This window comes from Equus przewalskii, chromosome 9 (assembly GCF_037783145.1).
Source record: "Equus przewalskii isolate Varuska chromosome 9, EquPr2, whole genome shotgun sequence".
Taxonomy (NCBI): domain Eukaryota; kingdom Metazoa; phylum Chordata; class Mammalia; order Perissodactyla; family Equidae; genus Equus; species Equus przewalskii.
This window is the reverse complement of record NC_091839.1, coordinates 23,805,623-23,921,814: the sequence shown is the minus strand read 5'-3', so window position 1 is coordinate 23,921,814 and position 116,192 is coordinate 23,805,623. Positions and strand designations below refer to the sequence as shown.

The window sequence follows — 116,192 nt, the reverse complement described above, 5'->3', positions numbered from 1 at the left end:
TGGATGGAAAATTATATGATCGTTCTACTGATAGGTCATTGTAAAGGCTACAGCTTTTATAGGGCACCTGGGAGTTTTCATCTAGGCCACCCTCATATGATACATATATTTATATATACAATGTTATGTATAATTACATGTTATATGTACTTATATGGTATTATGTAAACACCATATATGTAAATTATAGATAAATAGACTTGGACATAGGTGTACATAAGTGTGGTAGCCTGAATAACGGGTCAGAGAAGGAGCTGGGATGACGATGGAAGCAGAAGCCCAAGTGATGCAGCCACAATCCAAAGAATGCGGGTGGCCTCTAGAGCCTGGAAAAGGCAAGGAAATAGATTCTCCCCAGAGCTTCCCAAAGGAGTGCAGATGCCTTGATTTTAACCCACTGAGACCCATTTTGGATGTCTGACCTCCAGAACAGCAAGATAATAAATCTGTTTTGTTTTCAGCCACCAAGATTTTGGTAATTTGTTAACAGTAGTCACAGGAAACATACAGTAGGGTACCCAGGGGCCCAGACCCCTGTCTAATAGCGATGCTTGTCAGTGCTACAAACACCACACACTCACACCCATGGCTTATACCTTCGGTCTTCCCACCTCTGGCTGAAATATCACTCCACACACCCCAGGCCTAGCAGTGTGCTCAATATATTTGTGACTGTGAGCCTCACCTGAAGGTGAGTATGACCTTTTCTTGGAGGGGAGGGCACCTTATGGAAGACCAGAAATAGGGTTTCTTTAAGTCCAGCCCAAAGGAAACACCTCCACAGACCAGACATGTTCCCAGACCTGAGCCCCAACCTGATGCACAGAGGCTGCGAGCCTCCCAGAGCAGCTCCCCGAGCATTTTGCTTCTGAGCTTTGGGCTTCAAGAATCCCCTCCTCCGCACTTGGCAGGACCCAGGGAAGATTCCAGGAGGAACAGGCTGGGTGATAAGAGGGGTCCGCACAGGAGCTGCAGCGCGCAGGGTGGGCAACCCCCTTTGACGAATGCGGACCCTGAGGCCAAGAAGGGCGTGGGGTGGGCTAAAGGCTGCCTAGGTCAGATATTACGGGTGGGAGCCCAGGGCTCCAGGAACAGATGGAGTGCAGGCCCAGGTGGAGCGGAAAAGCCCTGAGGGTGAGGTACCCCCTCCAACCTGCATCATCGAGGTGGGGCGGGGCCGGCGGTCCAGGCACGGGGGCGGGGCTTAGGGAAGGGGCGGAGCTTAGCGGGAGAGGCCGAAAGGCCTAGACGGGGGCGGAGCCTGAGGCGGCGGGGAGGGGCAGCGTTTAGAACGGGGCGGGGCACATGGGTGTGGGTGGGGTCCAGCGGAGGCGGAACCAGACCTGGGGGCGGGGCCTACGCCCAGGGCAGGGGTGGAGCTTGCAATGACGATGAGGAGGCGAGGCTTACCGAGGGGCGGGGACCCGGGCCGGGGGCGGGACTTCGACTGAGCGTGAGGCGGGGGGAGTGGCCTCCGTGAGGGGCGGGGCCAAGCGCAGCACAGGGCCAGGTGGGAAGGACTTAAGGGCCGGGCAAGCTGCCTCGGCCCAAAGTTGGGTGGGTGCACCGAGAACTTCCGGGCGAGAGTTGCGTACTTCCGGTCAAGATGGCGGCGCCCACCAGAGTCAGGTGCGGGCGACTCTGTCTTTAGTAGCGGCCGCGACTCGAGGCCCGGGAGGTGAGTTCCGCCCTGCTCTGGTTCCCCTCTTCGGACAGGAGGGAGGAGATTTGTTGCTAAGACGGCCAAAGGGAGGGCTTGTTCCTATAGAGGCAGGGCAGTACGGTTGCTAAGAGACGGGAACGCATGCAGTGGAGATGGGGCAGGGAGTTGCCAGGTTGCTAGGGAGAGTGGGTGGGGCCTGTTGCTAGGGAGGAAGGAAGGGTTTGTGATTTTGGGGAAGGGTCCACTTGGTATGCAGGAAGGAAAGGGGGCTGTAGTTCAGGGGGGTGTGGGCAGAGTGATTCAGGGTCATGGGGGGGCACCGAGCTCCCCTAAAATGCCACCTTCTCAGCAGACCCCCAGGAGTCAACCCATCACGACGCCAGAGCTGCCTCAGCGGTGACCACCCCTACCCCCAACACATTCTTCTCTCCTTCACAAACAGCCCATGGCGAACCAAGGCTCGGGGGGTAGCCGCCTCCCCCTGGCGCTGCCCCCAGCCTCCCAGGGTTGCTCGTCAGGGGGCGGCGGCTCCTCGGCGGGGAGCTCGGGCAACCCGCCGCCTCCGCGCAACCTCCAAGGCCTGCTGCAGATGGCCATCACGGCGGGCTCTGAGGAGCCAGACCCTCCTCCAGAACCCATGAGTGAGGAGGTAAAGGATGGGGAAGCTGGGGTGAGGGGTGTGGGGACAGATGTGTCTTGGGAAGCCTGGCTTGGAGAGCTAGAAGCTGGGGTTTTCCTGGGTGGGGGGCAGGAGTCCAGGTGTGAAAGCATAGTAGGCTATATTTGTGCCATATGAGGTTATTGTAGACTGAAGGTCAGATCTCAAAAGTGTCTGTGGGGCCCAGCCCTGGTGGCCTAGTGGTTAAGCTCGGTGAACTCCGCTTCAGCAGCTGGGTTTGGTTCCACAGTGCGGACCTACATTGCTCTGTTAGCAGCCATGCTGTGCTGGTGGCCCAAATACCAGAAAATAGACGAAGATTGGCATGATGTTAGCTCAGGGCGAATCTTCCTCAGGAAAAAAAAAAAAAGTGTGGAGGCAGATCCCTGGGTCCCAGCACTGTGCTGGGAGGCAGAGTGGCCTCATGGTAAAAAGAAAAAGCCAGGGCTCCCAGAGCCAGACTGACCTAGATTTAACATTATTCAGCTGTGTGACCTTGGGCATATCACTTAATCTCTCTGAGCCTCAAATTCTTCATTTGTAAGTTGATGATGATCATAAGAACAACAGTAGTACTTAGTGTAGTTCTGAGGTTCCGGTTTAAGTAAGGCTCCACACAGTGCCCAGCAGGTGGGCCGTGCTCCTGAAGGCAGCAGGGTGTTCTCATGAAGAACACAGGCTCTGTGGACAGACTGCTTAGGTTTGACTTCAGGCTTTGTGGATTGCTGACTGTGTGATCTTGGGCAAGTCACAACCTTTCTGTGCCTCAATTTTCTCATCTGTGAAGTGACAGAACAATAATACCCCATAGGGTTGTTTTGGAGATTAATATCAGTATTTGTTATGCAGTCACACATTGCTTAATGATAGGGATACGTTCTGAGAGATGCACGGTTAGGTGATTTCATTGGTGTGCGAACATCGTGGAGTGCACTTACACAAACCTAGATGGTACAGCCTACTACACGCCCAGGCTCTGCGGTACCAGTCTTACGGTACCACCGTTATACATGCGGTCTGTCGTTGACCGAAGTGTCGTTATGTGGCGCGTGACTGTTTATGATGGTTAGGTGGCCATGGCGATTACAGTAGACAAAACATTGTGCTAATCCAGTTACATCCATGATGTCACTGAACCTTTAGGACAAGGAGATAGGAGCCAGGCACAGAAAGGTTACGCATCCTGCCCCAATTTATCCAGGAGTGTGACTACATAGCCCTCATGTGAGCACTTAACACAGGGCCTGGCCAAAAAAAATTCCAGTGGCCGGTTCTCAGCGTTCATCTTATTTGACCTACTAGCGGCATTTGGTTGCTCCCCCCTCCTTGATCTCTTTCTTCATTTGGCTTCTAGAACAACACTGCCTCCTGGTTTTCATCCCACTCGCTCGCCCTTCCTCCCCTTGTCCTCTGTTGGTTCTTCCTGGTTCCCTGGCCTCTCAGCGATGGAGCACACCAGGACTCTGCCCTTGTCTGTGCTCACTGCCTGGGTGACCTCATGTCGTGTTGAGGCTTTACTGTGATGCCTCTCAGATTTATACCTCTAGGTGACTTGTTCTCTCCTGGGGGCGGTTTCGTCTCCCAGGGGACATTTGAATGTGTGGAGACATTCTTGGTTGTCACAAATGGGGGGGCTGCTATTGGTATCTAGTGGGTGAGGCCAGGGATGCTGCTCAACATCCCGCAGTGCACAGGGTGAGCCCCCCACTGAACTATCCAGCTCACAGTTTCAATAGAGCCGCGACTGAGAAATCCAGGTCTAGGCTGGACCACCTCCGAGTTTCGGGCAGCCTACTCAATATTTTTTCTTGGGTGTATAATGGACTTAACACGTTCAAAAATGAGCTCTACTCTCTGCTCCTCCCCCTCCACAGCTGCTGCTCCTGCCTTCTTCCCCATCTCCTCCTAGTTGCTCAGGACAAGAACCTAGGAGTCCCTGATGCCTCTTTCTCTCACACCCCGTAGCCAGTCTCTCTGTAGATCTAGTGTTTAGAAAAGAGTCTATCAGTAGAAAAGATGCTGAATAGATATGTTGATTGAAGGAACAGTCAGCTCTCAAATGTGGGCTGTTACTGTGAACAGCTATTATTCATGAATTAATTATTGATAGAGGTTTGCTTATTCCCCCTGCCTCCCGCCCCACCTCATCCCCCAGAGGCGCCAGTGGCTGCAGGAGGCCATGTCAGCCGCCTTCCGGGGCCAGCGGGAGGAGGTGGAGCAGATGAAGAACTGCCTCCGAGTGCTGTCCCAGCCCACCCCCACCTCGGCCAGCGAGGCTGAACTGGCCGCCGACCAGCAGGAGCGCGAGGGGGCCCTGGAGCTGCTGGCTGACCTGTGTGAAAACATGGACAACGCAGCAGGTATCCCAGGCCCGCCCCAGCCTGCCCCACAGCTGCCAGGGCCCTGCCGCTTCTGCTGCCTGTCTCCCTTCTGTCTCCTGCCTCCTCCTCTGCCCAGTGTCCTACTGCAGCTCAGCCCTTATCCTTTGTCTCGGGGACCACACCGCTGGCCTCCTCCCCAGGCTTCAGCCCCTACCTCTCCAGTCTGGCTCTGACTCGGGCCCCAAATGGGACTGCCCTCTCCCTCCCTGCTTGGTGCCCTTGCCATCAGGAGCAATGATGGCACCTGCTCTCACCCCACACAGCCAGCCTGGCAGCAGCTCCAGTCCACTACCTCCTTGATAACTGGCCACTTCACCCTCGTCCCCTGGGAGTCCACTGTCACTCTGTAGAATATGAGAGAGGAGGTGGTTCTGGGCGGGGTCGTCAGAGAAGGCAACATTTCATCAGAGATCTGAGGCATTCCAGGCAGAGGGAACGGCCAGTGCAAAGGCCCTGAGGCCGGAATGTGCCTGGCATGTGCAGGAACAGGAGTGAGGCCAGCACAGCAGAGCGGAGTGAGGGGTAAGGGGTAGGAAGTGATGCTAGGTGTGCAGGGCTTGCCGGCCGAGGTAGGCACTGTGAGTTTTATTCCAAATGCTGTGGAGCCGATAGAGGGATGAGAGGCCACTTCCATTTGGAGGGGCATGGTGTAGTCGTTGAGGGCTGGATTTGTCTATTCTGGACATTTCACATAAATGGAATCAAAATATGTGACTTTTTGTGACTGGCTTCCTTCGCTGAATGTGACCTTTGCAAGGTTCTCCCATATTGTAGCCTGTATGGGAACTTCATTCCTCTCTGTGGCTGACTAATACTCCACTGTGTGGCTAGACCATGTGCTGTGTGTCCATTCATTAGTTGCTGGGCATTTGGGTCCTTTCCCCCTGTGGTTATTGTGCATAATGCTGCTGTGAACCTTGGTGGACAAATATCTGTTCGAGTTCCTGCTTCCCACGCTTTGGGACATCTCTGTGGAGTGGTCGTGGGGTGACTCTGTGTTCAACTTTCCGAGGAACCACCGAGCTCTTCAGTGCTGCTTTGTTTACAAAACAGGCGATGGGCCGTAGTTTGATGAGCTCTGGACTTGTGTGTGGTTCTCCCCCAAGGGATGTTCTGATTGTCCCAAAGAATGGGAGTCATACTGGCATTTAGTGGGCTGGAGTCTGGGACACTAACCCCCCAAATGCTGACATTGTTGAGATGCACTGGCCTTGGAGGGACCCCCAGTTGGGTGCTTGGATAGAGCCAGCACTTGGAGGCAGGCCCCTTGGGAGCCGGTCTGCCCCCCGACCTCACCTGGTGTATTAGTCCATTTGGGCTGCCATGTCATTACCCCACAGACTGGGAGGCTGAAACAACAGAAGTCTATTCTCCCACAGTCCTAGAGGCTGGAAGTCTGAGGGCAAGGTGTCGGTAGAGGTGGTTTCTTCTGAGGCCTCCCTCCTTGGCTTGTAGGTAGGAGTCTTCTCCCTGTGTCTTCACGTGGTCGTCCCTCTGCGTGTCTGTGTCCTAATTTACACTTCTTGTGAGGACACCAGTCATACTGGATTAGGGCCCATCCCATGACATCATTTCACCCAATCACCTCTTTAAAGGCCCTCTTTCCAAGGCACTGGGGGTCAGGGCTTCAACATATGAATTTTGGCAGGGGACACAACTCAGCCAAAACATTCCACCTCTCTCCTCCCCTCTTTCTGGCACAGACTTCTGCCAGCTCTCAGGCATGCACCTGCTGGTGGGCCGATACCTGGAGGCGGGGCCCGCGGGGCTGCGGTGGCGGGCAGCGCAGCTCATTGGCACGTGCAGCCAGAACGTGGCGGCCATCCAGGAGCAGGTGCTGGGCCTCGGCGCCCTGCGCAAGCTGCTGCGGCTGCTCGACCGGGACTCCTGCGACTCAGTGCGCGTCAAAGCCCTCTTCGCCATCTCCTGTGAGTATCCCACAGGCTGCTGGGGAGGAACACAGGTCCCCAAGGGCCAGAGGCCAGCTGACGGAGGGAGGCTCTGCTGGGATCTGCTTGGGGGCAGAAGGAGAGGGGCTTCATTGGTTCATTTATTCCCAATACCTGTCGGGACTCTGTGCTGAGTGCTGAGAACAGAGCAGTGAGCTTGCCAACCCCCTGCTAGTCAGAGAGCCAGATCCTACCTAGGCAGGAATGCAGCTCAGCTTAAGTGCTTTATGCCCAGCAGGGTTCTCAGACTTGGCATGTTGACATTTTGGGCCAGATCGTTCCTTGTCATGGGGGGGCCTCTCTGTGGGGCTGCTTGAGTGTCCTCACAACATGGCGGCTGGCTTCCCCCAGAGCGAGCGATCCAGGATGCCAGGTTGGAGCTCCAGGAACTGCAATGCCTTTTTTTTTTTTTCAATGGAGGTAAAATTCACATGACCATTTGAAAGTGTACATTTCAGTGGCATCTGTCCATTTTGTCTGGGGGTGACTGCAGGGCATGCCATTGTGTGGAAGCTACCATTTGGCAAGGTCTTAGAACAGCCAGCCCTGGTGCTCTGAGCCATTTGCAGGGCACGGTGTCCTGATCCTGCTGCTGCCCGGCACAGTGACATGACTGCACTCCCTGCTCCACCCCTGAGGGCACAGAGACCTGCAGAGGTTCACCCTTCAGCCACCACTCCTGTGTGGCTCTGTCTCCACAGAGCAAGGATTTTGGAAAGATGCAGACCTAGAGAGGGTCAGACGGAGGAGTGTGTGTGAGAGCTGCAGAGGGGGACGGGGTCGAAGGAGGGAGTCCTGGGGAGATCCACGCCCCGCACCCCCATTTGCTTAGCCTTCTTCAGGGAGACGCCTGGGCCGTGGTGACGAGGCGTTTCCCCGCGATGGCAGGACCCGACGTACATTTAAAGGGAACAAAGCGATGGAAGGCGGGAGGCTGGTTAGGACATTATGGTGATAACCTTGTAAGAGATAAAGGTTGAGGGGGAGAAAAGCAGCGGTTCTGAAATGGGGACGATTGTCCCTGTAGGAGACATCGGGCAACGTCTGAAGACATGTTTGGTTGTCACAACTGGGGATGGGGGGACTACTGGCATCCAGGGGGTGCAGGCCAGGGCTGCTGCTCAACATCCTGTGTGCACAGGGCGGCCCCCACAGCACAGAATGATCCAGCGCCAAATGTCAGCTGTGCCTGGTGGAGAGAACTTAGGGTAAATGGAAGCGGTTGCTCCTGGATACATTGTGAAGGTGGAGTGAACGGATGTGGAGACTCATTGTGTCTTCTCTCTGTTGGCCTGTTCTTTTTTTTTTGAATTAAATCACATTTTAGGGCTGGCCAGGTGGTGTAGTGGTTAAGTTCACTTCTTGTGCTTTAGTGGCCAAGGGTTTGCAGGTTCAGATCCCAGGCACAGACCTACACACCACTTATCAGGCCATGCCGCGGTGGTGTCCCATATATAAAACAGAGGAAGACTGGCACAGATGTTAGCTCAGGGCTAATCTTCCTCAAGAGGAAAAAAGAGGAAGATTACTACCAGATGTAGTTCACGGTGAATCTTCCTCACACACACACAAATTTTTTTAAAAAATTAAATAACATTTTATTTAACCCCATATATCCAAATATTATCATTTCAACCTATCATTAATATGGAATATTAATGAGATATTTTTCACCTTTTTTTCATGCTACGTCTTCAAAACCTGGTGTGCATCCTATATTTAAAGCACATCTCAACTCAGCTGCTGCATTTGTAGCGGTCAGTGTAAAGGGTAGTTCTGATGAGGGGACAAAGTTACGTTTAGTGGGAAAATATTTTAACACTGCTTCAGTTTTTTACGTTAAGTTTAAATGAATTAAACTCCAGTGAGATTAATGACTCAGGTCCTCAGTTGCACTTGCCACGTATCAGGCACTTAGCAGATGCAGGTTTCTGGTGCCTCCCATCTGCCCTGGCCTAGAGCCTGCACAAGAGCTGGCACCTCCTTGAAGCTGTGCCCTGCAGGCCGGTTCTTACTCTGCTCGGAGGCTTTCCAGGATTCCTGTTGCCCTCAAGATGTAGCCTGGCTCTTTGGGCCTCAGTTTCCTCATCTGTAAAATGGGATTTCTAGAGCACCCACCTCATAGGGTGGTTGCGAGGACTAAACAGAGATAATGCTTCCATCAATGGATGAATGGATAAACAAAATGTGGCATATCCATACAATAGGAGAGTATTCAGCTATAAAAAGGAATGAGATACTGATTCATGCTGTAACACGGATGAACCTTGAAGACATTATGCTGAGTGAAAGAAACCAGTCACAAAAGACCACACAGTGTATGATTCCATGTATATGAGATGTCCAGAATAGGCAAATCCATGGATATAGAAAGCAGATTAGTGGTTGCCAGAGGGGAGGGACTGCTAATGGGTATGGAGCTTCTTTTGGGAGTGATGAAAATCTTATAGTTAGGTAGTGGTGATGGCCAGACAACCTTGTGAATATACTAAAAACCACTGAGTTGTATACTTTAAAGGGGTGAATTGTAGGGGCAGTGAATTATAACTCAATGAAAAATACTTAAAAAAAGACAATGCTTGTGAAGTGTGGGCCCATGGAAATCAATGGTGATGATGATGATGATGGTAATGTTGGCAATGGTGGTGTTGATGGTGATGGTGGTAATGATAATGGTGGTGGTGATAGTGATCATGGTGGTCGTGATGGTGCTGGTGGTAGTGTGACTGTTACCGTGAGGCCCACCCTCTCCCTCTTCCCAGGCCTGGTTCGGGAGCAGGAGGCTGGGCTGTTGCAGTTCCTCCGCCTGGACGGCTTCTCTGTGTTGATGCGGGCCATGCAGCAGCAGGTGCAAAAGCTCAAGGTCAAATCGGCGTTCCTGCTGCAGAACCTGCTGGTGGGCCACCCTGAGCACAAAGGTGGGGCAGCCAGGGCAGAGGGCGCAGGTTGCGGGGAGGTTCCAAGGGAAGGCAGGAGGGAGAGGGGAGGGAGGGTGCACCGAGGAGGGGTGGGACTGCCCCTCTGACCCCCGAGGCCCTTCCCCCAGGAACCCTGTGCTCCATGGGGATGGTCCAGCAGCTGGTGGCCCTCGTCCGGACAGAACACAGCCCCTTCCACGAGCATGTGCTTGGAGCCCTGTGCAGGTGCGCTGGGGCCTGAGAGAATAGGCCTTCCCCGTGGGGAATGAAGGGTTTAGGGTCAGAGAGGAGGAGAAACCACGGTGCTGGCCCTCCCTGAGCCTCAGTTTCCTCACCTGTAGGGGGCTGACACAGCAGCCTGGGGTGGAGGGGGAGAGTCTTTCTTACACGTCGCCCCCCCACCAACACATACACAGTACAAGCAGATTAGCGTCTAAAAAAATGACAGAATGGAGCAGTGGAGCGAGTAGGTAGCAGCTCTCGTGTGGAGTTGGCTGCAGGCCAGGCACTGTGCTTAAGTGCCCTGTTTTGTACAAGTCTCATTTGAGTCCCTGGGGTGGAGTGAGGACAGTAGTGAGGTCTATGTTGCAGATGGGGAAACTGAGGCCCAGTGTGGGGGAGCAACTTGCCCAGACTCCCGCGGGAGCAGTGAGGGGTGGGCCTGTGCAGAGGGAGGTCCCAAGGACGGCTCTCCTGTCCCCGCAGCCTGGTGACAGACTTCCCCCAGGGCGTGCGGGAGTGCCGGGAGCCCGAGCTGGGCCTGGAGGAGCTCCTCCGCCACCGCTGCCAGCTGCTGCAGCAGCACGAGGAGTACCAGGTACAGGCGGGCAGGGGGCCTGGCTGAGGGGACCCGACCCTGGGGTCAGTGGGAGGGACTGGCACCATCCCTGCCATCGGGGCCTCTGTGGTCTATTCGTCCATGCTTTCGTTTACGTTATCTTTTCATTCTTGCATTTCTCTAGTCATCCTTTCAGCAAACAGTTACTGCCCCAACCTTGTGCCTCGTGCTGTGTTGGGCACAGCAGGGAGAAGGAGGAGCTCGGAGTTCTTAAAATGCTAACAAATTAATTACTGTCCACATTATTTAATATTATCATTTACATCATATCATTAAAATACTTAAATATTTATCAGATTGATAGATAATAAGTAAAATAGCAACCAATTAAATATTTAAATAGCTAAGTAACAAATACATGATAAATAACTTGTTAGATATTTAATTAGATAATAAGTAACAAGTGATAAATAACTCACTAGATAGTTAGATAAGTAACAAATAAATGATAACGACTCATTAGGTATTAGATAGATATTAATAAATAAGTGATAAATAACTCAGATATTTAATTAGATAAGTAACAAGTGATAAAGAACTAATTAAATATTCAAATAATTATTTAATTATTAAATGATCACGATTTACTTAACTGATAAGTAAGTGATTTACTCACTCGTTGAAGTACCGCCCAGTTGGAGCTTCAGCAAAACTGAGCACAAGGAACATGCTGTGCTCCCTGGATGTCCATCCTACGGCGTCCATCCCTCTGTGCACACTGTCAAGCATTTACAGAGGGCTGCTGGGCACTGGGAGTGAGGAGCAGGGGTGACCGGGAGAGGCATGGTGGCCACCCCCAGGTGCTCACCCCCTGACCTTGTCACAGGACCCCATGGAGATATGTGCCTGCAGGCTGTGGGGCAGGGGAGCCCTGGACCTGGCCTGGGGTTTCAGCTGGGGAGCATGTCAGTGGTTGCTTGATGCATTTGTGCATTCGTCCCCTGAGCCTCTGGTGTGCCAGACCCTCGCACCAGACCCGTGAGGACTGACCTGGTAAGGGAGGCCTCATGTGAACTGACCAACACGCCTGTTTTTTTTTTTTCAAATAAATTTTAACAGCTTTATTGAGGTATAGTTGACATATAATAAACTGCACATATTGGAAGTGTGCAGTATGAAAGTTTTGATATAGGTATACCCCTGTGGAAACCTTCATTCTTCCATCCCTCCATTTCTTAGGGGTGGGCGCCCGACCTGGACACTGGGGATTTGGTGAGAAGCAAAGGGATACAGCCTTGGTTCTCATGGGGCTCACATGGTGACAGATAGACACGTAGACAAACACACACAAATATATATTTACAAATACATACATATCTAGTGTGCATATATATGCATGCATAATATATGTAATATGTGTGCATATATATATAAAGTTTAACATACACTGTCATATATGTAATATGACATCAGGGAGTCAGAACTCCTATGAAGAAAAAGTAAACCGGTGAGGGGATAGCGAATGCTGGGCAGTGATGTTTTAGGTAGGGTGCTGTATCGGTTTCCTGGGGCTGCTGTGACAGATTACTACAGACTGGGTGGCTTTACACAGAAATTTCTTCGCTCTGTTCCGGGGACTAGAAGTCTAAAGTTAAGGTGTCCGCGGGGCCATGCTCCCTCTGACGGCTCTAGGGGAGAATGCCGCCTTGCCTCTGCCAGTTTCTACTACTTGCTGGCAGTCCTTGGTGCTCCTTGGCTTGTAGATGCATCACTCCAGTCTCTGCCTCCATTGTCACATGGTTTTCTCTCCCGTGTGTGTGTGTGTGTCTTAGAAATCTTTCCAGATACGTAAATAGAGGTCTTTAATTCCAGTGTAATTCAGTAATACCATTGCATAGTATTCTGTAAGGTGACTATATCATGATGTAGCCAGTCCTCTTTTTAGGGATTTTTGTGGGCACTGGGTAAATTAAATTCCACCGATGCTTTTTGAATAGGTCCCATAGTCACGTGCTTCAAAATTCAAGATGCACATGAGGGTAAACAGTGAAGTCTCCTTCCTACCCGTCCCTAGCCACCCAATACCTCTCTCTGTTCCTCCTGTGGCCTTCCTGAGATAGTCTGTGCACATAGAAGCAAATGTGCATATAAATTCTTTTCCTCATCTTCTCTCCATTTTGTGCCAAATCAGCCTATCATGATCTCTGTTCTGCTCCTTGCCTCATTCACCACAGCTCTGGGAGGAGTGCGCTGCGTGTCGGAGCCCCTGGCTCTTTCCTCTTTCCTTTTGTAGCTGCACGGTAGGGATCGTCTCTTTCATGTAACTGCCCTTCTTGATCAGCATGTAGGTTGCTTCTACTCTCTCCCTACGACCAACTTTACTAAAAGAGTAAACTTTTACGTATGTTACTTATAGTGTACATCTATAGAACAATTTCTAGAAAGGGAAACGCTGGGTTACGGGAAGGTAAAGCAGAGGTTACAGGGTTAAGGGCCCTATCCTTAGCTATGGCCAAGTTGCTCTCCACAGAGGTTGAACCAGTTGACACTCCAGTCACGAGGGTGCCCACCTTCCCATATCCTGGCCAGGACAGGGTGCCTCAAGCCATTTGACCTGTTTTCAAGCTGACTGGTGAAAAGAATCCAGTCCAGTTTACATTTGCATTTCTTCCGTGAGCGAAGTTGGGGATCTCTTTCCTTTCTTGTGAACTACTCCTTCATGTCCTTTGCCTGCTTATCTATTGGGTGGTGGTTTTTGCTGTTGATTTATTAAAGCTCTGGAAGTATTAAATGTATCAGCCCTTTGTCATGAGTCGCAGATATTTTTCACCTCAAATTGTTGTTTTCCTCTCACTTTTGTTTCTGGCATCTTTTTGCCATACAGATAGCTTTTACGTTTGTGTGGTCCACCGATCAGTGCTTCTTTCTTGGCTTCTGGGCTTTGTATCTGTGGAAGGGCTTTTAAGTAGAGATTAGTAGGGGTCGGTCACATCTGGGAGTTAGAGCCCAGGGGGACGGATGTGAGGACAGAGCAGTGGAGTGAGATAGGAGGCTGGGAGCCCCTGGGTTCTAGTGCAGTAGTCCAGATGCAGTGAGAAGAGAAACGGTGAGTCATGGATCTGAGCAGAAGTCAGAGAACCTTGGGAGGCTTCTAGGGGGAGGAGGCAGCCAGGAGGGAAGAGCAGCCATCTCTGGGTGCAGAGCGTGCTGGAGGCAGAGGCCGGCCTCGGCACTCAGGGCTCCCGCTCTTGCCTCCCGATCCAGGAGGAGCTGGAGTTCTGCGAAAAGCTGCTACAGACCTGTTTCTCCAGCCCGTCGGACGACAGCATGGATCGGTGAAACCTGGTGGCTTCTCGCCCCCTTTCTGTGGGAACCCCAGGCCTCCTGCCTCCCGCCCACCCACGAGGCCTTCTCCCAAGGGAGAGCAGGACCGTGTTGGTGCCAAGCTGGGGCGTGCCAGCCCGTCTCTGCTCAGCTTCCTGGGGGGGCGCTGAGAAAGGCGCCGGCTCCTTGGACCCCACCTCTCACGCTCTCTCACTCCGCTTCCCCTTCTCATGTCCACACTGCTCTTCCAATAAAAGTGTCTCTCCTCCTCCACCTCCTTCACTGCCAACTTTGTCACCTCCCCTGGAGGGTGCCTTGGGAAGAGAAGAGGGGCCCGATCTTAGGGGACCTGGGGAGCCATGGAGGGGATGGCAGCTGGAGGAAGCTAGGAATAAAAGTGTTGCTCTCTGAAATCCAGGGCCATTGTCTCCTTTTGTCTTCCCGGCCTCTCGTGAGAGGGAATGCGGAGGACACTCGTCCTTCTTTTTGGCCATCCATCGTCTCTGGTTTCTCCTCCGTGTGAGGAATCCCCACGTGAGACGGCCAACAGTCCCGAGGCGGAAGCCATGTTCTGTCCCAGCATTCCTTGCACCGCTGCACCACGTGACTTCAGCTCCACCAATCAGAACGCCCTGCGTAGCCAGCCCGGGAGCTAGTGATGGAGAAGGCGAGGGGAGGAGGCAAGGGGTAGGGGGGAAGGGTCTGGTGGTCTGGTGGCACTGCCCGCCCCGGTGATGGAGGCTGCGCCGGGTGCCCAAGTCAGGCCTGTGGTGGTGTGGGCTTTGTTCCCGACTGCCAAGCACCAAGCTTTCTCTCTAGCCTTCTCACAGATGGGGGTGGGGGCAGGGGGGCGGGGACAGGGTGGACTGCCTCACCTCCTTTAATTCCTTTTCAGTTCAGCTAAAGGAGGTTTTGTCGTTTACAACCAAGATCCCTGACGGGTGCCATTTTTCAGACGAGGAAGCTGAGCCCCAGATGGTTAATCCGTGGGCAGTTTCACACAGCCAGGATTCAGACCTGGGCTAGTTACAAAGCTGTGTTCCTCCTCCTGGTACCCTGGGTTCCTAGCTCCATTTGAGGCCAGACTAATTACTCTCGTGCGGGATTTACTTGAACTCTTGGGATTTTGGAAGGACGGGTTATTTTCATCCCTCTTCCAAAATTCAGAATTAATCGAAAGGTAGTGACAGAATCCAAGAATTGGAGATTAAATATCACCTTTATTACCGTTGGAGCCAATCAGAGAAAGTGGCTTTAGCCTTGCTGCTACTTCACCCGGGCATTTGACGCACTTGCCCATCCGGTGGCAGATAGCACTGGGCAAGCACAGGCCTGCCCTTGGGTGCGGGAGCAGGCCAGACACTGGGCAGGCTGGCTCCAAGAGGAGGGAGAGCTGGAGGGCTGAGCCACGATGCCCATCCAATCCGGTAAATCATTCCTTGGCCCCTGGAAGGGGTAGAGAGGCCAGGAGAGAGACACTAAGCAATGGAAGTTCCTCCATATGGGAACGTGAACAGTGGGGAATGAGTGTTCCCACCATATACTTTAAGAGGCCATTCAATTCTAATACAAATAACAGCATTTTCTATCTGTGAGTTCTGAGGGTGGACACCCTTAAAACCCTCACTGCTTCCCAGGTTCTTGCAGACTGACTTTGTCAGCTTCTCAGATTCCATTTGGTGGTTGAATACGACCACTCCCCCATCCCTCAGTTCTTGAGTATAGGTGGTAAAACAGTATGGCAACTGCAATCATATTGGAAAAAAGGAAGCCAAATGCTGGGTTAAAGACAAAAAATGTATAAGAAAAGGTAACTCAAGGGACAGAAGGAAATACCTCACAATTGCTTCAAGCTGTATGGCAACAGGAGCCTGGGTCCATTTTAAAACAAGACCTCAGAGAGGAAAAGGTAAGGTTGACAAATCTAAGGAAACAAATTGAGGACTGTGGAAAATCAGATGGTTCAGCAAATATTCGTTCTCTCCCATTCTAGCTTCATGAAAGAAGTGCACTTTCCACCCCATGGTGGGTGGAGTGTAGGTGCCTGCCCAGTGATTTGGGGCTTGAGCATGTGACTTGCTTCTATCAGGGGTGGTGGCAGATGAGATGCAACCTGACGAAATGTGCTAACACAGTTGGGTTTGATCTCTTGTGTTTCTGCCTTCCCTATGAGGTGGTGCCCTGGGTAGCCCATTGGTGCCAGAGTATAAAAGACATCAAGAGTGGAACCAGCCTTGCCAACCTTCACACCTGCAGTTCCAAACTGTGAACACGATACATGCCACTGAGGTTGTGGTTATCACACAGCAGCAGCTAACTGAGACAAGGACCAAAAAACGTCACATGCAGCAAATGCACTGGAAATAGCGAGGACCAGAAGAGACACAGCTGAAAAATCAAATTACACCTGCGGTAATCGGTGAGTGCAGGTGGAAATGACAAAGATTAAAGCAATTAGAGAGAAGCTAACATATATGAAGGACAAATGCATAATTGGCATCCTTGACATAGAGGCAAAACCACTAGAACCAGAAAATGTTCTCAAACACATGACTCAATAAAATGTCCTTGAAATGAAAAAGGTAAACCTGTGGTTTAAAAAAGAAAAGAATGTAAAAGTTGAGTCCTTACACGCATTTACTCAACTTATCCTCACAGGGGGCCTGTAACATGGTGAAAGTTGGGGAAACTGAGGCTCAGAAAAAGATGAGACCTTTTCAATAGTGATACAAGGTTTAGGAGGACCCTTGCAGTCGATGTTGTTAGAGGATAGTATGTTAGCGGATACTGGCAACAGTAAAGACACAGCCTGGGCAAAAGCCTAGAGGTGGGACTGAAGTCAGCCAGAGGCACACACTAGCCGCCGAGAAAGAACGCGGCGGGAGAGAAGCCCCTGGCCTTGGTTGGAGAGAAGACCCGGAGTGGATTCCCCAGGAGCTCGACCCTGGAGCCAAAGCAGGAATATGACTGGAAGAGACAGAAGAGCGCATGGATTTCCAAAAGGAGCGAGTGGGAAGAGAAATCCTGGAACAGGATTTTCTCTGGACTTTGGAACGGACTCGCAGAGAAACGCTACCGGGTGTGCAGCGGCGCCTGCGCATTGGGTTGTCCGGGTTTATTCGGGGAGAGACAGTTGGCGCAAACCGGCGCAAGCGCATCTGCGGCGGAGGTGTTCTGGCTGGGCGGGGTCGGGAGAGGCAGAGCCCATCGCGCACGCGCACTGCAGGATCCAGGCGCGCCGCCTCCGCGGACTTGCGCACCGAGACAGCGGCGGGAGGGCGGGGCCTCCTGCGTGCCCCTGCGCTAGGGGGATTGTGGGATAGTGGCGGACGGAGCCGGGCGTCGGAGGCCCTAAAGAGGACTGCAAAGCCCGGAGACCGCGCCGGTTTGGGGAAGGGGAGGTGGAGGAAGTGGGCCTCAGCTTCCGTCGGCCGCTGCTCAGCCCTGCGGCCTGTTCGGACTGAGAAGGAGGACATCTTCCCTGACCGGCGTTTGCTTTCCCGCGGGGCGCTGGGCTGGGCTGCGGTACCGGGGCGACTTCCCCGCTGAGGGCCTGCGTGGGCCTCACCACCCCACTAGCCTCTCCGGCCCCTGGTCGCGGCTGGCGTCCACCTCGCCGGCGGGCCGCGGACCCACCCTTGTCCCGACCGGCACCGACCCCCGAATCCTGGAACTCGGCACGCGAGGCCCCCCCGGAGCCCCGAGGGCGCGTGCGCGAGCCCCGGCCCGGCCGCCTGCGCGAGCTTCCGCCGCAGCCCCCCGCCCCCACATACCGGGCCCCGGAGCAGGGGCCGGAGCCGCCGGCGGCGGGGCGGGGGGGGCGCCCCGATGAGCCCGGAGTGCGAGGAGCCGCCGCCCCGCCGTGCAGGTGAGCGGGCCGCCGGGACTCTCCCGCAGTCCAGGCACCCCGAGTTCTCCTGCCCGTCCTGCGCCCCGCCCAGGTGCCCTGAATCTTCTCCGCCTTTCTCCTTTGGACCCTTCCCTCCTTCCTGGGGCCTCCCCTCCCGTCTCTTCCTCCTCCGCCCACAAACGTCTGCCCCCGGCCCCCCAAGTCTCTTAGTGTCTCCCTTCAGCCCCCCAAGTCTCCTAGTCTCCGCCCCTCAGCCCCCCAAGTCTCTTAGTGTCTCCCTTCAGCTCCCCAAGTCTCCTGGTCTCTTCGCCTCAGCCCCCCAAGTCTCCTTGTCTCTGCCCCTTGGCCCTCCGAGTCTCTTAGTCTCTGCCCTCAGCCCGTCAAGTCTCCTAGTCTCTGCCCTCCGCCCTCCAAGTCGCCTTGTCTCTGCCCCTCGGCCCCTCAAATCTCTTAGTCTCTACCCCTCTTTGTCTCAAGTCTCTGCCCCTAGGCCTCCATCCCCCAAGGCCACCTTCCCCAGTCTTCTCCCTTTGACTCCCCCACCTCCTCTTTCCTCCCTGGGACTCAGCCTCACTCATTCTTCCTCTGGCCACTCCCTCTCAGACACCCTCTTTTCCTCCTCAGCCCGTTCCCCTTGGACACCCCTTTCCCCCTCCTTCCCTGTCGCCTGCTGTCTGGACCCGGTCTTCTTGGGGACTCTCACCCTTGGTCGGGGCCACTGGAGAGGGGGCCTTCCCCTTCCCCCGACCGTGGCTCCCCCTCCCCGAGTCTCTGTTGCCTTGTGAGGGGGAGCCAGCCCTCTGGAACAGCCACCTCTCAGTCCCACTCCTGTGAGATGAGCCTGCTGAGGGGAGGGCAGGGAGCCTGCTGCTGGGTATGTGCGAGGGGCGACTCGCCCCAGCCCTGCCCTGGGGAGACAGAGGGACAGTCACAATTACTGGTGTTATGATAGAGGTAACTCAGGGCGCTGCAGGAGGCCATAGCGGAGGGACTGGTGAGACTGGCTCAGCGGGTGGCTTTTTCTGTCTAGGAATGATGAGTAGGAGTTGACAGATGGAGAGTGGGAAGAAGGGCCTTCCGGGTGGAAGGAACAGCATGTGCAAATACGTGAAGGTGGGAACCCAGAAGTCTGTGCGCTGGCGTGCAGATGTGTTGGAAGGGAGTGGGGTGCTGTGCCTTGGTGGAGCTGCTTGTCCAGGCCCTTGGATGTCACCTTCTTTTGCACACCTGTACGTGTGTGCTGAGGATGCAGACGTTACCGTTAACACCAGCCTGAAAGGCAGGATGTTTCTGGAAAGGAAGATGTGTTGTCAGGTGTGGGACGGGGTTCAGAATTGTAAAGAAACTTCAGTGGGGTGTAAAGTGGCGCTGACATCAGTGCTCTGTTCAGAGGGTGGTTCTGGGGGTCCCGAGTGCTGTTTCCAGAAGCCTGTCGCGGAATGCAGGGCACAGGAAGTGCTCCAGGATCGGTACTTTTAGGATGATTATTTGGTTTGGGATTCTCTCCTGTAGTGGGTTCTCAACTGGGGGCGATTGTGTTTCCCAGGGCTCATGTGGCAATGGCGGGAGACATCTTTAGTTGTCACAGCTGGGAGGTGCTAGTGGCACATGGGGGACAGGGGCCGGGGATCCTGCCTAACATCCTACAGTGCGCAGAGGATCCCCGATCCCCGCCCGCAAATGTCAGTAGTACCGCCTGGAGAAGCCCTGCTCTCTGGCTTGGGTGTTAGGTGTAGTTTGGCTTATCTGCTCTCTTGCTACCTGTGAGTGGCTGTGCCTTCTGAGTCATTGTGTGTTTTGATTTACTTTTGTGTTTTTGTTGGGTTGTCTACTGTGTCTTTCCATTAGAGGAGAACTTGCTCATCCACCCCAAAAACTTTTTTTCAGGATCTATGGCCAAGTGACCTTAGCAGGTCACCTTCTCTTTCTGGACTTCAGTTTTCATTAATTCAACAAGTATCTCTAGCTGCGGGCCTGGCGTTATGCCAAGTCCTGGGAAATTGGCATCTTCAGTGGGGAGACAGGTGACTGAACAGGCAAATCCTGTCGCAGAGTCCTCAGGTGCTGTCATAGGGTGACCGCGGAAGCCGTGGAAGCGTGCAGCAGGGCCCTAACGCAGTCAGGGGAGGCTGCCTGGAGGAAGTGGTGTCTGCACTGAAGCCTGAAGGACCCAGGAGGAGCTAGTCAGGCCCAGAGAGCTGGAGGGAAGGCAGAGGGAGCAGCTGAGCCAGGGCAGAGGCGAGGGTGCAGATGAGCAGTCAGGTGTGGCAGGAGTGTGAGCGCCATGCGGGTTGCAGCCAGAGATGAGGTGAGAGAGGCCTGGGAGCCTCAGAGAGGAGGAGAGGCCTTCCTGGCTCACGGTGCTCTCAGGCAGGCTCAGCAGCGGGGGCGGGGACGCGCCCTCCTTTCTGGCCCAACCACGGTTTTCCCAGCGAACACCGGCTGTACAGTAGCTGTGAGGTGTCTCGCGGGTGAGGAGACCGAGGCTCATGGGGTTAGGTTCCTGGTCGAAGGCCACAGAGTTAAGTTTGGGGAGGCAAGACTGGAACCCAGGCCCTTCCGACTTTGGATCCCCCTGTAACACTTGATCTGCCCCTCTCTGTTTTCCAAGGGCTATTTCAAAATCTATCTGTTGTTCTTTTCCTTTTTTCCTTCGAACCGGTGATGGATCCAGGAGAGGGTCCTGTGAGCTTTCGGGCCCCTCCTCAGTCCTTGGCCAGATATCCCCAGTCTCTTCTGTTTCCTAATTACTCCATCCCCTGGGGTTGGACCAGAGCTGCTACCTCCCCTGGGACAGTGTGATCTGGGGTCAGAGGGGGCTGTGCCTGGGGTATCCCCTAACCGGGGGCCCCCTCAGGCTTTCCCGAGCCATGGGAAAGTCCCAGCTCGTTGTCCTGTGTGGCCTTGGCTGGGTCCCTCTCCCTCTTCAGCCTCAGTGGCCTCTTCTCCTGACTGAGTTTCCCACTGCCTACCTTGCTTGGTTCTGCTTCTGTCACATAAACTGGGTCCTGCTCAGGTTATGGGGTTGAGTCGCCGTTACTGTTATCTGGTCCTTGGAATTGGAAGTCCCCCACCCCCTTTCCAGATTTGGCCAAGAGCTGACACTGGGTTGGCGAAAGTTAGAGACAGGGGGCCTTGCCGTTCCTCTGACCCACCAGGTCCTGCAAAGGGCTGGGGGCTGGCCTGCTGGTAGTGGGTTTTCTCCCCTCCTAGGGCTCACCTAGCCCGTGTCCCATTAGAGCTGCCTGTGGGCCTGTGATGGCTGAGGGTAGCAAGGGTCAGCAGGCCTGAGATGGCCTCTCTCAATGTCAGAGCCTCTTTTGAGCCTCAGGGCAGCTCAGGTGGCCGCCTCGGAGGCCCTCCCAGAGGCCTCTGCGCCCTTGACCTCTGCTTCCGGGTGCTCTGGGGCCAGGGTAGGCGAGGAAGGGGTGGCAGATAAAGGATTGGCCCACAGGCTCCCTAGCAGGCAGAGCTGTCTTTGGACAGACGGTGGCAGCGGCAGTAGCAACAGTGACAGTGGTGGTGGCCTGTGGGAGCTGCAGGGAGCCCAGACAGGGGCAGGGGCTGCCACGCTCCTGAGAGGGGCAGCTGATGTTCGAGGCCTGAGAACAACACAGCAAAGCAAGAAACCCGAAGCGATGGTGCAGAGCCGGTGGAGGGAGAGGTAGTTTTCGTTTTTAATGGCTTCCTTTCTCATTTACAGTTTCCCCTTCTTCCGTTTGCAGCCAGAGTCATGGTTTTCAAACCGTTGCTAAAAACCAGTGGTAGTCACTTCCGTTTTCTTGAAGTTTGCTAAAAGTTGCAAAGGGTGGGGGCAGTGGGGTGCGTGGTGCCTGCCAGAGTATTTGAATGACTTGACTCACTCCGGCAAGCAAACGGGGAGTCTTCTGTTTTTAGTGCTGTCCCCCCTGGGGTAGGGGCTGTTCCGTCCCTCCTGCTACAAGTGTCGAGGCTTCTGCGTGGCCTCAGGGACAGACAGGAAGGGCCAACACTTGCCAAGCCCCTGATGTGTCAGGACGACCTGCCTTAACGCGCTCCTTCTCACAACATAGCCCTTCCCAACGGACTGCACCCCCATTTCACAGATGAGGACGCTGGGCTCTGGGACGCCAAGTGCCAGGCCCAGATCACCCTGTTAGAGAGCGAAAATGAAAGCCACCTCTCCTGTCCAATTCCCGGGGCTTCCAGCAAGTTCCGTTAAGTGGGAGGATGGGGTTGATCATCAGGACTCGAGGCTGGAGTGAATTGAGAGTTTGTGGTGGGGGAAAGATTTTTTTCTCTCTTTTTCTCTTTTTGTCTTTTCTTTTCTCCAGTTTTCCTGTATCTGCATCTTCTTCTGTGTGGAGCTTGAGCACTGACATTTGTAGGGTACCGACCAGCACTGGATTGCATCTGATCATTGCAGCCTCCTCTGATTTTTGGAGGACTGACTTGAGGTTCTCAGTGTTTAAGGGGCTGCCTGGGTTCTGAGACCCCTGGAGTCCACACCACGTGCTTCCCAGCACCCTCCTGTCTTGTTGTGGTGGCCCCCTCTGCTCCCCAGTTCTTTGGAAAGCTAGCTTTGGGAGGGAAGTCCAATCTGCTGTCTGAAGCAGGTGGGGGAGGTTGTAGCAGGGGTAGGGGGGTGGGGGCCTTAGCCTGCATCCTCTAACCAGGTGCTTTGGAAGTGGGTGAGTGACCTCAGCTTTGAGAATTTCCGCCTCTAGTTGGGAGAACAGGGCAGGCAGAGTCCTGGTTCTGCCTCCTGCTGCCCGAGGCTCTGCTCCTGCTGGCCCCCTCTCCACTTCTATCAAATGGGAGTAATAACAGTGCTCACCTCCTTGTCTTGATGCGGAAACACGGTGCAGATGACACGGGTACACGGGGATGCTGGCTGGGCCAGTCCCTGCTGTGTCCCTTGCTGTGGACGGTCTACTGAGTTCAGGACGATGATAATGGGGGTGGGAGGGGACCTGTGCGTGCTCCCCAGGGCAGAGCCTTCACGTGCTTTGGCTGTGGGCCAGCTGGCGTCTCGTGAGCTCCGGTGACTTGGATGTAAGGCAGGGCCTGGGCCTGGCCCCTTCATGGCAGCTGTGGCGGCTTTGGTTTTGTTTGTTTTTGTTGAGGTATATTCATATGCCTCACAATTCATCCATCTAAAGCGCACAACTCAGTGGTTTCTGATAGATTCACAGAATTGTGCAACCGTCACCACAGTGGATTTTTTTAGTTGAGGGATAATTACAAATAAAACTGCATACAATTGATTTCAGAACTTTTTTGGGTTTTTTCGGAACATCTTTTTCCTAGAAGGAAGCCCTGTACCCGTTAGCACTCATTCCTCCCCTCAGCTCCTGAAAACCACTGATGTGCTTTCTGTCTCTATGGAGTTGCCTCTTGTGGACATTTCATGTGAAGGGAGTCATACATGTGGTCCTTGGTGACTGGCTTTGTTCTTTTGATTTAGGCGGCCTTTTGACCTCTCTGGTCTCCTTATCCCCAAGCGAAAGTCCCCCACGTAGAAAGAGGTGGTGCTCTCACCCTGTGGGGCTCTTTGCTTGCTTCTCACGGCCTGGGTGGCGGCCGCCCCTGGAGATGATCTGGTCCCAGGTCCACCCAGCTCAGGAAACCTGCCCCACCCCACCCTGCCATCAGTGCCTCAGGACTGGTGAGTCACCTTTGCCAAGCCTTCGTTTTCTCACCTGTGGCCTGGGCCCTGTCACACACCCGTCATCAAGTCAGGGAGGACATGTGGAAAAGTCCCCCGGGGAGGTCTAGGCTCTGGGCAAGAGTAGGGGTTGCCCATGTGCAGTGGGGAGCACTGTTTGATTTCCTTTTGAAGCAGTCGTCCTCACTCAACGTGGGACACTCTCTCAGCCCCTGGTGCAGCCCGCTCTCTTTCGTCCCCTCCTCGGCCTGCTCTGGTAGGTCCCCCCATCTTGTGATTGTGGTTTAGAGAGCCCCTAAGTATGGCTGGGGGGAAAAGGGGGCAGGATTCCCTTCACTGATGCCCTGACAGGTGTGTCAGCCTCCTGCCCCTGGGGGGATCTCAGGGAGGATGCAGTAGTTTGCAGATGGGGGTGTTTTTCAGCAAATATTTCCGAGCACGTAAATTTCTGAGTGTGTATCACATGCCAGATTCTGTGCTAGGTGCTGTCTCTGGGTGCTCACGGCAGCCTAGTGAGGAAGGTTCTGTCTGGGTTGTCCCATCATCCAGTCAGGGCACGTGTGTCATTGTGTGTGACAGTGTAAGTGCCAGGCACGTCGGAATGCATGTCACAGAACCACTGTACTGAGGTTTGGCCAGGGGACTGCTTTGGCCCCTCTGGGGGGTGAACACTTGACAGGAGACCCAAAGGATGAGAAGGAGCCAGTTATGGGGACATCCTAGCAAGTGCTGAGGAGAACCCAGGCTGGTGCGTTCTGGAAACAGAAAGGTCAATGTGGCTGGAGCAGGCGAGGAACCGTGGTGTAAGAGAGGCCAGAGGAGCCAGCTCATGGGGGCTTGTCGGCCAGGGCGGGGTTTAGAGGTTTCTGAGAGCGGTGAGAAGCCAGTGGGGTCCCGAGCACAGACACGGTGTGATTTTCATTTCAGCAAGCTCTGTCTGCTACCTGCAGAATGGGATGTAGAGAGGCGCAGGGGAGGCTGGGAGAGATGAGGGGCCTGGTCAGGGTGGTGGCTGTGCAGGTTGAGAGAAGGGGGGTTGGGTTTTAGTTATGCTTTTGTGGGAGGGTCTGCGGTGCCTGGATCTGGACAGGGAGGACTCGAGGAAGCCCCTGGATTTCTGGTGGCTCTCCCAGCAGCTGAGTGTCATACATCTGGTGAGTGATGGGCGGGGTGTGCTGGCTCACCAAGCTGTGGAGGGCCTCGGCCCAGCTTCCTCCCAGAGTTCAAAGGTGTCTCCTGAGTAAGCACTGGACTTGAAGCTTAGTGTCCTGCCAAGCCTCCCTGGGGACCAGGAAGGAGCCAGCCTTCAGCTCCCTGGAAGTGTCAGCCAGCGAGAGCTGGGTCAGGGACAGCCGTAGCCAGGGCAGAGCCATTGCTGGTACAGACTCCGCCTGAGCCCACCCATTCGTTCTGTAGGGCTTTATTGGCGGGCTGAGCTTCAGAGAACAGGACAAGGCTCCTGCGCCCTGGGAGTTGATCTCCTGCGGGCTTGGGCACCAGCTCACAGCTCACCAGCCCCCAGCTCTAGGGTTGGGAAGTTACCTTGGTGCACGTCAGGTTCCTCACTTGTAAATTGGGGCCAGCAATGCCTGCCTTGGGGGAGTTGTTAGAGTGGGTTGCGATGATGGCCGTGTAGTCCTGAGGATGATGCTGGCGCCGCAGCCCACATGGTTTATCGACATCGTGTGTCTAGTATGTTGTCCAGGGATTGCCCAGCATTCATGGGACCAGGGAGGCCTAGACGTCCAGCACGGTGCTGAGGGCATCAGCCTCATGCAGGGACCTTCTCAGGAGGGTCTGCGGGCTGTGAAGGAGCTGCACCCCGAAATGGAAGCCCTGGGAACACGTGGGTCGGAGCTCGCTCCAGGAGAGAGTTGTGCTGAGGAAGGCAGCCTGGGCTCTGCCAGCACATGGAGGTTGGCCCAGGGGACAGGCAGTCGTGAGAGCCTGGGGCAGGCTTGGCAGGACTGCAGCAGCGCCCAGGGAGTGGGAGGTCCTGGGGGGAGGGTGGGGTCAGCCAGAGTCTGGTGCAGGGGGCACAAGGCCCTTAGGGTGTTGAACGTGGAGACCAGGGGAGCCATGGCAGGGTTTTGGCTGGAAGGGAACATGAGGCACTCCTGTTTGTGTTTTAGAAAAGCTGCCAGGGTCGGGGTGGGGTGCGTAGGAGGGCTAAGGGGGCGAGTCCTTGCATGCCGTGGTTTAGGAGCCCATGAGGCCTGTGCGAGTGGGGGCTCTTGAGGGCCCTCTCAGGGCCTGGTGTCTGCTGCCTTCCTTCACAGTCCTCTTTCCTCCTGGCTGTCCCTGCGCCCAGGGCTCTTCCTGTGTTCCACCTCCAGGCGTGGTTGGCCAGGGCTTAGGAACATGAGTCCCATCAGGATTGTTGTAGATTTGGAGCCATTTGTTCCCGTCAGGGCTGGAAGGTCACCCTGGGGGCAGGGAGGATGAGTGAGGAGCCGAGGGAGGCTCCTGTGGACGCTAGAGGCTGGAGGCTGGACGAAGAGCTGAGGTGCCCAGGAGGGGGCGTCCTGGCCTCTCCGTCTGACCTCAGTGGCCTCTGCCCCAGGTGGTCTTCAGGAGGCAGGAAACAAATGTGAGCTCCGGGCAGCGCCTGCGCCGTGCTAAGGAGCCCCCATCTTACCTGGGCATGGGCTGCCTGTCATGTGGTGGGGTGACAGGCCTTCAGAAGGGGGCTGTGAGTTAAGGGGCCGTGGATACAGTGCCTGGTAAACACAGTGCACACATGGAGCCGGGATGAGTGGCTTTGGGAGCCTAGCGGTGAGCAGAGTGGGTCTGCAACTGGGTGGTCTGGACTGGAGTGGCTGAGAGCGTCCGTGTCTGGGAGCTCAGACCCGCTTGGCACCTCAAGAGCGCTCCACATGAGATGCTCCTAACGCCAGTTAGCTGCCTGTGCCAGGGTGGGATGAGCTGCAGTGGGGCATGCCAGGTCTTGAGCGCCAGCCGGGGCGCCATCCTCCTGGTGGTGGGAGCCGTCCCTGTCCTCCTCCCCACTGAAACAGTTACCCTGGCCTGGTTCCTTTGGGCCCCAGGCAGTGACTGTTCTGGGAGCCCCCCCTTTCCTCTTCCCTGTCCTGGGCGCTGGGTGGGGAGAGGGGGGTTGGGATGTGTTTGTGTGTGTGTATGTAGCATCCAGGCAACGGCCACAGCCTGGAGACGGTGCACACTTCCCTCTCTGCCCTGCTGCTGCCCCACGCCCTGTGTGTGGCAGGGTGATTGGATGGGCTGGATGGCAGTCGCACACTGGTGGTCATGGGGCGTTTGAATTTCTTCAGCAAATACAGATTGAAGCCAGTCCGATGGCAGGGGTTCCGGGATGAGCATAGCTCTGGCCCCACCCCTGGACGTCCCTGCCCATATGTGGGGACAGGACCATGGTCGCTCTGTGTACAGCCTCAGGGCTCTCTCTCCCAGGCCCTGTGTGTGGTCCACACCTGGGGGCCTTCACTGGCCCGGGGCTGAGGGGTGGGCAGGACAGTTGGCCTCAGGTGTGAAGTGACCCCTGAACCACAGGGCAGCCCTTGCAAGCTGTCAAGGTTGTTTGGGCCAGAGGCAGCTGGGAGATGGAGGAAGGAGGGAGGGCTGGAGAAGTCAGGGGCTGGTACTGTCCTGGTGGGCCCATCAGAGCCCAGTGGGTGACAGCCTCTGCCCGCAGGGCGCCATGTTTTGGAAGTTTGACCTGCACACGAGCTCGCATCTCGACACGCTACTGGAGCGGGAGGACCTGAGCCTGCCCGAGCTGCTGGATGAGGAGGACGTGCTGCAGGAGTGCAAGGTCGTCAACCGCAAGCTGCTGGACTTCCTGCTGCAGCCGCCGCACCTGCAGGCCATGGTGGCCTGGGTCACCCAGGAGCCACCAGCCAGTGGCGAGGAGCGGCTGCGCTACAAGTGAGTTCCCGTCCTGTTCTGTCCCCAGCACCGCCCTCCGAGTTGCCCCTGTGGTCACAGACAGCCGCCCCGACTTGCTGTTGATGTCACTGACTCCCGTGTGGGGACGAGGAAATCAGGGAGGGACAGCCCTCCAGATGCAGCTTCTTAGAAGTGTCTTTGTTATGAGGTTTCCAGACACACCCACGGGGAGGGACGGGTGGGATGGACCCGTGGGCCCTCACCGGCCTTCACGGGGGCAGTGCTCGGGCCGGCCCGTTTCCTCGGCCGCAACCCCACACCCCATTTTTCCTGGTATTTTTCTTCAATTGCATTTTTGCCGAGATGACCGTAGAGTCACATGCAGTTGTGAGAGAGAATACAGAGTTCTCTGTATACTCTGCCTGGTTTCCCCCAGTGGTGACATTTTGTAAAATATAGTATATATGGTGTCAGAACCAGGACAATGTTGGTTATCCTCTGGGATGCCCGCAGGCCCTGGTGTGGTTTAAAGCAAATCTCCTAATTCCAGACAGCGTCTCTTTACCGGTGATCCTCTTGTTAACTTTCCTTTCTGGAGCATGAGCGGCAGGAGCGCTTCACCCCCAGGTCCCCTGTGCCCAGCACGGGCCAGTGCAGAGGGTGTGGCAATGGGCAGAGTGGGCCTGGGCCGTAGGTGGCCACGTGCTCTCCTCTGCGCTCTCTCCCACCCGCCCTCCTTTGCCCTCTGCCCCTAGTCACTCTGCGGGTGCTCAGGGCCCTCGGGTGTTGGGGAGGGTGGGTGCACTCCAGGTGCTGGTGGTGGCGTGAGGCAGGATGAGGCTGGCAGGGCCCTTTTGGGGGGGCTTGATTGGAATCGTCTCCATAACTGGGGGCTTTTGTCTGCCCTGGTGTCCAGTGCCCTTCTCAGCACAATCCGTCACAGACATGGACTCCCTTCCTGACCCCATTCTCCAGTGCTGCCCTCTGCCCAGCCTGCTGTGCTGTGCATGGTGTGCACACAGTCCTTACCACACTCTGCGTCTCTGTCCCCAGAGGCCTCGAGCCAGACGGAGCATGGGTTTGTCCTTTGTAAAGGTGTGTGCCAGCTGTTCAGTGCAGGCCTGGCACACAGTGGGCACCTCTGGCAGGGCCAGCAGAGTGTCCCTGGTGTCCCTCTGATGTCGGTCTGTCCATCAGATACCCGCCCCCATGTGTCCTCTGCCTATTTTGCTCTGACCTCTGTCCCCCATCCACCTTCACTCGAGCATGTCCAGTGGCCCCGTGCACTGGGCTCACAGGAGCAGGGAGACGCTGAGGGAGCCTCCATTTTGACATCTGCCTCCTGCAGCCCATGGGGTCCCTGCCCTGCCCCAAGGAACCCACTTACAAGGGAAGGAGGCACACTTGGGGGCCCCTGCAGTGTACAGGGCAGGCCTGCAGTGAGTTGTGGTCCCCCGGGGCCCTGGGTGGCACACTGGGCAGAGTGGCCCTCATGCTGTGGGTTGTCGGGCACCATGTGAGTGTGTGGAGGAGGGAGAGGGTGAGGTTGGATTTTAGAAAGGTCACGGGGCGGGAGGGCACGGGGAGCACACCAGGATGGGCTAGAGGGTCGGAGGTGGAGCTGGGGAGTTGGAGGGAAGGGTGTTGTTGAAGGAGGTCGGGTTCGGGTTCAGGAGGTTGCCTTAGTGACAGTGGGGAGCCATGGATGGGTTCTGACAGGGAGGAGCGGTGAGGAAGGCCCCTCTGGCCTCCGTCCAGGCAGGCCCTTCCCAGCCTCTGCCCTTCTTCTCTGGATGTGACGGCCCTCCCCTGACAGGTACCCCAGCGTGGCCTGTGAGATCCTGACCTCTGACGTGCCCCAGATCAACGACGCATTGGGCGCGGACGAGTCCCTCCTGAACCGGCTCTACGGCTTTCTGCAGAGCAGCGGCAGTCTCAACCCGCTGCTGGCCAGCTTCTTCAGCAAGGTCATGGGCATCCTCATCAACCGCAAGACGGACCAGGTGCCTGCAGTCCCATGCACCCCAGGTGGGAGGATGCAGGCCAGGTCCTGCGGCCTGACATGCCCCGTTCCCCGTGTCCCCCAGCTTGTGTCCTTCCTGCGGAAGAAGGACGACTTCGTGGACTTGCTGCTGCAGCACATCGGCACCTCGGCCATCATGGACCTCCTGCTGCGTCTCCTCACCTGTGTGGAGCGGCCACAGCTGAGGCAGGAAGTTGTCACTGTAAGCTGGGGCGAGGTGGGGAGGGGAGGGGCTGAGGAGACGGGGTCAGTGAGTGGAGCCCTGCCTTCTCACCCCCAGTGGCTCAATGAGGAGAAGATTGTCCAGCGGCTCATCGAGCAGATCCACCCCTCGAAAGATGACAATGTGAGTGTGGCCCTGCCTGCCGCTGTGTGCGTGCCCTGCCAGTCACCCACGGACAGCACGCCTGCTAAGAATAGAAAAGGGGTTTTACACACATGGAACGTTTCTCATGAACCAAGAAGCTGGCCCTTCATCCCTCTGGTGTCACGGCTCTGATGAGGGTCCTCTGACTCCAGGCTCTGTCCCTGGCCCGCTCCCTGCCACCTTTCCGTCCAGTTCTGACTCTGTGGCCTGGCGACTCTTCCTGTGTCTTGTGCATAGACAAGCCCGCTTGTCCTTCAGAGAACCCACCCAGAGGCCCGGATCCTCACTGACCTCTCGGGGGGGTCACGCCTTGTCTGTTTTTCTGGCCCACTGGCTTGCAGAGCGCTGGGAGGTCCATAGGCGCAGGTAGTCAGCACCTGGCACCCAAGCAGTGCCGTCCCAGGAGAGTGATGACTGTCTAGGCCTCTGGCAGAGGGACGAGGGGTGGGTGCTGTGAGCCAGGTGGCAGGGCTCCCGTGATGGGCTCTGAAGTGCAGCCCATGGCCTGGCTGGCTCTGAGGTCTGCGCAGGTCCAGGGTCTGCGTGGGTCCGGGGTCTGTGTGGGTGGGCCCTGGCAGCTGTGTGTTGGGTTAGACTTCTCTCTTTATTTTGGTAACAGCTTTAATTGAGAGATAAATTACTACCGTTCAGCTCATCCATTTAAAATACAGGATTTGGTGGCTTTTAGTATATTTACAGAGTTGTGCAGCCATCACCATGTCCATTTTAGGTTGTTTCTCACCACTCCGGAAAGGAAACTCTGTGCCCATTCGCCGTCCCTCCCCGTTCCCCTCGTGGTCCCCCAGCCCCGGCAGCCACCTCTCTGCTTTCCGTCTCCGGGTTTGCCTCTTCTGGACAGCTTGTATAAACGGAGTCACAATACATGGTTTCCCATGCCTGGCTTTTGTCTTAGCGCCAGGTTTTCTGTGTTCAGCCATGTTGTAGCACGTTATTAGTGCTTTTCCCCTTTGTAAGGCTGGAGGACGTTCACCAGTTCGTGGATGTCTGGGTTGTTCCCCCCTTTGGCTGCTGTGAGCGATGCAGGGTTTGCCTGGCATGTCTCCTTTTCCGAGAAGCCTTCCATGGTTTCCCTTTCTGCCCACTGTCTCTCCCCTCTCAGTGTTCGGTGCCTGGTGCTCCCTCCCTTGGCACTTGTGTCCCTGTCTCTGTTCCATCCTCTGTCCCTAAGGGCTGGGACCGGGTGGTCATCTCATGAGGTTCCCAACAGCAGAACCAGGCCGGGCCAGGGTCCTCAGCTCTCTCTACTTCTCCAGCAACATTCCAATGCGTCCCAGTCCCTGTGCGACATCATCCGCCTGAGCCGGGAGCAGATGATCCAGGTCCAGGACAGCCCGGAGCCCGACCAGCTATTGGCCACCCTGGAGAAGTGGGTTTGCAGGGTGGTGCCCAGGCCCAGGGAGGGGAGCCATCCTTTGGGGGGCCCTGGGTCCTGAGCCCCCCACTCTGACCCCCTGCTGGACCTTCTCCAGGCAGGAGACGATTGAGCAGCTCTTGAGCAACATGTTGGAGGGGGAGCAGAGCCAGTCTGTCATTGTCAGCGGGATCCAGGTGCTGCTGACCCTGCTGGAGCCCAGAAGGCCGAGGTGAGGGGGTGTGGCCTATCTGGGCAGCTCTGTGACCCCTCAGATCCCTGCCCTTCCATTCAGGGAGTGAAAGCTGTTGAGACAGAGCCACCATGAGTGGTGTCTCCTTCATGATGGTCTTACGGTCCTTGGAGAGGAGTCCTCCCATTCCTGTCTGATAGCCGAGGAAGCAGGCTGTGTGGACAGCCTGTAGCTTCGAGCCAGCTGTCAGAATCCGAGACCCTTTGGGCAGGCCTCCCTACAAGGCAGTGGGGACTTCTACCCCAGGGTCCCAGGTGCCCACCCACACCTGGGCGCCTCTTCCGTCAGTGCCCTGTGTGTCCCAACTGGAAGGGCTCCCGAGGGTGCAGCTTCTTACTCCCTTCCACATGTCCTCCACATGCACACGTGCATGCACAGGCACACACACGCATGCGCACAGGCTGTCTGGGCAGCTCACTCTGCCCTTCATGCTCTTCTCTGTGGCAGGTCTGAGTCTGTGACCGTGAACAACTTCTTTAGCAGCGTGGATGGACAGCTGGAGCTCCTGGCCCAGGTGACCCTGGACAGCTCCGTGTCCAGTGTGGGTACCCTGCACGCCCTACGCCCACGGCTCAGCTGCTTCCACCAGCTCCTGCTCGAGCCACCCGAGGTGGGCTGCGTGGGCTGGGGAGCCAGGGGGTGGGGAGCAGCCCTGCAGTCCTGGGCAACGCCGGGCTGGGAACTGAGCCTCCCCTACTCCCGCAGTTGGAGCCGCTGCGTACGACGTGGGGCAGCCTGGCCCCGCCGCTGGGAAACATGCGCCTGCATGTGGTCAAGCTGCTGGCCAGCGCCCTGAGTGCCAACGATGCAGCCCTGACCCAGGAGCTCCTGGCACTGGATGTGCCCAACACCATGCTGGTGCGGGGGACGGGGAGGGTGTATGGGTGGATGGGGGGGATGGCTGAAGGGCGAGGTTGGGGATGGGCTGGGGACCGGGGAGGGATGGAGGCGGCTGTGGCCCGGGGCGGGGAACCGGGCCTCTCATTGCAGCTGTGCCCTCCAGGACCTCTTCTTCCACTACGTGTTCAACAATTTCCTGCATGCCCAAGTGGAGGTGTGTGTGAGCGCCATGCTGAGCTCCAGGCCCCCTTCCGACAGCAGCCCCGAGACGCCTGCCTCCAACCCCGTCGTGAAACACGTGAGCTGGGGCTCCCCCTCGGTCCTTCTGGGTGAGCTCTGCCGCAGGCCTGACCCTCACCTGTCACACAGTCATTCCTTCTGGACAATTCATAGGCTGGGGGCTTGTCCTTGTTCTTGGGGTGTGTCTGGGAGAAACAGAGGGTGTCTTGTGGGGAATTAGGTGGACACAGTGACCTGAGAAAGCAGTGAGTGTCCTGGGGGACGGAGGGGAGGCCTCTCCCGGGGTGACGGCTGCCGTGGTGGGTGGGGTGCCTCCCTGGACGTAGCCTGGCACTCGGAGGAGCTGTCCAGTGGAGGTGTTGGATTTGGATGAGCGGGAGTGGGAAGCAGTGGAGTGACTTAGGGGTTTGTTGACTGGACTGAGCGGGAATATGGGCAGAGGACGTTTCTGGGTGAGCAGAGGGGGCTGTGCAGGGAAGGAGGGGCAGTGCATGTGCGTGGGAGTGTGTGCAAGGGCGCGACACACGCTCCTCACAGAAAGACCAGAGGCTTGGGTGCCTGGCCAGGGTGGTGGGGCCCAGCCTCTGTCCCTGCCTTCTCTGCGGAGGCGGCTGAGGCTGCAGGCGCTGCCCCCGCCCACGTCGGCCATCCCTGCTCTCGCAGCTGCTGCAGCAGTGCCGCCTGGTGGAGCGCATCCTGACCTCCTGGGAGGAGAACGAGCGTGTGCAGTGAGCATCCGCTGGCCTTCCTGCCCCAGGGGAGGGCAGGCGGGGGAGGACCTGGCAGTGGGGAGGACGGGCAGGGTCATGGGGCACATGCAGCCTTGTCCAGCTGTGGCCTCCATGTTTACCCAGGTCCGGAGGGGGCCCACGGAAAGGCTACATGGGCCACCTGACAAGGGTGGCCAACGCCCTGGTACAGAACGTGGAGAAGGGACCCAACGCCGAGCAGTTGGGGCAGCTGCTGAAGGGTGAGGGCCAGGGCTCGCCCCCAGGGTGGAGTGGGTAGGGGCCGAGGGGGCACCTCATGTGCTCGTCTCCTCCCCTGTGAGCAGAGCTGCCAGGCGAGCAGCAGGAGCAGTGGGAGGCGTTCGTGTCGGGACCCCTGGCGGAGACCAACAAGAAGAACATGGTGGACCTGGTGAGGGCCTGCTGTGCCCGGCGCACTCCCAGCCCATCTCTGCTGCTGGGCCTGCCTCTAGCACGTTCCCACTTCGTCCCTCTTCTGGTTCTCTCCCTCCTCATCCAGTCTCAGCCTCCCTCTCCCCACAGCCCCATCCTTGCCCTAGTCCTCCTCTGGGGGGCTCCACAGGCCCTGACACCCCGCCTGCCTGCACACCCCAGGTGAACACCCACCACCTGCACTCCTCCAGCGATGACGAGGATGACCGGCTCAAGGAGTTCAATTTCCCTGAGGAGGCTGTGCTGCAGCAGGTGCGGGGCTGGTGGGCTGGTGGGGGGGTCTGGCCCTGCCCAGCCCCTGACTGCTGCCCCCTCTGCAGGCCTTCATGGATTTCCAGATGCAACGTATGACCTCAGCCTTCATTGACCACTTCGGCTTCAACGACGAGGAGTTTGGGGAGCAGGAGGAAAGTGTGAAGTGAGTGTGCCCCTCTGTGTGGGATCAGCTGCAGGCAGGGGCGCTGGGAGGGGACCTGAGACAGCAGATCAGAAAGCAGGTGCTCACCTGCTGTGTGACTTCTTCCACCATCCTTTCCTGTCCCCACTGTCCACCTGCTGCCCATGCAGCCCAATGCCTAGGGTTTGTCCTACCCCAGCCTCCATCAGGCTCAGCCTGGAGGGTGGCCAGCCTCAGACCCCTCTTGGGGTTCCTCCTTGGGGGCCTAGTGGGAAGTGTGTGGGGGCTCTGGGACTCAGGCACCGGCTGTGTGCAGAGCTGGGCCATGTGGGGTGCGACCACTCCTCCACCCCCTCCAAAGGCCTTGGGGTGACAGGAGAGATTTTTTTTCGCTGACCAGTTTTGCTTATTCGTATTTGTTGCACAACAACATTTTAACATCGATCATCTCTGATGTCGTGGTCATGAACTTCTCTGTCTTCTGAATTTTCTGCCGCAGCTGCCTCTTATTTTTACAGTCAGAGTAAAAAATTAAAACTTTCTAGCATTTTGTAAATTGCCTGAGCAATCTTACGACAGCAGCAGGTAGGGAGTGAAGGCCAGGGCAGGTGCCCGGGTGAGTCTGGAGGAGAGACTGGGTCAGGCCGGGAGCTGAGCAGCCGGCTGTGGCCCCTTCACCACCCACCTGACCAGGGGCCTTGGACTGGAGCCTGGTTCTGCCGCTGCCCACCACTGGCCCAGGGCAGGTCGCTTGTGCAGGCCTGGGTCTCCTTGTGTACACTGCGGGGCTGAGGGGCCCTGTGAGGCCCTGAGTGAAGCGTTTGGTGAATACTGCCTTGTGCCGTCTGGGCAGAAGAGGTGACTTTTGAAGAACAAATCCGCGTTGCCCTAGGAGAAGTGGAACAGCTACCAGAGAGCATGACATGGAGGTGTCCCTGGGCCAGAAGTTGGGGCAAGCAGATGAGAAAGGCCCAATTAGCCCCTAGGGGCTGGCAGGGGGTAGCCAATGGGTGGGGGCAGGGAAAGGAAGGAGGGACCTCGGCCACGCGCGTGTTGTTGAGGGACGGCTGAGCTGGGGTGCCTGCCCGCGTCCAAGTCCTCCCCGCAGTGCACCGGGTGCCCCTTGGGTGTTACCCTGTTACGTGCTCTGCCCACCCCTCTGCGCAGGGCTTGGGAGCCCCTTTACCGCCAGGGAGCCTGAAGCGCAGAGCTCTCACTTTTCCTAGGACAGTGGCTCGTCATCCTCGTGTGCTGTAGTGTGAGGGTTGGCTGTGGCCTGTCCTGCCCACAGCCCAACAGAGGTCACCTTAGATGCAGACGTGAGATCTGTGTTTGCTGCCACTCTGCCCAGCACGGCGCGCAGCACTAGGAGGCCTCGGCAGCGCTGTCACTGATTCGAAGGCCTGAGAACCCCAGAGGAGACGCTGACCTAAGCCGGGACCCAGCCCTGTCCTGGCCGGGAGAAGGACCGACTGCTCCGTAAATGACGTTGGGACGATGGGCTGCCCTTTGACAGTGACTTCGGCTGTCAAGATCAATTGCAGTGGGATTAAAAACTTTAAATGTAAAACACACCTAAAGCCGCAAAGCATTCTAGAATGGAAAATGGATGAATGTTTCTGTAACCTCAGGGACGAAGATGCTGCGCTGCAGGGCTCCGGTTGCTGGAGTTGCCTGCCCCACCTGCTCCAGCTGTGCAGCGCATGGGCCTCCCGCCCTGTTCTCGGTTTCTGTCTGTTTCGAGGAAATGAGGATGCCCGGGCTGGTTGTGAGAACGACGTGTGTGAGGACGTCTGTCACGTGCTTGGTGCTGTGTCTGGTGCTGAGGCGGCACTCAGGACTCGTTAACGTGCAGTTGTCTGCTGGTCTTCGGGGCCAAGTATTTCCTGAGTTGGAGAGACAGATGACAACCTGGGTGGGGAGTATACCGAACGTGTGGGACGGAGCCGGGACCTGCGTGGAGACGGGAAGGGCTCTTTCCTCGGAACAGGAGAAAGGGCGTGAGGGACGCAAACGAAACAAGTAGGAGGCCGTCGAAAAGTTGCAGGTTCTGTCGGCAGGAGTATAAATTGTCAAATCCTGTTCAGCAGTTGGTGTCGGTGTTTAAAACGCGTGGATTTAATTTATTAGTTCAGAACTTGCCTTTCTCTGAGGCTTTCTGAAAGAGAGAGAATTGAGCAGAGCTGGCTGTAGGCCGATGTTTAGGTCGTTTTGTTGTTGATGGGAAGGTTGGAGGTAGGGCTGTGTTCCCGGTGTGTTGGTTCCTGCCGCTGTTCTCCTGGGATAATCAGGCCCCGGCTGGTTTCTGCCCTCGGGGGTCAGGGTGCCCAGGCAGGAGCATTTTGTTTCAGCTCCAAAGGTGATTCTTTGGCCATGGTTTAAGAATCCCAGCCCCAGACTGAGCGTCTTGGGGCCGGGGGCGTGCTTCGTGTGGCGAGGCTCGGCGCTGGGCCGCGTAGGTTTCTGCTGAATCGGTGAGCAGTGTCTGGGCGCTTTGCTCCTGCCGGTCAGTCCACTCACCTGCTCTGCATGTCCTCGTTAGAAAAGACGACAGCTGCCCTGATTCGGGTCGGTGGAAAGGTCTCCTTTACACTCTGCTTTCTTTGGGGTTTACTTCAATTGCCTGTGGCTCTTGGTGTAGCGAGAGGCCTAGCTGGTGCGGGACAGGATAAGTGCTTGGTAAGCGGGCGTTCCCTTCTCCTCCTGCGCTGCGGCTGTGTGCGAGACAGTCGCCGTGAACACTGAACCATCGCTCCTGGGAAAGTGTGGGCCTGTATATAAACACCTCAACCACATCACAATCTTAGATCCTGAAAACAACTTGTCCAGGTAGGTTCTATTTCCTTTGTTTTACGACATAGGAAACAAGGTTCACAAGTGTTCAGTGACCTGCTTGGGCCACCCCACTAGCACGTGCCTGAGTTCGGATTCAAACCCTGTCCAGCCAGAGCCGTGGGTCCCCTTGGGCGTCCCTGTGCAGGAGGCGGGTGTGTCCGTGTTGGACCTCAGCTGGGAATGTGCACGTCCAGCGACTAATTTTTCACTGCTCTGCAGACATCCATAAATGACCAGAATGCACTGCGAGTCTTGATTTGGGGTTCCAGATCAATTTCAGCAAGTGGGTGATTTTGCAGATACGGAACCTGCGAACAGGGTGGAAGTTGAGTGAATGAAGGAGCAGCAGGAGGCAGCCTCCTCTCATGCCGTACCCACCCGTGTGCCTCCCCTCTGATTGCTCCCGTGCTTCCCTCCTAGTGCGCCTTTTGACAAGACGGCCAATATCACCTTCTCCCTCAATGCTGACGACGAGAACGTGAGTGCTGCCCTGTCCTCTGGTGGTGGCGTGGGGCTGCGGGCAGCGCAGCCCACCCACCCTCCTGCCCCTGCGCCCCACAGCCCAACGCCAACCTGCTCGAGATATGCTACAAGGACCGGATCCAGCAGTTTGATGACGATGAGGAGGAGGAGGATGAGGAAGAGGGTCAGGGCTCCGGGGACTCCGATGGGGAGGACGGCGCCTGGCAGGGCAGCCAGCTGACCCGGGGGTCCCGCCTGGGCCAGTCCCCAGGCGTGCGGTGAGTCCCCCTCACGTCTGCCCAGCACGGTCGGGCTGCAGGGCCCACATGAGAAGGTTTTCACACTGGGACTCAATGAGAAGAGTAAGGAGAGTGTAGTGTGTGTAATACTGGGGCCTTCAGTTTTGAGTGATAAAAACCTGGTTCAGATGAGTTCAACTACAAAAAGAATGGGACAATAGCTTTTGTGTGACTGGAAAAACAGGCATGTCCTTCAGGTACAGCTTGGTTCAGGAGCATCTAGAACCAGTATCTCCCCTCTACCCCTCGACTCTGCTCTCCCTTCTGGCAGCTTTCTTGCAGGTGTTCCTGAAAACGCTGTGAGATGGTCCCATCAGCTTTCTCCCCTGATGCCAGAAAGATGAGCAGTGATGGTTGGCCCTCCCTCACAGGCCAAATGGGAGGGTCAGCAAGCTGTGACCAGCTCTTTGTACAAACGTTAACATTATTTTTCTCTAGTACTGGCTGGTCGCAGAATCACTGACTAAGTGGATTTGTCCTCGTAGATTTGCCAGCATGAACACCAACTCCGGGCTTGTAATTCTGAGCCGTGCTGTGGGGGCTTGTGATTTGAGGATTGGAGTGTTTTAACTTTCCTTTTTAAAAAATTATTGTATTGAGGTCGTATTGGTTTATAACATTGTGTTCTTTCGGGTGTACATTATTATATGTCAGTTTCTGTATAGACTGCATCATGCTCACCACCAGTAGTCACCACACATATGTGCCCCTCTACCCCTTTCACATACCCCGCAACCCCCTTCCCCTCTGGTTCTGTTCTGTTTATCCATGTGTTTGTTTATCTTCCACATATGAGTGAAATCTTGTGCTTTTTTTTTTTTTTTTGCTTTTTCTCCCCAAATCCCCCCTGGTACATAGTTGTATATTTTAGTTGTGGGTACTTCTAGTTGTGGCATGTGGGACGCTGCCTCAGCATGGCCTGATGAGCGATGCCGTGTTCAGGATCCAAACCTGCAAAACCCTGGGCCAGCGAAGCGGAGCGCGTGAACTTAACCACTCGGCTAAGGGGCCGGTCCCCACATATGGCACTTTCTTTCTCTGCCTGGCTTATTTCACTTAACATAATACCCTGGATGTCCATCCATGCTGTTGCAAATGGGACGATTTTGTCTTTTTTATGACTGAGTAGTATTCCGTTGTATATATATATACCACATCTCTATCCATTCATCAGTTGATGGGCACTTAGGTTGCTTTCACATCTTGGCTATTGTGACCAATGCTGCAGTGAACACAGGGGTGCATAAATCTTTTTGTATTGTTGATTTCAAGTTCTTTGGATAGATACCCAGTAGTGGGATAGCTGGATCGTATGGTATTTCTACTTTTAATTTTTTGAGAAATCTCCATATTGTTTTCCATAGTGGCTGCACCAGTTTGCATTCCCATAAGTAATGTAAGAAGGTTCCCTTTTGTCCACATCCTCTCCAACGTTTGTTGTTTTTCTCTTGGTAATTATAGCCATTCTGACTGGTGTAAGGTGATGGCTCATTGTAGTTTTGATTTGCATTTCCCTAATGATTAGTGATGTTGAGCATCTTTTCATGTGCCTGTTGGTCATCGTATATCTTCTTTGGAAAAATGTCTCTTCAAATCCTCTGCCCATTTTTTGATTGGGTTGTTTTTTTGTTACTGAGTTGTATGAGGTCTTCATATATTTTAGAAATTAACCCCTTGTCAGATATGTGATTTGCAATATTTTCTCCCAGTTGGTGGGTTGTCTTTCCATTTTGTTCAGTTTCCTTTGCCTTGCAGAGGTTTTTAGTCTGATATACTCCCATTTGTTTATTTTTTTCTTTTGTTTCCTTTGCATGAGTAGACATGGTATTCAAAAAGACGCTGCTAAGACTTTAGCACCATCGGACTATATTGCCTGTATTTTCTAATAGGAGTTTTATGTTTTCAGGTCTTACATTCAGGTCTTTAATCCATTTTGAGTTGATTTTTGTGCGTGGTGTAAGACAGTGGTCTACTTTCATTCTTTTGCATGTGCCTGTCCAGTTTTCCCAACACCATTTATTGAAGAGACTTTCCTTTCTCCATTGTATGTTCTTGGCTCCTTTGTCAAAGATTAACTGTCCATAGATCTGTGGTTTTATAGTTCTTTTTTGTTTTGTTTTGTTTAAGAGTATGCTTGTTTTGGTGAGGAAGATTGGCAGATTGTCCCTGAGCTAATATCTATTGCCAATCTTCCTCTTCCTTTTTTTTCTCCCCAAAGCCCTAGTACATAGTTGTATATCCTAGTTGTAAGTCATTCTAGTTCTTCTGTGTGGGATGTCACCACAGCACAGCTTGATGAGCAATGTGTAGGTCTGTACCCAGGATCTGAACTGGCGAACCCCAGGCGGCAGACGCACAGCATGCAAACTTAACCACTCGGCCATGGGGCTGGCCCCGGATGTGTGGATTTATTTTTGGGCTTTCAGTTCTGTTCCATTGATCTGTATGTCTCTTTATGTGCTAGCACCATGCTGTTTTGGTTACTATAGCTTTGTAGCACATTTTGAATTCAGGGATTGTGATGCCTCCAGCTTTGTTCTTTTTTCTCAGGATTGCTTTGGCTATTTGGGGTCTTTTGTTGTTCCATATAAATTTTAGGATTCTCTGTTCTACTTCCATGAAGCATGTCATTGGGATTGGGATTGCTTTGAATCTGTAGACTGCTTTAGGTAATATGGACTTTTAACTTTGTTTATTCTTCCAATCCATGTGCATGGAATATCTTTCCATTTCTTTATGTTGTCTTCAGTTTCTTTCAGTAATGTCTTACAGTTTTCAGTGTATGCGTCTTTTACCTCCTTGGTTAAGTTTATTCCTAGATATTTTATTCTTTCTGTTGCGATTGTAAATGGGATTGTATTCTTGACTTCTTTTTCTGCTAGTTGGTTATTAGTGTATAGAAATGCAACTGATTTTTGTAGGTTGATTTTATACCCTGCAACTTTGCTGTAGTTGTTGATTAATTCCAGTAGTTTTTTTGGTGGATTCTTTAGAGTTTTCTGTGTATGGAATCGTGTCCGCAAATGGTGAGAACAGAATGTTTTAACTTTTTAATTGAAGTCTAACAAGCATACAGGCAAGTACATGAGTCCTAAGTGAATGGCCACATGCACACCCCTTTACCAGCACCCAGGTGAGGGAGTGGACCCCTGTGCCCCTTGCCGGCTGCTGTCCGCCCTCCCGAGGGTGATGCTGTCCTGACACCTTACCATAGGTCAATTTTGCTGCGTCCACTCGTGAGGTCCGTCCCTCTGGTAGGTACCATCCACTGGGTGTGCCGTTATGTGACCAGCCAAGTTGATTTTCACTACTGTGCCTCATTACCAAATCCAAATCCAGGGTGAATCCCAGATGTACCCCTGCATTTCCTTCTAAGAGTTTCTGAGCTGATTTTTTGTCTATGGCATGAGGGGGTCCAGCCTCATCGTTTTGCATGTGGGATGCTGTTGTTGTGGCATGACTTGTTGGAGAGACTGCCCTTTCCCCACTGAATGGTCTCGGCACCTTCATGAAAAATCATTTCGCTGTGTGTGAGCGTTTTTCTCTGGTTTCTCCCTCCTGGTCCAATGGTCTGTATGTCTGTCTTGATGCCAGGACCAACCTCTCTTGATTACTGTTGTGTTGTAGTAAGGTTTGAAATCGGGAAGTGTGAGTCCTCTAACTTTGTTTTTTGTTTCGAGATTGTGTTGACTCTTCGGGGTTCCTTGAGATTCCGTGTGAATTTTAGGATCAGCTTGTCAGTTTCAACAGAGAAGCCTGCTGGGATTCTGAGAGGGATTGCCTTGGATCCGTCGGTCGGTTTCAGGAGTGTTGCCATTTTAACAGTCTTGGGTCTCTCAGTCCATGAACGTGGGATGTCTTTCCACTTATTTAGGTCTTTTTTACTTTGAACAGTGTTTTGTAATTTTCAGAGTATATGTTTTACGCTTTTTTTGTTAAATTTATTTCTAAGTATTTTATTCTTTTTGATGCAATTGTAAGTGGAATTGTTTTCTCAAAATCATTTTGAGATTGTCACAAATGTATAAAAACACAGTAGATTTTGTGCATTGATCTTGTATCCGGTACCCTTGCAGAACTCACTGGTTCCAACAGTTTTAGTGTATTCCTTAGAATTTTCCAGATAGAAAATCATGCCGTCTACAATTAGAGTTTTACTCCTTTCTCCACTTCACTTCCCCTTCTGTTGCCTCATTGTCCTCCAGTACAGCCTGGACCAGGGGTGGCGAGGGTGGCCCTCTTGCCATGTTCTTGGTCTCAGGGAGCATTTGGTCTCCACCTTCAAGGGTGGTGTCGGTTGTGGGTTTGGGAGGTGCCCTTTGCAGGTTCAGGAAGCTCCCTTCTCTTCCCTGTTTGCTGGTGTCTTAGTTTCTTTTTAACTGTACGCAGGTGTATTCCTTTCTGGTTGGAGTAGTCAGTGACTGTCATGGAGTGGTCAGTGGCATGCTTTGCGCATTGTAGAAACCGCATGGTTTGCTTAGCTGTTTCCCACTTGGCGGACGCGTGGCCAGTCGGACTTTCTCCCTGGTCCCAAGGTGCCTCTTAGTCGCGTTCAGCCAGCATTTTTTGCAGCAGCTCTGCATGTCAGGCTGTGCTCTCAGCCGAGGATGTGGTGGTGACACACGTCCACTCGTTTGTAGTTGGAGGGAGAATATCAGGTCAGCGCCCCGTGAGAGGTCGGACCAGGTGGTGGGAGGGTCCGTTCCCAGCATGGATCCTGCCGTGGGGCCTTTCCCGCCCTTAATGTGGGAGTTGTGCTGCTCTCCACATGGGCACTCGTGCTTCTTGCCCACCTTCCCATTGTGGGATGCAGGGCTCTCTCAAGGCTTCTTGGCACACCCCAGGCCAGGGTGGCCCCTGACCTGCCCTCCCTCGGCTTCCCCGTTGCCCCATCTCCTCCATCCCTTTTGTCACTGTCTGTTCCTTCCTTCACGGAATGAACTGGGTCAGTCTCGGGGGTTGGAGGGTGGAGATGGGCCTCTCTGTTCTAGCACCGCAGCTGATGGGTGGTCTCTGGGGCAGGAGTGGAGGCAGCACAGACAGCGAGGAGGAGGAGGACGAGGACGAGGAGGAGGACGAGGAGGATGGCGACGGCCGGGCAGCCCGCAGAGGGGCTGGGCCCCCCTCTTACCCCAGTCCTGGCCCTCAGCCTCCGGGTGGGTGAATGTGTGGGCTGGGGTGGGGTGTGGTCGGGCATTCGAGGGTCTGCCTGTTGTGCTCACCCTGCCCCCACCCCATCCCAGGTCCCAGCTGGACAGCTGGCTTTGACCCAGTGCTTACGGATGCCCTAACTGGCCCCCGAGACTCCGGGGAGGAGGAACCTCGCTCTGGGTCCCCAGTCCCACAGGGGCCCCTCAGCGTGCCCTGGGACCTCCCCACCCAGAGCCCAGCTGGCCCTGTGGCCTGTGATGCCTTGCAGCTCAGGTGAGGCCGGGAGGCAGTTGCTGGGTCCTGGTGCCCTTAGGCTCGAGTGCTGACCCAGTCACCCCCATGGGCTGCTTCTTTCCCCTCCCAGGTCTCAGGACCCTGCACCCCCCTCAGCACCTCAGGAAGCCACAGTTGGCGGCAAAGTAGCGGAGCCCTCGGGTGAGCCCTTGCCCTCCGTGCCCTGCCTACCTCCCACCTCCCCTATGATCCCCACCCACCTTGCCCCACTCGCTATACCCTGTGGCCCTTCCCCTGCTCCCCTCCCCTTGCCTCCCCGGTCTTGCCCATGCCCCATCAGAGGAGCAAGGCAGTGCAGAACCCCCTGAGTCTCTAGCCTCCGGGCCTCTCTCCTCCTGCACAGCCCCCTGCCAGGCCTTGGTCAGCGTTGGGGACCTCCAGACCACCCTCAGAGGGACATGCTCCACCCCCAGCTCCTTGGACAGGTGACCCACTGGGGCCAGCTGCTGGCTGAGAGGGGAGGCGGGTAGAGCCTGACCCTGGGCCATCCCTGCCCTGGAGCTGCTCTGAAGGGCCCTTGCCAGACACCCCCAGGTCTGTGCCACTGCCTTGAGGCCTCGTGGCAGCTGAGGGTGGTACCTGTGCCCACATGTGGCCGCAAGAGAGGGATCCTGGAGCCTGGAGGCCCTCAGCTCAGCCCTAGGGGCTGGAAGGCTTGCAGAAGGGGACAGGGGAGTGTGCACAGCCCGTGTGGAGCGGCTCCTGCACCGCAGCTCCCAGGGCTCTTTGGGCAGGAGGGACTCGCCGGGCCGCCCACTGCTTCCCGCTGACCAGTGCATGGGCTGAGGGTGGGAGCACCCAGCAGGGCGTCCGTGACACAACCCCACTGACCCCTACAGTGCAACCAGAGACCCTGCTACCTCTGTCCCAGCCCCTGGGGCCCACCAGACCACGGAGGGGAAGAAGAGCCCAGAGCCCTCGGGGCTTCCCCGAAACCAGAGGTGAGCAATGGGTGGCCTTGCGGGCAGCAGGCGTTTCGTGGGGGAGGTCCTGACCTCTCCGTGTCCCTCTCCCTGACAGTGCCCAGGCCCTCGAGCCGCCTCTGATGCCCAACGGCTCTGCCCCGGGAGGGCCAGTGTGCCCGGGCTCCCAGTGAGTGGCTGGGGCAGGGTGGACTGGGGGCTGTGGGCAGGGGTGGGGGTGGGGGCGTGGCTCCTCACGTGGGTCTCTCTCGGTTCCCAGGTAACTGCCTGGTCCCAGTGGTGGCGGCCAAATCCTTCATACTCCAAGTGGACCTGCCCAGGCGGGGGCAGGGCAGGTCCCCTGACGGCCCTGTTGCCCCATCACCCCACCCCGTCCCCGCTCTCTCTGGACTCCCAGGAGGCTGGTGCAGGGAGATAGGCCCTACCCCCCATCTGCACTGAGAAAAGAAATTATGGAGTCTTGTCTCCCAGAATAAAGATATAGAGTTGAATACAGAGAAAGGAGAGAGAGCGAACGAGCGAGAGAGACCTATATTATATATTATATATATATATGTATTGAGGGAGGAGAGAGTGGGCGGGAGGAGAGCCGGAAGGAAGCCAGGCCGAGGGGTGAGGGGGGACCTTCTCCCTGTCCCAGTGGGCCCGCGCCTCCCCTCACCTCCCGCCACGCCCCCCTCTCCGGTGCAGACGGCCTTTCAGCTCAGGTCACCTCCGGAGGGCCCTAGTGCAGGCTGTGCCTTTGCCCACCCCCTGGCCCTGGACCCTGCACTTTCGCCGGGCTGGGAGCTAAAGGACCCTCCGCCTGGCCCGGCTGGCTCTGTGGGGCCTGGGGTCCCGGTCCCAGGGGGCCGCCTTGGTGACATTCCCACGGGGCCCTGATGCACTCGCCGAGACCCCCGCACCTCCCATGGACCCCAGGGCGGGGGTCCGGCTGGGGTCCCCCTCCCACGCCCAAGGGCCTGGGGTCCAGCCCAGCTGCCAAGTGACCTTGTCCCAGCTCCCTCTCCCCAAGCCGGCGTGAGTGTGCGTGTGTTCGTGCTGAGCTTCTATTTCATATTGCAAATATAAATAAATAAAGGAAGACAGTTTAAGACTCCTGCCACTCAGACCTTGGGTTCCGGGCCCTAGGGAGGGAGAGCCTGACCCGTCCCGGCACCGTGGCCTCGGGACCCCAGCCCTCCCTCAGCCTTGGGCTGTGATCCTCAAAGAGTGTGGAAAGAGGCTCCAAACCTCTGTCCTCTGCCAGGGGTGGTGACACTTCTGTTCAGACCAGGAGGGGGTTTACCAGGAGGAGGACCCAAGCCTGGCCTGCCTTGTCTGCCACCTGGACCCGGTGACCATCTCTGGGGACCCAGTAGGTCCAGGCCTTCCACACGAAAAATCACAGCATAGACCAAGTTCGCTTGTGCAACATGTATGTGACATCCAGAGCTGTGGGCCAGCATGGTGACGATGACCTTGGATAACTCATTCTTGGCGTGCACTCGTTCCGTTTGTGGTGGAGGCACCTGAGGCCCATCCGTTCTGCGGGGAAGGAGCCCTGCTGAGGCCAGAGCCTGGGACTTCGGGGCTGCGGCGGGAGCCCAGGGACCCTAGGGCGGTGAGGGGAGGAGGGAGTTTCCATCCTGTCAGCCGAGATGTAGGGTGTCGGTGCTGCCCTGCCCCAACTCCGCATTCCCTTCGACTGGGCACTGGACAACGGGAGGGGCATTTGTAGCCGCAGCCCCTGGGGGATGGGGGCTGTGGGGAGAGCAGGGACCCCTGGGTCCCAGGGCCCCTTATCAGCGGGTGCCAGGCAGCTCCCTGGGCCCTGTTATCAGTCCCAGAGTCCACAGGACGCTCCTAGGGTTAACGTGTAACCACACGCTGTCCCTTCCACCCCCAAAGCCACTGGTGTCCACATATGAGCCACTCGGGGGGCTCACAGGCCAACATGGACGCTGGGAAAGAGGGGCTGCCCCGGAAGCCTCGCTCCGCCCAAGTGAGGGCCGTCCAGGGTAGGGGGGCTGGTCTTGGGTTTCTGGGAACCCAAGCAGCCTGGAGGTATTGGGGGCCCTGCCTCCCGGGAGGCTGGGTTCTGTGGGGTTGAGCCACCCTGCCAACACCACAGCATGGGTGGGGTCCCCAGGTTGGGGTGGGGTGGAAACCCCCAGACCTGAGTCCTGGCCTGGTGGGCCCTGACCCCAAGGGCTGGGGACTGGCTGCGACCCCCGAGGCCAGGAGGGTTTTGGAGCCTTGTCACGGGGCTGGGGGCTGGGCTTAGCTGCAGAGGCTCAGCAACCCCCTGTCCCCCGAAGCCACCACACGTGGGCAGGTGCCTGAGCCTCTTCTTCCTCGCCTGTGCTGCCTACTTCATCCTGTGGATCCCCGGGGACCCACCGTCCTGCATCGGTGCCCTGGTCAAGTGCCTGCCCATCCTCTGCCTGGTGGCGCTCCTGTGGGCCGTGCGTGCCAGAGTAGTCCTGCAGGGGGCCCTGCTGTCCTCAGCCGTGGGGGACGCCTGCCTCGTCTGGCCTGCCGCCTTTCTCTACGGTGAGTGGGGCTGTACTGCTCCTTTCTGACCCCCATGCAGAGGGATCTGGGGCAGGGGGACCCTCCCCAGTAGGGTGCCTGCCGGGAGCCAGGCAGCATTCAAAGGCACAGGGGAGCAGCAGTGACCGAGACACATCCAAACCCCTGTCCTCGCGGAGCTCTTGTCCCGCTGTGGGCTGGGCCGTGCTGCTTTAGAAGGTGTGAGTGGCACCTGGGCCAGGGGTTGACATCTTGAGTAGACTGGTCGAGGACGGCCTCACTGAGAAGGTAATATCTTGAAGGGGGTGCGGGAGCCAGTGCCAGCCCATCTGGGGAAGGCTTGTCCAGGCAGAGAGTCTGGCGAGTGCAAAGGCCATGGGGTAGGGGCGTGCGGTGTGTCCTCCCAACGGCTCGGTGGGTGGAGCCGAGCAGGGAGCCAAGCGGGATGGAGAGTCAGTGGACAGTTGTGAGCAGAGTAAGAACAGATGCAGCCTGCTTCTTAGGATCACTGTGGTGCCAAAGGCAGGGAGAAGGGAGGCACCAAGGAGGCCGGTGTAGTAGTCCCGGCAGATGAGGGTGGCATGGCCGAGATAGGAGCTGGTGCTCTGGGACAGTCCTTTCCGTGAGGCTCTGGGCAGTGAGCCAATGGGGGGATGCAGGACTAGGGGTTCACCGGGCACCCCCACCCGTCTCCTCCAGGAGTGGCCACCTTCACCGTGGCCCACCTGTTCTACCTCTGGGCCTTCGGCCTGACTCCGCTGCAGCCAGGCCTCCTGCTGCCTGTCGTCCTGGTCTTTGTCCCCTACTACGGCCTCCTGCTGCCGCATTTGTTGCCCGACATGCTCCTGCCCCTGACAGCGTATGTGCTGGTCCTGGCTGCCATGCTGTGGCGTGGCCTGGCCAGAGGCGGGAGCGCCGGCTGGGGCTCACTGCTCTTCACGCTCTCGGATGCCCTGCTGGCCTGGGATACCTTTGCCCAGCCCCTGCCCTACGCCCGCCTGGCAGTCATGGCCACCTACTACTCCGCCCAGGTCCTTATCGCCCTGTCGGGCTTCCGGGGCCCTGGGCTCAAGACCAACTAAGCAGGGGCCATGGTGGGCTGGTCTCCGCCCCCTCCCCTCCCACAAGGGCCTGGACGTCCCAGACCGGCTCACCTGAGAAACTCCCTCGGGGCTAGGAACCAGGCTCCCCAGACTGCTGTCCACAGGCGCTGGCTGTCTGGAGACGTGTGGGAACTGTTCGCAGAACCCCGAATCCGCCACCATGTTCCCACCGCCTTCCTCCTGGTCCGTTTCCAGGCCCTTCAGCCAGGCCCACGCTGGGCCCTCCCCAGCCTCCCACTGCCTGCCCGCTTCCCTCTGGCTCTCAGCTGTTTTTCTGTGGCCTGAGTAAAGTGGACTTTGAAATGGCGACATCTCTTGTTATTTTGAGAGGGGTATGGGGGGAGGGTGATCACAATAATAACAGCAAACGGTTCTTTTTATTTTTGCACAAGATTTACCATTTTACCATTTTAAGGGACGATTCAGTGACATTAAGTGCGTTCACAGTGTCACGCACTGAATCTTTTTTTATTCTTCTGGTCAGAACACTTACTGTGAGGTGTACCCTTGTAACACGTTTTTGTGTCCAGTGCAGTGTTGTAACTATACGCCCAGCAAGCTCCCTGTGGCGAGGCCTGGCGCCTGGGGCTGGTGGGACGTGGACTCCACCCCTGTGCTGGGCCCTGTGGTGGCCACGGGGCTTCGTTATGTTGCACAGATGAGGATTTTACAGATCGAGGCTGGGAGGAGACCAGTCCATGGGTTAGTTCCTATGGCTCCTGTCCCAAATTACAGCCGCCTGGGTCGCTTAAAACAACAGAAATTTAGTCTCTCTGTTCTGGAGGCCAGACACCCGAAATCAGGGTGTGGGCAGGGCCGCGCTACCTCCAAGACTCGAGGGGAGGATGCTTGCTGCCTCTCCCAGCTCCTGGTGGCCGCAGCCATCCCTGGTGTTCCTCGAACTCTGCCTCCATCTTCACACAGCGTTCTCCCTCTGGCTCTGTCCTCGCCAAGGACACCAGTCATTGGATTTAGGCCCACCCTAAATCCAGGGTGATGGCAACTTGAGATCATCCATTACGTCTGCAAAGACCCTATTTCTAAATAACGTCACATCCATGAGTACGGGGCCTTATGGCTTGGGCACACCTCTTTGGGGGACACAGTTCAACCCGTTAGAGTCACATATAATATCAGGAGAGGAGCAGCTTGAGGAGGTGGGTAGACTCGAAGATGGCGGGACCTTGGAGGAAGGGGTTGGTAGCAGTGGGGTGGGAGTAGAGTCCTAAGGAAGAACGAGCCCAGGTGCGGCCCTCGTCCTGGCTGTGACCTTGGTGGCCCACTGGCCCGCTCAGCCTCAGGTTCTGCCTCTGAGGACACGAAGTGGCCAGAGCCACTCTCCAAACCCTCCTCGACTTCTGCATCCATGCCGTGCTTTTAGGGACTCATGGCAGAGGAGACTTGTACCTCCCTGACGTGCATTTAGGGACCCCTAGAACCTCCCCTACTTTTTAGTCCCTGCCTCACCAGACAGGAATGCCTCAGGCCAGATGAGGCATGCATGCTGTGGCGCAGCCTGTCAGGGGTGGGTTTTCTGCGTGGGGCACCCTGCTCTTCACGGTCTCAGATGGCTGGCAGCTGTTGGCCTCCCATGCCTTCTTTCAGCCCCTGCCCCACGCCTCTTTGGTGGTCCTGACCACCTGCTACCCTGCCCGGGTCCTCATCGCTGTGTCAGCCATCAAGAGCGGGAGGCTTGTGACAGACTAACTTGGGGAGTAAATAAAGTGAGCACCTTCTCTTCCCCTCCTGAAGGGGCCCCCAGAATAGCCTCCTGTCACAGTGGAAAGTGCTAAGGAGCCACGTTTCCAGCCTCCATCTGTCTGAAGATCATGTTCTATTTTTTTATTGACATATAATTGACATGTAACATTGTGTAAGTTTAAGGTGTGCAACACATTGATGCATTTATATGTCGCAGTATGATTACCACTGTTGCAGCAAACCACCCTCTCACATTTCTTTTTTGTGGTGAGAAGATTGGAAGTCTAGTCTCTTAGCAACTTTGAAGTTTAGAATACAGTATTTTCTGTAATCACCATGCGGGACCATGCATGTTCTGTTTGAAGGCATTTATATCCAATTCCTAAAAAGTGTGGTTGCAGCTTTATTGAGATATTCTTCACATGTCATCCAACTGCCCATTTGAAGTGTGCATGTCAGTAGATTTTAGGGTATTCCCAGAGTTGTGCAACCATCACCACAATCAATTGTAGAGCATTTTCATCACCCCCACAAGAGACCTCAGGCCTTTTACCTATCACCTCCCCAATCACCCCATCCCCTCCAACCAAAAGCAACCACTAGCAGAAGTCATCGTTAAATGTTGGTGTTATCAATCATTGGGGTTGTTTTCAGTGGTTCACAATGATAAAGAATTAGGATTTCTGCACCCAATTCCAGTGTTTGTGTTTTCCAACACCACCATGCAAATCTCTGACACCGGGTGGGCACCCTACAACTCAATTCTGACGCTATCTACCTGGAGGTGGCATCAGATCCCACAGGTTAAGGGCTCAATCCCGCAAGACTCCCCCCACTCCCCACGTCAGATGCCAATCGCAGGTCCAGGTTATCACCTGTGCTTCTGACCAACCAGTGATAGAGGGGAGGTTCCCACGTCCCCTCCTCGGGTTCGGTTAATTTGCTAGAGTGGCTCAGAGAACTCAGAGAAACCTTTTACTCGCTAGGTCACCAGTTTATTATAAAAGGATGTAACTTGGGAGCAGCCAGATGAAGAGATGTAGAGGGCAAGGTATGAGGAAAGGGTGTGGAGCTTCCATGCCCCCTACACCCACCACTCTCCCCGAATCCACGTGGTCACCAACCTGGCAGGCTGAGTATAAGTTGAAACGAGGCTGCGGCCAGGTAACCTAGCCCCTGGCTCAAGGTCACCCTGTCCAGTCCCATTTCTACATGGAGCTCTGGCCACGCTGAAATCCTTGCAGATCCCCCTGCCTCGTGCCAGCTCTCTCCCCTCAGCCCTCCTCCCTCAGCCCTCCCTCTCTGACGGCTTCCAGTGCAAGTCTTCGCTTGACCAAATCTTCCCTGGTATCAAGACTCAGCCGGGCCGAGGACAGAGGTGTCCTCGGGGCTCGCACAGTTCCCAGCACTACCTCCACTGTAGCACATTTCATTTCACACAGAGGTTTCCTTCCCAGTCTGTTTCCCCACCACAGCGTGAGCTTGGCCAGGACCAGAGAGGCCATTGGCCTTTGGCTCCCTGGTGGTGGTTCAGCCTATGATCGGGCCTGCAGGAAGGTGTTGGTGTCACGTAAATAGCTGAGGAAATTGATTCAAAATCACAAATGAATACGGATTTAGTTCTTGAAGGAGCCATATAGGGAGAGGAAAGCATGGAGCAGGGGGACTAACAGCCCCAGAACAACAAAAACGGTGAGAAACGCTTGGGGAGATTGAAGGGGGTCATGAACTGGTGCTGGAGGGGGGACAGGGTTGGTGGCTGGAGTGGGCTAAAGAGAGGATAGCCACAGGAGGCTTAGAGAGTTTGGCCACTCCTAGATATATCCCTAATGGAACTGAAGACATATGTCCACACAAAAACTGCAATGTGAATATTCAAGCAGCGTTATTCATAATAGCCAAAAGGGAGAGACCCAAATGTCCATGAGCTGGTGAGTGGATAAACCAACTGTGGTATATCCATAAAGGTATACTATTCAGCCCTGAAAAGGAATGAAGTATGGATTTGGGGTGATTTGATGTGTCAGTGCAGGTTCATCAATTGGAACAAATGTCCCACTCTGGTGGGGGATGTGGTTAATGGGGCAGTCTATGCATGTGCGGGGGCAGCAGGTATATGGGAAATCTCTACCTTCCTCTCAATTTTGCTGTGAAACTAAAAGTGCAAGTAAAAATAACTAGATCTTGGGCCCACAAACTTTTCCTTTAAAGAGTCAGATAATAACTGTTTTATGGGTCCAGAGACAAAATCAACGATGTTATGTAGGTACTCAGTAAAAGAGAAAAATTTCCAGGGGCTGGCCTGTGTCTTTTGCTTCAGTGGCCCATGGTTTGCAGGTTCCAATCCCAGGCACAGACCTAGCACTGCTTGTCAAGCCACACTGTGGTGGCATCCCACATAAAATAGAGGAAGATTGGCACAGATGTTAGCTTAGGGCCAATCTTCCTCACAAAGAGAGAGAGATTTCCACAAGTTTTTTATTGATGCAGTTAAAAATATAACATTGGTAAGTGAGTGTAATTTTCTGTAATACTGATGAGCAGAATGGTATATCAGTTGCTAGGGCTGCCATAACCAAGTACCCAAACTGAATGGCTTGAACAACAGAAATGTATTGTCTCAGTTCTGGAAGCCAGAAGTCCAAGATCATGGTGTCAGCAGATCTGGCTCCTTCACAGGTCTGAGGGAGAATCTGCTCCATGCCTCTCTCCCGGCTTCTGGTGGTTTGCTGGCAATCTTTGCCATTCCTTGCCTTCATGAGGATCCATTCCTGTGGAGAACCAGTCACTTCTTGTCAGTCACAGCCCCTTAAAAAAATGGGTCTGTGGAATATTATTTGGCCATAAAAAGGAGTAAAGTTTGTAATATGCTACAAAATGCATGAACCTTGAAAACATTAAACTAAGTGAAAGATGCGAGTTCCAAAAGACCATTATTATAGGATTCCATTTATAAGAAATATCCAGAATAGGTAAATCAAAGAGACTGAAGTAGATTCATGGTTGCCAAGGGCTGAGGGTGTGGATGGCAGGATGGGGTGACGAGAGCCAAATGCAGAGATGGAGAGACTTTGGATTCTGGTTGCCCCTCCCCTAGTGAAGAGGTAGTTAAAAGAACCCTTAAGCATCATGATAGGACTCAGAGAAACTCCAGATTGTGATGCAGGGCAGACTAGGGCTGGCTGGTGGGGCAGGCAGGTTCTGCCGTTGCGGGAAAGAAGAAATCACCATTTCTTTCCTCCTGCCCAGGAGGAAATCTGTCCATCTGCTCCAGGGCTTCAAAGGGCATCCTGGCTGAGCATTTTGCTGACTACTTCAGGAGAAAGACAAAGGAAGTGTCAACTTAAAAAGCAAATTTGCCTCTTATTTTATCTCCAAAATGAATTTATCTGGGAATAGCCAAAAGAATTGCAGTTCAGGGTGTACATGCTATGGTGTACCACAGGCAAATCCAGGCTACTTTTACAGAGAAAAAGGGGGAGCGAGAGGGGCTGTGCTAAATGAAAATCCCTTGAGGGGAAAGTAACAGTTCAGGATGGCAATGGCTTCTCATTGGCTGAACTGTGGCATTTCTCATTGGCTGAGCTGAGGTGTTTCTCATTGGCTGAGCTGAGGCATTTCTCATTGGCTGAGCTGAGGTGTTTCGCATTGGCTGAGCTGTGGCATTTCTCATTGGCTGAGCTGAGGTGTTTCTCATTGGCTGAGCTGAGGCATTTCTCATTGGCTGAGCTGCGGCATTTCCCATTGGCTGAGCTGTGGCGTTTCTCATTGGCTGGGCTGTGGCATTTCTCATTGGCGGGGCTGTGGCATTTCTCATTGGCTGAGCTGTTGCCAGGTGGGGAAAGAAGTCTTCCCTCAGTGGTAAGGTAGTTGTACTTCCTGTGGAAGATGGAGGCCTCCTCTCTTCCTGTTTGGTGTAATTGATGATGTGTAATGGGGGTGTGAGAGCTCCCCCTACAGGCCTTCCTGACTCCAATTTAGCTATGGTTTCTTTTAGCAGTTTTCGCAGAAGGCAACTATGGCTTTGCCAAGGACTTCCAGGTATCGTGGCAGCTTTGGGAACTGAGTTGGGGGTCCTGATGCCCAAACCTCCAGGCTCTTCCTATTCACGTTTGTACATGTCCACCCTCCATGATACAAGTGAAAATCTCCATTCCAAGATGCCTCACATGGGCCAGCCTGCCAGGGGGAAGCTCCCTTCCTCAGGCTCCCTGAGCTCTACCTCATTTCTTGCTTCAGTTAGTGAGAAAAGGGAGCCAGCCAGGACTCCTGAGTTCTCTGGTGAGGCAGGCTCCTGTTATTTCGTGGATCCTTCAATCCTGGCTCCCCACAGATATGGCTGGGGAAGAAGGAAAACAAGGGCTGACTGGATGGAGGAGGAGCAGTGAGATGGGAGTCTGGATTGGTTCCCCAGGATGAGGTCAAAGATCTAATCTCAAATTAGAGAAAGTGGGAAGGGAGTGAGATTGCATGAAAAGCTGGACTGGATCAGTGACTGTGGACTGGATGGCTTGACACACAATCAAATTCAGGTTAAGTGATGTTTCCTGAGCCATCATCAGCGTGGAGGTGTCAAGTTGGCCCCGTAGCTCCAGAGAGGGATAGACTTGTTTCTACCCTCAAGAAGTTCCCACTCTGACAAAAGAAAGGAGAAAGAGACTTAGCCACATACAATGTTACGAGTATTATAGGAAGAGATTTGCTTAGTTAAGCTCATACAGGAGGGAGTGGTCACCTGTCTCTGAGGTCAACCAGAAGTAGAAGGAGCAGCAGGCATTGGCTGGTGGTGAAAGAACTTGCCAGACAGAGAGAACGGCATGTGCAAACACCTGGAGTGTGCAAACAGCCTGGAGTGCCTACAAAAAAAATTAAGAACTTGTGTGTAGCCAGAGGAAAGATAGGAAAGGAGGCTGGTGAGCAGATCCAGAAAGAACTCAAATAGTAAAATAAGGACTTAATTCGTTCATTTATTTAACTAATATTTATTGAGAAACTAAAAAGTCTGCATAAATATCTCTTACAGTAAGGACAAATTGCCACCCGTGAGGTGGACCCACATGATGTCATATGGCATGATGAGATGATTGAGGTCTCAGAAGGAGCCAGAGAGAGGACCAAAGTGTGCTGCTATCCCTGTCAGATGAAAAAACATTGTCCTTTCTAACCATTGTACAGGAAAAAAGCATTTTCCAGTTCCTTAGCTGCACACCAAGTTCCAAGGGCTGTGTTAATTTGCTGAAGGAGACCCCGCATCGAGAAGAGAAGCTACTGCTGATGCAATCACCTGGTTAAGTTTAACATCATCCACTTCCATTGCCCAAGATCCATCAGCTCTTGCATGGACCAATCATGTGGATGCCATTGCATGGCCCAGGATACCATAGGAATTGCCTCAGCTGCATCTCCCAGGGTTTGATAGTAACATCAATCAGTTACTTCCCTGAGTTATGATTTTGGAAGGATGGAGATGTCCTAGTGCTTCCCACCGTGAAAGTCCTCACACCATGGAACAGGGAAATCAAAGTGTTGGGTCTACCATTTTATGAGTGTCTATTTGAACTACACTCTCAAGAACTGAGGAAGGAACCACGCAGTGTTCCAGTCCACTTGGCCCACTGCATGACAGTCTTGGGGCAACCCTCCTTTTGTTAACTGATCCCGCCCCCAGGCACTAGTCAGATCATAGGCCACAGTGGCATTTTGTGCTCCTACGTGTTAGAATTGATTCAGAACCGGTATCTGGCAATCCTTCGTTCCCTTTTCCTAATATGCAGTCACACTGAAATTGGCCTCTAGGAAGTTAGGAGGAAGATTTACAGTATATGCTTTGGTTATTATCAGTAGGTCCCTCTTGAACAGCATCCCCTACATCGCAGGCACTCCAACTCTGAGAACTGGCTCCAGTCTGGCAACTGGTATGAGGCTGAGGCTGCATGGGGGTGTATGTGTTGATGCTCCTACACAGACTCCTTTAAAGGCACGAAACACCCATCCCCCAGCTCCGGGGAGTGTTGGCTGCTCACAGATGACTCATTTTCAAGAGAATTGCCTTTGACCTCACACAAACTGTCCTCCTAGGGAGGTTGTGAAACTCATCCTTGGAGAAGCTCATATAAAGAAGCTGGGGGTCCAAAGTTCAGACCCTCATCCCTGTGGTGAGAGCACTCTGAAGTCATTGGCTCACTTAGCTCCTTCCTCTGCCCCATACTTCTTCCCTCACTCCCTTTCCCCTAAAAGCAAACCCTCAAAAAAAACCATGAGCATCTGAGTCCTTGTCTCAGACTCTGCTTCCAGGACACATGAACGCAGACCCTGAGATGCGCCACCATGGGGACTCAAGTCTAACCCCTGCTCATCAGACCTAGAGATATCCTCGTTATACAGATCAACACTACCTGGTGCTTACCATCACACTCGTAAGAAGAGATGAAAAGAACTTGAGTTGGGAGGGTTGTGCCAATTGGGGCTCCCAGTAGTGACTCCATGGAGATTTCCATTCTTAAGGGGAAAAGAATAGAAGGAGGATCCTAGATGTTACATTTCTGGTGTGCCTTCCCCATGCATGGGAATCTGGCTATGTAGGGAGGCAGAAGCTGCGTTGTGTACAGGAAACTGTGGAGAAGTTGGGTTTTGAAGAGAAGGCAGATGAAAGATGATGGGCTGGTAGGTGTGGAGTCGAGAGAGGTGAGTCCTTCTTTTTAGACAGGGAAGGTAAGCGTATGTACAAGGAAGGGAATATCCAGAGGAGAGAGAGAGAGAGACAGAGACAGAGACAGAGAGAGAGAACAAAGATATAGGAAAGAGAAATAGGTTGGAACAGAAACCTGAGCTGTTGGGAGGATATCTGATCCATTACCCACTGATGGGGCATTTGGAGAATATATATATATATTTTTTTGACGAAGACTAGCCCTGAGCTAACATCTGCTGCCAATCCTCTTTTTTTCTGAGGAAGACTGTCCCTGAGCTAACATCCATGCCCATCTTCCTCTACTTTATACGTGGGACGCCTACCACAGCATGGCTTGCCAAGCGGTGCCATGTCCACACCTGGGATCTGAACCAGTGAACCCCCGGCCGCTGAAGCGGAACGTGCGCACTTAACCACTGCGCCACCGGGCGGGCCCCCTGGAGAATATTTTAATCAGACTCTTCATTATGCAGATGAGGGACACTTCCCAAGAACAGTGTAGTGAGGACTGAGTTATGTAGCTAAAATGGGATGTCTCTTCAAATAGCATATATTTTTTGAGTATCAAATATGCTTATGTAATGAAAATTTTAACTCAGAGAAAGCATAAGGACAATTAAAAAGTCTTGTGTAATTCCAATCGTAGGGTACTCAGGAATGCCCTGGGGTCGAGGGTGAGACACATGAATCCACACATCTCAGGGGGTGTGCGAGAGGAGAGAGTGGAGGGAGGCAAAGTTCAGCCTCAGAGGCAGATGTTGGATTCCCAGGTCACATCCCCTCTGGGCCGCAGGCTGCTCCTCTGAAGTGGAAACCATGTCCAAAAACCGAGATGCTCCCAGTGCAGCACAGTAAGTGTTAGTTCCCTCTCCTTTCTCCTTTTGTAACATGTGCTTGACAAATGGAGACTGATCTTACAGAAAGTGGTAAAAATGGCCAAATTCTGAAATGATTACTATGTGCAAATATGATAGGGTGGCTGCCTCCATCCAAAATGACCCCCAATAATCCTCTTTCTGGTTTTCACATTTTTGAGGGGTCCCCTCCCACACTGAAGAGGTTGACCAGTGTAATGAGTAGGGTATGCCAGAAATGATGGTGTGTGCCTTCTGAGGCCATAAAACACACTGTGAGTTCTGCCTTGTTCTCTCTCTTGGATCCTTCACTCTGGGGAAGGCTGGTACCCGTGTTGTGAAGATGCTCAAGATGCATCACAGTGAGATCCACATGGTGAGGAGCTGAGGCCTCCTGCCAACAGCCATGCAAGTGAACCATCACCAAAGTGGGTCCTCCCACCCCACTTGAGCCTTCAGATGAATGCAGCCCCAGCGGACCTCTTGACTGCAATCTCACAAAAAACCCTGAGCCAGAACCACCAGCCAGGCCATTACTGAATTCCCAGCACACAGAACCTGAGAGACAGTAAATGTTTATTGTTATTTAAGTCCTGGGGTAATTTGTTACACAGCACTAGATAACTCATGTATACGTATTTCCTCAGTATAACTGACCACAACTTTTTGAAGTAGATAGTCTTTTAAAATTTTGTTATCAAGCACTACATAATACACTGCCTGCTACATAATACACCACAGAACCTTCTGGAAGGGGCAGGTGAGCATAAGCGAGTTATTATTATTTTTTTAAGATTTTATTTTTCCTTTTTCTCCCCAAAGACCCCCCGGTAGTTGGTTGTATATTTTTAGTTGTGGGTCCTTCTAGCTGTGGCTTACGGGATGCCACCTCAGCGTGGCCTGATGAGCAGTGCCATGTCCGCACCCAGGATCCGAACCACTGAAACCGTGGGCTGCTGAAGGGAAGCGCCAGAACTTAACCACTGGGCCCGGGGCTGGACCCCCCCCCCCACCCCGCAGGAGTTATTTTTTCATCCATTAAGAAAATACCTCCTTAGTCAATCACTGTTCTTCAAATGCTTGATACATAGTAACAGTTAACCCCAGATTCGGGCCTACCTCTTTACATCAAACTCCACTGATGAATAATGGGCCACCCTTTTTTCAAACAGTGGACCCTCAGATGTCTGTGGCTCCAGAACTGGCCCAAAGTGGGGAGCTGCCCTGTATCCGAGCTAGACAGTACTTTTAATTCCATTTTTAAAACAAGGAGACAGAGACACAGAGAGGTTGGATGGATGACGTTCAAGATCACATAGGTGGTTAATGGGGAGAATGCAAACGCAGGCATGTGGCTCCGGGACCTGCTTTCCTCACTGCCGTATGTGTGTGAAATTAAGGCAGCTTGTGTGTGCACATAATCATCAAGTCCACAAAAATAGCCTGAAAAGCCCTTCTGGACACTTGGTTTAGGGAGAAACCAAAAATAAACGTGGCTATGATTTATGGAGTGTTTAAAATGGGCCATGCCTTATTCTGAGACTTTACGCATGCAAATGCGGTTACTTCTCACAGCATATTTATAAGGGGTTGTGCCCATTTTTTATAAATGAGGAAACTGAGTCACTGGGAATTTAAGCCACTTGTTTAAGGTCACAGGGGAATGTGGCAAGACGAATATGCAAATACGGCACCTATGGTCTGGTGTGTGTTGTAGAGATGGCACAGGCTCCCAAGGGCTTCAGCCCAGCGTGGGCCACTTCTGAACTGAATCCTAATGGGGAGCAGGAACAAGATTGTCGGAAAATGAGATCGTTGGGGGAAGGTGCACCTGGCCGGGGAGACCACACATGCAGAGGCCAGGAGGCAGGAATGTACTGGGCTCATTTTGTGAGACCTGCAAGGGCTTGTGGGAGGCAGGAAGAGGCGAGATGGGCCAGAGTCTGAATCAAAAGGTTGACCCCACTGCGGGACAGGAGATCTAGCCCTGCCTGGCCTTGGTGGTAACTGTCCTCTTGTGAGATGGAGAAGTGAGACATCCCTCTCTCAGCTGCTCCACCCATCAAGGAACTCTGAGTGCATTCACACAGCAGCAGGGAAGCAGCACCTAATACCGGGGTGTCTTACTTCAACCAAGTGGGGACGCGGCCTTGGCGGGATAAAGTGGGCAGAAGAGGGGGCTGGACGGGAGACCCCGTGGCCAGGGGTGCAGGACCGCCTGGAGGCGAGGACCCAGGCGAGGGCGGGGCTGGGAGCTCTCACACTGGAGCCTCCACTTCCTCCTCCTCCCTCCCGCCCTGGCCTGTGGCCTCACCGTGGGGCTGGGAAAGGGGAAATTGTGCCGATTAAAGTCCAGCAGGTGGAAGTCCAGGGCTGGGACACCTGGGTCCCTCGGCAGTGTCTGAGACATGACCAGGGCTGGCGGGGGCCTCTGGGCCTTCGGGAGCCTGGTGCTGCTGGTGAGTGTTCCCAGCCCCGGGGGAGGGGTGCCAGGGTCCCAGGGAGGGGTGGTTTGGGGGCACGCTCTTGGGTCTGAGGGAAGAGAGAGCTGGGATCCCTGAACTGGGGTCCTGAGGGAGTGGCAGCTGATGATTCTGGGCAGGAGGAAGCAGGCTTCTAGGCTGGTGCGTGACGTTGTCCTGGAGTCTTACACCTGGGCTCTGAGATACTGCTGTGTTGACTGTGAGAGAAAACGCTGGTTTCTGGCAAGACTCAGCTATGCTTCCAAAGGCCCAGGGGTTCAGGCCCCCAGCCCCTCCTCCCTCAGACCCAGGGGTCCAGGCCCTTAGCGCTTCCTCCCTCAGACCCAGGGGTCCTGGCCCCCAGCTCCTCCTCCCTCAGATCCAGGGGTCCAGGCCCCCAACCCCTCCTCCCTCAGACCCAGGGGTCCAGGCCTCCAGCCCCTCCTCCCTCAGACCCAGGAGAACAGACCCCAGCCCCTCCTTCCTCAGACCCAGGAGAATAGAACCCGCAGCCTCCTCTCTCAGACTAGGCCAAGGGTCCAGGCCCCCAGCCTCCTCTCTCAGACCAGATGTCTGCCTTCTGGTCCCCAGCCTCAGTCTCCCCCTCTGTTCCCAGTTTGTTGATTACTTCCCTGCCCCTAGTCCTCCAAGGCCATATTTTTCGGGAAGTGAAACCATTGTGTTTATCTCCTGGCCTTATCGGTGGAACCAACCCTGGCTCCTGGGTCCCTGGAGCCCCGCCCCTGCCATGCTCCTGCGCCTTCCCCCTACACACACACCCAGAAAAGACTGACGTTGGAGTGATCTTTGTCAGAGCCTAGGCTGCAGGAGGCGATACTGCACGGGGTCCTTCCTCTCCCTTAGGCAGCAGTCACTCCAGGAATGGGGGCAAGGACAGGGGGTCGCTGGCCCAGCCCCGCAATCTCACCCCGGCCAAGGAAGGTGAGGCTCACAGTCTCATGCTCCCTCTCTGGGCTCTCCCCAGGGGCTGTGCAGCTGGACAGGAGCCAGGGCCAATGGTGAGTGACCCCTGCTGAGTCCACCGCCCACACAAAGAGGTTGCACCTCAACTCCTGCCACCTTCTGAGGGGGCCCTGGAGGACGCAGGGATCCATTGCAGGCACTGATGGGAGCGGTCCCTTCTGGACTAGGGGCAAAAACTGAGGGTAGTGGACGGGACACCAGTGGTCTGCTCCTCTGCTCTCACCCCACCTTCCTTCCCCGTTCTCAGCCCCCAACCGAGTCAGAAACCTGAGCGTGGAGACTTGGACCAACAGCTCCAGCGCCCTGCGCTGGGCAGCGCCCCAGGACCCACATCCTCAGAACTATACCTACTGGGTCCAGCGGCCTGGAGAGAGGGCAAAAACGAGACCCGAAACACAACAATGACCAGTTACGCAGTGAATGGACTTAAGTCAGTGTCCTCCTGTGAATCTTCCGTATGGACAGAGGACAGAGCACCAGGCCCAGGGAAGACGGTCGAGGGTTCCCAGGGTAGACCCACCCAAAATCCACTCTCTGCTATGTTCCCTTTTGTTTTGCGTGGAGGGAGGTGGCAGGAGATGACTGAGGAGATGACTGGCCTCTCTCTGCCCACAGCCGGGGCCCACACGTCCCCAGGCCTCACTGGGCCAGACCCTCAAGTCTGCAGGAAAGCCTGGCCACATCCCAGGGATTGTCCATGGGCCCTCCTGGCTCTGAGTTAGGGGCTGGGGGAGTTTTCTAGACCATCGTTTTAGGGAGTGTTTCTCCTTAGCAGCCAGGGCTGTGTAGGGGACAAAGGCACGTTCTCTGAGCTCTGGGGGGTTAGGTACTATGGGATGTGGACACTTTGATCCCTGACTCTTTTCCTAGTTCACCACTGTGTCAGGGTCTTGAGAATGGAAGCTCAGCTCCCTCACCTTCACGTGACAGCTCCTCTGTTCTAGACCTCTATTATCCAATATAGTAGCTGCTAGTCATGTGTGGCTGTTTCAACTTGAGTTCTTTAGAACTGCATAAAATTTCAAATTCAGTTCCACATTTCACCTGCTCAGGAGCTCTGTTGAGAGGCTCCCAGTCTCTTCTCAGTCTCGCATGGGCTAGTGTACACAATATTGGACAGTGGAAGAGCATTTCCATCATCACAGACATTCTATTGGAAAGTGCTGGTCTAGATCCTTGATACTCAAATGGTGAGCCATGGGTGGGCAGCCCCAGCATCCACCAGGAGTGGATTGTAAATGCGGAAACTCAGTGTCATCCTTGACCTACTGAGTGAGAACCTACATTTTAACAAGATCCCCAGTGTTATGTATGCATATTAAACCTGAGAAGCGCTGGTCTACACCATACACCCTACATCTCCTGGACCAGAAGTTGTACAGAACTAGGAACTTATTTTGAGGGCAAAATATGCCCACTGGCTATTCTGTGATCAGCCCCTCTGCTGACACTGGATCCTTCTTCCGAATTTCTCAGCCCCCAACCCTGTCAGGAACCTGAGCGTGGAGGCTCAGACCACCAACTCCATCACCCTGAGGTGGGAGGCGCCCGATGACCCTGACTCTCAGGACTACACCTACTGGATCCAGTGGACTGGTGATGGTGACAAACTTGAGAACAGAAGCACAACAAACACCAGTGTCACCGTGGATGGACTGAAACCTGGGTCCTCGTATGAATTTTCCGTGTGGGCAGAGAAGAATGGAACTGGTAGCTCCTGGGAAACGCTCAATGCCACCACAGGTGACAGGCAGCCACCATTCACTTTCATTCATTCATTCTTTCTTTCTTTCTTTTTTTAATGGGAGGTGATATGTGTGGTGGAGAGTTGACAGGAGAATATGGCACATTCTGTCAGCCAGTGTACCTTTTGGTTCACGTTGAGCAGGAGATGAAGAAAGAGCATCTGAAGGGCCTCCAGGTTCTGAGTTGGGATCAGTCAGGGTCTAGGACTTTCTAGAATGCAGACCATAACAGGAAGGGTGTCTCTCCTTAGCAGCCAGGGCTGTGTAGGGGCCCAAAGGCATATTCCCTGAGCTCTGGGGGTGGGGGCTGAGGTGCTATGGAATGTGGACACTCTGACCCTCTGACTCTTCTAGTTCACAACTGTGTCACAGTCTTGAGGATGGAAGCTAGACCACCAGCTCCATCACTTTGTCATGGACAGCCCCCCTGCTCTAGACCTCCATTGTGCAATATGATAGCCACTAGTCACATGTGGTTATTTAAATACAAGTTCATAAGAACTGCATAAAATTGCAAAATCAGTTTCACTTTTCATGTGTTCAAGAGCTCTGTTGAGGGGCTCCCAGTCTCTTCTCAGTCTCCCACTGGGCTAGTGTCCACAATATTGGACAATGGAAGAGCATTTCCATCATCACAGACATTCTATTGGAAAGTGTTTGTCTGGAGCCTTGCTCCTCAAAATATGGCCTATGGGCAGCCCCAGCATCCCACGGGAGCTGATTGTAAATGCAGAATCTCAGTGTCATCCCAGACCTGCTCAGTCAGGACCTGCATTGTAACAAGATCCCCACTGTTATGTGTGCAGTGTTATGTATTAAACTTGAGAAGCGCTGGTCTTCACCATACACCCTACATCTCCTGGACCAGAAGTTGTGCAGGACTAGGAACTTATTTTGAGGGCAAAATATGCCCACTGGCTGTTCTGTGATCAGCCCCTCTGCTGACACTGGATCCTTCTTCCGAATTTCTCAGCCCCCAACCCTGTCGGGAACCTGAGCGTGGAGGCTCAGACCACCAGCTCCATCACCCTGAGGTGGGATTCGCCCGATGACCCTGGCAGTCAGGACTACACCTACTGGATCCAGTGGACTGGTGATGGTGACAAACTTGAGAACAGAAGCACAACAAACACCAATGTCACTGTGGATGGACTGGAACCTGGGTCCTCGTATGAATTTTCCGTGTCGGCGGAGAAGAATGGAGTCTATAGCTCCTGGGAAACGCTCAATGCCACCACAGGTGACAGGCAGCCACCATTCACTTTCATTCATTCTTTCTTTCTTTCTTTCTTTTTTTAATGGGAGGTGATAGGCATGGTGGAGAGTTGACAGGAGAATATGGCACATTCTGTCAGCCAGTGTACCTTTTGGTTCACGTTGAGCAGGAGATGAAGAAAAGGCATCTGAGGGGCCTCCAGGTTCTGAGAAGGGGGTCAGTCAGGGTCTAGGACTTTCTAGAATGCAGACCATAACAGGAAGGGTGTCTCTCCTTAGCAACCAGGGCTGTTTAGGGGGCCAAAGGCATATTCCCTGAGCTCTGGGGGTGGGGGCTGAGGTGCTATGGAATGTGGACACTCTGACCCTCTGACTCTTCTAGTTCACAACTGTGTCACAGTCTTGAGGATGGAAGCTAGACCACCAGCTCCATCACTTTGTCATGGACAGCCCCCCTGCTCTAGACCTCCATTGTGCAATATGATAGCCACTAGTCACATGTGGTTATTTAAATACAAGTTCATTAGAATTGTGTAAAATTTTGGGACTGGCCCTGTGGCCAAGTAGTTAAGTTCATGCTCTCCACTTTGGTGGCCCAGGGTTTTGCTGGTTCTGATCCTGGGCACACACATGGCCCTGCTCATCAGGCCATGCTGAGGCGGCGTCCACATAGCATAACTAGAAGGACCTACAACTAGAATGTATGACTATGTACTGGGGGGCTTTGAGGAGAAGAAGAAGGGAAAAAAAAAAAAGAAGATTGGCAACAGATGTTAGCTCAGGTGCCAATCTTAAAAAAAAAGAATTGCCTAAAATTTCAAATTTAGTTCCACATTTCATGTGTTCAAGAGCTCTGGTGAGGGCCTCCCAGTCTCTTGTCAGTCCCCCACTGGGCTAGTGCTGGCAGTATTGGGCAGTGGAAGAGCATTTCCCTCATCGCAGGCATTCTATTGGAAAGTGTGGGTCTGGAGCCTTGCTCCTCAAAATATGGTCCATGGGTGGGCAGCCCCAGCATCCCACGGGAGCTGATTATAAATCCGGAATCTCAGTCTCATCCCAGATCTGCTCAGTCAGGACCTGCATTGTAACAAGATCCCCACTGTTATGTATGCAGTGTTATGTATTAAACTTGAGAAGCCCTGGTCTACACCATACACCCTACATCTCCTGGACCAGTAGTTGTGCAGGACTAGAAACTTATTTTGAGGGCAAAATATGCCCACTGGCTGTTTCCTTTATCTGCTCCCTTGCTGACACTGAATCCTTCTTCTTAATTTCTCAGCCCCCAACCCTGTCAGGAGCCTGAGTGTGGAGGCTCAGACCACCAGCTCCATCACCCTGAGGTGGGAGGCGCCCGATGAGCTTCAGGACTACACCTACTGGATCCAGTGGACTGGTGATGGTGACAAACCTCAGAACAAAAGCACAACAAGCACTACTGTCACCGTGGATGGACTGAAACCTGGGTCCTTGTATGAATTTTCCGTGTTTGTGGAGAAGAATGGAGTCTATAGCTCCTGGAATAATCTCAGTGCCACCACAGGTGACAGGCAGCCACCATTCATTTTCTTTCTTCATTTGTTTTTATGGGAGGTGATAGGCGTGGTGGAGAGTTGACAGGAGAATATGGAACCTTCTGTCAGCCAGTGTACCTTTTGGGTCACATTGAGCAGGGGATGAAGAAAGAGCATCTGAGGGGCCCCCACGTTCTGAGTTGGGATCAGTCAGGGTCTAGGACTCTCTAGAATGCAGACTGTCATACTAGAGGGTGTCTCTCCTTAGCAGCCAGGGCTGTGTAGTGGGCAAAGCCACATTCCCTGGCTCTGGGGGGCTGAGGTGCTATGGAATGTGGACACTCTGACCCTCTGACTCTTCTAGTTCACAACTGTGTCACAGTCTTGAGGATGGAAGCTAGACCACCGGCTCCATCACTTTGACATGGACAGCCCCCCTGCTCTAGACCTCCATTGTGCAATATGATAGCCACTAGTCGTGTGATCTAGTTAAACTCAAGTTCATTAGAATTGCAAAAATTGCCACTTCAGTTCCACCTTTAATATGCTCAAGAGCTCTGTTGACATTCTCCCAGTGCCCCCTCAGTCTCACCTTGGCTAGCACCTGCTTTATTGAACAGTGGGAGAGCACTTCCATCATCACAGACATTCTGTTAGAAAGTGCTGGTCTAGGTCCTTGCTACTCAAAGTATGGTCTGTGGGTGGGCAGCCTCAGCATCCCCCAAGAGCTGATTGTAAATGCAGAATCTCAGTGTCATCCCAGACCTGCTCAGTCAGGACCTGCATTGTAACAAGATCCCCACTGTTATGTGTGCAGTGTTATGTATTAAACTTGAGAAGCGCTGGTCTACACCATACACCCCACATCTCCTGGACCAGAAGTTGTGCAGGACTAGGAACTTATTTTGAGGGCAAAATATGCCCACTGGCTGTTCTGTGATCAGCCCCTCTGCTGACACTGGATCCTTCTTCCGAATTTCTCAGCCCCCAACCCTGTCGGGAACCTGAGCGTGGAGGCTCAGACCACCAGCTCCATCACCCTGAGGTGGGATTCGCCCGATGACCCTGGCAGTCAGGACTACACCTACTGGATCCAGTGGACTGGTGATGGTGACAAACTTGAGAACAGAAGCACAACAAACACCAATGTCACTGTGGATGGACTGGAACCTGGGTCCTCGTATGAATTTTCCGTGTCGGCGGAGAAGAATGGAGTCTATAGCTCCTGGGAAACGCTCAATGCCACCACAGGTGACAGGCAGCCACCATTCACTTTCATTCATTCTTTCTTTCTTTCTTTTTTTAATGGGAGGTGATAGGCATGGTGGAGAGTTGACAGGAGAATATGGCACATTCTGTCAGCCAGTGTACCTTTTGGTTCACGTTGAGCAGGAGATGAAGAAAAGGCATCTGAGGGGCCTCCAGGTTCTGAGAAGGGGGTCAGTCAGGGTCTAGGACTTTCTAGAATGCAGACCATAACAGGAAGGGTGTCTCTCCTTAGCAACCAGGGCTGTGTAGGGGGCCAAAGGCATATTCCCTGAGCTCTGGGGGTGGGGGCTGAGGTGCTATGGAATGTGGACACTCTGACCCTCTGACTCTTCTAGTTCACAACTGTGTCACAGTCTTGAGGATGGAAGCTAGACCACCAGCTCCATCACTTTGTCATGGACAGCCCCCCTGCTCTAGACCTCTGTTGTCCAATATGATAGCCACTGGTCACACATGGTTATTTAAATATAAGTTCACTAGAACTGCATAAAATTACAAATTCAGTTCCACTTTTCTCATGCTCAAGAGCTCTGTTGAGGGGCTCCCAGCCCCTTCCCAGAATCCCACTGGGCTAGTGCTTGCTCTATTGGGCAGTGGAAGAGCATTTCCATTTCTAGACATTCTCCTGGAAAGCACTGATCTGGATCCCTGCTGCTCATAGAGTGGGCAGCACCAGCATCTCCCAGGAACTGATTGTAAATGCACACTCTCAGTCCCGTCCCACACCTACTGAGCCAGGACCTACGTATTCACAAGAGTGAATTTCTTGCCAAATAATGGAAAATAAATTTGAAAAGCACTGGTCTAGACCATGCCGCTTTGCTGTGAGGAGAGGGTATGAGCCGGCTCAGATGTGAGCGTCCTTAGAATCCAGCCTCTTGAGCCTCTATCCTCACTTCTCAGCTCCCAGTGAAGTCACGGATCTGCAGAATGAAACTCAGACCAACAACTCAATCACTCTGTCGTGGGAGGCCCCCCAAGACCCCCATTCTCGTCTCTACATATACTGGGTCCAGTGGGCCAGTGAGGGACATCCTGAGAGGGGGCAAGGTCTCCAAGGACTTCAGACCAACCAGACAGGCAGGATCAGGTATGAGGTGAAGGCCCTGGAGCCCGGGACTCTGTACACCTTCAGCGTGTGGGCAGAGAGGAACAATGTAACCAGTTCCAAACAGAGCCTCCACGTGTCCACAGGTGAGATGGGCCTCCTTTTACCTGTGGAGGGGCTTAGGTCAGACCTTGGGGGCAGTGAGGGGTGCGTGGACTACAAATCCCATCAGGCCATGGGGGTCATGACTTCATAAACTGCAGTGATATAGAGGGTCCAAAGGCTCATGGGAGTTGCAGTTTGAGGGGACCTGTTGTGTATCCATTTGAAGACAACAGGAAATGAGGGATGGGGAGGTATTTTGGTTTGGGGGAGGGAAAGGATGGGCAAGTTCTCAGAGAATCGGCATCACTGGTGGTGAACATGGGGAGGGATGGAAAGCCACCTTGAATGTCTCCTACTGACTCCTCTTGTCCCTTCCATCCAGTTCCGGATCCCGTCACCATCATCTCCTGCATCAGCATCCCTGGGGGCTATGGGGTCATCCTGACCTGGTCTTGTCCCCCAGGAGGCTACCAGGCCTTTGAGTTGCAGGTGGGTGTGCAGCGGGACTCCCAGGACAATTCCTCCTGTGAGAAGGGCGTGTCTGTGTCGGGTCTGCAGCCAGCTCGGTCCTACCCAGCCACCGTTACGACTGTCTGGGATGGAATGAGGGCCCTGCCTGTCTCCGAGATCTGCCACACCGACAGTGCAGGTGAGCAGAGTCCCACAGGGACAGAGGGCTTTGGTGAAAGTCTCTCTAGACCCCCTCAGGCTCTGTTGTGAGGGAGTCTCACCAACACATGGGGGCCTTTTGGCTTGTTTGTGTTTTGTTTCCTGCCATTTTAAAACAGCTTTATTGAGATAGAATTCGTATAACATACTGTTCACCCTCTTAAAGTGTACAATTGAGTGGCTTCTAGTCTATTCCCTGACTGTGCAACTATCACCACTATCAACTTTAGAATCATCTCATTATTCCATAAAGAAAAATCATCCCCTTTAGCCATTGCCCCTTAATTTTTCCCCAATTCCCTAACAACCATCCCATTGGCAATCTCTAAATCCACCTTCTGTCTCTATAGATTTACCTATTTTGGACTTTTCCTAAAAATACAATCATGCAATATGTGGTCCTCTGTGACTGGCTTCTCTCGCTTAGTATCAAGTTTTCAAGGTTCATCCATTTGTAGTGTATATCAGTGCTTCATTACTTTTCTTGCCAAATAATATTCCATTTTATGGATAGACCACATTTTGTTTATCCGTTCATCCGATGATGGATCAGTTGGGTGGTATCCACTTTGTGACTATTATGAGTAATGCTATTATGAACATTTGTGTACACATTTTTGTGTGGATGTATGTCTTCATTTCTCTTGGGTATATATCTAGCAGTGGAATTGCTAGGTCATATGGTAACTCTATGTTTAACCATTTGAACAATTGTCAAATTTTTTTCCAACATGGCCGCACCATTTTTCACTCATCGGTGGGGTATTTGAAGATGTTCAAACTTCATGCTCAGGAAATCTTTGATCATGTACCATTGACCATGGTCATAGGCTTCCCTGGACCCCATCAGTCGCTTCCTAGGAATCAGAGCTTCTTATAAGATTGAGTCTCTGATCTGGAGAGAGACTGAAGGTTGATGAAATGATAAATGGATGCCACTCCAAACTGGGTTTCAGTGGATCCCACTGTCCAGGAGTGTCTCTCGCTTAGCAAAAAGTGTCTCTGAGAGCACAGATCCTCTTGGATCTTGGGCTGGGTCACTCTCTGCATCAGGGGGCTGTCCTGTGCATTGTAAGATGTCTAGCAGCATCCCCAGACTCCACCCATTAGATGCCAGTGGCACCACCACCCTAGTTGTGACAACCAAAAATGTCTCCAGACATTGCCCGCTGTCTCCAGGGGGCAAAATCACTCACACTGAGAACCACTAGTCTAGGCCAAGGAGGGGAGAGTCAATCTTCAGGAGCCACGTCACCTGAAAAATGATGTCTTTGGATCAGGCTCCTCGGGAACCAAGAGTCTGAGAGGAAAGGTTGGGTGGGAGGTGAGGCTTTATCCAGGAAGTTTCTCCTTTCCCTTCTCTGCCCCTGCGTCTACGCTGTAAGCCCTCTGGTCACACTCTGAGCAAGGATGGACCTAGGAGAGTTAGGACATCAGGCGACAAGACCAGGGCTCTAATGCTGCCCATGCTCCCTCCCCCAGGGGTCATCGCCGGAGCCATTATTGGTGTCCTTCTGCTTCTCATCCTGGTGGGCCTACTGGTTTTCTTCCTGAAGAGGAGGTGAGACTTGACGCAGGACTCACACTATCTGGAGGGTGGGGGCTGGGGGAAGGATGAGGACCCCTGGGTCCATCCTCGCTCCCTGAGCCTTGCATCCCAACATCCTTTTCCCAGACGTAAGAAGAGTGAGAAGAAAGCAGCGCCCATGGATCCGGACTGTTGGTGAGCAGGAGGTTTTGGGGAGCATCCAAAAGAGTCACTCTCAGGTCAAATCAAGGGGTGCTTGCTGGTCACTGGATGGGTTAGAGGGCAGGGTCAGTGAATCCACACACGCAAGCCTAATGACCTCTGTGACAGGGATCACCTACTGTGTGTCAGGCACTGTTCTAGGTACCAAGGAAACAGTGAGTTAAGCGAAGTTTCCTGCCCTCATGGAGAGTACATTCTAGCACAAGAGAACATTAATAAAAAAGACAATAAAGAATGTGACATTTACCTGGAGACAAATTAACAGGAAGGGTAGAGGACTATTTTACAGAGGGTGTCCAGGAAAAGCCTTCCTAAGACGATGATTAAGAGGAAGTCATTTGAGCACAAACTTGAAGCAAGTGAGGGAAGGAGCCATGTGCACATCTTAGGGGAAAAGGCATTTCAGACAGAGGGACCAGCAGGTGCAAAGGCCCTGAGGCAGGAGCATGAATGAAGGGGAAGGTAGAAGGTAGTAGGAAATGAGGTGAGAGAGGTATCAGGTGGGGCCAGTTAGGTAGGACCTTATAGATTAAAGTAAGGACTTTGGTTTTATTCTGAGATAAGAGTTTTGGGAGGGTTTTGAATAGACCAGTGACACAATCTCACATATTTAAGAAGCAAAGGCAAAAGCAGGATGATAGAAGAAGAAGCTTGTAATAATCCAAACAAGAGGTGATGGGGTCTTGAACCAGGAAATGTATAGAGGTGGTCAGGTTCAAGATATAGTCTGAGTGTTTAAACAGCAGATCTGTAAAGGATGGATGTGTGGTATGAGATTCAGAGAGGGCTCAAGAGTGACTCTAAGGAATTTAGCCTGAGCACCAGGAAGACTGGAATCTCTGCTGCTTGAGATGAAATGACTATGGGCGAGCAGCTTGGGGGGAAAGTATCTGGAGCTCAGTTGTGGACACATTAAGTTTGAGATGCTTGTTGGACATGCAAGTGGAGACGTTGAATGGGCAGTTGGATCCACAGTTCAATGGTTCAGGAGAAAGTTTGTGCAAATTCTTCATCGTTCTGAGTCCTCTTTAGATCAGGTCAATAATGTCAAATCTGTATGTTAGAAAAACGCCCAGGGATTGATAGAGGAGAGACGGGACAGGGAAAGGAGGGAAGTTGGGAGAACAGCTGTGATGGCCTGGGCGCAAAAGAATGAGGGGTAACCTGAGGCAGTGGCCATCAGAAGCAGATGCACAAGGTAGACCAAATACAGGCGTGGGGAAGATGATGTCCAGTTTCTTCTTTGCCGTGGAATCTGTCCTGGCCCGCATCCCACCCCAATAATGTTGACCTCCTGCCACCTTACCCTGTGCCTATCTGCTTTGTGTGGCATCTGCAACAAGTCACTGCATTCACTGGATTCCAAGTCTGGCCCTGTCTATATGTTGAGCATTTCCCCATCCCCAACCTCCACATGCATGTTTGGATGTCCCCGTTATAATCCTCCAGGACATCCAGGTGAAGATTCCAGGAGGTGGGTGGGAAAATGGATCGGAAGCTCGGGAGAGTGAGAAGTAGGAAATGGCGAGAGAAATTCAGAAATCACAGATGTACAGATTTGAAGGTGAAGCTACGAAAGTGGACAAAGCCCATAAGAGGTGTGTGTCCAGTGAGAAAAGGGGGCTTGAGGGTGCAGTCCCAGAAACAGCCACCTTTTAAGATGAACAGAGGAGGAGGAGACGGAGAAGCAGTGGCCGGAGAGGTGGTGGCGGTGGTGCAAAGCAGGATGGGATCACAGATCCAGAAAAAGGGAAGGAGCAGTCCTGGGTGCGGAATGCCGCCATGCGGTCACCTGAAGGACCGACTGAAGGGGACTTGGAATTAGAGATGAGGAGGCTGATAAGATAAGGGGACTTTGGAAAAAGACGTTCCCCTGGAGCAGTGGTGTAGACACCAGGCCACCGTGAAGTGTAGAAAGGAGGTGGAGGAAACTGGTCCCTGCGAGAAGTCCGAATGTGAAGAGGTGTTGTAATAGGTTTTATCATCGTTTAGTTATGATAAGGCCCACAGATCAGAGGCGAGTGCCGTTGAAAAGATGGTTTATTACACATCATGCAGAGCCGCATGGGAAGCACCAGGGCCGGTCGGGAGCAGAGGGAGGTGGAAGAGACCTAGCAAGAGCCTTTATTTAGGTTTCTGGAGGAAGGAATGGGCAATGCAAGGCAAGCAGTCTTAGTCTGAATGAGTTCAGCAGCCTCTGGGCCCTAGGGGTTGTCCCTATGGTTTTCTGGTACCTGCCTTGGGGGGATGAGGGCAGGTGAGTGGGCAGTGGCCCAGAGTGTGACATCCTGATAGAGGTGGCGGTGAGGATGTGAATTTAATCAGCTGCTCAAGAAGGGGAAGTGACTGGCGTCCAGTCCCAGCTTCGAAACCGAGTCAAGACATTGTTCACAAGATTATATTCCATGGGGAAGAGAGAGAAAGAGCTGCAGGAGGAGCTTCATGAGGTCCAAAGATTTTTTTTTTATATAGAAGAGAGATTAGCCTGTTTACAAGTAAAAGGGAAAGAGGAGCGGGTGGGGACACAGAAGTGAGGGAAGGACTGATGGCTGGAGAAGGTGGGAGGGAATGGGAGCCCAGGAGAAAGGGAGTGGCCCTAAATGGGAGAAAAAACACCTTTTCTTTTTTTTGAATTAAAAACAATTTAATTGTGGTAAAACACACATAACTTAATATTTACCATCTTAACCATTTTTAAGGGTGCAGTTCAGCAGTGTTAAGTACATTCACTTTATTGTGCAACTGTCATCGCCATCCGTCCACAGGACTCTTTTCATCTTGCAAAACTGAAACTCTGTCTGCATTAAACCCTTACTCCGTATCCCCCCTCCTCCAGCCCTGGCGCCCGCCCTTCTACTTTCTGTCTCTATGAATTTGACTCCTCTAGATACCTTATATAAGTGAAATCATACAGTATTTGTCCTTTCGTGACCAGTTTATTTCACTTGGTGCAATGTTCTTCAGGTTCATCTGTGTTGTAGCATGTGTCAGAATTTCCTCCCTCTTTAAGGCTGAATAGGATTCCATTGTATGGATAGACCACATTTTGCTTGTCCATTCATCCATCAGTTGGACAGTTAGGTTGCTTCCACCTTTAGGCTGTTGTGAATAATGCTGCTATGAAATGAGCGCACAAACATCTCTTTGAGACCCTGCTTTCAATTCTTTGGGGTATACAGCCGGGAGTGGAATTGATGGATCAAAAATACCTTTTTTGATCCAGCCATTCCTCTTCTGAGTATTTATCCAAAGGAAACAAAATCACTATCAAAAGACATCTGCATTCGCATGTTCATTGCAGCATTATTCACAACAGCCAAGACTTGGAAACCACCTAAGCATCCATTGATGGATGAGTGGATAAAGATGTGGTGTATATATGTGATAGAATATTACTCAACCATGAAAAAGAATGAAATCTTGCCACTTGCAACAATGTGGATGGACCTTGAGGGCATTATGCTACGTGAAATAAGTGAGACAGAGACAGACAAGTACTATTCGATCTCACTTATATGTGGAATCTAAAAAAACCCAAACCAAACAAAATCGAGCTCATAGATGCAGAAAACAGATTGGTAGTTGCCAGAGGTGGAGGGTGGAATTGGTGAAAGTGGTCAAAAGGTACAAACTTCCAGTTATAAGACAAATAAGTTCTGGGGATGTAAAAAATAAACAAACAATGAAAAAACAACTTTTCTTTTATCCCAAGAGAATAGGATTAAAGGAGGTTAAACTCTTTGGCTCCCCACCCACAGCTTTACAGGGGACATCCAGGCAGAAGACTTCGCTGACCATGTCAGGGAAAATGCGAAGGACAGCAACTGTGGTTTTGCAAACGAGTACCAGGTAGAGTGGAACAGAGGAGGCTGATCTGAACCCCACCAGCCCACCCCAGACCTTTCACACCTTTGGGATTAAACAGAACCAGCGACACATACTTTGTTGGCTGACACAGAAATTCTCAGGCATGATTATCTCTTGACTCATTAAATCTTACACTAAAGATGGGTCCTTGGGTCAGTCCTAAAGAAACACCTATGTTTTCCTCTGCCACCTTCTCTCCCACCCATCTCTCCAGTCCCCAGTGTCCCCCCAACCCTCCCAAATGCCCCGCAGGGATGGTGGTACTTGTACATTCCATTTTTATGGGTGGCATAGAATTCCAGGGTGCAAGGGGCAAGGGGAGCAGCAGGGGTGTGCCCGGCAGAAGGTGGAGAAATTCTAATGTCCGTGCATCCCTGCTGTGCCTCTGCCCCCAGCAATTGGCCCTGGAGGGCCACAACCAGTCTCAGACGGTGGCCTTAGCTCCAGAAAACAGCGCCAAGAACCGTTACAGAAACGTGCTGCCCTGTAAGTCTCAAGCCTCTATGATTTTGTCCCCAATTGTGACTTTGTCAACACCCCATCCCTGGTCCCATCCCTTATCCCCTGTGAGAGACAAAGCTCCTGCCACCAGTGAGCTGAGAGCCCCCTGACGTTCTCCTCCCAGCTGAGGTCCCTCTGTCGCTCTCCGAGCTCCCAGTGTCTGTATGCACCTCGGCATGACTTTCTGTCCTTGCGTCTCAGTCTTGTCTCCATGCCTCTCTGAGTCTCTCCGGGTCTCTCGCCCCTCTCTCTGCATTGCTAATGCTGGCCTCTCCCGGTAGATGACTGGTCCCGCGTGCCCCTGGAGCCCCTCCATGAGAAGCCAGGCTCTGACTACATCAACGCCAGCTTCATACCTGTAAGGTTGTGGTTGGGAGCTGGGAGGATGCTGAGTGAGCCAGAGAAGATAAAGGTCTGAGGGGGTCATGATTTGCCTCTTTTTCTCAACCAGGGTCTCTGGAGTCCCCAGGAGTTCATTGCAGCCCAGGGCCCCCTGCCCCAGACCGTGGGTGACTTCTGGCGCCTGGTGTGGGAACAGCAGAGCCACACCTTGGTCATGCTGACCAACTGTGTGGAGTCCGGCCGGGTGAGAGGAGACCTGGCTCCTGGGTGCTGACCCTTGAGCTCCAACCTGTGACCCTGTCTGGGACACTGATCCCAGTGTAGACCTTGACCCAGACCTCACTCATTCCCTCCAATATGACCCCAGCCTCTTCCATCTCCCCCAGTCCATCCACTGGTCCATGTATGGGGCGAAGCTGATCCCAATGACCTTGGGAAGGAGCGGTCCTCTGGGCTGGGATGAATCTACTCCTGGCTGCCTGTGGGTCTTGCCTCATGGCTGGGGCGGGAGGGATTCCCCGGCACTGAATGCAAGAGCCACAGTGCAGAGGGGTATCGGGGTAAGTTCTCTGGGGCCTCGTGTCTCTGACCCTCCAGTACTCCCCAGGTGAAGTGTGAGCATTATTGGCCTCTAGATGCCCAGCCCTGCACCCATGGGAGCCTACAAGTGACCCTGACGGATGAGGAGGTGATGGAGAACTGGACAGTACGAGACCTGAAGCTTTGGCACGTAAGTCCCCCCGCCTGACCAGCCCTGTCTTGGCCCTCAATTCCTCCCCATGACATTCCAGGGCAGCCCCTTCCCCAGAATTTCCCATGAAGTCTAACCTTCTATCACTCCCCCAAGGGACCGCGGTGTGCCCCAGGGATGCCCCAACCAGTCAGAAACCAGCCGCCCTGGTCCTCAGCTCTCCCTCCCCAACCCGCCTTCGGTTTAGATGCAAGAGCAGAAGGCTCTATCTGTGCGTCAGTTCCACTACATGACCTGGCCAGACCATGGCGTCCCCCACTCCCCAGACCCCTTGCTGGCTTTCTGGAAGATGCTCCGGCAGTGGTTGAACCAGACCATGGGGGGAGGCCCCCCCATCGTGCACTGCAGGTGAGGACCCCCTCCCTGTGAGAGAACCACCCCCTTGGGACTCAGAAAACAGGAGTATCTGGGTCTTCGGGAACTTGTAGAGGAAGGAGACAGAAGCGAGGAGAAGGAGATGGAGGTGATGGAGGCAGAAAGTAAGGGGGCAGTGAATGAGGATAAGGGTGAGAAGACGGGAAAGAAAGAGGAAAAGGTTGAGGAGGAGCAGAAGGGAGGAAGCAGTGAAGGGGAGGAGCGGAGCGGACAAAGATTGTGAGAAACATTTGAAACACCTCTTGGGCTCCTGGGCTGGGTCTTGCTCATCTACGGAAGCCTCCATAGATGAGATTTCACTAAATGCATCCAGGAGGGGGATGAGGAGGGGCTTGCTCCTGAATGACAGCCAGCCTCTGAAATGGGAGCCCTGCTTTTGGTGAGAGTTGACACTCAGGGAACACAGACATGTGTTGGTTCTGTGATGGAAACCTCACAGCCACAGTCTTGCTGATCCTCAGTGCACCCTCATGACCAAAGGGGCTCCTCGTCGTGGCAGAGCTAAGGAGACAGTCAGAAAACTCAAGTCACCGGGTTCAAGGCCAGTAGTAAGCGGCCGAGCAGATGTCCATGGTGGCGCTCTTCATCTCTCTGCTGAACTGTGTCCTAACACCTGCCCTGTCCCCAGATAGTACCCTCTGGATGTGTCCCCAGCAGAATGTCATCCCTTCCCCCAAGTGCAGAAGGGAATCTTGCATGTGGAGGTTAGGACGATTAGCTTGAACCATAAAAACAAATGAAGCACTGATTCATTCGATGACGTGGATGGACATGGAAAGCAGCATGTTGGGTGAAAGGAGCCAGACACAAAAGGTCACATAGCGCATGATTCTCTGTACACGAAATGTCCCCAAGGCAAAGCCACATAGCCAGAAGACAGATTGGTGGTTTCCAGGGGCTGGGGAGAGCAGAGAATGGGGAGAGACTGATAACAGGTATGGGGTCTCCTTTTGGGGAGATGAAAGTGTTCCAGAACTAATTAGAGGTGGCCGTGCGCAACATGGTGAAGTACTAAATGCCACTGCATTGTTCACTTCAAAATGGTTAATTTTATGTTTAAAGAGTTTTTTCTGGATTATCAGCTTGGGAATTCATCTTCCCATGCGTGAACCCCCAGCTCTGTCACTTATTAGCCGAGTGACCTGGGACAAGTGACTTCACCTCACTCAGCCTTCATTGCCCCATCTGTAAAGTGGACATGCAGATAGCTCCTACCTCTCAGGCACGGGAGGAGCGAAAATGCACCTTGGGACAGGGCCTAGCTGATGGAAGGAACTCAGGGCAGAGTTGTGTGTAATTAGTTTCCGCTTAATTAAGTAACCTCCACTTACAGTGTATCCCCAGAACAGTGTCTCCCTGAATAATACCATGAGCCCTGGGTGCTCCCCAAGCAGACCCCTCCAGTCAGCTGAGACTCCCCCCTCCCGTGGCCTCACCCCTTCTTGTCCCTGCCTAGTGCTGGTGTGGGCCGCACGGGCACCCTCATCGCCCTGGACGTCCTCCTGCGGCAGCTGGAGTGTGAGGGTCTCGTGGGGCCCTTCAGCTACTTGAAGAAGATGAGGGAAAGCCGGCCGCTGATGGTGCAGACTGAGGTGATGGGGCTCCTGAGGGGCACAGGGCAGGTGGGGGGGGGCCCTGGTGGAAGGCAAGCCAAGCCTCAGGAGGGCACCCCTAACCCCGTGGGGCCCCTCCCCAGGCCCAGTACGTGTTCCTGCACGAGTGCATCCTGCGGTTCCTCCAGCAGTCCTCCCTAATCCCAGCCAAGAAGGAGCCCATGTATGAGAATCTGCTCTACAAGAATGTGGCCGCCATCCAGGCCGAGCAGCAGGAGGCATAAGCTGCAGGAGGGCTGAGACCCCAGCCCAGCTAGGATCAAACTCTGCATCCCTACTTCACCCCAGATTCCAGGACCCCTGGGAGAGCAGAGGGCTGGGGTCCCAGACTCCTGGGCCCTGCAGGAGGAGGGGGCTGGCAGTCTAAACTATTTCCTTGGGGGAGGAGGTCAGGTGGAAGCTGGGATGCTGGATTCCTGCTTCCTCAGAGGGGAGGGATGGGAGCAAGGATTTCCTCATTCTTTGAGGGAGGAGGACCCCGGAGGCCCGGGCTGCAGGGTCTCAAGGAAACAAGCTGAATTCCAAGGAAGGAAAGAACTAGGGTCTGGAAATCTGGCTACCCAAGGAGCAAGGGCAGGCAGGATCTTGCTCATCTTTTACTCGAGAAACAAAATCAGTCTTCCAGGGTCTGAGGTTTCCCTGCACCTCATTGCCTGTACATTTTTTTTTCTATCCCATAATTTATTAAATCACTGTTCTCCCCAGAGACACTTGCCCCAGTGGATTTATGGGTCTGGAAATAATATTGGCGTGGGGGTGGAGGTGGGCTCCTAATGTTTCGGTATTGAGGCAGACATCCTAGAGGGACTCACAATTTTGCACCCGAAAAAACAGAGGTTTGGATGGTTGAGTTTCTCAGTGAAGGCTGGAGGTCCAGACTTCTGTGTTCAGGGTCTGGGCAGTGTGGACGCCGTTCCCTGGAACTAGGAGCGTGGGGACTTGCCTTCTGGGCCTGGCGATATGGGAACTTAGAGGGTGGGGTGATGTCTGGGACTGATTTGCTGGAGACGTTCACGCCAAATCTCCTGTCTGGGTATCTGATCACTAATGTCTCCGGAGAGGGTCTCCTGGGTCCTAGGACCAGGTATCCTGGTGCCCGGTTCTTTGGGCAGTACCGAGGGTGCGGAGGGGGGGGCTGGAATAGAAGGCGGAAAATCCTGGGGGACCAGGATAAACATCAGTGGGCGCCCTGGTGGTTCCCGGCTCGTGGGCGGGACGAGGGGCGGGGCGGGACTCTCCACCTACCAGGGACGGAACACGCATGCGCGCGCACACGCCCTCTTTCTTTCTTTCTCTGTTTCTGTCTGTCTCTGTCTCTTTCTCTGTCTCTCTCTGTCTCTGTCTGTCTCTGTCTGTCTGTCTGTCTGTCTGTCTGCTCTCTCTCTCTCACACACACACACACACACATCGGCCCGGCTCCGCCCAGCCGCGCCCTGGCCCCATCGCGCTCCGCGATCAGCACCCAGGACAGCGCCAGCCGCCCGCGTGCGGGGGCGGGGTCCGGGCGGGGCCGGCGCCTCAGTGTCTCCCGGGAGGGTCCTGTCCAGCCGCTGAGCAGGTAGGAGCCTCTGGGTCCCGCTCCCTAAGCCCCAACCTCATTCCCATCCCTAGAGAAATGGGATGTGTGTGCATGTGGGGGGGACACTGGGAAGGACCAACAGAGGGAGTAGGAGGGCTGGATCCTGAAACGGGGAGATTGGGATTTAGACACAGGTGTGGAGACAAAGAGCCAGAGGGGAGGGAGGAGCAGGCGGGGGAGAGACCCCGGGAAACAGGGACCAGACAACAGGCAGAGAGCGAGAGAGACACAGACGGGAGAGGGGCGAGGGACCGATGGGGGACGGACAGAAATAGAGAAGACCTCGATTTGGAGTCAAGAGAGAGAAGAGGAGGCCGAGGCAGTCACGAGGACAGGTGTGAAGACAGAGCTAGGGATGCAAGGGAGAGACAAACAGGCCGAGGAGGATGTGGGCCCAGCAGAGCAGCAAGGTAGCCCCCTGCCCCCTACATTCCCCGCAAGAGTGGGAGGAGGGGGAAGCCTGAATCTCCGCTCCTAGGGCCAGATGTGGAGGGAGGAGGCAGCTGTAGGCTCATGGACCAACTGGCAAGGCCGCCCCCTCCCCATCCTCGCTTGTCCCGGGATCCGGGGCTGAGGTATCAGGCCCGACGGGGCTCGGAGGGAGCCTGCTCGAGCCTGCCCCGCCCAGACTCAGCCTCTGTGCGTAAGCCCCGCCCGTTGTCTTGGCAACAGACCGTTGCCAAGGTAACTAGCGTTGCTCCCACCCCGCCCGAGTGGAGCCAGCCGTTGCTCTGGGCAACCCGGTCCGCTAGTTCCCACGCCCGCCTTTGCCCATTTCCGGTTCAGGCCCTGGGGAGGGACAAGGAAGAGGGGAAGTCAGTGGGATTCCTGGAGGGGGGGGGGTCCTAAGAGGGAGAAGGCGTCCCTTTGGGATGGAACTAGCTCCTGGAGCCCACCTCCAGCGCCCGCCCTACGTCGCTGGGAAGCTGAAACCACAACCCCCAGCATGCCTCCCGGCGGCTTGCCGATTCCTGTGCGGCTGGTCGCCCAACGTGCCGATGGGAGTTGGAGTTCTTTGTTGTTCGAAGGACTCAAGGGACGCACGGGGTGGGCGTGGGGGGCTAGGGCGCTTGGGTGCCTTCGCAGAAAGGACTGTGAGAGCCCGCCGCCATGTTCCCGGAGCCCTCAACCCCCGGGCCTCCAGCGCCTGACACACCTCCTGACTCGAGTCGCATCAGCCACGGCCCTGGTGAGCAAGACCTGGGTCGAGAGCGGAGGGAAACCGCAGCCAGGATTCTCCTGGGCGGGATTCGGTCCGGGCGTACTCGGGCTGGCGGGCTGGAAAATCCGGGTGGGATCGTAGTCGGAATCCTGGACTGCAATCTAAATGAAATGGAAAAGGAACAGGTTTGCAAGAAAATCAAGAACCAGATCAAGGGATGTGAAATGGAACGGAATCTTGGATGGATTGGTGAATTGGAAGGTCCACCTCTCCCTTCTTTTAAAGACAGGGAAACTGATGCCCAGGCAGGGGTTAAGGCTTCTAAGAGCATCGGGAGTTGAGCAGAAATTAGAAAGCGGGTGGAAGGGGAGGTGGAACTAATAGGCAAGAAAATCTGGACGGTATCAGCCTGGATTAGGGCATCAAATTGCTTTATGGGTGAAATCAGTTGGAAGGAAAACACGGTATGTGTGTGTTGGGGGGGAATGGAGTGCAAATGGCTGGAGGGAAAACAAGGTCAGGATTACAGCTTCGACGTGTAATCCAGACTGAATCAGCCAGGCTACTTCCTAGGGCTCAGTGTTGTCTCCGTGCCCTCCGCAGTGCCCCCCTGGGCCCTGGCCACAATCGTGCTGGTCTCAGGCCTCCTCGTCTTCAGCTGCTGTTTCTGTCTCTACCGGAAGCGTTGTCGGAGGAGGATGGGCAAGAAGAGCCAGGCCCAAGCCCAGGTCCACCTGCAGGAAGTGAGGGAGCTGGGCCGCAGCTACATAGACAAGGTGTGGCTGGCCCAGCCCCTCAGCCCTATCCTTTTCTGCACCCCTGCTCCTCATCATGGCCCAGCAACCTCAGTCCCCACTCCCTTCCCTCCTACGCCCACCTTATTGCCTCATCTCCCGTATGTGCCTCGCCCTAAACTGGACTCTGGGAACCTGGAGATGGACCAGACCTAGTCACTGTTCACAAGAACCTCCAGTCTGGTGGGGAAGTCAGACACACTCAGTCACAGTACAGGGTGGTGTGTGCCCCATTAGGGCAATATGGGGCATATGGGAGTGCAGAGAAACCACCTGACAGCCTGGAGGGTCCGAGAAGCCTTCCCGGCGGTGACTTCTCTACTGAGACCCAAGGGGCACACAGAGTTAACTGAGGGCAGAGAGAAGGACATTCCAGCTCAGATGTGCTGAGGCCTGGCATCTAGATTCTGAGGCCTATTTGGAGAACAGTCATTTTTCACAATAGCTGGGGCATAGAATATAGATATACTTCGCTCTAGAATGAGGCGTCTGGAGAATTCAGCAGTATCTACACATAATGAGGGTGACTGGGAGCCGTGGAAGAGTTTTGAGCAGCAGAGGGACAGGGTCAGATGGGTGTTAGGATGAATACTCTGGAACACATATGGAGGGCAGATTTGGGACAAGGAGACCAGGGAGGAGGTTGTATGGCAGCCTTGAGAGGATGAAAGAAACCTGGGTTGGAAGAAGCCATTCGAGTGGAAAATAAAAGGCTACACGTGCAAGGATCTGAGCATTAGGCCGCTGAATGCAGAGTGGAATGGTGCTCACCTGGGAGCCAGAGAGTCCTAGGTTTCCAACCTAGAGGAACCAGCTGTATGACCTTGGGAAATTCACTATCTGTCTCTGAGCCCTAAGTTCGTGGTCCCTAACTAGTATTTCCCCCCGTCCCTTCTCAACAAATAGCTGTTATAATTATTACCCATAAGGGATGCCCTTTAGGGTCCTGGTATCCACCACCCCTGTCCCTTAAGCCAGGGACTCCAGAGACCATCTGTATCAGAATCACCTGTGGGGCACTTGTTGAAATGCAAATTCCAGATCTTGCACCAGACCTTCTAAGTCAGAGTCTCTAAAGTGAAGTCATTTTACCACACTCCTTAGGGGAATTCTGATTCACATTGAATTTTGAAAATTGGTGGCTTAGGTTCAGGAGAAATCAATTATTGTAGTTTAGAATGGCAAATACGCAGTAAATATGCCATTTCTCCATGTTTTTCTGTGGCGAGATCATTAATCAACATGGCAATGTGGACAACTACCCCAACACATCTACTAGCATGTGAAATAAAATCTCCTGCATCCCCCCTGAAGGCAATAAGACACTCTCAGCACTTGTTTTTCTAGTCTAGGCATGACAAACACACTGCATGTGTGTCCCCAGGTCTATTCCCAGCCCATAGCAGACATCACTAATCAAACATTGACAAAGGTACTGTAAGGAGTATTACCATGGCTAGTCCCTGCCTGTGGCAGACATCACTAGTCAAACACTGGCTCTGCTTAGCCTGCAAGTGCTCAGGTATAGTCCTGGAGATCTGTGAGCCTCCCTTGGCTTCTGGGCCTGGAGGTTACCACGATCAGGGGAAGAGTTCACATGCCCTTGCCCCTGGCTCCCTAAGGTGCAGCCAGAAGTGGAGGAGCTGGAGCCAGCACCATCTGGGCCAGGGAAGCAGGTGGCAGAGAAGCATGAGCTAGGACGCCTGCAGTACTCACTGGATTATGATTTCCAGAGTGGCCAGGTGGGTGTGGAGGAGGGGGATGCTTTGGAGGGGAGGGGCCCAGGGGTTCTAGCTCTTTCTTAGAGGAGGCTCCAGAAGGAGAGCTAAGACGAGGGTCCCCTCACCCCTGTACAGCTGCTGGTGGGCATCCTGCAAGCTGAGGGGTTGGCAGCCTTGGACCTGGGTGGCTCCTCCGACCCCTACGTGCGGGTCTACCTGCTGCCAGACAAGCGGAGGCGGCATGAGACCAAGGTGCATCGGCAGACACTGAACCCACACTTTGGGGAGACTTTTGCCTTCAAGGTGAGCTCCGGCCTCAGTGCCCCGCGCTCAGCAGCCTGCCCCCAGTCCCTGGAACACTGGGGACCGACCCCTTCAACTTTTTCTGGAGGCAGCCACATCTCAGGTGGCAGCTAGCAGCCCTCGAGACTATTCCACTGGACCCTGGGTTGTCCCTTTGGGGCACTGCTGTCCCCTGGGCTGTTCCCTTGGTCCTTGGGTGTCCCATTTGTCCCTTCTACCTGGATGCGCTGTTCCCCACTTCCTCTCTCTCTGACTTCCTCCTCTTCACCTTGTGCTCTCTTCTTTGCGCACCCCCTCACCCAGGTCCCCTACGTGGAGCTGGGGGGCAGGGTGCTGGTCATGGCGGTGTATGACTTCGACCGCTTCTCCCGCAACGATGCCATCGGGGAGGTGCGAGTCCCCATGAGCTCCGTGGACTTGGGGCGGCCGGTGGTGGCCTGGCGGGAGCTGCAGGCGGCTCCGCGGGAGGAGGTGAGCATGCGTGGACCACGCCCCCACGGCTGAGCCCGCCCACCACAACCCTGGGCCAATCAGGTCTCAGACCTCCCGGGCCCTTCGGTCCTTCCACCTGCGTGCGGCAGCGGGGTAGCTCCGAGCGCTCTTTTGGCAGGGCTTCGACCTTGTAGCCTCCCCTGCCCCTTGGACTGTACCACTGGGGTCTTAACTCTAGACCATTCTATTCCAAGACGAGGGGGAGGGAAGAAAGGTCGGAGAGAAGATGGATGTGGAGGGGGCGCTGGGGTGATGGGTCCCTCTCCGTCTTTTAGCAGGAAAAACTGGGGGACATCTGCTTCTCCCTGCGCTATGTCCCCACTGCCGGGAAGCTCACCGTCATCGTCCTGGAAGCTAAAAACCTGAAGAAGATGGACGTAGGAGGGCTGTCAGGTGTGTGGGGAGCCAGGAGATGGTGGTGGTGGTGGTGGGGAGGTTCTCTGGCTACGGTGCTGGCAGTTTCTGGGCTCTGAGGGTCCCTTGGGGGAGAGGGAGGTCCAGGCTGCTGTGGGAGGATATGGATTCGACTTGGGCATGGAGAGAGGGAGACCTGAGGGTTGCATGGGGTGTCTCTATGTTGTTCTAAAGAAGCCTCTCACGCATTCCCCTCAGTCTGATCCCCCTGGACTCAACAGTGGGGAGGCTATAAAGACTCCTCCTCCCTCCCCCCAGATCCGTACGTCAAGGTCCACCTGCTGCAGGGCGGGAAAAAGGTGCGGAAGAAGAAAACGACCATCAAGAAGAACACTCTGAACCCGTATTACAACGAGGCCTTCAGCTTCGAGGTGCCCTGTGACCAGGTCCAGGTGAGCTCACACCTCCCCACAGCCCTGCCAGGACAGCCCTTCCCCCAGGGCCCCAGGCCCTTAGCAACGCCGTTGCTAGGGGAAGGGAGGCTCCTTAGCAACTTGCAGAGGCCAGGTCCTAGGGGTGTGAGGCTGTGTTGGCAATCTCAGTTTCCTCCTAGGAGGACCAGGGAGCCCCGCCCCTATGGGAAACCAGGATGCCCCGCCCCAGTAATACTCGGAAGCCCCGCCCCGCAAGGGAGACCAGGATGCCGCCCCGCCTCCCCACCTCCTCCACCGCCCCAGGAGCTATGGTCACTAAGAATAGAGATTTCCCCACAACTCTTTGGGGACAGGGCCTAGCCAGGCCTCAGGCCTGGCTTCTCCACCCATTTAAGAGTCCTGAAGGTTTGCCCCGCTTAGGAGGCTGCTCCCTAAAGAGGCTCCTAACAAACCCTTAGCAATGGGGTCCTGAGGGTTTATCTCCTTTGAAATCTGACCTCGCAGGAAGAGGGACTCCAGAGCATCCCCCTAACCGCAGGGCTCCCCGCCCCTCTCTCCTCCCACCCGCTCCCCCGTCTGAGCTCCAGGGAAGGCCCCCCGGAACTCTGGTTGCTAGGGAGAGGGTCTCCTCAGCAGTGATGCCCGACCCCCTCCCTGTGCCTCCTTCCTCCACTCTCCTGTCTCCTCTTCTCCCCTGCCCACCCCAGAAGGTCCAGGTGGAGCTGACTGTGCTGGACTACGACAAGCTGGGCAAGAACGAGGCCATCGGGAGGGTGGCCGTGGGGGCAGCGGCCGGTGGGGCTGGCCTGCGGCACTGGGCAGACATGCTGGCCAACCCCCGTCGGCCCATTGCCCAGTGGCACTCGCTGCGGCCCCCTGACCGAGTGAGACCGCCGCCTGCGCCTTGATCCCTACCCTCAAGCCCCTGACCCCAGACTCCTGGCCAAAGCCACGCCCAGGCCCACCTTTAAACCTTCTCTGACCGCTAACTGCCCACCCCCGACTCCTCCGCCCCAATCTCCTGATGCTTTCCTGCCTTCTCCCCCACCCCCATTATGCCAACCATGATAACTTGCCAACTTTCCCACCACGCACATACCCAGAAGCCCCTGGAACCCCTGGGGGAGGGGAGCAGTCTGCCTCCCCCCAGGGTTCAGCCCTCTGCTTCGACAATCAGTGATCCCAGCCTGCTATCCCCTTCGCCCCCAACGCCCCTCTTCCTGCACAAGATCACCCACTCCTGTCCCCGGTCTGCTTCCCGCATCACTCCTGGGACAAAATAAATACTCAGCAACGTTGGTGGCCTGGCCCCGTGCTGCTTGATGGGGGTGGGCAGGGGCGGGAGCCTCATCTTCAGCTGTGGGATCACACAAAGGCAGGGGTAGGGCTGTCTAGTCTGGACAGCCACTCATCTACCCACCCACTCACCTACTCACCCACTCACTCTCTTGCTCATCCATTCATTTATTCATTCACTCACCCCCCGTGCCTCAGTTTCCTCATCTGAAAAATTGTGATAATAATAATACCTACAGCATGTTTGCTGTGAGGAGTCGATGAGAGTTCATGTACATATGAATTGATCCGCTGTCTCCCCCATGATTTAAATAGACTTTTAGACTCATATTTCCCTCCCTCCCTTTCTTTCTTCCTTCCATCATCCATCCATTCTGTATTTCCCAAGGTCTTCTCTGTAACAGCTTCTGTTGGATGCTGGGAACCGTAAATTGATGCAAACCCAGGCTTTACCTCCAAGCAACTTACTCTCATCAAGGAAACAAAGTAGATATGCCGAGTGTGGGATTGAGGCCTCTCAGCCACCAAGTGACTGAGCGAGATGTAAACCCAGGCATGTCTGACACCAAAAGCCGCACTCGCAAGCGTCCTGCTGTCTGGTCCCCCAAATATAAAGTAGTGGGAGTCACAGAGTAGACTGCTGTGGCCATTCTGCTGGGAAGGCAGGAGAAAAACTCAGAGGAAGATCCCCAATGGAGTTGGAAGAGGAGCTGGGCTTTTCCAGGGGAAGAATGGGGGAAGATGTTAGAGAGAACAACGCAGATAATACAGACCTGGAGGCAGGAGGGGACTGGGTACGCTTCCCGTGGTGTGCTGTTACTGACTTTCTGAGGCCCTGGGGTGTAGTCTGCTCATTTCCATGGTGTAAATACTCCCACCGTGGCTGATTTTCAAGCCACCAATGTGAACTCACTGAATATGGGGTTAAGAAGAGATGTCTACTAGCACACTGTCATATACTATTTCCCAGGGCCAGGATGAGGGTCCCTAAATTTAGGGTGAAGCCAAAACAAAGCAAAACTCAGTAATCAAGATAAAAGTAATGCAATACAAAAAAATATACGTTTGACGAAATATAAAAATTTTAAAGACAGGATCTGACCCTGCACTTGGGCGACTCTGCCTCTTCCTAATCCTGGCCCTGGTTCTAATAAAACTTTATTTACAAAATAGACAACCCATGGTCGTAGTTTGCCAATTTGATTTTTTAAACTATTGCATTAAAGTAGTATTGCATTCATACAGATACAATAGATGTAAATAACTTTAAGAGCATCAATAATAGTGAAATAGGAAATGATGAGTTTTGAATATGCATTACTTTTATTTTAATGTAACGTATTTAACTGGAATTTAATTTTTAGTAATTAATTTAGTAAAAAAATTAATTTTTAGTAATGACTGTCTAACAACCAGGTCATAAAATTCTTGAAAGTGTAACAACCAGGGGCCGGAGCTAGCTGGCCCCAGCACATTGCTGGGCTTCCCACCTGGTGAGAAACCCTGTGTAGTAGAGTCACGGTGTGAGGGGGAAAGGGGACACAGAATCCATAGTTTAAAGTCTAGGCCACCTCACTTTAATTTGGATTAATGAAGACTCTATTCCGTTCGGTCTAAATTTAAGACAGCCCGGGCCTCCCTCATCTCAGAAATTTGCACCGCCCCAGGCCCCGCCCCAGTTTCTTCCGGTCCCGCCCCTTCTCCTCCAGCACCGTCGTCATGACAACCGCGTCCACGCACCTTTCTCGTCCCTCAGCGTTCCCATTGGCCAAAAGTTTGTAATGGGCGTATCCCACTCACTCTCACTGGTCAGTTGATCGGGGCGGTGCCAGTCCGCATACTCCCATTGGCCGATTGATCGAAAAGGGCGGGGGCTATGGGCAGCAGTTGTGAAGGGGGCGCGGGACAGCTGCTCAGCACAGAGCAGGGAGGGAGGGGGTGTCCTGGGATATCTGGGAGGATAAAGGTGAGCGGGGTGTTACGTGGAGGAAAGGGGCGAGAAGTCAGGGGCGGTGAGTGGGGAACGGGTGGGCGATGCGGACACGATGTTTGGGGATTCCCAGGATGTCTGCCCCGCAGGGCGATGACCACACCGGCAGGCTCGGGCGCAGGCTTCGGCTCCGTGTCCTGGTGGGGCCTGTCCCCAGCGCTGGACCTGCAGGCTGACAGTGAGTCCCTCACCCAGGACCACAAATCGTCTGACCCAGCGGCTGCCTTCACAGCCTGGCAGACGGCTCGCTAACGTTCTCAGGCTCCAACGGCAGGAGGCCGCCCCCGAGTGGGCGGCCCAGGTGGCCTCTCTGCTGACTACGAGTCTCAGCATGCTTAGAGGCACAGCTCCCTTTGGAACCTAGGCTAGGGGCGCTAGTCCTGCTGGGAGGTGGAGTCCAACGCGCTGGGGCCCTGCAGGGGGGCCTCTCCAGGCCACCAACCCCAGCCTGCTGTAGTCTTGCCAGGTCCTCCCGTGGACCCAGACTCGGAGGCCAATACAGAGCACGAGATCCCCGAGCTAGATGTACTGCTGCTGGGATCCGTCGATGGGCGGCACCTGCTGCGAACCCTGGCCAGGGCGGCCCTCTGGCCTCGGAGAAGGTTCCGCGTGAGTTGGGGTTCTGGAGTGGTGGAGGGAGGAGGGTGAAGATGAGAGCCCAGATTCCTGAGTCCTTGAGGGAGGAGGGAGCTGGGGACCTGGACTCATGCATCCTGAGGAAGGAAGGGTCTCGAGTTGGGGACTCCTGGGTTCAAGTGGGAGAAAAGCCTGAGGACCCGTTTCCTGAATAGTAGTGGGGAGGAGGGTTCTGGGTGCCCAGACTCCTGTGTTGGAAGAGAGGAGGCTTGTGCACAGAACTCCTGGGTCCTGTGGAAGGAGGGGGCTGAGGTCTGCCACTCCTGGGTCTCCTAGGAGTCAGAGACACAGATCTCAGAATCACTCTGCCCTGTCCATCCTTCCAGTTCTATGTGCTGGAGAATAATCTGGAAGCTGTGGCCCGACACATGCTGATCTTCAGCCTAGCCCTGGAGGATCCTGAGAAGATGGGGCTGCAAGGTCAGTTGCAAGGACCCAGATATTCCAGCCCCCAGCCCTTCCCCTCCCTGCAGAGATTTCAATGGTGCAATTAAAACTTTTGGATCTTGTTCCCTATTTCATCACTTGTTCACTCGTTTGGCAGCCTTAGAGCCTCAGCTTTTCCCACCTGTGAAATGGGGCTAAAAATAATACCTCCTAGAGTCATTGAGAAAATTCCAGGAGAAAATCCACATGAAACTGTCAGAACAGTGCAAGACAGAGTGTAAGCATTCAAAAGCTCCTTCAGCAGGAGAAGCCCCAAAGAGATGAAGGGACTTCCTGAGAGGTGGTGAGTCCCCAAGATGTGGGGAGGGCTTGACTGAGCCAAGCTCAGTCCTGCCGGAAGCCTCCCTCAGGCCTGAGTCTCCCTCAGTTAGAGGTGTGACTCCCCGGGAGTTTGCCTGGAGGTGGCAGCCTTGGAAGCGAGACTGAAAGGAAGAGGAGGATTTGGACGGGGAGGCAGAAAGTGATTATTTCCCAGTAACCACAACTTCAGCTTAGTGCCTAGGGCAAAGTCTGGCCTCAGACAGGCTGTGTTCAAATTCTGGCTCTCCTTGCTGTGTGACCTTGGGCTAGCATCGATCCCTTTCTGGGCCTCAGTTTCTACATTTATAAAATGGGGATCCTAAAAGTTCTTCTCCCGTAGAATACTTGTGAGGATTCAGTGAACAGTGCATAGCTCCAGCCTTGTGATATAGACTCATAGCTCTCAGTGAGTATTATTCTTATCATGATCATGGATAGCAATGGTTATTAATAGCCCACGGCATTCAGAATACGTTGCACACATGTCACAATGCACTTTGTATAAAGCTCTTAAACAGCTAGAACTAAAATAGTCTAATCTATCTAACTAAAGGTATAGTTCTCCTTTACAAGGTTCTTAAACAACTAAATGAAACAACTTATATAAGGATTTAGATATATCGATATAGCTATATATGTGCATACGACTAAAGGCGTATAGTTCTCTCCTGTAAGATTCTTAACGAAAGTGAAACAATTTGTACTACAACATTTTAACACACAAATCTCTCCATCTCCATCTATATCTGTATATAACCTTTTCTTTTTGAAGGCAAGGGAAACTTAAACATGAAATTCAGCATTGGGGTTCCCTGGAGGGTGGGGAGGAACAGGCGCGGAGACAGAGGTGAGGTGTAAGTTATTCTCCATGTTCTAGCTGTTGGGATGTGTGGGGTTTGCCGGGGTCCGCTGTACTCATTATATGACTACGAAATAATAAGATTACTATAAAGAGGGTATGCGTCATCCACCTGGGTCTTATTTCTGGCCTCACCCCTCTGCTCCTCACTAATTTTTCTCCCCCCTCCCGGCAGAGAGGAGTGAGACCTTCCTGGAGGTGTGGGGGAACGCGCTGCTGCGCCCCGCGGTGGCCACCTTCGTGTGCGCCCAGGCCGACCGCCTGGCGCACCTGGTGCCGGAGCCCGACCGCCTGGCGGAGCAGCTGCCCTGGCTCAGCCTTGGCGCCCTCAAGGTGCCGCTGCCCGGCCTCCGTCCCGTCAGCACCTGGGATCTGGGTGGCCCTGGGAAGAATGGAGACGGGCGGTCCAAAAGGGGTTGCGGTGATGGAGCGGGCTGGGGTCTCAGGAGTTCGAACCCCAGCTCCCCGGCTCCCGCTGTGGGATTTGGCCTTCGGGAGTGGCTTCTGCTCTCTGAGCCTCAGTTTCTTTATCTGAGAAAGAGGAGATTCGTTCCCGTGCCCTGGGGTGGAAGGGAGGGTCAAGCAGGAGAAGCCGCTCTCCCTGCAGCCCCCTCTCCCTCGCTGTCTCCCCACGCGTGCCTGGCCGCGCAGTTCCGCGAGCGCGACGCGCTGGAGGCCATATTCCGCTTCTGGGCTGGCGGGGAGAAGGGGCCCGAGGCCTTCCCCATGAGCCGCCTCTGGGACTCGAGGCTGCGCCACTACCTGGGCTCCCGCTACGACGCCCGGCGCGGTGTCAGCGACTGGGACCTGCACATGAAGCTGCACGACCGCGGGGTGAGGGGCCTGGGGGCCCTTAGTCCTGGGTGGGAAGGACGAGGGGCTGCAGGGCTGATCCTGGGTCTGAGGGAGGAGGGACTGGGGAGGCCCTGAGTGCTGGGTCTTCGGAAAGAGGGGCTGGGGGCCCATATTACTAGATTCACTGAGGCCTCTCTTCTTGCCTACCCCCTCCCCAGGCCCGAGTCATCCACACTCGCGAGTTTAGGCGCTGGAGGGACACAGGCGTCGCCTTTGAACTCAGAGACTCCAGTGCCTACCACGTGCCCAACCGGACCCTGGCGTCCGGTCGCCTCCTGAGCCACGTGCGTGTCCACTCCCTGCCCAGGCCAGGTCCTTCACTAGGGGGACCCGGGAGCCAGGATCCCGCACATCAACCTCACCCACCTCCTTCTCTCTCCCTGCTTTCCCAGCGCGGGGAGCGCGTGGCGGCGCGTGGGTACTGGGGGGACATCGCCACGGGGCCCTTTGTGGCCTTCGGCATCGAAGCTGACGACGAAAGCCTCCTGCGGACCAGCAACGGGCAGCCTGTCAAGGTGTGCGGCAGGCGGGGCTGGGGCTGGGGGTGGGTTCGCGAGCCTCTGCCCCCTCTGCTTTCTAAGCGAACCTGGAAATCCAAGCTCTCAGCCCCGCCCACGCGGTCCTAGCCCAGCGTCCGGCCACGCCCCTTCTCCCGCACAGTCCGCGGGCGAGATCACGCAGCACAACGTGACGGAGCTGTTCCGCGAGGTGGCCGCCCGGGGGCGCCCGAGAGCCGGCCAGGGAGCCCCCGAGGAGGAGGCGCGATGTGACGGAGGTGGCACCCGGGAGCCCGGTACGCAACGGACTCCGCTCTCCCCCTTGAAATAAGAGGCGGAGCTCGGGTGATAAAGTGAATACATCATCCTCTGGGAGAGGGTGGGACCCGGACCCCCTTCGTAGGCTTCAGTCTCTGAGTATTTCAAATCCGAGAGTGAGCTGATACGGTTTCTGATGCCTGGACAAACGACCGTCCCTTCCTGACATTCCGCCTCTTTTTCTCTCTTTTCTCTGTGTTTCTCTCCCTTTCCTAAATCCTGATGCCATTCTTAGCATTCTGGATTCCAATAGTGGAATTCTAATCCTACCCACAGAACTCTAAGAGGCTGAGAACATTCTACCAATGTGCTGGGCCCAGCTCACCTTGGGAGAGACCCCCAGCCCCAAATCTGGTCGTTAACTATCCCCCAGCCTGGCCCTCCCGGGTGTCTGGATGCCCTGTGTGGTCCTGGGCCTCCTGACGTCTTTCCCTCTCTTGAGTCTCAGTTTCCTGGTCTGTGAAATGGGTTTCTGCCCGCAGGGCCTAAGAGAAAGGATGAGAAAGGGCTTCGGGATAGACAAGGGAGTGTTATCTCCAAGCTTTGTGTGTCTGCCTGACTCTGCCAGTCTTCCCCGGCAGCCCCCGGCCCGGAATCCTTCACTGTCCACTTCCTGCCCCTCGGTTCTGCCCAGACCCTCCACCATAAGAGCTGCTACAAGGGACGGTTCCAGCTTCTCTACGTGTCCTGTGGGTAAGAGGGCCCAGGAGGTCCCCAGACTTCCCTCCCTGAGCCCCTCTTCCCTCAGGCCCCGGATCTCAGGCCCCCAGCCCCTCCTCCCTCAGACCCAGGAGTCCAGGCCCCCAGCCCCCTCCTCCCTCAGTGTCCAGGTTCCTAGCCCCCTCCTCCCTTAGGACGTGGAAGTCTGAGCCTCAGCCCTCCCCTTTTCTCCCCGAAGGATGGTCCATCTTCTCAGCCCTGAGCTCGGGGCCTGCGTGGCCCCCCGAGGACACCTGATTGTGGAATTAGCCCGGTAAGCCAGTGGAGCCCAGGGCAGGAAAGGTCCAGGCTGGGGACCGAATGCCGGGTCCCCTAACACACCACTTCCTGGTTTCAGGTATCTGGTGGACCTGCGGCAGGAGCAGCTCCGGGGGTTCTCCACCCGGGTCGAGGAGCTAGCTCAGGCGGCTGGATTCGCCCCACAGCCTGGGGCCAGGTCGTCGGAGACCTTTGCGCGCTTCTACAAGTCCGAGGACTCTGTTCCCGGCTGCATTGACCCAGCTGTGGAATCCGGCACTCTGACCCCAAAAGCACTGGGCCCGCCCCCAGAAGCACTGGCCCCGCCCCTTCAGACAATGATCCCTCCCTCTGAGGACCTGACCCAGGCCCTTGAAGGCCAGACCCCACCTTCTGAACCCCTTAAGCTGCCCTCAGAGTCTCAGGTTTCACTCTCGCAGGTTCTGGCTCCGCCCACAGGGCGTCAGACCCCCAAACCAGAGAGTCTGATCTGACCCCCAGAGACCACGTCCCCCATCTCTGCCTTCTAAAGTTAGGCCCTGGAATTAGAACCCGCCTCTAGAATACTCAGTTATACTCTCAACATTCCCACTCAGCCCCAGAAGTGTTCCTAGAATTTCAGATTCCATTCCCTGGATTCCATATTCTATTCCTGGAATTCTAGATTGTTCTCTCAGAGTTCTGCATTCCACTCCTGGGACTCTAAGTGTAGCCTAGAGATCTGGCCCAAGGTCTCAGCTCCTCTGCGTGCATCCCCTTGTCCCCAGGAGTCCCGTTCCTAACTGGAGGTTGGGGGTGTCTCCATTCCTGGGGCTGGTGAGCACCCACGAAGTCCCAGTAAAAGAGCCAGGTCCTCTTCTCCGTGTGTCCGTGTGTCTTTCCTGTCCTCAGTCTGTCTCCGGGGCTGGGAGAGGGGAAGGGCAGGAGTGGTTCAGAGAGGAGACCCGAGACCAGATTTCTGGGTTTCCGAGTGGACTAGGGGTAATTTTCTGGTGCTGTCACCTCAGAGTCTGGGCACCTAGATCCTCATATAAATCAGCCAAATTTATTGAGTGGCTAACAGGTTTGGGGCGCTGAAACTGACCATAAGATGGTGAAAAAGACAAAGTTCCAGCCCTCATGAAGACTGCAATTTAGTGACAGGACAAGATTTAAGGGAGGGGCCGGGGGCCCAGACTCCCGGGTCTGAGGGAGGAGGGGTTGGGGGTCCGGACTCACGGGTCTGAGGGAGGGGGGAGCCGGATTCCCAGGCGGCCAAGGTGAAGGGGTGATTCAGCTGGAGCACGGCCTGCCCCACCCCTCACGCGCCTGGTTATCTCGCATCCTGGGCAGGGGGAGGAGGGGGCAACAGTATATTTAGTCTCTGTCCTCGCCCTTTATCTCAGTGTCCTCAGTGAAGCTTGGGCAGACCGGACAAGACCGAAGTCCCGGGTTCCTTCAAGGTCACCCCGGACGCCCTCTCACTGGCCCTCCAAGAGCCCCTTGCCCCTTCTCTGCCTCCTGCAACTCCTGGCCTGAGACTCAGCATGGCGGACCAGTGAGTGATGCTTAGTACCCTGGTCTCCCGAAACCCAGGTAGTGGGAGGTGGGGCGACCTCCCGGGCTCCCGAGATGGGTGAGAGCTGCGAGGTTGGAGAGCTGGCCTGAGAAGGCAGGGAGGGGCAGGACTCGTGGGTGTAAGTGGGAATGAGGCAAGAGTTTGGGAATCAGACCCCTAGGACCTGAGAAGGGGGGACTGGTGGGCCGGACCTCATAGTCACAGGTGCTTCTGGGGTCCCTTAGGAGACGGACTGGAAGGGACACAGGCCCACCATTAACCCCCTGTCTTGGTTTTTCTCCCTGCAGGAGCGGCAATGCGGTGAGAGCAGGCGTGGGTGCATTCGCACCGCCGGGGATGGTGTGGTGTGGAGGGGTCTGGGGCGGGAGTCTGCAGCCCCAGAGCGGGCATGGAGAGGGGCTAGGGAGTCCCGCTGGTGACGTGGCTCGGTTCCCCCGACCCCAGGCCCCGCCCCCGGTCCGACGCCGCTCCTCGGCCAACTACCGCGCCTACGCCACCGAGCCGCACGCCAAGGTGAGGGCGGGGCCCTGCGGGGGGCGGGGCCCCGCAGGGGGTTTCCCGCACCTTGGGGAGGGGGCGGAGCCAGGACCTCAATGGGGCGTGGCTTCGGCCATGGGCGGAACCCAAGAGGATGAGTGGCTTCAGGGGCGGAGTTTCGCACACAACCGGGCTCGGATTGGTGAGAACTGCCTGTGGGCGGAGTTCCGGTGCCCGTGAGAACTGCGACTGCTTTGGGAGTGGTGGGTGGTGCCTAGCCGGAGTCAGAGGCTCAGATTGGTGGATGGGGCTGAGGGGCGTGGCTTCCCGTAGGCTATGGGCTGGAGTTGGAAGCAGGCCCAAATCTGGACCTGGTTTCAGGGGGCGGGTTCTGAAGCCCCTCTCACTGTCCACCTTCGGACCCCCCTCCCTGATTCTTCATTGGTTCTTCTCACCCCGGCAGAAAAAGTCTAAGATCTCCGCCTCAAGAAAGCTGCAGCTGAAGGTGCGGATGGGCCTGGAGAGGGCGCCTAGTTCTCAAGGGGGCGGAGCTTGAAGGTTGGGGTGGGGCTTCGGCTGTGCGAGTGGGCGGGGCTTTCCTTGCTGTGCGGCGTTATGGGGACTTGGCTTCGCGGCGGAGAGCCCCCCCCGTGGGAGGGGCGTGGCCTTGAAATGATTGATCTTGAGGGGGCGGGTCTCTGGAGGGCGGAGGCCGCTTTCCCAGGCGCGCAGTCCTTAGCCATCTACGCCGGGTGGGCGATGGTCCCCTCCGCAGACCCTGATGCTGCAGATTGCGAAGCAGGAGCTGGAGCGGGAGGCGGAGGAGCGGCGCGGAGAGAAGGGGCGCGCTTTGAGCACGCGATGCCAGCCTTTGGAGCTGGCTGGGCTGGGCTTCGAGGAGCTGCAGGTACTGGCTGTAACCAGGGACTCTTGCCCAGCCCGGGGTCCGAGGTTCCTACTGTCCGGACTTGCATCCTTAGGACTCACGGGTATAGGCGGTATCCCCTCCTGCTCAGGACCTTCCCGTCCAATCCCCCAATCCTCACCATCAGGAATTCAGAAATATGGCCTGCAGCTGCCCACAGTCTCAAAACCCAGAGGTCAGTTCCTCCAACCTAATTCAGTCAGATTCTCAGGACTCCGGAGTTCTGCCTTGTTCACAGTTCCCCCAGAATCCAGCTTCAATCTTATCCTTCAGGACCAGATGTCCAGGTCCCCAGCCCCCCTCCTCCCTCAGACCCGGGAGTCCAGGCCCCCAGTTCCTCCTCCCTCAGACCCAGGAGTCTGGATCTCCAGCTTTCCCCTCACCACACACACTACCATTCCTCCACCAGGACTTGTGCCGACAGCTCCATGCCCGTGTGGACAAGGTGGATGAGGAGAGATACGATGTGGAGGCGAAAGTCACCAAGAACATCACGGAGGTGGGAGGCACTGGGCATTCTGGGTCCCTTCAGGGTAGGATGCAATGCCTGGGCCTGTGGTCTCAGCCTGACCCCTGGCAGCTGCTTGTGGTTGCAGACACCAGGAGACCCAGGACAAGTCTGTGAGTCTGGCAGGGTGGGGGCAGAAGGATGAGTACAATATGATCGGGGAAGACTGTCCCAGGCAGAGGGAACAGCACATGCAAAAGCCAGGAGGTGGGACAGAAGAAAATATGTTTGTGGAATTGTGTGGCTGCAGCATGGAGTGTTGGTAAATGAGCTCAGGCACGGGCTGGGGAACAGTGAGATGCATGTAGCTGGACTGGGAAGTTTCAGTGGTTTTCAGAGAAGACACTGGGACGGATCGGGGAGGGCTTCCTGTTCCCAGATGAGGAACTTGGATTTTGTCCCAAAGGCAGTGGGAGCCTGAGCTGGGGAGAGCCTGGATGAAGCCTGGATAGGGATAGGAGGGGAGTGGAGGGTGGAAGAGTAGGGCAAGGGGGAAGTGGAGGGAGGGGTCTCCACCTCCTCTTATGGCCACCCCCAGATTGCAGATCTGAATCAGAAGATCTTTGACCTTCGGGGCAAGTTTAAGCGGCCCACCCTGCGGAGGGTGCGGATCTCTGCGGATGCCATGATGCAGGCACTGCTGGGGACCAGGGCTAAGGAGACCTTAGACCTTCGGGCCCACCTCAAGCAGGTGAAGAAGGAAGACACCGAGAAGGTGAGCATGGCTAGGGCCAGGAAAGGGGGTGCTTAGAGGTGAGGGTGTGGGAGGCAACAATCCCAGGGCCTATCCTGAGGGCAGATGGTGCTTGGAGTTGTGGGGATAAGTATGTGGTAAGGATCCTCAACAGGAAGTATAGGAGGGACACAGGAAATGCAAGAGGAAGATAGGAAGTAGAACAGGAAGGCAGGAAGTGCATTAGGGAGAAAGGAAGTAGCAAGGAGTGAGGAGGTGCACAGGGTGACAGGAAATGGGAGGGGAAAGACAGACGTGCAATAGGAAAGGAAGATGTATGTAAGGAGTAGGGAGTGTACGTGGGAGACAGGAAGTGCAGGTGGGAGACAGGAAGTGTAGGAAGGAGACAGGAGGTGCAGGGGGGAGGCAGGAGGTGCATGTGGAAGACAGGAAGTGCAAGAGGGAGACAGGAAGTGAATGGGGCAAATTGGAAGGGATTGTTGGAGGGGACAAGAAGTGTTCCTGAGCGAGATCCTTGGACAGGCATGCAGAACAGAGTGGCCCAGCAGCCTGGAGGGCAGGTGGAGGATGCTTGAGACTGTGGACCAGGAAGAGCCACTAACCTCTGACCCTCTTCCCTCCAGGAAAACCGGGAGGTGGGAGACTGGCGTAAGAACATCGACGCGCTCAGTGGAATGGAGGGCCGCAAGAAAAAGTTTGAGGGCTGAGCCGCCCTGGCCCTGAGAATGGCCCTGAGGAATAAAGCTTCTCTCTGACCTGGGAGTGGCTGTGTGTTTACTCCCTGGGGGTTTAGGTGTGAGAGAGACCGGAGAACTGAGGGCAGGGCGCCCCAAAGCCATGCCGCACACCAGGAGCTGAGCTGGGTCTCTGATATGGGGCGTTCTAGGCTCCTCTGCTCCAGGTGGGTTGCACAGAGAGGTGGAGACCGAGGCCCAAAGAGAGAGACATCCAGAGACACAGAGACTGAGTCAGAGACACTCACACAGAGTCAGAGACCCAAGGAGAGAGGAGAAAAAAGACAGAGACTCAGAAAGAAATGGAAAACAGAGAGATGTACACACAGCGAGACGCAGAGACAATGGAGACCCTGTAGAGGCAGAAATAGGGACCCAAAAAGGGAGAACTGCAGAGACATAAAGAGAGACCCCAGAAAGAGCTAGAAGGATAGAGGCGTGAAAGACAGAGCCAGAGAAACAGAAACAGTGTTACAGACAGACATGCGCAGAGAGACCGGGAGACACAGACACCAACAGACAGACCCCGAGAGAGACAGATATGCAGAGACACAGAAATGCAGAGACAAAACGTGCAGAGGCACATGCAGAGTGAAGAACACAGACATAGAGAGATGCAGAGAGAGAGCCCAAAACAGAGAACCAAAGAGAAACCGTGGAGAAATGCATAGACCCAGAGATGCAGAGACGGCAGACAGTGAGGTAGAAACAGAGAGAGACAGAGACAGCAAGAGGCTGGAGGGGTGAGCAATCCCGCTCTCCAGGGCTGGCTCCCCACCGGTCAAGGGCATGGCTGGGCAGGGAAGCTGGGAGAGGGATACCAAAAAAGATCAGCGTCAGATGGAGGTGGGAGGTGAGGTCACAGGCCTGACACCCCACCCTCTCCCCTCCCCCAACACACACCTGCTGCCCGGCTTTAGTGCCTGTTGTCACCAGGGTGGAATCCTGGTGGCAGACAAAGGAGTGGGGGTGGGGAGGAGGAGACAAAGAGATGGACGGAGACAGAGGGGGGAGCCTGAGAAGCAGAGAGAGACACAGAGACACACAGATGGAGAGTCACAGAGACAGAAACAGGGTATGAGAGATGGAGGCCCAGAGAGACACAGAAAAAGTGATGACAGCGATGCAAAGAGAAAGTGTCCCTTGTACCCCTTTAGTCAATAAACAGTCTCCAAGGACCTACTGTGGGCTGAGCCTGGGGACTTCAAAGCATAGAATGCCCTGTGCTGTAAGGGAAGTGGGGAGCCCTGGACTCAGCCCGGGGTTCCAGGGAGGGAGGTGCTAATGGGGTGGGGGAGGGGTCCCCGAGCAGCCCGGAGATGCCTGGATCCCGACTGTGGAGCCCGGGTGGGGGCAGGGCAGCCTGAGCTGGGACTCCCGTCTGGAGAAGGAATTCCCTCCTCCTCCCTCTCCCCCCCGGGGGCGGGGCTGAGCCTCCGGCTATAAACCCGGGGGTGCCTCAGCCGGCCCAGCAAGACTCTGCCCCACGGTTTACCGCCTCAGAAGGCCCAGCCTTAGGTAAGTCCGGGCCCTGTGGTGTCCTCGCAGGAGGGGGCAGGAGGGGTGGGAGATGTGAGGGGTGTGGAGAAGAGGTAAGAGATGGAAGGGGCATGAAAATCAAGGTCTGGGAGTTGAGAGGCTCTGACTTTAGGGGGACTGAGAATGGAGGAGAAAGTATTAGGATTTGGAGGCTACAGAATATAACACCTTAGGACCTGTCAGAGTCAGGGAATCTCAGAAATTGGGGGCATCTGGGCATGAATGTCAAACAGTCTGGGTGTCAGGACTTGGGGGGTCTCAGAATTTGGGGTTTTTGGAATTGAGGTCTCAGGATCAGAGGTCTCATGATTAGAGGTGTCAGAATTTGTAGTGTCCTAATTCGGGGCATCATGAATTGGGCCTCGGAGTTTGAGTATCCAGGTTTTGGGGTCTCGTTATCTTGAGGTTTCAGAATTTAGGTGGTATCAGGCCCCGGCGGGTCAAGATCATAGGATGTCCAGGCCCACATTCTGGGCTGTCAAGACCCGGAGTCTCAGAATTTGGAGATATGAGGACTTGCTGGTCCTCAGAAACCAGGAGCATCGTGAACTGGGGTCTCAGAATGTGTGGGCCTTGAGATTCGCAGGGACTCAAACTGGGCACCTTGAGACCGAGGGGATCCCAGAGATGGGAGGGGTCTAAGCATTTAGGGGTCAGGATGAGGTCTGTGGACAGAAGTTGCTCTCGATGCCTCCTGTCCCCTCGTAGCTGTGGGTGAAGGTGAAGGAAGGAGACAGGTGGGAAGATGACCAACCAGAGGTGAGGGAGAGTGGGGGTGGGAGAGGGGAGGGGGGGCACTAATTCTCCCAGAAGCCCCCCATCCCTTCTTAGGAAATGTCCTCTGTTTCACCCTGTATGACATCCCCTCAAAATAGCCCTTGGGGGTGGGGCAGCTATTGTCTTCAGGCCACTGTCCCTTCCCAAATACCTTCTCCTAATCCTGACTGAGATCAAGTTCCCACGGACATGTCCTAAGACAAAAGATGACAGCTGTGGTGAGGGGGCTGGGGCTGCAGCCTTGGGACTCTGCCTGGGCTGCCTGGGCCACACCTCCCAATGCCCTGTCCTCTTGCATAGTTTAGGAGTCCAGGCCCCCAGACCCTCCTCCCTCAGATCCAGGGGTCCAGGCCCCCAGCCCCTCCTCCCTCAGACCCGGGGGTCCAGGCCCCCAGCCCCTCCTCCCTCAGGCCCGGGGGGTCCAGGCCCCCAGCCCCTCCCCCCTCAGACCCGGGGGTCCAGGCCCCCAGCCCCTCCCCCCTCAGACCCGGGGGTCCAGGCCCCCAGCCCCTCCCCCCTCAGACCCGGGGGTCCAGCCCCTCCCCCCTCAGACCCGGGGGTCCAGGCCCCCAGCCCCTCCCCCCTCAGACCCGGGGGTCCAGGCCCCCAGCCCCTCCCCCCTCAGACCCGGGGGTCCAGGCCCCCAGCCCCTCCTCCCTCAGACCCGGGGGTCCAGGCCCCCAGCCCCTCCTCCTTCAGACCCGGGGGTCCAGGCCCCCAGCCCCTCCTCCCTCAGAAAGTCCAGCCTCCCACCCCTTCCTTCTGGACCCCACCCCACTCCACCTGTTCTCTGCGGTCCCAGGTCACATCAGGATGTCGGACACGGAAGAGCAGGAATATGAGGAGTGAGTGATGCCGACTGGGGGCTTGGAGAAGGGGAGACACTCTCCCACCTCCAAAGCCTCTAACTTTCCCCCTCCTTCTTTCCCTCCCACTCGGTCCTCAGGGAGCAGCCAGAAGGTGAGTGGACAGTGCACTGGCCTCGGGGAGTAGGGACACCCCCCGCACAAAGCCAGTGGGAGGCGAGGGGAGGTGTGGCCCCTTCCCGGGAGGGAGCCGGGGAGGCTGCGGGAGCGTGTCCAGGCGCTCTCCCAGGGCCAGCGGCAGAGGCGCACGGTGCCCATCTGCACCTGAGGCCCAGAGGAGTCCCTCGGCCCCGGCCCCCCTGGGCTCCTAACGCCCTCTCCTCTCTGCCCCACCCCTTCCAGAAGAGGAGGCTGCCGAGGAGGAGGAGGAAGGTGAGGCCCCGGACTCCGCAGGTCTGGAGCTGGACGCGGACGCGGGCCGCCGGGCCGGGTGGGGTGGGAACACTGGTCCAGGGGTGGAGGCTGGCGGGGCACGGGGGTCCCGAAGACCTCGGCTTCAGTTCCTTTAACAGCCTCTCCCCTCTCTCCCCTCTCTCCCCCTCCCATCCCCGGCGTGGCCGCTCCCCGCCTGGCTCCCCAAATCCTCGCTTCTCCTCCTGCCCCCTCCCCAGCCACCGAGGAGACGGAGCCGGTGGCAGAGCGAGGTAACCACGGCTGCTTCGCTTCTCAAGACCGATTTCGGGGGCCCAGACCTCCGCGATGACTCCCTCCCGCCCGCGTAACCCGCCCCAGGCCCGGCCCTTTAAGCCCCGGAGCGCGCGCGCCCCCTGGAGGCCGCGAAGGGAAAATCGCCTCGCGGCGGCTTTAACCCTTTCCCTTCCGTCTTAAAGGGACCGACACCCAAGCCTTCTTCCCCAGCCTGGAGGAATACTTACAGAAGGGTTGGATGTTTGCGGAGGGGCACCACCCCATCCCCCCTCATCTTCGCCCCTGACCCTGTCTGCTATTTTTCTCCTCCATATACATTCAAAGGTTGGGGCCTGGGTGGCAGAAGGGGCTAGCTCTGGGAGTCCCCGTTCCTGTGTCCCCAAGGGGGAGGGGGCCGGGGACACAACTCCTGGGTCACTGAGTGAAGAGAGGGTTTGGGGCCCCTCTGCACTGCTAGGTCTTCATGGAGGAGGGCTGGAGCTCTGGGTGGGTAGAAGGAGGAGGGTTTGGGAGTTTGGACCCCTGGGTTCCCAGAAAGGAGGGGGATCCCCACACCGGTTCTGAATGTATATCTGATGCGTGTGACCCTCCTCCTCCTTCCGGCCATCCTGATTTCCCTCCTCCCCTTTTCTCCTCCCCCTCCTGCCCCCCCCCCCCCCCAGAGCAGCAGCAGGAGGGAACTGGGCTTCTGGGGACCAAGTTCTGGGGGGTTCCCTCCTCTGGGTGTCTCAGGCCTGCCCCCATGAGCTCTTGCTAATTATCTCTTTGTATCCCCCCACCAGAAGAGGAACGCCCCAAACCAAGGTGAGATCCTAGGGGGTGGCGGTCCCAATCACATCCTCCCAAATGTGTCCCCCAACTCCAGCGATAGGGCCAAGAAAGGCAGAGGAGGAGAGCGGGGAAATTGATATAGACGGCAGGACAGTCAGCAAGGCCCTCTTTCAGCAAACGTTTCTGGAGAACTTCCCACTGTGTTTGGCCAGTCGGCCCCTGGCTTCCCGGTTGGTGAAACAGACCCAGATACAGTGATGGCGGCCCAGGGTCCCGGAGCAGCACAGAAGAGGGCCCTCCCCGTGCCCTAGGCAATCAAGGCAGGCTTCCCCAGGGAGGTGATACCTGAGTCCTGAGGGATGAGGAGTTCGCTAGCCGAAGGAGGTAGAAGGGACATTGTAGACAAGACAGCGGTGTGGTGCGGGCAAGGTCCAGTGGCTGGATCTAGGCCAGTATTTCAGGGAAGAGACTCAGAAATAAGTCCTTCTGACGAGGGGGATCCTAATCCAGGCAGACCATTGGAGGCCGTGAGAGTTCACGAAGGAGAGGGGCCCTGGAAGAGGTGACATTGTGGCCAAAGCTTGGAGAGGCAAAGAGGCAGCCATCCAAACATGAGAAAAAACCTAGAAGCAGAAATTCTCTGGGCCTGTATGGGCAGTGGTGTGAATTTCATTGTGGCTGGAGTATAGGGTGCAAGAAAGGGCAGAGCCATGAAGACCAGGGCACTGGGGAGCCATGGAAGTTGAGCAGAGGAGGCATAAGGTCAGATCTGGGTAGGAAAACAAGGGGGAACATGAGAGCACAGATGTACTTCAGGGTCAAGGAGGGCTTGTTGGAGGAGGGATGGTCTCGAGGGTGGAGTATATCAGGAGAAGGGCACTGCAGGCAGACAGAACAGCATGTGCAAAGGCCTGGGGGTGCCAAGGTACGTGACATGGCCGGGGAGCCGTGAAATGTGGTGTGCATCTGAGAATGAGGAGAGAAGACACCGGAGAATTTGGCTGGGGCCAGATGGAGAAGGGCTTTGGACGCCGGGATGAGTTGTTTGGACTTTGTCTCAGGGTAGTGGAGTCACAGAAGGATGCTGAGCAGAGGAGGGACAGGGTTAGATCTGGGTGTTAGAAAGACCCCTCTGAAGTCATGAAGGAAGATGAACCGAAGGTGGACAGCTGGAGGCTGGGAGGCCAGGGAGGAGGCTGGCATGAAGGACAGGTGAGAGGAGATGGGGCCTGAGCTGGGCCGGAGGGTGCGGGGTGGAGAGGAGGGGGCAGTCTGAGAAAGGTCCCCCAGCAAAAGGGACAGGACCTGGGGACTGCTGAGCTGTTGGATCAGGGGAGGAAGGAGGTGAGGACAGATGCCAGGGTCTCATCTGGGGAACCCAAGGGATGGGGCGGCTGCCGCCTCTACCCTGGGGAAGGCATGGTGTGTGGGAAGGCAGGAAAAGCACAGGGGGGCTCTGTTAACAAGTCTGGGGCAAAGGAGAGCGTCTGGGCTGCAGACAGAGTTGGATTCACCAATGGAGGTCACAGGGGTGAATGACATTGATCATGAAGATGTCCTATGAATGAACAAAAGGACAAACTCTTCGAAGGGCTCACCGGGGGACAAGGAGACAGAGATGGGACAGCCAGAGGAGTCAGAAGCAAATCCGGAGAGGGCACTATCTCAGAAACCGAGGGAAGAGAGAATTCCGAGGAAGTGGGGGCCGGGGGCAGGAAATCACCGAGAGGCCAGGGTGACCCCAGAGCAGCCCCGCCCTCTACAGAGAGAATGCAAGCCTCGAGTGTAGCTTTAAATTTTTAACCAGCCACGTTTAAAAAAAGTAAAACAAAACAGGTGTAATTACTCTCAACAGCATATTTTATTCAACCTGTTATATCTGAAATTTCATTTCAACATGTAATCAATATAAAACATTATTGAATTCTTTTACATTATTTTGTTGGACCCAAGTCTTGGAAACCCGGCGTGTGCGTCTCGCCCACAGCCCCTCTCCATTCGGACCAGCTGCATCTCAGGTGCTCGGGAACCACGTGTGGCCGGTGGCTGCCCACCTGGACAGCACCGCCCGGGAGTTCCCTGAGGGGGGTCAAACCGCTCAGTCTCTCTCCTCTTCTGTCCACACAGCCGGCCCGTGGTACCTCCACTGATCCCGCCAAAGATCCCAGAAGGGGAACGCGTGGACTTCGATGTAAGTAACAGACACCCGGTCCCCAGGTCCTGCTGGCCCTTAGGGCGCCTTTGTGCAAGTTGGGAAAACGCGCCCCTCCGCACTCGCTTCTTTTTTTGGAGGAAGCTCAGCCCTGAGCTAACATCTGCCAATCCTCGTCTTTTTGCTGAGGAAGACTGGCCCAGAGCTAACACCCGTGCCCATCTTCCTCTACTTTTTATATGTGGGATGCCTGCCACAGCATGCCTTGATGAGCGGTGCCATGTCTGCACCCGGGATCAGAACCGGCGGACCCCCGGCCGCCAAGGGAGAGCGCACTTAACCGCTGCGCCACCAGGCAGGCCTCCACCGCCCCCCCCCCCACCCCCACCCCGCCCGCACTTGCTTCTTTTGCAAGCGCGTCCTAACACCCACTAGCTGCAGACGCGGTGCTTTGGGGACACGGTGTCCTGAGCCCCACGAGCGTCGGAACATGATGCTTTGCTGCCCTCTGCTGGGAAGAGACTAAACGGCGGCGCTCGGTCCCCGCAAACTGTCAATCAAACCCGTCGCTTCTCGCGGCGAAGGGCTGCCCCTCCCGACGTCCCGGAGGCTCGGAGACGTTGGCGCCTGGTCGCCGCGCTGCCTGGGCCTGACCGGGCTCCCACCTTCTGTCCCAGGACATCCACCGGAAGCGCATGGAAAAAGACCTGCTGGAGCTGCAGACGCTCATCGACGTGCATTTCGAGCAGCGGAAGAAGGAGGAAGAGGAGCTGGTTGCGCTGAAAGAGCGCATTGTGAGCGGAGGGACGCGGGGTTCTCCGAGTTCTTCCCTCACCCCGCCCCCCCCCCCCCCCCGGCCGTCCTTTGGGTCTTGGGAGACCGAGAGTGCTTCCCCTCCAGGACAGACCTGAGGCTGAAACTTTGGGGAATTTACCCAAATCCGTGGTCACACTCACACTTGCGCGTCTCAGCTCCTGACCTCCTCCGGGGAGGCGTGACCGGGCGAGTGGTGTTCTCTGCACCCCCTCATTCTTCTCTCCTCCCAGGAGCGGCGCCGGGCGGAGAGGGCCGAACAACAGCGCTTCAGAACGGAGAAGGAGCGCGAGCGGCAGGCCAAGCTGGCGGTGGGTGCCTCCCCTCCCCTGGGAAGCCCAACCTTACTTCTTTAGCTGGACGCTCCATTTTCCATTCTTGATGCTCTCTGTGATCCCGAGAGTCCTCATGCTGTAGTAGTCAAGGATCTTTCTGTTGGAAGGGGGGCAAAACCCAGCTCAAACTGGATTCAGCAGAAAGAGAATTCTATTCTCATATTACTAAAACATCTGGGGCATGGCTTGCTTCAGGCATGGCTGGATCAAGGGACTCATAATATCACAAAGACTCAGCTTTTCTCCTCCCATCCCTTGGCCTATCTTTCTGTGGACACCAGGGTGGCCAACTCATCCTGGTTTGCCTGGGACTTTCCTGATTTAAGCCCTGAAAATCCTGCATCCCTTTAGTCTCAGGCAAACTGAAATGTTGGTCACCCTACTGGACACCCCATTCTCAGGCAGGGGTGCCAAATGACCCCCGGCCGCTCTGGCTTAAACTCCTCTTTTCTCTGTCTCCTGTGCAAATCCTGGGATGCGTTCAGATTGGAAGAAATCCCTGACTAGTTGAGGGAGTGGTTAGAATGCTTTCACTGGGTTAGGCCTTGGGAACATGACCTGTCTTGGCATCAAAGAGTGGCCCACTTGAACCACTTTTTTTCTTTTAAGAAGAAGAAGATTAGTTCTGAGCTAACATCTTCCGCCAATCCTCTTCTTTTTTTTGCTGAGGAAGACTGGCACTGAGCTAACATCTGTCCCATCTTCCTCTACTTTCTATGTGGGGCGCCTGCTGCAGCATGGCGTGATAAGCGGTGCCATGTCCGTACCTGGGATCCGAACTGGCGAACCCTGGGCTACTGAAGTGGAGCATGTGGACTTAACCACTGTGCCACCGGGCCGGCCCAAACCACTTGAACCACTTTTGAGGAACAGGAGTAGGGTGGCGTGGGAGGCAGAATAATGGTCCCCCAAAGATGCTCACATCCTAATTCCTGGCATCTGTGAAAATGGTACCTTATGGCAAAAGGGATTTTGCAGATAGGATTAAGTGAAGGAACTTGAGATGGGGAGATGATTCTGGATCATCCAGCTGGGCCCCATGTCAGCACAGGGTCCTTAGGAGAGGGAGGCAGGAGGGTCAGAGTCAGAGATAATCGAAGACGGAGGAAGGGGCCACGAGCCCAGGGGTGCAGGCAGCCCCTGGACACGGGACACGACAGGGGCGTGGATTGTCCCCTGGAGCCTCCGGAAGGAACCGGCCTGCCAGCAGCCTGATTTCAGCCCAGGGAGGCCCGTGTCAGGCTTCTGGGCTGCAGAGCTTTAGGATAATAAGCCTGCGTTGTTTTAAGCCACTAAGTTTGCAGATTACAGCAGCCATAGGAGACAAATTCTGGTGGGGGATGCCGGACATGCCAAAACCCATCACGCCCACTCACCAGCCCTTTCAGTGGGGAGAGGGGGTTCCATCTGGGCGAGCCACTATTTCTGGAATATGCCATGTAGACTTTCTGGAACGTGGTAGTGCCTTTGCTAGAAAGTTAAGAGCCACTTCCTCAGGCTCAAGGCCAAGAACCTCTGAGCTCCCTGCTGCCATCATCAGTTACCCTCCTTGACCCTCTGAGGACAGTCATTCTCATCTCATGAGACTAAGGGAGACCAAGTCCCAGAGAGGGTGAGTGTCTGTACTGAGGTCACACAGCAAAGTCACCATTGGCCATTTCAGGCTGGAGGGATGCAAGAAAGGCAAGCACATCCCTGCCCCATTTTAATTTTTGCTGGGATGGCATTAAGGCCCAGAGAGGAGGAGGGACTTACAGGTGGTCACACAGCCAGGCCTGGAAGGGCCAGGAGGGAACGTCTGCATCCTGGCCTGTTCCCATACTGACTCTTACTGGTTGTTGGGTTTGATCCCTCCTTGTGCCCCGCTTCACTCAGCACAGAGCTGAGCCCCGCTCCCACATCCCCTCAGTCGGTTAACTCCTTTCTTCCCACAGGAGGAGAAGATGCGGAAGGAAGAGGAAGAGGCCAAGAAGAGGGCTGAGGATGATGCCAAAAAGAAGAAGGTCCTGTCCAACATGGGGGCCCATTTTGGGGGTTACCTGGTCAAGGTGAGCTCAGCCTGCTGGGGCCTGAGGTCTAGGTTCCTAGGGAGGGGGCAACTGGGAGCCCAGACTTCTGGTTCCTGAGGGAGGAGGGGCCGGGGGCCTGGACTCCTCCCAGTTCTGAGGGAGGAGGGTTTGGGGGTCCCCATTCCTGGGTCTGAGGGAGGAGGGGCTGGGGGCCTGGACCCCTGGGTCTGAGGGAGGAGGGGCTAGGGGCCCGGACTCCTGGGTCTGAGGGAGGAGGGGTTGGGGTCTGGACTCCTGGGTCTGAGGGAGGAGGGGCTGGGGGCCTGGACCCCTGGGTCTGAGGGAGGAGGGGCTGGGGGCCCGGACTCCTGGGTCTGAGGGAGGAGGGGTTGGGGTCTGGACTCCTGGGTCTGAGGGAGGAGGGGCTGGGGGCCCGGACTCCTGGGTCTGAGGGAGGAGGGGCTGGGGGCCCGGACTCCTGGGTCTGAAGGAGGAGGGGCTGGGGGCCTGCACCCTCGGGTCTGAGGGAGATGTTGGCCAGGAACGCAGACCTCTGGCTGCTGATGTAGGGGTCATTTGGAGGATCTGTCCTCCAGTTGAAGATGTCCCCTTCCCAACTCTCAGGCAGAACAAAAGCGGGGTAAGCGCCAGACGGGACGGGAGATGAAAGTGCGCATCCTGTCCGAGCGTAAAAAGCCTCTGAACATCGACCACATGGGAGAGGACCAGCTCCGGTAGGTGGGGAGGGGGCTCGGAGTGGGAGGGGCCTGGGGTGAGACAGGGAGATAAGAGGACCCTCATCCAGATCCGGGTGGGCGGAAGCCCCAGCTCTGCATTGGTGCTGTGACTTTGGGCAAGTGTCTCCGGTCTCTGGGCCCCGGTGGCCTCCTCTGTGAAACGTGTCACTGATACAGGACCCACTTTTTGTGGGAGCCGAGACCCATGAGTCTGGGAAGTAATATCGTGGGAAGCCAGGCGACATGGCCCACCAAAATTTAGGAGATGATGCTGACTCCATGACGTCTTGTGGGGACTCTGAATGGGCCTCATCTTTCACCCGGCTTAAAGCCGACACGCTGGTGAGAAATGTCCAGCCCAGTCTCTACCCGATGGAACCCTCTCCCCTTTGCGACCCATTCCCAGGCCCATCGGGGTCCTGTGATAAGCCACCAGAGGGCGGGCTGCTGGGGCTCTTTCCTTCAGGGGCCTCCTCATCTGCTTCTTGCTGGTCTCCGGCGGGGGCCGTGGGTCCAGTGATGGGGGCTGGAGCTCGTTATTAAGTGTCTCTGGGCTTCCCTTTTATCATTTGTAAAATGAGGATACGGTAAAAAAAATCTTCCCCACAGAGCTGTGAAGGGTTGGTGAGATAACAATCAATGATGATAATAACAATGGCTGCAGTGGCTCCCGGTGGAGGGCTTACCACCCTGTGAGGTAGATGCTATTACTATCCTCGGGCTGGGGATGAGGAGCCTGAGGCACAGAGTGGTTAAGTAACCTTTCCAGGGTTGTACAGCTTGCAAGTGGAGGAGTTGGGACTTGAACCCCGGGAGTCTGGTGCAGTAGCCTGTGCTCTTTCTTGCTGTGTTATAAAGTGGTGTGATGGTAAATGGTTAACAGCCGGCTCTCCAGGAACAAAAAATCCAGATTTGAGCGTTTGCCCATTTCCACAGTGTAAATAGTCCCACTATGCTGACTTCAAATGACCGGTGTGAGGATGATGTATGTGGAGAAGATGTGCAGAGTCGGCTCTTGGAAGGCCTTTGAGCCAGCCATGCACCCTCCCTCCCCAGCACATTCTCACAGGGCCTGGCATAAAAGAACACATTGTTAATGTCCATTTTTCCTTTTTCTTCTTTTTTTCTGTCCCCTACCACACATCCACTCATAATTTGGGTCCACTTGTATATATATTTTTGTTTTGTTTTTTGTTTTTGAGGAAGATTAGCCCTGAGCTAACTACTGCCAATCCTCCTCTTTTTTTTTTTTTTTTGCTAAGGAAGACTGGCCCTGAGCTAACATCCATGCCCATCCTCCTTCACTTTATATGCGGGATGCCTACCACAGCATGGCTTACCAAGCAGTGCCATGTCCACACCGGGGATCTGAACCGACGAACCCCGGGCTGCTGAGAAGTGGAACGTACAACCTTAACCGCTGCACCACCGGGCCAGCCCAAACACTTATATTTTTTGAGACTCTTTAGTTACCTCCATTTTACTTATTAGATAGAGGTCATATAAAAGTCTATAAAATTGTTAAATAAAATATACCATGGAAGAGGGGGCATTTGAGAGCCATTAGCTGGCCAAACCAAACAAAGAATGTTAGTAGTAACAAAATAAATAGTAACAACTAGCTTTATAGAGTGTTTACTATGAGCCAGGCGCTTTACACCTGCCATCTCATCCTACCACAGCTCAGTGCAATAGATTTTCATCAGTTAAGAATGTTTGGCCTCTAGTAACTGAGACCTGACTATAGCAGCCTAAAATACGGAACTTTATTTTCTCACATAGAAGAAATCTGTAGTCCACGGCTGGTATGGCAACTCCCAAAATCATTAGAGACCCAGACTCCTGTTTTTCTGCTCCACCACAAAATCACCTCATGGCCCAATATGGCTGCTGGAGCTCCAGCCATTGCATCCAAGCAGCAGAAAGAAGTTGCAAGGGAAGAGTCACCCAATGGCCAACTTTCGTTTCACTGGCCACACCTACTGGCAAGGGAGATTGGTGAAAGTAGCTTTTTAACTGGGACGATTGCAAATAGTTCTGTTTCTAAGGAAGAAAGGGAGTGGGGATATTGAGCAGGAGGCCGGTATCTCTTTCACAGTTTTATTTCTACATTTTTTGGAGAGGTAAATAGGCTCCTAGGGGAAGGGGCTTGGCCGTAGTCAGATACCAGAGAATGGCAGAGCTGGGACTGAACCAGGCCTTTCTGACTCCGGAGCCTGGGCCCTTAACCATGACCTCATACTCCTTTAGGGAGATATGAATCTCCATTTTGGATAGGGAGAAAGTGGGCAGAGAGATTAAAACCCCCTGCCGCAATTCACTTTGAACATTTTGGCCTCAAATATTAACAAAATGACACCAATAAGGCCGAACTCAGAGACTCGCTGTGTGGCTTTGGACAGTTCCCTCAGCCCCTCTGGGCCTGGGGCGCGGCCCGGCTCCCCGCCATGACAGCCCTTCTGCTCCACCAGGGAGAAGGCGCAGGAGCTGTCCGACTGGATCCACCAGCTGGAGTCCGAGAAGTTTGACTTGATGGCGAAGCTGAAGCAGCAGAAATACGAGGTGAGACCCGTCTCTGCTGGGGTCCCCGGCTGGGCCGGCTGGGCCTGGCCGGAGCAGGGCGGCGGGGTGGGCGGGCCCGGCCCCCAGCTGCGGTCTCAGCGTCTCCCTCCCGCCTCCGCAGATCAACGTGCTGTATAACCGCATCAGCCACGCCCAGAAGTTGTGAGTGTCCCCGGGCCTGAGCCCCACGCCCCTCCCTCTGGCTGTCGGGGTTTCTTCCCCGCCCTTTTGCTCCCCCCTCGCTCTGCAAGTCTCAGTCCCTCATCCCTCTTCGTGTCTGTCCGTATCTTTGGCCCTCATGCTCTGAGACCTCCATTCTCTCTCCTTTCCTCTCTGCCCTCTCTCTTCTGGCGTCTCCATCCTTGTTTCAGTCCCTCTAGATCAGTGGCTCTGGGGTGGCGATCTTTCCTCCCAGGGGACATTGGGCAACGTCTGGAACGTGTTTGGTTGTCACAACCAGAGGGGGGCTCCTGGCATCCAGAGGGTGGAGGCCGTGGATGCCGCTCAGCATCCATCCATGCTCAGGCCGGGCCCCACCCCAAAGAGCGATCCAGGCCCCAACATCAAGAGTGTGGAGGCTGAGAAACTGGCGGTCAATGTTTCAGTTTCTGGCTCTGCCTGCCCAGCCTCCTTCCCTCCCTCCCTTCTGCTCTCTATTCCTTTACTCTCTCTCCCTCGCTGTCTCTCTCCCATTTTCTGTCCCCTTCACCCAGCCTTGGCCCCCTTTGCATGTTGCCCACTCTCGGTCACTCATCCCTTCCTTCCCCCAGCCCCCCATAAACACTGATCAGCACCCCAGGAACATCCTCAGCCCACCAAGTGTTAGCTCCCGCGTGTCGCTGGGAGCTGGGCTCCGACCAACAGCACCACCCGAGTCAGGGAACCCCAAGTGGACGCATCTACCGCCTCTTCCTCTGGCGGGGAGGGCGGTATCTCGGGGGAGGGACTTCCTGAATTGAGGGGGGCCCCATCTCAGAGGTGGGGAAGCCCCTCCCTCCTGACACCCTGCCCTTCTCCTACAGCCGGAAGGGGGCAGGGAAGGGCCGCGTCGGAGGCCGCTGGAAGTGAGGACGTGGGGCGGTGGCCCACCCTGAGGTGCCCGGGAGCCCACGGAGTGTTTGTCCATCCATAGCTTGAAATAAACACTCCCCCTGCAGGCGCCTGCTGAGTTCTTTGATTATTAGCGTGCGCCAGCCTCTCTCAGTTAATAGGCTTCTCATCACCAACTCGATACTGCTTGGGGAATCCTCACCAACCGTTCCAGTGATATGTAGAGTTAACCCTCCCACACTGCCGGAGGCAGGTCACAGGTGCAGCCGCTGTGGAAGACAGGCTGGCCATGCCTCAAAAAGTTAAACGTAGAATTACCCAGAGACCCCGCCATTCCCCTCCTACGTATATGCCCAAAAGAAATGAAAACATATGTCCACACAAAAAGTAGTGTACAAATGTTGGCAGCGGCATTATTCACAACAGCCAAAAGGTGGAAACCACCCAAATGTCCCTCAACTGATGAATGGATCCAAGGGAATATTATTCAGGCATGAAAAGGAATGAAGCCTGACACATGTGACAACATGGATGAATTTCAAAACACGATGCTCAGCGAGAGAAGCCAGACACAAAAGGCTTGATTCCATTTATGTGAAATATCTAGAAGAGAAACCCATAGAGGCAGGGGTAGATTAGTGGTTTCCAAGGTCCACAGGGAGGGAGGAATGGCGGGTTATGGTAAAGGGACTGTGTTTCTTTTTGGGGTGGTGAAAATGTTTTGGAATTAGTAATGAGGGTTGCATGACCTTGGAATATAAAAAAACTCACTGAGTTGTACACTTTAACATGGCAAAAGTTTTGGTATGTGAATTATATATCTGAATTTTAAAATGCAAAACCAAGCCAAACAAAAAAATTCATAAGGTTGCTCATGGCAGGATCAGCTCGGAGGCAGATAAATGCCCATCCTTTGTTGCTCTGCCTTTGTGACTTTCCGAATGGGACTCATATTGGTGAACACGTGGGTCTGGCTACTGGGCCTGAAATCCCAAATAATGGCGGCTTGGGCAAGATCGTTGATTTCTCTCACATAGAAAAGTCTGAGTTGAGATGGGGGCCCAGGCTCCTTCCATCGTGTGGCTGCCATCCCTGGGGTGTTGCCTTTGTCCACCGGGTAAGTGTTGTGGACTGAATCTTGCACCCCCAGATCTGCATGGGGAAGCCCTAACCACCAGTGGAATGGTGTTTGGAAGTGGGGCCTTTGGGAGGTGATTAGGTTCAGATGAGGTCATGAGGCGGAGCCCCCAGGATGGGATTAGTGCTCTTAGAAGTCAGCGAAGAGACCAGCGCTTGCTCTCTCTGCACCGAGTGAGGACATGGTGGAACGTGGCTGTCTGCAAGCCAGGAGCTTGGGCCTCGCCAGACCCAGAGCACGCAGGCACCCTGCTCCCAGACTTCCAGCCTCCAGAGCTGTGAGAAATGAATGATCAGTCATAGCTCCACCAGCCTTGGTTCCAGACGGCGGGAAGGGGCCAAACAGAAAGAGGAGACCCCCTCACCACACTCAGTCCCGCTGGCAGAAGTTAATTACAGCGCCGTCTCCAGCTGCGAGAAGGTTGGGAATGCAGCGTTGTTCTAGGCGGCCTGGTACACCCCACTTGAAATCAGGGATTCTATTATGATGAGAAAGAAAGGGAGAACGAATATTGGGGGACAGCTAGTCGTCTCTGGCACGAGGTGCCTCACCGAAACCGCCGTTTCTCTGTCCACTGTGTCTTACCACAGCCATCGATCATTTGCAACCAGCAGGCTCTCAGGCCTCTTGGAAAGTGACCCTGCTTCACTCTGCTTTCGCTGCATAACCAACGACCCCAAGTCTAACTGGGTTTCCACAGCAGCTATTTATTTAGCTTGTGGTTTCACGGGTCGGCGGTTTGGGCTGGGCTCGGCCAGGTGGTTCTTGTCTGCTTGGGCTCGGCTGGTCTTGGCTGGGCTCGCTGGGACATCTGCCATCTTCTGTTGGGGCAGCTGGGGCTGGCTGGTTTAGGATGGCCCCTTTTGGGACAGCTGGGACCTCTCTCTATGTGGTCTCTCGTGGTTTTCTTTCTAATGGACGTGCAGGATTTTCTTTCATGCATTTCAGCCTAACCTCGTGCTTCCAGGATTTCATTTACCTCCTGTGGTCATCAGCTCACTCCGATCCCTCCTCATCACAATGCCAGTACTAGGCAATGTCATTCAGGAGATATGCTTGTCTGCTAATAAGAGCGACCCAAAATAACAATGGTTTCAATGCACCTGGGCTTTGTTTTCTCACACGGAGCCTAACGACCAGAGCGGGACAGTCCAGGGCAGGAAGGGCAGATCCAAATTGCCATCAGCAATTGAAACGCCTTCTGCCTTTCTTCTCTGCTTCCATCTGCAAAGTCACTTCGTGGTCACACTGTGATTTCTGGAGCTCTAGCCCTCACATGTGCCTCCAGGAAGAATCGAAAGGTGAGAAGTTCAGCTGTGGGCACCTCTCAGCTGAAGCAGCCCCCTTTGCAAAGCCTTTCTGGAAGCTCCACCCAGCTGTGTTCATTTACATCCTATTGGCCACCCCACAGTGCAAGGAAGACTGGGTCTCTGCCTTGCTCTTTCCAAATACAATCAGGGTTCTATTTTTGAGGAAGGAGATGATAGTTATGGGCAGGTAATTAGCATTCTCTGACACAGTCCCTTTGGCTACCCAACTCCCACATATAGATGCTGCCCACGGAACACACACATCCACTCCCCAAGGACAAATGCCCTGGGTCTCAGAGTCAGACCAGGCCTGTCCGCCATGCGTGGGTGTGTCTCTGGGTGCTCTGGCATCTAAACACAAAGACAAGTTCTCTCTCCCTAACAAACCCACAGTGGTGGAGAAGGACCTGGGAATTGTAATAACAATAATTTAGAAAAAAACTCCCCTATGGAAAAGAGGAGAAAGGGAAACACACGGAAGTCACTGGGTAGGAACAGAGATCATACATTAACAGCTCCGGAAAACCTGAGTTTACACACTGGGATGAAATCTCTTTTCTTTTTTTGTTTTTTGTTTTTTGTAGTTTTCTCCAAACTCTTATTTATTTTTAAAATTATTTTATTGAGGTCATAATGGTTTATAACATTGTGTAATTTCAGGTGTGCATTATTATTTATCACTTTCTGTGTAGATTGCATTGTGCTCACCACCAATAGTCTAGCTTTTATCTGTCACCACACTTATGCCTCCCTTTACCCCTTTCACCTCCCTCCAGGCCCTTCCCCTCTGGTAACCACTGATCTGTTCTCTCTATCCATGTGAGACATCTCTTTTCTAGAATGCTTATGGCCCCTGACACTGCATTTTGGAGAAGACTCCTTCCTTTAGGATCTCCCTTCCGTGCCCATATCTGAGGATGCCATTGGGAGGATGCCATTGGGAGGATGCCATTCTTGGGATGATTCACAATTTCAAAGCCTGTTGGCATGAATTTAAGAACCCAATGGATATTTTAGTGTATTGACAGTCATAAGCAGATACAATTCTCTCTTAAATTTAAAAGGCGCCTTTGAGCAAATAACTCTTCCAAGGACAGTTTTAAAATAACAGGTATCAGAACTGACTTAGAAGCTGCTTACCCCTGTTTGCACACTGGACAGAAGAGTAAGCTCGATACTTTGTGAATGTTTTCCGTTCATTCTTTATCCGGACCATCTTTATGGTGCAGACGGGTGTCTGTTTTCCAGCCCGTGGCAGGGGAAGAGGGAACATCTTCTTCTTCGTATCTTTCTTGGGCTATTTTCACCAGCGGTGAGGGGGGCTTGCGGTTCCAAGGTTAAGCATCGAAATTCCAGCGTTAGCGTGAGAAAAAACAGCAGGCCTGGGAAGTGAAAAACCTTTCCCACGGAAAGAAAAGAGCAGAAGAGAATTTTAGCGAGTGGAATGTGCAAATGCCCTAGTCAGCTGGTATCTTCTACCTGTCGGATACTTTCTGTGTACCATCTCAACAACTCCAGAGATAAAGAGGTGAGGCCCAGCCCCCAGGACCAGGGAGTGGGTAGACGCAAGATTCAAACCCAGGACTGCCTAAACCAGAGCTGAATTCTGAACCATGGTAGTAGAATAGGATTTTTTAACTAGAGGTTAAAGTCTAAATATAGCCGTCAATGTAAAGAATGCTAATAGAGCTTATGCTGGGGACACATCCCACAGCTCATTGTGTGGGTTGAGCAGATACCCCAAATTGTGTCTTCTGCAAATAGATCACCACAGCCATAAAAATATACAGACATGTTTACAGGAACACTTACAGGCATAATAATAATAAAAGACCATAAACAATGTACGCCAGCCACAGACATCATCGCAAATCCACACAATTATAATGTGTCACAGTTATGCACTGGCACAGAAACATATAACCACAACTACACATAATGATATGGAACCTTTCAATCTCACGTCTGTGTGCCTGAAGCACAGTAAGCCGATCACTGAGATACAGGTGCTTGAAGATGGAGAAAAGTTTATTTGAATTGGCCAGAATTGGCCAAAATGAGAAGATGGCAGGATAGGTTCTCTCAAATCTGCCTTTCTGAAAGAAGAAACCGGGGTGGGGGGGGAGCTCTTTATAGAGCTAAGAGGCTTGGGATGAGGTGTTTCAGAGAAACAAAGGGGAAGTCCATGTTTCTTTCACTCCAGATAAGCCCTTGGGTGGTCAGACTTCTGGGCATCTATAGCAGCTAGGGGCTGCTTATCTGGTGATCATAACTTCCTTAAAGGCATTCTTTTTCCTCTGCAAAACAAGCTCATAAATCCTGTGACCTTTGAGTCACCTCTCATTTTAGACAAGAAAACAGCAAATTAACGAGATTAACTTATTTTCATCTGTGTCTGTGTTGGGAACAAGGTCGGAGGGTGATCATGTTCTTATTGAATATTTTCAGTAACCCTCAGGGACCCGGCTTCACTAACACCATACTACTGATGATTTACTTCTTGCCTTTTAAGCTCCTGGTGAAGGAGGTTGGTGTGTATGTGAGCGGGGAGTGAGGAGTTTAGGGACTACACATCCCAAGAGCCACTGGGATGGCTATCCGCTTTTTATCTATGGTCGGCATTCCCCAGATCTCACGGGATTTGTAGTTTATTTCTTTGCACAAGCCCAAGGAGTTCAGAGGGGGTGGACTGCTCAGACATCCGTTGGAAAAGAAGAGTCTGTTGCCTCTTTCCAGATTTTGGTGCCTTTCTGTGTGATGTTTATGGGTTTTTGTTCCGGTCTCAAAGTGCCTGCATCTTTCCCAATCTGGATTTAGGTGCAGGATGCTTAACGGGAGGATTATTTCGTGCTT

The 116,192-nt window shown here is 54.7% G+C and overlaps 8 protein-coding genes across 37 annotated transcripts; all 8 read left to right on the top strand.

Moving 5' to 3' along the window:
• Nucleotides 1-1,303: 1,303 nt before the first annotated feature.
• Nucleotides 1,304-14,084, top strand: HSPBP1 (HSPA (Hsp70) binding protein 1). Of its 3 annotated transcripts, none has more exons than XM_008538022.2 (8): nt 1,304-1,678; nt 2,016-2,312; nt 4,477-4,681; nt 6,406-6,630; nt 9,414-9,569; nt 9,698-9,794; nt 10,275-10,386; nt 13,612-14,084. In XM_008538022.2, the coding sequence occupies exons 2-8, from the start codon at nt 2,109-2,111 to the stop codon at nt 13,684-13,686; spliced, it is 1,074 nt and encodes a 357-aa protein (XP_008536244.1). In that variant the 5' UTR covers nt 1,304-1,678; nt 2,016-2,108; the 3' UTR covers nt 13,687-14,084. The 3 variants fall into 3 exon arrangements, with proteins under 3 accessions (XP_008536244.1, XP_008536245.1, XP_008536246.1); XM_008538023.2 differs by having other exon boundaries at nt 1,340-1,678; nt 2,013-2,312; XM_008538024.2 differs by having other exon boundaries at nt 1,531-1,678; nt 2,106-2,312.
• A 2,901-nt stretch (nt 14,085-16,985) lies between these two features.
• PPP6R1 (protein phosphatase 6 regulatory subunit 1) lies at nt 16,986-44,765 on the top strand. Of its 15 annotated transcripts, none has more exons than XM_070558533.1 (24): nt 16,986-17,539; nt 26,839-27,071; nt 28,849-29,035; nt 29,120-29,257; nt 29,336-29,401; nt 30,697-30,809; nt 30,913-31,026; nt 31,495-31,657; nt 31,753-31,905; nt 32,051-32,185; nt 32,791-32,855; nt 32,982-33,097; nt 33,182-33,267; nt 33,471-33,560; nt 33,629-33,726; nt 36,961-37,018; nt 37,102-37,280; nt 42,324-42,457; nt 42,545-42,725; nt 42,817-42,887; nt 43,090-43,171; nt 43,586-43,687; nt 43,767-43,838; nt 43,929-44,765. In XM_070558533.1, the coding sequence occupies exons 2-24, from the start codon at nt 26,845-26,847 to the stop codon at nt 43,930-43,932; spliced, it is 2,634 nt and encodes an 877-aa protein (XP_070414634.1). In that variant the 5' UTR covers nt 16,986-17,539; nt 26,839-26,844; the 3' UTR covers nt 43,933-44,765. The 15 variants fall into 15 exon arrangements, with proteins under 15 accessions (XP_070414634.1, XP_070414639.1, XP_070414642.1 ...); XM_070558536.1 differs by having other exon boundaries at nt 17,433-17,612; XM_070558534.1 differs by lacking the exon at nt 16,986-17,539 and adding an exon at nt 18,488-21,185.
• A 664-nt stretch (nt 44,766-45,429) lies between these two features.
• On the top strand, nt 45,430-47,593 carry TMEM86B (transmembrane protein 86B). Its single transcript, XM_008538020.2, has 3 exons — nt 45,430-45,653; nt 45,970-46,204; nt 46,883-47,593. Exons 1-3 carry the CDS (start codon nt 45,576-45,578, stop codon nt 47,263-47,265), a joined length of 696 nt encoding a protein of 231 aa, XP_008536242.1. The 5' UTR covers nt 45,430-45,575; the 3' UTR covers nt 47,266-47,593.
• An 11,049-nt stretch (nt 47,594-58,642) lies between these two features.
• Nucleotides 58,643-77,448, top strand: PTPRH (protein tyrosine phosphatase receptor type H). Its single transcript, XM_008538021.2, has 18 exons — nt 58,643-58,991; nt 59,980-60,013; nt 61,455-61,721; nt 62,697-62,963; nt 64,221-64,481; nt 65,437-65,703; nt 66,625-66,915; nt 67,257-67,523; nt 69,026-69,104; nt 69,219-69,266; nt 73,052-73,142; nt 73,556-73,646; nt 73,943-74,019; nt 74,113-74,247; nt 74,611-74,733; nt 74,942-75,102; nt 76,586-76,721; nt 76,826-77,448. Exons 1-18 carry the CDS (start codon nt 58,941-58,943, stop codon nt 76,964-76,966), a joined length of 2,787 nt encoding a protein of 928 aa, XP_008536243.2. The 5' UTR covers nt 58,643-58,940; the 3' UTR covers nt 76,967-77,448.
• SYT5 (synaptotagmin 5) lies at nt 77,418-84,879 on the top strand. Of its 9 annotated transcripts, none has more exons than XM_070558572.1 (10): nt 78,010-78,300; nt 78,800-78,960; nt 79,387-79,510; nt 80,087-80,259; nt 81,900-82,019; nt 82,134-82,301; nt 82,605-82,772; nt 83,072-83,186; nt 83,466-83,599; nt 84,289-84,879. In XM_070558572.1, exons 3-10 carry the CDS (start codon nt 79,432-79,434, stop codon nt 84,487-84,489), a joined length of 1,158 nt encoding a protein of 385 aa, XP_070414673.1. In that variant the 5' UTR covers nt 78,010-78,300; nt 78,800-78,960; nt 79,387-79,431; the 3' UTR covers nt 84,490-84,879. The 9 variants fall into 9 exon arrangements, with proteins under 9 accessions (XP_070414667.1, XP_070414666.1, XP_070414669.1 ...); XM_070558569.1 differs by having other exon boundaries at nt 78,012-78,300; nt 83,069-83,186; XM_070558568.1 differs by lacking the exon at nt 78,800-78,960 and having other exon boundaries at nt 77,972-78,300; nt 83,069-83,186.
• Nucleotides 84,880-86,675: 1,796 nt separating this feature from the next.
• Nucleotides 86,676-93,259, top strand: DNAAF3 (dynein axonemal assembly factor 3). Of its 4 annotated transcripts, none has more exons than XM_008538016.2 (13): nt 86,676-86,843; nt 86,957-87,045; nt 87,325-87,476; nt 87,830-87,923; nt 89,285-89,442; nt 89,761-89,943; nt 90,123-90,248; nt 90,357-90,479; nt 90,625-90,757; nt 91,361-91,472; nt 91,678-91,752; nt 91,837-92,586; nt 93,122-93,259. In XM_008538016.2, the coding sequence occupies exons 2-12, from the start codon at nt 86,961-86,963 to the stop codon at nt 92,228-92,230; spliced, it is 1,635 nt and encodes a 544-aa protein (XP_008536238.1). In that variant the 5' UTR covers nt 86,676-86,843; nt 86,957-86,960; the 3' UTR covers nt 92,231-92,586; nt 93,122-93,259. The 4 variants fall into 4 exon arrangements, with proteins under 4 accessions (XP_008536238.1, XP_070414675.1, XP_008536239.1 ...); XM_070558574.1 differs by having other exon boundaries at nt 86,723-86,843; nt 86,941-87,045; XM_008538017.2 differs by having other exon boundaries at nt 86,747-86,843; nt 87,334-87,476.
• TNNI3 (troponin I3, cardiac type) lies at nt 93,139-96,653 on the top strand. Its single transcript, XM_008538018.2, has 8 exons — nt 93,139-93,273; nt 93,582-93,594; nt 93,739-93,807; nt 94,235-94,276; nt 94,547-94,678; nt 95,106-95,195; nt 95,743-95,919; nt 96,522-96,653. Exons 1-8 carry the CDS (start codon nt 93,263-93,265, stop codon nt 96,603-96,605), a joined length of 618 nt encoding a protein of 205 aa, XP_008536240.1. The 5' UTR covers nt 93,139-93,262; the 3' UTR covers nt 96,606-96,653.
• Nucleotides 96,654-98,107: 1,454 nt separating this feature from the next.
• Nucleotides 98,108-111,001, top strand: TNNT1 (troponin T1, slow skeletal type). Of its 3 annotated transcripts, XM_070558576.1 has the most exons (14): nt 98,108-98,150; nt 99,751-99,793; nt 99,895-99,908; nt 100,157-100,186; nt 100,426-100,458; nt 101,245-101,266; nt 103,361-103,424; nt 104,063-104,179; nt 104,432-104,509; nt 106,468-106,581; nt 107,167-107,276; nt 109,751-109,841; nt 109,963-110,003; nt 110,864-111,001. In XM_070558576.1, exons 2-14 carry the CDS (start codon nt 99,762-99,764, stop codon nt 110,907-110,909), a joined length of 792 nt encoding a protein of 263 aa, XP_070414677.1. In that variant the 5' UTR covers nt 98,108-98,150; nt 99,751-99,761; the 3' UTR covers nt 110,910-111,001. The 3 variants fall into 3 exon arrangements, with proteins under 3 accessions (XP_070414677.1, XP_070414679.1, XP_070414678.1); XM_070558578.1 differs by lacking the exon at nt 100,426-100,458; XM_070558577.1 differs by lacking the exon at nt 100,426-100,458 and having other exon boundaries at nt 100,157-100,207.
• The last annotated feature ends 5,191 nt before the right edge of the window (nt 111,002-116,192 follow it).

Coding starts and splice junctions, on each gene's coding strand:
- TNNI3 (XM_008538018.2), top strand. Junction 94,679..95,105: donor TGGGCTTCGAGGAGCTGCAG/GTACTGGCTGTA, acceptor TTCCTCCACCAG/GACTTGTGCCGACAGCTCCA. Junction 95,920..96,521: donor AGAAGGAAGACACCGAGAAG/GTGAGCATGGCT, acceptor TCTTCCCTCCAG/GAAAACCGGGAGGTGGGAGA.
- TMEM86B (XM_008538020.2), top strand. CDS start 45,576: ATGAGCCACTCGGGGGGCTCACAGGCCAACATGGACGCTGGGAAAGAG. Junction 45,654..45,969: donor GGAAGCCTCGCTCCGCCCAA/GTGAGGGCCGTC, acceptor TGTCCCCCGAAG/CCACCACACGTGGGCAGGTG. Junction 46,205..46,882: donor GCCTGCCGCCTTTCTCTACG/GTGAGTGGGGCT, acceptor CGTCTCCTCCAG/GAGTGGCCACCTTCACCGTG.
- PPP6R1 (XM_070558529.1), top strand. CDS start 26,558: ATGGTCGCTCTGTGTACAGCCTCAGGGCTCTCTCTCCCAGGCCCTGTG. Junction 42,458..42,544: donor TCCTGGCCCTCAGCCTCCGG/GTGGGTGAATGT, acceptor ACCCCATCCCAG/GTCCCAGCTGGACAGCTGGC. Junction 42,726..42,816: donor TGTGATGCCTTGCAGCTCAG/GTGAGGCCGGGA, acceptor TTCCCCTCCCAG/GTCTCAGGACCCTGCACCCC.
- SYT5 (XM_070558565.1), top strand. CDS start 77,585: ATGGTTGAGTTTCTCAGTGAAGGCTGGAGGTCCAGACTTCTGTGTTCA. Junction 79,511..81,899: donor TCGCATCAGCCACGGCCCTG/GTGAGCAAGACC, acceptor TGGCTCCCTAAG/GTGCAGCCAGAAGTGGAGGA. Junction 82,020..82,133: donor ATGATTTCCAGAGTGGCCAG/GTGGGTGTGGAG, acceptor ACCCCTGTACAG/CTGCTGGTGGGCATCCTGCA.
- DNAAF3 (XM_008538016.2), top strand. CDS start 86,961: ATGACCACACCGGCAGGCTCGGGCGCAGGCTTCGGCTCCGTGTCCTGG. Junction 87,477..87,829: donor GGCCTCGGAGAAGGTTCCGC/GTGAGTTGGGGT, acceptor CCATCCTTCCAG/TTCTATGTGCTGGAGAATAA. Junction 90,480..90,624: donor GCAACGGGCAGCCTGTCAAG/GTGTGCGGCAGG, acceptor TCTCCCGCACAG/TCCGCGGGCGAGATCACGCA.
- HSPBP1 (XM_008538022.2), top strand. CDS start 2,109: ATGGCGAACCAAGGCTCGGGGGGTAGCCGCCTCCCCCTGGCGCTGCCC. Junction 4,682..6,405: donor AAACATGGACAACGCAGCAG/GTATCCCAGGCC, acceptor TTTCTGGCACAG/ACTTCTGCCAGCTCTCAGGC. Junction 10,387..13,611: donor AGCAGCACGAGGAGTACCAG/GTACAGGCGGGC, acceptor CTCCCGATCCAG/GAGGAGCTGGAGTTCTGCGA.
- TNNT1 (XM_070558576.1), top strand. CDS start 99,762: ATGTCGGACACGGAAGAGCAGGAATATGAGGA. Junction 100,459..101,244: donor GGAGCCGGTGGCAGAGCGAG/GTAACCACGGCT, acceptor TCCCCCCACCAG/AAGAGGAACGCCCCAAACCA. Junction 104,510..106,467: donor AGCGGCAGGCCAAGCTGGCG/GTGGGTGCCTCC, acceptor TTCTTCCCACAG/GAGGAGAAGATGCGGAAGGA.
- PTPRH (XM_008538021.2), top strand. CDS start 58,941: ATGACCAGGGCTGGCGGGGGCCTCTGGGCCTTCGGGAGCCTGGTGCTG. Junction 64,482..65,436: donor TAATCTCAGTGCCACCACAG/GTGACAGGCAGC, acceptor CGAATTTCTCAG/CCCCCAACCCTGTCGGGAAC. Junction 65,704..66,624: donor AACGCTCAATGCCACCACAG/GTGACAGGCAGC, acceptor CTCACTTCTCAG/CTCCCAGTGAAGTCACGGAT.